At 42.1% G+C, this 144,179-nt stretch overlaps 1 protein-coding gene across 2 annotated transcripts; it reads left to right on the top strand.

The window, feature by feature from the left end:
* Positions 1-59,219: 59,219 nt before the first annotated feature.
* EGFLAM (EGF like, fibronectin type III and laminin G domains) lies at positions 59,220-132,632 on the top strand. Of its 2 annotated transcripts, none has more exons than XM_086479614.1 (24): positions 59,220-59,328; positions 76,074-76,183; positions 78,019-78,102; positions 79,809-79,835; positions 84,702-84,819; positions 85,093-85,228; positions 91,471-91,637; positions 100,174-100,289; positions 100,534-100,870; positions 103,666-103,766; positions 105,044-105,144; positions 106,231-106,375; positions 108,862-109,051; positions 112,810-112,935; positions 113,662-113,905; positions 118,154-118,265; positions 119,749-119,865; positions 122,354-122,534; positions 124,906-124,929; positions 127,112-127,190; positions 128,051-128,194; positions 130,681-130,764; positions 131,847-131,950; positions 132,478-132,632. In XM_086479614.1, the coding sequence occupies exons 1-24, from the start codon at positions 59,220-59,222 to the stop codon at positions 132,630-132,632; spliced, it is 3,111 nt and encodes a 1,036-aa protein (XP_086335740.1). The 2 variants fall into 2 exon arrangements, with proteins under 2 accessions (XP_086335740.1, XP_086335739.1); XM_086479613.1 differs by having other exon boundaries at positions 76,071-76,183.
* The last annotated feature ends 11,547 nt before the right edge of the window (positions 132,633-144,179 follow it).

Raw genomic sequence — 144,179 nt, 5'->3', positions numbered from 1 at the left:
ACAAAATGTTTGTTTGGGGCTATCAGGATAAAAAAGTTCTGACTAAAAAATCATAAAAAAGATAAAGACAGGAGTAATTTTACATGGTGTGCCTGTCGTGTAGAATTTGCATTGTCAATCAGAAAAAGCCTTTCAACTCTGTGTATGTTGCCCAGGACAGAGGACGAATGAATCAGAACATACTGTAGCAGTTGTATGTGCCATGCCAGAAGAAACCAGTTAGTAATATTTGTCCACGGTATTTGCTGTCACCTTAATGGTGTCCTGACTACTGCACACTTGCTCCTGTGTTTGCTTAAGGCTTCTCTGTGTGGTTATCTTTATGGCTGACCAATGGCTTAGGACCACGTGTCTCATTGTCAGGTGTTGCCACTCTGAAGTTAGCATATAAAATAAGCTGTGACTGAGTTCACACAGGTCTAGCCTGAGCACAGGCCATTTTTACATAGTAGCAGTCAATGTAAAATGCCCGGCAAGAGGAGAAGTTTCATTCCTACACCCCCATCCCAAGGGAGAAACACTGTGCTGACTGTAACTATTGGTTGGGATCTTCCAGCTTTTTGGTTAGCCCTTCTCAGCTGAGACATAGCAGCTCGTGTGAGCACTTTGATTCACAGCTGAGCAGAACAGGGTCACTTCAGTTGCCTGTTGATTTGAAACTGTTCCACTGTCTCGTGAAATGGGCTGAGTGCTCATATGGCAGTTATTTCATCTTAGCTGGGAATCAGCAATGGACAGCTGGAGCACAACTTAGACAGCTGAGCTGTCTTGCAAGTGAGCCTGTGGTTTGCCACTGCATATGACCACCTTACAGTTAACATAGGAGTAGAACAGAGCGCTTAGATACTCTTCACAGGCCTGGCAGGCTTTTTGTTCCCTGGGAGGTGAGAACTTTCTGAGGTGCCTGAAAACTTGACCTGGCTCAAGGCAAGAGGTTTGAGTCTTGAATGGTCAATGGGTCTGATGTCTGTCCTTCTCCCAGGCCAGTGTGAATGTGCCATTATTAGTGGGGTTTGACAGGAATCCAGCCCAATCTCTGCTCTCTGGTCTGACTCTGCAGATTCTCTAGGGTGAAAAGCTCAGCTGCAGAAAAGTAGAGTGGGTAAAAGTGGTGGGCAAGTGCTGACCTATCAGTGGATAATGTTCTTGCTGTGTGCTCAGGCTCCTATCCCCGTCGTGCCGATACACGTCTGTGACAAGCCACTCAGAATATGGGTGGCTAATTCACACCTAAATGTTATGTTTAAAGCTACAACACTGCTCAGGACATGCAGACTCCGGCTGACTGGAGACATGGTCATGTTTCCCTTTGTGTCAGTTACAGCACTGTGGACAAATGTCAGGCTTGTAAGGTTCGACTTAAGCAAGCATAGCAACGTGCTTATCTTGCCCTGGATAGAGCAAGGATGACAGCCGAGCAACTTGCTCATCTGGCAAAAAACAGCAAAAGGCTATGAATGCTAGTCTCTGCTTATCCCTTAAAGAATGAGGAACCAATCAGAGAAACAGTTTCAGCGCAAAACTTTGAAGGCCATGATTCCCAGAGTAAAACATTTGCTTAATTATCTAGAAAATTAATATTAAAGTTAACACCCCTGCTTATGTTAATGTAAATTTTAGAGATCATGCTATACATATATAACTATGTTACTAAACTCTCCACCTAAATTGTGCCATATGTAACCTGCGGGAGGGGAAGCAAAGAATTAGAGATAAAAGAGCAGAATATGTTGTAAAAATTGGAAGAAAGGGTCTGAAGACCCAGAAGAGACGGTTGACGGGCTCTGCTCCTTTTCCTCCACCCAAGATAGGGACACCTTCTTGGTATGAATTGTGCCTTAGTTCTACAGTGAAGAATATCCATAAAAACTTGGTCAGCATTATTATATTAGCGCTATTGCAGTAAATGTATTTACCATCAGCAGTTCCGTGCTTGTTATATTTGTTGCTTTAATAAATTACCTGTATTTGCAACTTGATGAAACTGCCTCACTGAAAGTTCCTGAGAGGGCTCTGACAGGCAAATGTCACGTCTGTACTCTTAACATGACAAGCACATGGTATCCTAGTTCTACAGATAGAGAGGACACAAGAGGTCATGCTATGTTGGCCAATGTACGTGAAGTTTTATGCTGTAAATGTTTCCAGTTGCAACACTGAGTGTCTCCCATCCCCTGTCCTCCTAGCTCTTGCAAGGAATTTGGAAATATTTACAGTGAAACTATCCATGACCACTGCTGTCCTAAGCCTCCTGCAGCCTTACTGTTGTGAACAAAGCTCCAAGACACAAGCAGATGAGCACACTAGGGAGAGAAATCTTTGTTGCAAGGGATCCCCTCTTGAAGGTGGTCTTGGGGTGCCTTTCAAAATGCAGTGGAGGAACATTAGTTTTCTGGTTCCAAATGCTGCACTGCTGTTTTCTATCACTGGTAAAGGCAGATTTTTTTTACCCTAGAGGGTAGGCTTCCATTATTTTAGTCGTAACAGTTCATATACCCCATGGAGTTTTATTTTTAACATATTTTCCCTGGTATATCAGTTGGACTGAATTACACCCCTTTAAAAAGTCATTTGACCCAGTACAGGATATTTCCTTTTATATTAGTTGTTTGAAAACGTTAACACTCAAATGATCATGAGTATCCTTTGAAGTGAACACTGGCTTGGAGATCAATTGCTGAAATTAGCACCTTGGTTGTTCTTGCTTTAGTCTGTCTGCTTGAGGTATCGATAATACACGAGTTGATTGTTTTACAGCTTGGAGGTTATCTGTAACATCTAAAGGGGCAAAGCACTTTATTTTCTTCTCTTCCCAGCTGAGGTTTGGAAGGAGAGAAGCTCTCAGTCTTGAGAGTCTCCAAAATTTCCCTGTCTGACAAACTGGATTACAGCAATTTTGATTCAAACTACTAGGACAGATATTTCGATCTTGTGCAAGCAATGAAATACGGAGCAGTCTCCGAAGCACCAAGGTTGTAGGTTATTTGCCACACAGTATCATCAGTAGGTTACACTAGAAGTTGATGTAAGGGAAAAATCTAGTGAGTTTGAGTGCCTCTGTATTAGATTGGCAAACACGAGGCACCAGCAAGGCTGCTATTTTCAGGCAACACCTTAAGCCCTGGAAATCAGACCTCTTTATGGAGTTTCAAGGCACCTACAGTCATCAGTCACTTTAAAAAAATCCTGACTCTTGTTTGGATAAGGCTTAAAGGATACTGCAAGGTTGTTTTCTTTCTTACTCTCTGCTCTCAAAATAGAATATGCTCCCGAGGAACTTAATCTTAAGGAAAAGCAAGGCATTTGCTTGGTTGCAGATCGTTGCTCAGACAATTCATACAAACCTTTTCAGGAAGCCAAAAAGAAATTTTACCTCCCCCAAATATTTTTCCCCTTTTGCTAAGAATATTTGCAGATCTTGCCTATGTTTGTACAAGAAGAGATAACACATACATGCCTCACTGTGAAATATACATTAAGGAAATTGGGGTGTGATTTATTTCCCAAATATATAACACAAGCTACATCCATTATCTCATGCTCTGAGATGATGGCAACCTGTGTGCATCAAAAAGATTCATCAATAAACCTTTATTTGGAATGCAGCAGGGGAACTGCATACAGCAGTTTTGTGAATGTATCAGAAAAGCCAACTCTGTGGTAAATGCAAGGTATCTCCCCAAAAGAGTAGCAATAAAACCTTTGCAGTACACAAATGACTACATTCATTAGGAAATGTCCAAACTGCTTTAGATAACATAAGGATATGTCTAAATTTCTGGCAAGTTAGCGGTGTCAAAGAATCACCACAAATCCATCTCCATGAAGTCTGAAGCTCAAAATAAAAGCTGAAGAGGCCATCAAAGAAAGGGGTGAATCCACCTGGTCTGAGAGAGCAGGAGGGAATGCAAATTATTGATCTACAGTAGTGTAAGAGGTTTCAACTTTCTGTTAAAACTTCTGGAGTTCATTGGTATTGCCAACAACCACTTTAGTTTTTCTGTGACTGTGATGCATTGTGTCCTTGGCAACCATTAAGGAAGGAGGACTCATGACTCACTTGAAAGCTCCTTATGGAGGGCTCTGTTAGAGGAAGAGTCTTTCTCCTATGCACTAATGCTGGGATTTTTGGAGGGGAGTTTTGCAGACCTGCTTGCCTTCTCCACTTCTTGGGCTTAGTGTGTGTCTGGAGGAAGAAGGTCATCTTACTGACGTGAAAAAAGGATTCCTGAACTGAAGCTGATGTGGGCAAAGTCAGAAATTTAAGATTCTGGTGCAGGATGTGTAATTAACCACTAGAACTCTCTTCCTCAAGTTGTCATAGAAGCAAAATAAAATTCATGATCTGAAACAATTCTATTAGTTGAGATTATATAGAAATTTTAAAAGGGAAATAAGGTCTCAGATGCCAATGAACTGCTGGTCTTTAAATGGATAAGGAAGAAGATTTTCCTGTAATTTTGCCTCTGTAGAATGGATTTCTTGCACCCAAAATCGTGGCTCTGGTCACCACTGGAAACAAGATAAGGGCAGGATGACTCACAGAGGCAAAAACTTTTCCCATGCATTGCACTACTGTGTTTATATGTAGGCTATACAAGATGTAGTGGTGGTTTGGTTTCATTGTACAAAACCTTTGCTCAGGAACAGGCCAAAGCCCCGGAAATCTTTAATTTAGCAGTCTCCAAAAAATAGGGGAAGTGATTCTCAGGTTTCAAAATTTCTGAACTGCTCTTTCGTTGTTAATTGACTTTGGTAGGACTAAAACCAGGCAAACACCCAAAAACTTTGCTGAATAAGGGTCTGAGGAATGTTAAACTACCAGCCAGTTCTAATTTGAATTACTGTCATAATTAGTCACTCAAGTAATTTTGGCACATCTAAAAGGTGTCCTCACTCTGAGTAAGCTTTCTCTTTCTTTTGACTGGCCTCCTTTCTCAGCCCTCCTCCACAATTTAATCTGTTCTTCAAACAGCAGTATGAGCACAATAATGAAGAGTGCTCTGCCCTTGTCAAGACTGAACTCTGTATAATTTTCCTCCCTTCCTGAATCATCTGTTGGAGGGATGCAAACCTAGGAAGTTATTTTTAAAATATTATCTCTGTGATGGAATATAGCATCTTTGATGTGGGTGACCCATTCAAAAAACATATTCTGCTGGCAAATTTTAAGCCTTTCGTTAAAGCTTAATTGTGACTTTGTGATATAGATGTCAATACACTTTATTTTAACTTAAATGTCATAGATGGATTAGAGTTAGAAAATTAGCTGACGTTTCAACGATCACATGTAACTATTCTGGAATAATAAAGCTCCAGTATTTTGTTCTGCCACTATGCAAGACCCATGTAACTTATAAGTCCTGTTCCCAGAAACTCTGCATGTACCCGTTGTTCATGGGCCCAACACAGGAAGACAATGTTCCCTCACAATGAGAGAGTCTGTGCCCTGTTCTCTTGCTACTCTGGTGAAAATCCCATGTGATTCTTTCTCAGTTTGTTTTAATTTTTGTATCTTTGAGCTCTTGTATGTCCCTGAAATACTCAGAAGGCAATGAAACAGATGAGATTTGTTCTGGAGTAAGATAAAGCTGTTCAGAGGGCAAGGTATTGGTGAGATGAGGCCAGTCTCTAGCAGTTTTCCTGAACTGTGTCTTAAAAAATCATAGCACATCATGGATCCATGATCTTTAATAAATTCATGATGACCGTATGTGAACTCCTGCTCAGCACGTCACAGAATTTAACCAATCCCTTTTTGTCTTACACATGCAACTTCTCTTTCAACTCAGGTGTCTATGTTTGAAACACCCTGGTGAAAAACTTCAAATGGCATAGAATTCACTATTCCTACACAAATTGTTCAGAGGGTTAATTACAACTGCTGTTTAGGCTAAACTCCCATAGCTAATTTTGAGAAGATATTTTTGTGTTATTAAGTATGTGTGAACAGTAGGCTGAGGAAACCATGGTTGAGTTTCCGATAACGTGTGGTCTTTACTGTGTTGCCCAGCCTAATAGACTGTTTTAAAGACACTTTTCCAGTTTCACTCAGTAAATCCTCTAGGTGAAATATATGGTTACAATTCGTTACTAGGCTAACTTCAAACAAGTAAATGGAACTGCCCTATGAATAGATTTTACCCATTGTTTAGTTTTTAAAAACTTTACTCCTTTTTTGATTGAGCACAAAGTTTGCAAGGTTGCGGCAGGCCCAGAAATAGCAGAGCCTGAGATCTCTTACATTGTCAAGTGCCAAGGATCCCACAGTTGGGAGACAGCTTACTAATATATATGTTTTCCAAAAATCCATTTGTTAACTCGTTTATCATCAGTTGATCTCTACTCCAATTTGACTGAGTCTTAACTGAAACTCTTTCCTAATGTTCCCTTATCTCCATCAGCTTTGGACTTTCAGCCTATGTGGCCAAATTTAAACAGAGAGGCTCAAAAGGAAAATAGTTTAGTTGGTAGATTAAGTTAACATGCAAGAGTAGGAGGAAGCTGTCATTTTATTTTGTATTTTTAATTTATAGCCATATCCCCAAGAATAAAACTTAGGTTTCACCAATAAACTCATCTGGGCTACATGTGTAAGCAGTTAAAAAAGAATGCTGGACTTTGGCGGCACATCTGTCCTAAATAGTCAAGCAACAGACTGGGAGTTGCTTTTTATTCCTTTCACTACAAAACCTTTAATATGAAAGTCTTAAAAAAGAAAAAGAAAAGAAAAAAGCAATCTTCAAAGTTTTTACCCTTATAAATGAGTTAAACTTCTATTGTGACTTCTGGTCCCAAAAGCCAGAGGAACAGTTAGAATATAAATCATTTTAAACTTCCTTTTCCCTCTGGTCACAGTGACAGCATGATTTCCACAAAGTCACCTCCAAATGCACCATTTGAAGTAAACTGTTTTCACCAGATACTTGGGTATTGGGAATTACAGAATTTCAAGCAAACGATTGTCCTTTTTTTTTTTCCTGATAAATTTATTATTTTTGTACACTTAAAAAAATAAAATATGCTTGATTTTGAGATAAGAATTAGTGTACTACTGTAGACTAGGCATCTGCATTGAAAGACAGAAGTTTAGTGAAATCAGATCACATTTCTTTCGTTCTTTCTTACTCCACTGGATTTTAACTGACCCAAATCTGTGCAAGCTGCAAAGTATTCTGATGGATTTTTAATGAAAAAATAGGTTTTTATGAAGACATATGATATTTCTCTTTGGATTACTGCTAATGCTTGATAGTTAATGCTTTCTGTTTCTATTAATCTTTCTGGTGTTTTTATAGTATGTGTTTTCATAGTATGTGTTTTCTAATGCTGGCTTTGATCATGTACCCCAGTGAGAAGGAATCACAGAGCCACAGAATGGCAGGGATTGGAAGGGACCTTTGGAGATCATCTAGTCCCACCCCCCTGCTAAAGCAGGTTCACCTACACCAGGTTGCACAGGATTGTGTTCAGGTGGGTTTTGAATATCTCCAGGGAAGCAGATTCCGCAACCTCCCTGGGCAGCCTGTTCCAGTGCTTTGTCATCCTCTATGTAAAGATGTTTTTCCTCACATTCAGGTGGAACTTCCTGTGCTCCAGTTTGTGCCAGTTGCCCCTTGTCCTGTCACTCGGCACTACTGAAAAGAGCCTGGCCCCATCCTCTTGACACCCACCCTTTAGATATTTATGAGTGTTGATAAGGTCCCCTCTCAGTCTTCTCCAGGCTAAAGAGCCCCAGGTCTCTCAGCCTTTCCTCATAAGAGTGATGCTCCAGTCCCTTCATCATCTTAGTAGCCTCTGCTGGACTCTCTCCAGTAGTTCTCTGTCTCTCTTGAACTGGGGAACCCAGAACTGGACACAGCACTCCAGATGTGGCCTCATCAGGGCAGAGTAGAGGGAGGAGAACCTCCCTCGCCGCACTGGCCACATTCTTCTTAATGCACCCCAGGGTACCATTGGCCTTCTTGGCCACAAGGGCACATGGCTGGCTCATGGCTAACTTTCTGCCCACCAGCACTCCCAGGTCCTTCTCCACAGAGCTGCTCTCCAGCAGGTTGACCCCCAACCTGTTCTGGCGCATGGGGTTATTCCTCCCCAGGTGCAGGACCCTACACTTGCCCTTGTTGAACCTCATTAGGTTCCTCTCCACCCAGTTCTCCAGCCTGTCCAGGTCTCTCTGAACGGCAGCACAGCCCTCTGGTGTGTCAGCCGCTCCTCCCAGTTTTGTGTCATCAGCAAACTTGCTGAGCGTGCACTCTGTCCCTTCATCCACATCATTGATGAATAAGTTGAATCAGACTGGACCCAGTACTGACCCCTGGCAAACACCACTAGTTCCAGGCCTTCAACTAGACTCAGCACCACTGATCACAACTCTCTGAGCTCTGAGCTCAGCCAGTTCTCAATCCACCTCACTGTCCCCTCGTCTATCCCACACTTCCTTCCATAAGCTTACCTATGAGGATGTGATGGGAGACAGTGTCAAAAGCCTTGCTGAAGTTGAGGTAGACAACATCCACCATCATCCACCCAGCCAGTCATGCCATCATAGAACGTTATCAGGTTGGTCAGGCATGATTTCCCCTTGGTGAATCCATGTCAAGTACTCCTGATAATCTCCTTTTCCTCCACATGCTTAAAGATAACAGCCAAAATGAGCTGCTCCATCACTTTGCCTGGGACAGAGGAGTTACGATAGGAAATTTCTCTAGTTTGGGGAAGGAGAGATCGTACTATTCATATGATTTTAGAAACTTTTATCCACAAAAATAAAATAAAATTACATTGAAAATTCTGGAAAAATGAGCACGCAAATCGTATGGAAATCATTCATATAAAAGCTGCTTTAGGGGCTGACATCCACTGACATCCCTGTGGCTCACTGAGCCACCATTTTTCCTTTGTGCCTATGTAGTCTCAGGTGTGCCACCATGTTTTGGGAACAAGAGAGATGTTTGGGAGGCTCTTCCATCCTACCTGTTGTTGAAGCCAGTTTTTAGTACAGGGATATGAATATTGCAAGTGCATACATCAAAGGAGCCTGTCAGGCCCCTGGTTTGGAAGACGAATTAGAAGGAAATGAGCGTGCCTTTACCTTGTCCTTTGTGAAAATGCAGAAGGTTGCTACTGTGCTTCCTACAAGGTGGGTGAGGCCGAGTATTCTTTGGAATGGAGCAAAAGTGTTTAAATGGCCAAAACCTTTAGAGCATGGATGCTCAAGGCACATGTGAGACAAGAGTTACCTCTGTGCTTTTAGCTCCGCTAAGTGGAATTTTAAAGACTTTGGCTTTGATAGATGCTGACATTAATGAAGGTTTCTCTCTAACAGGTGTTCTGTGTTAGGGATGTCTTGGGAAGCACTGTCATTAAAATCTTGATACCATGCTGTAAAGACCTGGTTATAATTTCCTAACATCTGATAGGAGTCACCTGATCTCTAACTACTGCTGATCATTTTCCCCACTGAGACAACTTCTATCATTAAAGTCTTTAGCATTTCTTCTCAAGACTGAATACTTTGCAGGCTGCATCAAACAGCAAGTAGTTTAGAGGCAGGTACTTGCCATTACATAGCAGGTACAACGCCTTTAAGTCCTCTACAGGCTCTACTTATTCTCGGCATCAAACAAATAAGACCCTGTTATGCATATTGCTACAAGTATATGAATATTTTTGGAAGGATGCCTGACAGGACTGTATTTGTCAACGGGTTGCGCTGCTTCTTTTGTTTTATTTACAAAACCAATTTTTTGGTGTGGGTTTTTTTTTGTTTTTGTTTTTGTTTTTTTTTTTTAACATGAACAAACAACATGAGAAGTCACCCTTTACAACATCTGCTTGTCTAGATAAACATCTCTGTGACTCAGGCTGCTTCTGCCCCTTCTGCCGGGCCTCTGCTGCCACCCACCGTGGGTTGCAGAGGAGAAGCTCCAGGTGTGTGGTCAGCTGGAAGTCTTTTGTATCTGTTATCCAGACAAATTGCAGAATGAATCACCAAACGATTTAATTTACTCAGTATGTAGAATTTTGCAATGGAAGAATTGTTTTTCTATAAACAAGTAAATCTTCAAATCTTTTAAAAGGCTATTTGCGTTCAGAGGGCTTGCTGGATATTACTGCTTAAATCCTGTAGAAACAGAATTTGAAATCTGCTAAATGAGCTTGAATTATGATCTCTGGAAATACAAAGTAACGGGGGCCAGCTTTTTCTTACATTAGTGTCTGAAATAGCATAGGCACCTTTGAAAATGTTATCCTGTGGTAAACTCCTGTCAGTTGCCCCTGCTCCATGGAGGTCTGATGTAAGTCACTGCTCTTTGCTATGATGAGACCCAGGACCTTCCAACTCAAACGATCACATTTGGGTAATAACTTGTTTAATGTCCAATAGTACTTGGGCAATTATATCAGTTACTTAATTATGAACCCATTGGTTGATCCCAGTTCCTCAAAAGCAGCACCTTGTTTGTTACTGGCTGGACGCTGCCTGCACCCAGCAGAGGCACGAGGCAGCCATCACCCTGCCTGCAGTGAGCCTGCCTGAGCTGCCCACTCCTGTGGTCACTGCTCTCTTGAGCAGGTCTCTTCAGAGCTGTTCTCACGGCAGCTTTCCCAAACAATAAATTCCTCTGATATAAAACAGTGCTGTGCAAATTTTTTTGTTTTATGTCACTAGTACATGTCAAAATGGTGTTAGTGATGAATCGATTAACAAAATCCTTCACCCTGTCCTTTTAGTGTCCCATCTTCCGTGTAATGTTTGGGTATATGGGCTTTTTAAAGGCTCCAGTGGTAACTCTTAGTAGTAAAGACTTGTGTGCAGCCTTAGAATTGTGTAGGCAAGAGAAGGTCACTGACATGCTGGGAAAATCTGCTCTCTCTTCACAGAGGACAGTCCAAAAAAAATTATCCTAACTGGTCCATATTAACTCTTTAATATCCTCATACCTTCTCTTGTGCATGTGTTTGGACTGTCTGTTTCAAGTGAGTAGACATCTCGTTTTCCCTTTGAACATCTCAGAAATGTGTTGCCTTACGGATTTTAGCGTGTTTAGTTGTGCATTGAAGTGCAACACTTGATAAAGAGCTGTCACGGACGTTATTGGAGGAAGACAGGCTCTGCAATATTCATGCTTTGAGTTCAAACACCCTCATCAAAATAAGTTGTGGTCAGAGTTCTCCAGTGCCTAGAAACAGGACAAGGAGAGGAGAGCGCAGAGGTATGTCTCCTTCTTTCTCCCAGAGGACTGCTGGGTAAAGGCTGGGCCTTTACACAATCTCTCTTGCCCTCATAATGTCTTGCACACATGTAGTTAGGAGAGAGGAACAGCAGTACAGCTGCACACCATGAAGGTTCTGCTGGAGATGACAGTACACAACAAACATTCCCCTCAGGCGATCCTGGCATCAGGGAAAGTAGCTGCTCCAGGCTGTGCAGGGCAGAAACGTCACATTGCAGGCTTTTCTCAGGACAATTAGCAGGCCTTTGGTTCTGCCGCACTGAGCCTTGCCAGGCTGCTCCTGCAAATGGTAAATGGCTTCTCTGAGGGCTGGTCCTGGGGAAAGCTGTCCAAATAAACTGGACCAAATCTACACCCCAAGGCTGTGCTACGTCTAGCTGATAGTTCATGTTTCTGGCACTGCTGATGGCCCATACCTGTGGACAGCCTGTCCTTCATTTTCAGTATGAAAGCATTTTTCCATCGAAGATGTCTTCAGCAGCACTTGCTTTTCATCTGATGCAGTTTGGGGAAGGAAACCTTTTTCCCCTGACTGCTTTGAGGCTACAAGAGAAATGCCCAGCTCTACTGTGAGTTATGTCCTTTTAGACATGATGCACATATTTCTGGCTGCTTCCTCTTGTGAAACTCTTCCATTTGGCGTTAGAATGACATAGGGCTAGGAGGGCCAAATTTCCTCTTGGTGGGAGCAGGGACTTTGATTTGTAGGTGAAGGGAGTAGTAAAACCAAAGTATTATAAGGTAAAATTAAGATCAAAGATTACACTTTTCTGATGTAAATTGTGGGGAAATTTTGCCAATAATCCTAGCTGTATTCCCTTCATCCTCTACGGCACAAAGCAGGGGAAAGGACATGATCCACAAGGAAAGGACATGGTCACGCATTTTCAGATAGCTGCTAACAACAGTTTCATTAAGCAACAGATAGATCTTGCAGCACAAAGCATTACTGTGCATGCTGAACCGAGAGTATGAAGGTCACTTATGTGAAAAATGTGTGATAAATACTTACTGGTAAGTTGCAGGCAACCACGGAGAAGAGTGAAAAGCTTCATGTGCTACTAGTATAAAACAGAGTTTTCAATCCAGTGACAGCATTAACTCATTTGAAACCCCTCAGGGTCAATCCTGTGTGTCATCATATGCCCAGGATCCATGTGTCTCTCTCCATCTGGCTTTTCTCTCAAAACTCTCTTGTATATTGTTCTACCAACTGCAGTGCATATATCTCGCTGCTCAGATCTCCATGAGAGTAGAACTGAGTCAAGGGACTTCAAGATAAACTTAGTAAAATTTTGAGTGAGACCAGGTGACAGGAAAGCATTTGAAAATGAGCATTTTAAAGGGAGTTAGGGAAGAAGTTTGGGCAAAGAGGAAAACATTAGCAGAGTAAAGAAAAATGAACAGTTGAGGACCCAGGTAAGTCAGTATAGAGAAAGATAAAATCATATCCTTAAAAATTATGCAAAGCATAAAAGCAAGTGCTCGTGGTTTACAAGTTGTAGCTGGGGAAAGGGAGAAAAGGAAGTGATTAATCTAGGATTGCTCGTGGGCTACTAGCTGTGATCATTCAGAATGGGCTACTATTGATCATTTTTAAAGCTGGATGGGCTTTCTGGATATGTGTTGACTGAGAGATTGACTCCATACGAGTAGTGTGTGAATGAGAGTTTGCTGATCCCAGTCCTAGCTGTGTGTGTGACATGGTCTCTCACTGCCTTTTTGCCTTTGGTGCACTGGAGCTGTTTGCTCTGGATTAAAATGTGGCTTAGAGTTTACGGAGAGTTTAAGGCCTGTCATATAACAAGATAGCAGGAAATGGAAAAGTGCCATAAAAGCCAGTGGAATCTGTGTTATATTGGTGTAATATACCTGGGAAGCATTTCGATACAGCTCTGCTGTACTGTGTCTGCATACATAGATAGGGGTTGTTGAGCTCCAATGTTTAAAAGAAAAGGCTTTTTGTCCCAATGAGGAACCACCCAAATTCTGTCCAAGAGCCAGAATCTCTTGTCCTCTCCTGGCTGAAACTCAATTTTTGGGTTTTAAGGGACGAGCCCACCAGGCCAGATCACCAGCCATGACATTGCTATTTTGCCTGTGGATGGGCAGATTTGGCATCGCCAGGCAGGCGTGATCAAACCCTGAGGAGCAGAGGATATCGGCTTTGATGTGTTGGAGAAAGGGACCAGAACTGTCTTCCCTTGAAAATCAAACTACCATGAGTGTGAGCAAAAGTTGCTTTTCAACCATCTGGGTTATTAATTATTGGTGATAGCTAGTTGAGTGTGCTGTTTGAATTTCTTCTCCCTTTCTTTAGCTATCTGGTTATAATGAAAGGGTGCTTATCCTCTGTCAGACCTTTGGTGCCTGTCTGCCCATTCCTATCTTCCAGACGGTAAGAAGCCCCTCACAAGTGTTGTATTTCACTCTCTTTGGGGAGTTCTCCTTTTCCTCAAGAGAAGGCACATCACTGTTCTACAAAGAAATGGTGGTACATAGGAGACGCACACAGGGCTGTCACAGTGCCACAGAAACAGACCCTCATGTTTTTTCATCCTTTTTGTAATAAAGCAAATTCTATTATACTTTTGTAGCAGTAGTGCTTGTGTTCTCATTGCCTCCCACTTGAACATAGCAATTCTCCGCTGGGTATAGCATCAAATTGCAGCGGGGTTAGCATGTGGTAGCAAGAATGATGCTGGGGGGGGCTGGAGGAGGGAAAGCATTGCTCTAATTTTAAATCACTGAACTGGCAGCTTCATCTTAGATCAGCTTACCCAGACTCAAAGAGTATGATCTATTTAACTGAAATTAACCTCTACTGATACAAGGCAATTACATTCCACAGTGGAGAACTGCTGCTAATCAGTCCTCTTTTGATATCGTCCCTAGGTTTAAGAGCATTACTTTCAAGCTGTGAGAACAGGTTTTTGAACCCAGCTTTGGGTCTTCCTGAGTCCCAGACAACTTGTGGGCAGCCAAATGTGTATTGCAGTTTCTAATTGAATATATTCTGCCATGAGATGGTTTTGCAGAGCAGATTGAGCCTGGCTTGTGACTGAGCTCACCTGGCTCCTGGGCACTCTTGTCCTTAGGAGGGAAAAATAAAGTAAGAAGCCTCCTTGTGTGTCCTCTTCCTGTGTGCAGTGAAACCACCCACCTCCTGCAATATCTTCGCTGTGTAGTGCCAGCACTAGAATGGCCTCCACAGTCCTGCTCTAAAAGAAGGCAGGAAGAGACTGGTAGAGGCCAGCACTGGGAACACCTATTTCTGGAAAAGGGCTGAATCAGCCATCAAAGCAATTCATGTTCATGGATCATAAAGCAGGACAGGAATAGGAAGCCACTTTGCTCATGTCCTCTTTTAACAATGACTTACGGACACAGGAGAGGACACACTTATTAAATGGCCACAGCAGACGCCAAACTAGGTTGCTCTGCTGCCTGAATAGATGAAACCCAGTTGTTATCTTCAGAGGGTGGTAGAGTGTCCTAAAGAAAGAGTATGTGGAGGAGAAGAGTAAGCAGCTCTGCTTCTTAACCCATGTCCTTTCCCACAAGCCTCTGTAAAGACACCTTCCTAAAGAGTGACATTTGGAAATAAAGATGTCTGGTCACCTAGAATCTTGCGGGTTTGAGGAATTGGCCAAACTTATTGTTATTTAACTGTATGTAAATGACCAGAAACTCAACACTTAGGCAGTCATCTGGGGACACAGGTGGGTCAGGACCCACATGTTAGTGTTCACATGGCCTCCAGTTTTATTGTAATCATTTTCCAGACTGGTAGGTCTTCTTTTGGATTGAAGTTAATTTACCTTTGTTAATTTTCACATTGCTGTGATTCATTTCCTCCTTTTAAAATACTGTGACTATCATCGAACATGTACGTTTTCTTTATGTGGCCTTAGAGTCTGCATGGAAGATTTCTTGATGCATCTTGTTTTCTGATTCTCATAAGTGGTGTTTCTTAAACTGTATTTGTTGAGGGCTTAGTGCAACAAACCCTACTGTACATTCAAGTAAAGACCCTGCTATGACTATAAGGGAAGGTAAGTGGAAGGAGATGATAATAAGTATTGGCTATTTAAACGTAAGCACAGCTGAGCTGCTAAGCCATGTCTAGTTCACCTCCATGACCACCATGTTCACTCTCACTACCAGACCTCGCAGGTACTGGTGGTGGTCAGTTCTTTGCAGGGCTCTCTCTGGGATGCTTCAAAACACTTGCTCTTTTCTTTGACATTTCCTTGGAAGTCCCCCTACAAAGTGGGTCTGAGCAAATTTGCTTCTGCTTGTGTCGTCTTGAGTCCATGTTCAGATCGTGTCCAGAAGCACCTCAGCATTTTGTGTGCCTCAGCCCATATATAGAGGAAAGCAGCTTACTGAGGTTAAGACCAGCAACCAGACCTCTGTATTTCTACTGAAATAGAAATGATGTGGGAAAAGACCAGGCTTTGTTTATTCAGGGCAGAGAAAAGATCCTGTTATGGCTGAGAAATAAGGCAGCAGGATATACACATCTAAATGTAATGCTACTAAGGTGCTCGTAGAAGCACAGAGCTGCCAAGTGTCCCGATTGCATTCTAGTGTGTAAACCAAACAGAGTGGAAAAGTGCCTCTGTGCTTTAATGACCTTTCCTGGGGTCGTGTTCTAGTCCCATTCATTTGGGGATTGAATCTTTTTTTTTTCTTTCTCCCTTCAGAAAATGTTTAAACACTAAAGTTCATCGTAAGTCTTGGATGAATTTCTGTACCCTTCCCAAAGCCTTCTGCAGCACTCCCACCTCTCTGCTCCCTGTCTGCTGATGCTGAGCTGCTACACACCTTAGTTTGTATGAGCTCTCCAATAATGACTGTTTTGGGCTGCCTGCCGATGTTCCCCTCGAAAAAAGCTCCAAGAATCACAAAAGCATGGGTAAATATATTAGAACTATTGCTCTTGTAGGACTCCTGTGTTCTCAGCCCAGTTTGCTCACTGACTCACTGGATGACCTTGGAGAAAGTGTACTGGAAGAGGAATTGACTTCATCAGGCTGGTGACTAAATCATCTGAGCCTTGTACTAGTAAGAGAAGGGCTTCTGTGTCAAAGCGATACTCCCACCCAGGCCCTATTCAGCTCTTTTCAGTGCTCATTGGACTTTACTCTGAGTTTTCTTTGAAGAAAACAATGCCATCTTTTATGGATGAGGGGAGCAGAGTTTGTCTGAACAGAGTGATATAACAGAGAGGCTTCCATCTGCCAAAGATTCAATCCAACATTGATGGGAAAATCTAAATGAAGCTCCTCCAAATGTTACTGATTCATGTTGTAATATTATTAGAAGTCAGAAATATCTACATGTTCATCTCCATGCTCGTTCATAAAGGACTACCCCAAAAGCTCACATCTCTTACCCTCGATTATGAAAGAAATATCTAGTAGCTCTTTTCTATGTCATACTTTCATAGTGAGCTTGGAGAGTGCTTGCGTTGGAAAACTGCCCAGAGAGCATTTTATTGGTCACATTCAATTTTAAAATGGTTTATATGTCCCTAAACTCCAGGTTTACAGTATTTAATATCGCTAATGGGATGATAAGATTGCCAAGCATTTATCAGTATAGAGATACTAGAATGAAAATAGTAAAATGACACATTAATATTTGAGCTCTCAATATGTCGCCACAGAAACACCCGCTGCCTATTATCCAGCTGTTATGAAAAAACCAAGTTCTGAATAACAGACACGTTGAAAGAAAGGTAGAAGTGCCAGGGAACGAATATTGCAGTTGGCTCAAACATCCCTTTCCTTGTTCAGCTTCAGTCACAACCAGTTTGGTCTTGCAGGCAGCTCTGTCTCCCTCCCATGGGGACAGGTCATTGCCAGGCTGTATTTAAAAGGAAGATAAGAGACAGTTGATTTTTTCTTTTCTTTTTTTTTTTTTTTTTTTTTTTAATAATAGAGCCGCACTAAGTACTCTTATGCAGAACACATGGTCTGTAATGACAGCAGATGTCCCACTGGCTTCACTGGCACTAGGTGAAACTCTCAGGGACTTGACATTTATTGCAAACACTAGTTACAGTTTTAAGGGTGAGCAGGGGACCAAACTACAGGCTGCAATTTGCAGGGCTGTGATTTTGCAGCTAACACCAATTCTAGGCTTGGTCCCCTCCCCATCACTCCAGGTCCTGACAATATCTATCGCCTGTTCTCTAGGGTATGAATTAAAAAATAGAGAAACAGAAGATTTGAAATTCCAGGCTGACATCTTTACTGATGAGAGGACAGTTAGCATCAGTGGCATTTGCCCCTGAGCCTGTATGAGCTTAAATCCTTCTGCCTCTCAAACTGCTTCCAACAGGCTTCATTGAGTAGACGAAGTTTAGTTAACTGTCACCTCACTAAACAGCCTGCCTCTCTCTGGATGGTAAAGGAACTGGAACTGAGTAATACACATGTGAAAATGTTTCTGCCTTTTATAACATGCAAAAATAATTGGTCTCTTTGCAATCAGCAAATCCAAAGGAAATTTTTTTCCCTGATGACTTGGGAGGTAGAAAATTTGTCTCACAACAACTCTTTTTGGATTTATGGGGGTGATAATCTTTCCTTAGCAAGAAGGCCCATCTGGTACGTTCTGTGGCATACTCAGGATCAGGCAGTCCAACCTGAGTAGCTCAGCTGTTTCTGGCTCTGTTTATGACTTCAAACTAACCTCTAGTGAAGGAGAAGAAACAACCTTTCACCAGCTGGGGTCAACCCACTGCCCTTGCTTGGACCAGGAACTGTGCCGGAAAGAGGAGTGCTCCATGCAGGCTGATGGCTCTGGGCAGAAGCAGCATCTTATCCATAGGTTATGGTATCAGTATTTTCCAGAGGCTCGTAATGAGCCACGAAACTGCTGCTTTATAATTGGTCTTCATGCAAGTGCTAATGATTTTATTTCTGGAATAGACAATGGGATAAAACAGAGATTCTTTCTTTTAATCCAAATGTTCTCGGAAATACAGAGCAAAGGAAGCTATATGTGGGGTTTTTCTGCTTTAATATGCAGCCCTGCTCTTTTACAAGGAATGCACACATGCACTTTCCCTGATGAACAAGGGATTTGATGTTAACTGGTACGTATTCAGGCTTAGAGTTCTTTGGCGTGTCTCTCCAATAGCACCGTTGGCCCATCTCTTCCAAAATCAGATCTCACAGGCAAAAGTGTGTTTAAATCAAACTTTCCCTGTGAGACACTTATTTTAAGCTCCACAGAGGCTTTGCAGGTGTGTCAGAAATAACCAGAGCTCACATGGCTGCAGGGAAAATAAAAAGCTCTGTTTATTCACTTAGTGATCTGCTGCTTGTGTCACCCATGATGTCAGACAAAAAGTCAACACCTCTGTTTGAGTCATGTTTCCACTTTTCACAGACCTGATATCCTTAAGTACAACTAATACCTACTGTATATCTAACAAAGAGTCAGCAGCCATGTCTGAAAATCGCAGCAGTAGTTCTAGAAGAGCTCTAAGTATTCATTCGTTGTCTGTGCACTAACTTTACCAGTCAGGGGCTATCCCACACAAGCATATGTACAAATAGTAATGGTGCGTTTTGGAATGGAATAAAAGCCCCGACTACAACCTTGTAGATTCTTTAATGTTACTTGCCCAGAGCATTTTATTCAACAAGAATAAACACTGTGCTTGGATGATGACCTAGTGGAGCACACTGCAGGGCAAATCATTAATGCCCACACATTTGTTCTGTTTGGCACCATGGCCTAAGAATAAAAATTCATCTGTGTATGCACATGCACTTTGCATGGATTAGGCCATCTGTATCTTTCCAATTTTTAATAAAATGCAAACTACGTGAGTGTTTCAGTACTCGTGATGATTACTGTATTGTGCATCTGCTAAAACTAATGATGCAAGGAATTTCCAAAGTTCAAACATTTTCTTCATTTCCAAAAGCTCAAAGCTAGAACACTTCTGGGAACTGAATGCAAATTTCTGAATTGAATTAGGAGGAAAATTGGATTAGGTGGGATTTTTTTTTTTGTGTTCTAAGAAATGACAGTTAAATGTCCTACCACAGTATGACTACACACAGTAGACCACACATAGTAATAATTCAGAACTAGATAAACAAAAGGCTTGATTTATATTTATTTTTGGATGCACAGAATGAGTCAAAGCCTCATCTTCTCACTGAAATGAATGTAGTTTTATTTGTGGGTTGTTTTTTTTTTTTTTTTTAATACTGTGGATATGGTACCTGTTTTTCTCTCAAATAATCCAGTCCATTGTTGTGTATATATATATATTAATTTAATAAGGATTAAACTTGCATTCTAAGCATACATCCCTGTCTAGACTCCTCTCTAGCCGAGGACTAGGCTGCTTTTGCCAGCTCTGTAGTCAGCCAGTTTGTTTTCCTGACCTGATCACCTTTTCTAACATAAGCTGGCTGCTGAGGCTGTCTGCAGCAAGGCATCCATTTCAGCAGGGGGCCAGTCTAGGTGGGGATGATAATGCGTATCAAGGTAGTGTGTGATTTATGTTGCATTCCTGCTCCGCATTAGCTGTCTATGGAAATGTGCTCAGTGAGCAGATGGTACGGAGAACAACTCCACTCTGAAAGTGTCAAACATTGTCTGGCTTTGAAAGCAAAGGGATTTCCTTGTGTTGGCAACTGCAGGGTTGCACTAGGGCTGCTTTTTTTCTTGGTAAGAAAAAAGTAACTGTTCCCTGTCACAGTACCTTAAGCAAACTCTACCCATCCATCAGCTGACCATTCTTCTATGGTGTCCAATAGTAGCTCGTATGGCCCAAAGATCTCAGACTCTATAGATGCTTGGCTATTTTCAGAATCAGTCCAGAAGATATCCTACTCCTAACTCACTCTTAGGAGAGGTTAAATTTTGGGATTGCTCCAGGTCTTAAGGGAAGGCAGTGTCTCAGAGACCTGAGGTTTAGACCAAGCTGGGTTGGACAGGTTCAAAGGAGCACCTTGCACACCTGCACAGAGGAAGTAACGTCAGCCACTGTAATTGCAGTAACGTGATCCTCCCTGGTTAATACTGTCTTATAGAGGTTCAGCCACAGCAGGATAAAAAAGAGATTTCAGTTAGGGATTGCATTTGAAACTTTAGGAACACCTGCTGAATGAAAGACATCCAAAAATACTTTTCTTCTCTGCACTGAGCACAGCACCATTTCAGTAATCACCAGAGGCAACTTCCTGGTGTCCTCATCTCCTCCGCTCTGCTTTCTCGTTCACCTTCAGCTTTCAGCTTTCCTCTCCCTATCCACATGTCACCTATGGCCAGCACTAGAAAACCTGTGTGCTTGTCTCTGGGAAAGGTGGAACGACAATCTGAAGTATCTGAAGGAAAAACCTGCTCATTTTGGAAGCTCATACAGTTTCGTATTCCTTTCGCTTTCAATAAAGTGGCACAAAGTATGATATAGGGTGAATGAAGCTGAATAAAAAATTTAATCACTATCTTACAGTATTCACTTTTCTGAAATATAAGTCCTAACCAAAAAGAACCCTGCAAACTTCTATAGGAATATATTCTTAATAATGTGAATTTTCTACTTAGGTTCAGCAGTGCATCCAACTATAGCAGGCACAAAGCCAATTAATAACACATTTCTGGGTCATGCCCTAATGTTGAGAACAAGTTTACCCTACATTTGGTAACATCTGGAATGATGTGGTGAGACTGTCATGGTACTCCCATGTCTCTAAGGAAATAGCTTTTCCAGTTCTCTTGGCAGAAGGAATATCTGAAGTATCTTAAGGCAGGGAGATGTGTGCCTGTGGTGCAGCTTCACTCTCCTCAATTGTGTCTCCCCACCACAGCTTTACTTTGCCCTGGCAGGCAAGAGTAGGATCCTGAATGGTGATTATCTCCAGCTCCTTCAGCCTTGTAGGCATTGCTGCAGAGAATTTGTTTATCTGCATTTCCAAGCTTGTGCTCTGTACATTTTAGTGGTCTGGGTTACATTATAGACTGGAGGTTCAAACTGAGGCCCAGACTGGCATGTCTGACTGCATAACAACAGAAGACGTGCCTGTGTTCCAGAGGGTACATTGTCCTGTGTTTGGAGGTGACTGCCATGTCTTTACAGACCACTTTGGTAGCAGGCTGTGACGTGGTCAGGAACAGGTGGTTGTGGGTGGCAGTATTATTTACCCACTACCATCAGGATGGATTCACCACACCATACAGTGAACAGTGTCAGCAGCAGTTGTCTGCCCAAGATTATCATCCATACATGGATGGGATTAGAGCAGATTGCTGGTCACAGCCATCTGAATTCATAAGCTGCTCAGACATGAGCGATACTGTGCTAGGAAATGGGCTGCTGCTTTTCCCTTCCCTCTAAAAATATTTGTATTCACTATGCTTCACTTAGCACAACACAAGATGGTAGTGATGAAGAAACCTAAGGAAATGCTTTTAATGTGCTAATAAATACATATACTCTGAAGAGGAAATAAAAGGAATTTCAGGGCCAGCACAGATTGCTCTGCAAACATCTTTAAGAAAACCAACCAAATCCAAAAATATTTTCTACATAAAATTCTTTCAAGATGGAAGGGAATAAATTAAATACATCTTTCCTACAAGAAGGAGCTCTGTTCCATGTATTTCACCACAGTGCAATCTTCTGTTTGCAGATGTAAAAGCAAAGCTGGTGGCTGGGATGTACACAAGCTCCAGAGCTGTTCTGGGCAAGCATAGGGGTAGCCCAAGAGCAAGTGACAACAGGAAGGGGCAGTGCTGCCTGGTAGTGCTGGAGCTCCTTGGTGTGGGCATCACTGCTGTAACTCCAGGGCCATAAGACCAATGATTTTTGTGAGGCCAAATCTGTTCACACAACTTTACAGAAGATCCTGGTTTAGCTAAGTCTGTCAACTTGTAAACTCATCTTCCATCTCTCAGTGTGCTGGGGACACTGTTTCAATTTGAATCCTATAAATGTAACCCATTGAATGGTGGCCACTGGGAAAACCCAATCCTTAGCAATCAGCTTACATGTGTTTACTACGAACGTCAACTGAAATGTTACAAGTACAGGATGTGATAGTACCAACCAGCTTTTCCTCTGCATGGAACCTCTAACTATGTTTCTCTCTACCTTAGGTCTGACAGTATGTGACTGATTCATCAGGACCATGTGATAAGACACACACCAGTCCTTTTAAACTTGTAAATGGAATTTAGAGGCGACTGTACACAACTCTGATGTAACGTCCATTACGCTGGAGTAGTACAAGGCTGATTTCAGTTCACAGGTTTAACTTGACTGAGTAATTTTCCATGATGCTTTATGAAGGAACCACTTTGACAGGTGAATTCAGCTTTGCTTTATTCCATTGTTATAAAGACATCAGCACTTAAAGTGCTTTTTGTGGGTGCTCAATTTTACAAGGGCCAAGAATCTCTAGAAGGCTACTGAATACCATCAACTCTGTGTGTTAAGTATTGTTTTCCAGCAAATAGACAGTACCTTGCAGAATTGAGCTCAAAATGAATCTTATGAAGGAACACAGCATGTTGGCTCTGAACCTGTAATATATTTGAATTTTTGCTACCAGAAGGATGCTCAGCACCTCCCAGTATTGAGAATTAAATAAGAGTCTGGACAATCCTGTCAGAAGTCTTTCATTACAACAGTCTTTCTCTATCAGAGGTTAAGGATACTGAGTAAATTGTAGAGCTGACCCTGAATATGAATTTATTTCATAGAGTCTCAGAAGAAAGAGATCAGTGACACTTAACAGTCTAGTTTACTGCAAAAAGCTGCTTCAAATGAACACTTATCTAAATGCTTTTGTTCCTAAAGGTCAGCACAGGGAAGGGAACAATATGTCCATTAATGATATCTCTCAGATATGGTTTCTGCTGTTGATTTTTGGCTCGTCTGGATACTGTGCCTTGTATTAGTGGTGAATCACAAGAGAAAAGCTTTTCAGAAGAAGCGAGTGGTCTAGCAGCCTCCTTCACCATTCTAGGACTGCGTGGCTTGTTGCTGGTGCTGACACAGGCATCTGCAAAGATCATCACAGGGTTAAATGCTATCCTTGGATAAATAGTCTAGAAGCCAAGACAGTGACAGAACCACTTGACATCCAGCAAAGCTTCCATGGTTAAGCTAAAAGATGTTACCTCATTTATTTGTGGGAGGTAGTAGAGCTTGATGATAACTACAAAATCAGCCCCAGCTGTCAGCAGAATGAACACTGTCACTTAAATGCCGTCTTTGGACCTGCCTTTAAATTCTGGCCCAGGTGAAAAGCAGGTGTGCTATCTCAGTATTCTTGTCTTAACAGCAGCAGAAATGCAGGTAATGCATAGAAACCTGTTAGTGATGCCATGCATTGCAAAAGTTGTGTCAGTTTTGAAGCCTTTGAGAATTCATAAGAACTACCAAAAGTCAAGTGCTTCAGACTCGAAACTGCTGCTCTTCTTCTCCATTTATTGCATATGCAGAGGGCCAGACTTGGATCTGATGCAACTCTCCTGATTTTTTTTGGATGTGGCTGAGGTAAACTTTGCCCTTTTAACTCTTGTTTTTCTTTCCAAGCTGTGTTGAAATACTTTGGTCCTGTGTAGTTTTTTATTACAAGGAAAACACACTTGCTCTGTGCCTCTTTGTGTCACCATTTTGACATACCAACCCCTTCTTTTCTCTCCAGGCAGTCTCTGGAGAGCCTGGAAGAGTGTAACAGCTCATTGACTTGCAATGTGATTAATCCCTGGATTAGTCAAGATATGATGCAAACAGATCCTGCCCCAGTGCTGAATGCTGTTCTTGCCTATGCATGCAGTGTTAGGTACCTTACAACTGTCTCGAATTGATCAGGACATCCGGATTTTGTAACCTCATTTTATAACTGTTCCTCTCTCTCTAATTCCATCCTGTGAAGTTCTGAGGATATGTAACAAGAAGCCACCCAGTTACTATTCCTTGCAGCTATCTGCCAGTGTCACCTGCTTCTCTGGCATCATCACGCAAGCATGCACTGTCACACTCCCTGCTGGAATCTCAGCTTGCGGGTTGAGATTCACACCATCACTCAGCCTGACGAGAGTGTTGACTCCTGGAGCCAGAGCTGTGTTTGGGAGCACATAAAAGCACCAGAGTCCCCTACATCTTGGCAGGACTTCAAGGACTATCCCAATGAAGAGATCTTGACAACATAGTTGTAAACTCCACAGGCCCCAAGGGCTCAAACACCATGATATTTATGCTGCAGACTGGATTGCCAAGATAGTATCGTTGTTATGCAGATATCGGTCTCTGGGTAAGAAGTAACATTTCTCACACCTGTTAATTGGCATTTGAAAAAATTGAGACCTACTGGAGTGGGCAGTGTGGCTGAGAAAGACAATGCATGCAAAGGCTGTATCCGGTGTTTCTTCTGTCCTCTGTTCAAAGAGACTTCAGCTGCATGGGTACCACAAATATTTGTGAAAGCTAGTATTAACTGAAGGAATTACATACTGCATTATTGACATTGCTGATATATTTAGGACTGTGATTTTACAGTCCTTTTAGTCTTTATTACAATCTCAATCTGCAAAAAGGTAAGAAGTCCACAGCTCTTTTATTAGAAACAGGTTTAGGAAGCACCTAATTGTATGATAAACTACTGTGAGATTACATGTAGGCTTTCAAATTAAGCATAATCCTTCATACTTTGCTCAGCTCTATCCCTCATGGAACTACCATATCTAAGGTAGTTTCTCCACAATATTTCACCAGACTGGTCTGATTGTAGTAGTAAACCCAGGTATTTTTGTATTAGAAGGCAGTTACGAACATCAAAGATGGAGAGGTGAAGCTGGAGACTTTTTGGCAGATAGTGCTTCTGGCACTTCAGTCAGTGCGAGATAAGAACAGCAGCACTGAAATTAGTTCATGAAGTGAAGTGTTGACAGCAGATTTCAGACTCAACCTGTTGAAGTAAATAGGGCAATTAACACCTTTGATAACTAATTTTTAAGTTCCATTGTGGGGAAAAACCGTTAAGAACTTCTGAAGACATCACTGCATTATTCAGCTGTGATCTTCAGTATCTTTTTCTGAGAATTGCAAGGGTTATATATTAACATAACATTTAAAAATCATTGGACCATAGAAGGCATAATTCTATGACCCAGACAGACCAGTCTATAAGCAGAACAAGAGAACAGAATACACAAAATCCCACTAATAACTTTTAACTCTATTTTTCTGGTCTAAAGACGTGATTTTCTTTCTGAACAAAGTTGTTTTAGTTTGGAACAATTTCATTCATTGCAAACAAGTTATAACAAAAATAGAGCCTGTGTCAGTAATACGAGAATCTCAACTGTGGGAAGTCAAACCCCAAACCATCTTGAAGTTATTCAGCCTCATGTAAAATATCTGGAAAGTGCTCCCATCTAATAGCAGCAATTCATCAGATTCTTAGGAAAAATCTCTCCTAATGAATGTAAGAAAAACGAGAATGGGTAAAATTTTTACAAGTAGCTGAAAACGGGCATCCTAAATCTTAACATCTGCAAGAGTTCTGTAATAATACTCCTACTCCCATTTTCTCCTGGTTTTGTCTCTATTTCCAGTAAAAGTGGAGAAAACAGCATTGTAGGTTAAACTGCTGTTGTGCTTGTTCACCCCTCTACCCCCATGCTGGATGTGCCCTCGGACTCGTTGCTCTTTTTAACTGTTTTGTTTCAGGGTCTACCTTTCTACTTTTCTCGTATTGCCTTCTTTATGTGGCTTCTCCCGCCTCATGTAGCCCTCTGTCCTTCGAGGGAACGTCTCTAGAGCTTGAAACCAGTACAAACAGATCCTCTCTGTCAAGCAAAAGCGCTCAGGAAAGGGCGGTTGGCGGGGCGAAAGAAGTGGGAGCACTGAGACGAGGCGGGGCCAGCGAAGGACGGAGCAAGCCCGGGAGAGGACCGCGGGCCACCGGCACCCTCTGGTGGCCACCGGCACCCTCTGGTGGCCACCGGCACCCTCTGGTGGCCACCGCATCGCCCGGCCCCGGCCCCGGCGCCCGCGGCTGGCGGCACAGGCCCTGCAGGTCGCTGCAAGCGGGAAGCCCACCTTCCAGCCGCTTCTGCTCCCCTGGCGGGGTGCGGCGGTCACCCGGTGTCAGAAAGCTGCACGGGCGCAAAGCTGCTGGCGCGTCCCGTTTTGCTTCTTCGGAGTAACAATTTTCAGCTGTCAAACTAATTTTCCATTTCTTCGTTAAGTCCGGCACTTACCCTGTGTTACATAAGTGTCTCTAAAAAAAGTTGGCCGCGTTGACGGCCAAATGTCTGACATCAGAAGTTAAAGTGCAAAAACGTTTACATGATGCTAGCCTACTATTTCAGCTGGCGCTATTTTAAACTTACAAATCCCCATTTATTGACTGGCTATTCTTGCCGTAGCACACTTGTGTGGATTTTTACACAGAGGGGAAGTGCTGAGAACACCTCTGGTCAAAGCTATACTCAGTGCAACCCAAATTCTGAATGCTGATTCGAATTTCTTAGGCAGCTCATATCTTTAGATATGGCTGCAAGTTTGTGTTGAGCCAAAACTTGAGATACGGAACACTGAAAACTTTGACCTCGATTTGAATTTTTGCTCCTGGGCCACTTTGTCTGGTATTATGTTAACATGGGGGTTTTCAGCCTTTTCTGATAGGTGGAACCTCTCACTTGCAACTTAAACCCGCTGACATCAGTCCTGCTTTTCACCAACGTCTTTCAATGAATTGCAAGTCTGAACTCCTGCACATTGAACCGATCATATTGTACAGATGGGTCTTGTCGCTTCTCCAGATCATATACTTTGTGAGTTTATGAGTTCTGATACTATAGTAGTGCATAAAACCATTTCAGTTTCTTCCAAAGCATTATAATGAGAGCTCTTCTTTTCTGTTCTTGCTGAAGCTTTATTAGTAAGAAGTGTCCTCTGCACAGGACTCTAAGCAAGGACCTCACCATAGTTATTGGAATTAATCTCAGAGTTGAACATAAAATATTAGAGAGGTTCCTTTTGCAGTGTTGAAATAGCATAAGTGAGCATATCTGATGCTGACCATGCATATGATATTCCCAGCAACTGACTGACATGCCTTCAAAAGATCAAATTCAGCCTTCCTTGCATGATGTAAGATAAAAATCTGGCCTAGGATTTAACTGTACCTGGTAATTAAGTTTAAAGAACAATAATGCCTCACAAACCTCTCCAGGCCTACAGTAAGCATGCTGGAATCTTGGTTGCCATTTCTGCAAACTGTTTACAATTCACATACCTCTGCAAATCCAACCCTGATCTCAAATTGCTGCTCATAAACAACATAGCAGAGATTTGATGTACGAGGGCATGTTCTGAATTCCCCTTCACTAGCAGTAGGGTGGATATCTTCCAGCATTAAAAACCCTCTTATGCCTCTTCTTATTACAAGCAGTGTTCTGTCAACTGCTTGAATACAGCTCTCAGCCAACTATTTTTTTTTGTGACTGGTGGCAAGAAGGCAGATGTAACATGCTTTATTCTCCTCTTCTTCTGCTAGCTGTCTGTAAATGAATATTTTTCACAACTGGAGGCAGGGCAACCTCTGTTAAATGTCCCAGAATTTCTCTGGCAGTCCTTCAAACCCAGATGTTGTTAACGTTCAGAGCATGATACAAAGCTGATCTTTCAGGCTGTGCTCTTGCTTTATCTTAACACAGGAGGGTGTATTAACGAACCTTGATAGTGCAGTGATAATTAAAAATGAGGTAAATTCTCCTGTTTCATGAACTGTACTTTAAGAGGGGAAGGAAGCTCTTCGCAGGACATATTGTTCAAATAAGAAAGAAATACTTACTTGCCTACATTTACTTGACTTAAAATATACACAAAATTAAGGGTACTATCCCCAATTATTAGCTGTTTCATGAAGACAAGCGAGCATCTCAACACATGTGTTACCTTGGTCAACTTGAGAAATTTTGCAGAAGTGACGTTTGAGCCAGTTCTAAAAGAATTATGTTTGAAGAGAGATTTAGGAGCAGGTGAACTAGGAGAGGAGAAATGGGATATACAAGACTGAAAGCAGAATTGTGCAAGGTCAAGTACAGAAATAGATCTCTCTCATTTTGCCTTGCTCTCATTCACCTGTGTTCATCCTGATGTACGTTTTATGAGCTCACTGAAATCGGGGAAAAGGCTCCTGTCCTGAGCTGGGATTGTTCCCAGTGGTCATCGATTTAATGGTAAGTTACTTGTAAGAGACAAGGGATGGGGGATTTAAGAGGGCCAGAGATATCACATATGCATTCAGACAGGAATACCCATCTTTAATGTAGCCTAGTCTCAGTGCTGCAGAAGATGATTTTGTTGGCCCTCTATTCCTGGTTTGTTATGTCCCCAAGGGTGGGTTTGCTCTTTCCTGGGGAAGCCACTGAGGATGAGGGATGATACAAAAGAGTGTAACAGAATGGAGAGTGCAGGGGAGCTCAGTCCAGGCTCCAGGACACCACTGCAAAATGGCCTTCATGTTATTTCTTCTTAACAAGAATGATGCTTTAAAGGCAGGACTTTCTCATCTTCATTATGTCTCTCATGTTCATGTAAAACTCATTTTAGTGTAATGGGCAAAAAGTTTACACTTGTATGTGCTTGGGAGGTGAGTAATTAACAGGACTTCATGGGATATGTGCATCTAGCATTTGAGAAGCATGTTAGCAGCACAGCACAGGAATATGTTGAAACTCTTTGAAGCTCTTGGTTATGTGAGCATATGCTCATCTCCAGAGGACTTTTGACAAGATTTCTCAAAGTGTCAAAAAACCACATAATCTATGACAGAATGGGATTAAAGGTCCTTCACAGATTAATAACTGGTTACAGATAGAAATAAAGAACAGGAATAAAAGTCAGTTTTTCAGTCCTCTGGGGATCTTTCCTAGGACCTGTACTATTTGACATATTCATAAATGATGTAGAAAAAGGGAGTGAGATGGGAATGACAAATTCTGCATAATAATAAAAAACTCAGGGCAGCAAACCCAAGAAACAGCTATGAAGGATTACTTGCCTTGCAGAAAGATTGCATGCTGTTGGTAGGCTTGAGGATAAAACACCTATTGAAATGAGTGCTGTCAAACATGAAACGATGCATTGGAGAAAATAACAGGCACAGTGATAGACTCAGCACCAGGAAGGAGATTCCTAACATATTTCTGCGAAAATGTCAGCTCACTTTGCAGTGGCAGTTAAGCACAGAATAGTAAGAGTTACTAGGCGTTGTGGTTTAAGCCCACCCAGCCAGCAACAAAGCATCTGGAGCTGCTTACTCATCCCTACCCCCTCCTTGGTGGGATAAGGACGAAAAAATATAACCAAAAGGCTCGAGGGTCAAGGCAAAGGACCTGGAGGGCTCACTCACCAGTTATGGTCACGGGCAAGACACAGACTCAGCTTGGGGAAAACAACATCAGTTTAATTTAAACCACCACCACCAAGGATACTGAGAAATACAAATAGGTTTTAAAAGTACACCTTTTCCACATCCCTCCCTTCATCTTGGGTGCAGCTCTGCTCACGATTTCTCTACCTCCTCCCCAGCAGCGCAGGGGCAGGGAATGAGGGTTACAGTCCGGCCGGCACAAGGTGTCTGCGCTGCTCCTTCCTCCTCAGGGAGAGGGGCCCTTGCAGTTCCCTTCCTGCTCCAGTGTGTGTCCTGTCCATGGGCTGCAGCCCTCCCAGCAACGGGCTGCTCAAGCGCAGGCTTCCTCGAAGTCATGCCCTGCTTCGGGCAGTCACCTGCTCCTGCTTGGCGTCCTCCATGGGCTGCAGGCAAGCATTTGCTCCACTGTTAATCTCCATGGGCTCCAGGGGAATTTCTGCTCCGGCACACCTCCCTGGCTCCTTTGCTGGCTTGTGTGCCCACATGGTTGTTTCTCTCACAGCCTCCTCCTCTCCTCTGCTCCAATCAGACTCACAAAGAGACTTGCCCAACAGGTTTTCACCTCTTACATACCGCTACTTGCAGAGGTGCCAATTGGCCTGACCTCAGCCAGAGGCAGGTCCGAATTTGAGCTGGGGGAGACTCTAGACGCCTCTTACAGAAGCTGCCTCTGTAGTCCCCTCCCCCACTGCCAAAACCCCACCAGACACATCCTAACATACTAGGAAAGAAAAAGTACACCAAAAAAGGAAACACCTTTATGCTACTACAGAAATTTGTGGTATGAGTATATCCTGACCTCTGTTTCCAGTTCAGAAGTCCTGTTACTGAGAGGACAGAGAAAAAAAAAAAAAAAAAAAAAAAAAAAAGATATTTCAACGGGTGGCAAAGATGAGCAAAGATTTGCAACAGCATCTGTTCAAGGATCAACTAAAAAGGCAAGGATTCTGCTCCTTGCAAAAAAGATACATTACACAGGGGAACAGAAGACATGGCTATAAAATTGTGAGTGATACAGAGAAAGAGGGTCCACTCTTTTTCATAATAATAGCAGAACTGGGAGACATTAAATGAAACAAGATAGTGCCAGACGAAGTCAAAAGGAGATATTTCATCATAGTCACTAAGTATGGAAAACATTGGCATAGGTTTGTGAATGCCAAAAGTTAGCACGGATTAAAAAATATGATCAATTACTTGAATGGGAGAAAATGCTGTTTGACACAAAGACAACAATTCTGGCAGAGAAGTTTCTGAGCCAGAAACTGCTGGAGGCTGGGAAGGTACTCTGGGAAGATCTGTAACTCTTCAAAGACTGCCTCTGGAAAGGAGTGCCGAAGTGGGTAAACCTACAGTGTGAGCCACTATAGCTTACGTACATCCTTATGGCCAGGAGAAGTAGCAATGGGAACAAAAAGGAAATGGTAAGCGCAGAGTACGGGCTGTACAAGACCCTGGTAACATGCTGAAGTTGTCAGCCCATTCTGATAGCTGGGCTGCTTTGCCTTCACCGCTGTTTTTATCATATTACGATGTGTAAGATCACAGCTAAGAGAGGGAATGCCTCTTTTACCGCACCTGTGCTGCCAGGCTGCAATGGAAGTACAGAAAGAATTTGCGCTCTGTGAAACATACTCAAGTACCAGATGACTTTTCTCCCAGGTGCTCAGGTACAAGTACCCTGGTGTTTCTCGCAATAGCTCTGCTTAATGTTGTTGTGCTTGTAGGGATTATCTGTCTCCTTGTGTATCAGTGTGTGCCTGAGTAAATGAACATCCATTAACAATAGCCCTTTTTTCCACTAGATGTCTCACAAAGCCAGTGATCGCAGTCATTCTGCTCAACTGGCACTTCTTTTAGGTACAAAAGTTTGTCATCTCTAAAATAAAGCATTTTACTAAATATAAATTCTTTATTCACCTGTATGCTGATTCTTGAGAGTGTAATAAGCTTAATATTCCAGAACACATTTATTAATCCAGAATTCAGTGGGAATTTATTGTTACAAGCTTGGATCTTCAAAGATCCAAGTCAATCAAGTTTTAAATGTCTAACTGGACTACAGGGGACATGAATTAGCAAACCAGATTAGGAGTGGGTTCTTCTTGGGCTTTGACGTGATTCTGCACAGCTCTCAACACAACATTTTCTTTTCAAAGCCAACAGTCACATCATTATTAACGGAGTTTGGGTTTTTTTGTTTCTTTTGGGGAGCTGCCTTTGTAGGGAAGCCTTTTGCTTTAAACTCTTCCCTCTCTAAACATATGTAAGACCTGATACAGAGATCCTCACATGCGTACAAGTTAGTCTGCTTAGGGTAGAAATATCTGCTTATGAACTCTTCCACTGGAGATATGGAGATTTAGTTGCCTAAGCATCAGTAGCTTTTCATTATTCTGCCCATAGACAAGAGATGCTGCTTCTACTTTAGGAGAGATGACAGTGCTGGATGCAAGAGCTAAAAGCTGTTGCAGTTGCTGACTCTACAGCTAGCACAGTGCCCTGGAATTCCATTTCTGTGGTATCTTCACACCTAAATTTGGGAGCTCCTGCTCTAAATGTTGATAAACTACATTTACAGTGAAAAGATGAATTCTATTATTTTTGCAGTAGGAATAATGCTCAAGAAATGGTTTATTTATGTATTTATTTCTTCGTTTTCAATAAATGCAAAGAAGCGTAAGAAGATTTTATCTGTCATCCTTTACAACACAGACCAGAGATACAGGTGTATAGTTGCTAATGCATGTGTTCAGAAAGGTCTCTAGAGCTGTGGAGTGGACTGTCTGTTTGCCCAGAGTAGCGTACTTTCTAGAAAGATACTCAGTCTTCAGTGAAAGACTGAAAAATCCACTATGATCCTAGGTGTGTTGTTCTGACAACTAATTACTCTTATTGTTAAAAATGTTTGGGTTTCTCCACATTGAATTTGTCCAGCTTTATTTAGACACTGGACCAGATTATGCCTTTTCATGTTAGACTAGAGACTAGCAGACCAATGTCAAAGCCTAGGATTTGCTCCACATGGTGACACATTTTAAAACCCATCATGGTATCTACATAGCGTGAGTTTATAAAGAGACGTACAACACACTGTGGGAAACAGATTTAGATTACTAGGAAGAATTATATCTTCAAGAGTCTTGACTCTTACATCCTTTGGAATGGTTCTCCCTCAAAGTATCTGCTCAGTTAAAGCTTGGGAAAATAATATAAAAATTAATTAGAGTAGCATGTTTTAGTGGGAGGGGAAACATCTGTGTTTTCACAGTCCTGCCTGGTGGAGCCATTGGTAAAGTTCAAATGAAGAGTGAGGGTTGTCTTCTCTAGTTAATGTTTGTCTGCAGTCTCTTTTTAGGGGGTGGGTAGCTGTGTAAACCCAGATAACCAGATGACTCCAGATAATCCAAAAAAACTGCTCAAGAACTTTTATGGCTATCACAGTCTTAAAATAAAATAGGGTAACAAAGCTTGTTTTCCTTGTTGGTAACAAGATTTTAGTGCTCCTTTTTTTCTTCAAGCCTGTCACAAAGTTGTCTTCCCTCTGGAGAATGAAAATACTTAATATTTTCAGCATGTTCTCATCAGCCGCTGCCAAAATCTGGAGTTCTTTGGCTTCATACTTCTACTTAAGCGATGTCTCAGGGGAAACATTCCAGCAGACCTGGGTGAAAGAGACACTAGAGACATGGGATGCACAACGTGTACCGAGGGGAGATTTGTCATGTAGTGATAAGGAAGCAGTTGAGGAAGTGGTTTAGATACTGACCTTCAAGTTAGAAAGGTGGAAAATCTGGGACAGCAGAAGGAAATTCAGGGAACTGAAGAAAGAAACGAGCTTGTGAAAAGACGGTTGAGACAAGAATGGAAAGAAGATTCTCTTGAAGTCAGGAAGGTTTAGAATAAACTCAAGTGAGCTGGTTAGTTCAGCAGTATTTTAGGAAGCTGGGACAATGGTGGGAAGGTGCTTTCCTGGGCAGTAGGTCTGGCCTCCTGTGGGACACCATCTCATATAGACCCAGTCCAGTTGTGTCTGCAAACTACTTTATTCTTGCCCCATGACTAGTCCTGTTGGAGGACTTATTCAGACATTTCCTCCTTTGCTGACTACTAATGTTCTGATTTTGAGATTAAATTTGCTCTAGTGCTGTTTGCAACCATTTTTTAATGTCAGCACTGCCCTTTATTTTATATAACTTCTTTCTTTCCTTTAGTTTCACCATCAGAATATAATCATGAACAGAAATCATTCCCTCAGCCATCATTTTCTTGAAGGCCACTCCTGTAAGATAGTATTTATCTTTTTTTTTTTTTTTAAATAAAAAATGCCTCTTTCTTAAACATATTCTATTTAAATCTAGTACATTCATAAATGTTTGAGGACCATTATTCATTATCTGTGAAACCAGCATAACATGTTAAAAAAAAATGAGGTTATATTACTGTAATTTTCTTTTAAGTATCTATAAACATACTTGTTCTGTCAGACAGAAAACAGAGTCTATGCCAGGACTTTGTAAAGTAGATTTTGAAGCTGAAACATGTTAATTTAAGGATAGTGTTTTTACCACTTATTTTTAGTCTTCATTCTCCTCTGGTCTCTTTCTATGCAAGTATTTTGTTTGCTGTTTTCTATCATAACAGACTGTTCTTTTCCCATTCTATGTGGAGGACTTGAACTTCTATATCAGAAAAAAAATTGCCTAATGGAAGTAATATGTCAGTTAGTCAACCACCTCAGTTACTGCATTTCGCATTTCAGAAGAACCTAATAGTTTCCTTTTTTTTTTCCACCAAGTTTATTTCACAGTTTGAAAACACATTTTCTTCCAGGTATCTCATGAAACGACACCTGAGTAAAAAGTACTAGAAAGGCATCAAGTTTGCAGAGTTAAAAGAATTTTTCTTTTTGGTGATTTGTTGCCATTGATGAAAAAGGCCTTTTGGAGTTTTGTTCTTTTGCTGTAGAGATCTAGATGAAAAAAATTGATGTATATTATTGGTTTAATAAGTACACTCCAGCCTGCTCCAACATGCAGTGAAAGCAAAAGACTTCCATTAGCTTTTATGGGCCTGATTTGATGCCCTTCAAACATTAGCATAACTTTCCAGTGCAGCAGTTGATAAACTGCTGCTGATTGTGGCCTTCAAAAACGGACTATGCTGGGGTTTTTACCATTTCCAACAAGATCCCACCAAGTTAATTATTATGCACCAGTATTTTACAAACTAAGTAAGAGAAACATTTGCTCTACAGTATGTTAGTTATGTTTTTCTCCTTGCCAGTACCGCTTTAACTGCACTCTCCTTTTCATATTTATTACTTATCTCTGTAACTGTATTCTTTCAGTATGCATAACCTATTGGGATATAGCTGGTATGAAAGGCATCATAGGAAATAAAGTTTCATAGCATAAAGAATTGTTTTTAAATGTTGGACATATTGGCCACTGATTTCATTTTTATTGCGCTCCAAAATCATAAGCCACTTCAAGAGCAAACTCTCATATCCTTAACAGCAAATAAGCAAGGAAGAAATGAATAATACATTTTATTTATGTTGCTTCCTGCAAGTTCCATCTAAGCCCATCGGGTGAAGATTTCATTTTCATTGCACTGTGTAGCTAGCAGTCGCACATCCATAATCTACCACAAAGTAAATAAGACATTTGTATTGGTGCATTAAAAATGGAAAAGTGAGGAACTATGCTCCTGTTGAACAAGGCCCTTCTTTTTGGTTTTGAGTTCAATTTTTACCCAGAAATCCCAGTATGGACACATATGATGAGTTCCAGTGGAGGTGGGTGAAATTAAATTGTATTTAGGCATTAAATTGTATTTAGGCATCCAAGGAAATGGTTTCGGATAGCTAGACCATTAATTTAGGTATCCAACTTAACTAGCTTTGGCAATGAGGGTTGATGTGACTTCTTTGCAGATGACACACAAGTGTTAGAACAGCCTCTTGCTTACTCCTACCACAGTTAACAGACTTATGTACCACACAAGCCTTAAGAATTCAGTTTTATTATCTCTATTTATCATCTGAGTGCTGGCAAGATAATGTTAGTAAAATGAGGTATCATTCTCCAGCACACTTCCTTTCCAAGCCATCCTTCTTTTCCGTGGTTTGTTTCTTCCATTCTTCCTAGCAAAAAAATCCAGGGATAATTTGAGCTTTTTTTTTTTTTAACACATATTTTCTTGTCTTAGCTTTGGTGCCCTTGGTGAAAAGCAGATTTGAGGGGTGACTATCAAAGTAGTTACACAGTCCATTTTAAAGGAGTAACAAAAAAGAAAAAGGAACAGGCAAAGGATCAGGATAATGAACTGAAGCACAGTTGTGGCAGCTTTTCAGGCACTAGAACCCTTCCACTAGCTACAGCCAAATGCTTGTATGAACCCAAATGCTTATATTTACACTTTCCAGTGCCTGTTTTGCTTTGAGTTCATCGATACTAAGGATGGGTAACTCACTGCAACATAAGAAAGATTCAGAGGTGGCCTTTGTGATGCCTAGAACCATTCTGGTGGCACAGGTGGGGCAGAGGTACCACCCAGACCAAGAAGACCCCAGAGATCTGGACTAAGTTGTTCTGACCCTGCATGGCTGAGTGGCCTTCAGAAAGTCACTTCTTTATAGCTTAGTTTTCTCAAAAGCTATGCGGGTGTAACCCCTTCCTAGCAAAACACTTTCAGCTCCACTGATGGCAATCTAAAATCTGGGGATTGTCAGTACCATAATTCAGCATGAGGGTGAGTCCATCGTATTCTAGTGGCATGGCAGGTAGACACTGCTCATAAAACAGCTCTCTGAAAATAGTCAAAGGCACTCACCAACAGCTTAATGTTGAAACTGATTTGAGGGAGTTTTCTTCTACAGTCAAATGAGAGCAAGTAGAGCAAGTAGAAAGGCTCTTCTAAACACAATATATGTGTATAACAATTCCCTTTCTTTCAAATAATCGATTTTGTGTCTATAATCTCTGATGCTGACAAGGCAGAGCTGGACCCTTGGTAGCCAGTCCCCCCTAGTACCCAAGGAAGCTTGGTGTCATCGCACTGAAGTTGTCTTCCATGGTTGCCGGTGATACCCAGGAAGAACTATACAGGAGACCTCTCACAGCCCTATGAGCCCCTATCCTGGGGGCCCTTCTGAACTCTTTTTGTTCTACAACACCCTGGGATGATTTTTCCTGCCACACCCAGTGGGATGAGGTAAGTGCTTTCACTGAAATACATGGATAGTTCATATGCTTCATTACTATGGTTTCCATGTTTATAAGCTTTCCTTCTTACTGTGAAGGCTTATTTTCAATGGAAGCTGCACTGTTGGGTTAAGCTCATGACTCTGGTACATGGGGCTCACAGTGTGGTATTGTAATGTTTATAATATGCCTTGAACCAGATATTCTTGAGGGACAAATGAAGATTAGGTGAATTGGTAATCTGGGGACAAGAAATTTCAGGGAGTTCTGGTTTTACTAGTACAGATCATCCACCTGTGATCATTCCTTGATAAGCCTAACCACTCTTCAAAAGGTTCCTTCTTGTTCACCACAATTAGTAATTGTAACATCTCACCCCCACGTTGAAATAAACTCAAAGCTCAGATCTTGCCTCACAGCTCCTCTATCTTTGTGCTCTGCTGCTCTTCTGACCTCCTGATGCCTTCCCCAGCCCATTGCTGTGGTCAGCTGCTGTCTTTTCCTCATCTCTCACAGAAGACTGATTTCTACAGGCTTAATCAGTATTGAACTGCACTAGGCAAGTGCCTTCTCAGCACTTGATATGATGTTCACAGAAAAGGAAATTAAAACTCTGAGTTCTTCTAAACCTTCCTGTGTATCTTCTCCTTGGAAGGGGGTGAGCTGTGCATCTTGTACAGGACTCTGCCACTCATCAGCAGTTAAGCTATTAGAAATTTATTGCCAGGTTCCCTCACTGATGTGCATGTTTCCCTTGAATGCTGTAGCAGAAGTTAGGATATAGCTTTGCTGATCAAGCAGTGATATTGAACAATAATAGCACTATACATGATCAGAAGTATTTTTCCAACCAGCAGCTCTTGGTAGCACAATGCACTCTCTCATCAGGCAATGCCTATGGTTGTGCAGAATACAAAGTCAGACTGTGTGCAGGAGTTGTTTAACAGAACCACACTATGCACTTTATCAACTATAGGCGACAGCGGAAAGGGGAGCGGGGCATGGAAAGTCAGACTAAGAACAAAACTTAGTTCTTACACACAGTGTCCAAATCTCATAACAGCTAAGCTCGTCATGCAAAGACCCCCTCAAAATGCACTACAGGAAGTGTTCTGACACAGAAAGAGTATGTGTCTATCCTATTTACCACATGGTAAATTTGATACAGCGCAGCTTTCTTCTGCAGTAGGGAGGCCCTGTGCTACAGGAGAAAGGATCATCAAGTAACGTCTGTGCAGAGATTTCTGAGAAGTCAGCTCTGGAGTGATGGAGTGTTATAGAGCTGCTCAGAAGTGCCTTTCTCAGCAAAGGCGATCGATCCATGGGGTGTGCAGGGATGTAATAATGCCCATATTTAACAACAGATTTCCACACTTACCGCACAGAAATCTCCTTTGCCTCTACACCAGTGCTACATAAACTGTGCATGAAAGGAGATGTATTTGGGAGTCTCCTTGTATTTTCTCTAAGTCTGGGCAGAAGTCTGAGACTGAAGACCTCAGAGGAACCATCCTTCATAACAAATGCTCCTAAATTCCTGTTATTATTTGACAATTCTCTTTCCACACGAGAATCAGTCTAGTGGATCCCATGCTTCTCTTTTTTCTCCCAAAGATGAACTAGTTATCCAAAGGGCCCAAGGTGATGGGAGAACATCCAACTGGTTGCTGCGGAGGTTCCTCTGCCCTGTGACGTTGCATTGCAGTGATGAGGTGATAACCCATCAATGTGTTCTAGCTCCTCCATAGGGAGTAAATGAGATGAGCACCGGCGGGGTAATTAAAGTGAGATAACCAAGATACTTCAATTTCCTTACCAGGCAGTGACCCTCCAGGGCAGACAAGCCTTGTTCATAGCATGATCTTAAACCAGTGCGGTGAATTGTGTGCTTAGGACTGCTTTGCTTTAAACCAGCTGTGTCTGCTGTCCTAGTAAACAAGGACTGCTTCAACTGCTTGTGTGGAACAAGCCTGTCCTAGACTGAAGTACAAGTGTCCACAAAGAAATTTGCTTGAGCTTGGCTGAAGAGGGACTGTGCACGGACAAGTCTGGGCAGCAAGAGAACGCTTTTGGGAGTCCTGCACAGTGTGGCCGCGCAGTGTCTTTGCTCAGCTATAACAGCTGGACTCCTCCAGCTAAAAGAGAAAAAAGCCGTATCTCCTGTGTGTGCAAAACCCCACTGGGGCTCCCAGTCTATGAAAGAAACTTCCATTTCCATATGCTGGGCTTTACGTGCAGGTTTTCCTTTGTTGCTCAGCATTACAGCACAGAAACAGCTCCACATAGCAACAAATTCAGCCTCCTGGCATCTCTTACAGGATGTCAGGACCCTTCTGCTGCAGTACAGGGATGTAGCCCCAGGCTCATGCCTTGTATCTTTAGGAAAGCAACAGGGAGAGGAGAGAGAGCAGATGTTTCCCAAGTACTGAAGCTGCCTTTCACATACATATTCCGGTAGTAACATTACCTGTTAGCTTATTGCATTTAAATGACTAGAAATTCAGAAAATATAACAATAATGCACTGACAAAGACACTGACCAAAGATAGGGTGAGTCAGCTGGAGCTAGTACTGCTAATGCAGGAAAGTACTTTTATCCTTTATTGCTATAATATGCTGGAGTGTGTGTGTCTATGTGTATATTTAACAGCCTGGGGGTAGAATAAAACTAACTTGAAGAAAAATATTAGCCATCTCTGACAGAAAGTGTATGTTCAGCAATTGCATTCCAGATCTTTTTTCTTTGCTTTTTAAATTATTTATACAATTACACCACCCACAGCTTCATGGCCCTTTGCACTTAATGAAAAAGTTTCTCCATGGATAGGATTCACTTTTTTGTCTCTGTCTCACCTAGTGTATGTGGGAATTGGAGAATCTAGTATATAAAATACAGTGCAATAACAAAAGAAATGACAATCGATGAGATGAGAAAGATGACACTTATATGGCATGAATACCTCAGAGAAGAAAAGACTTCATTTCTGGGAAGGGGGAGGTAAAAGATAAACCCAGAGAACAATAATGTAAACACTCTAATAAAATGCAGAAATAGGTCATATACCTATGCTTACTCTTCTGATTAATTCCTAATAAGAAAACACACAAGTTTTCCAGTGATTTAAATCCAGTCACAACATTAGTTTGTTTTCACTGATGAATTCCCAGTTTGATGGCCAGAATTTAAGAGAATGGTAGAATCTGCATATCCTCTATCATCAGCTTGTTAATCAGGTGGTCTTCAAACACTAGGCTGAACGACACTGGTGAGGTAAAAATATAAAGGCAATGAGCCTGAGGCTGCACCCTGTCCTTACCAATGCTGATAGCAAACTTCCTGCTGGCTTTAGTCTAAATCTGTGTTTGATAGGTTGGAGAAATTATTATTAACTTAATGCTGTGTAATAGAAATATTAGAAGGGAAAAAAGAAATAAAGGACAAATTTTAACATGAAATCTAATAATTATATATTACAGGAACACTAAGTAAGGGTTCTTGAACTGTAAAATATCCTTACAGTTCACTCTTCAGCAGATTCCTGTGAAACCAAAGATTTACATTTTCTCTCTGGGAATTTCCCTGTTGCGTTAAAGAAAATTAAGACAAATGAGCAATATGATTTTGAGACTTGAAAGTTTTCCAAGGTTCGTAACAACATCATCAAATTTTAGACTGTTACTGATAAATGTCCTTTGAGGTGTACGCATTTCACTCTAGTTGCTATCAAGCCTCCTCCAGAAATGCTGCCTCAGACTGAAACATTCGACTTTAAATTGATATTTCCTTGCACAGTGACATTTAAATGACAGTCTGAGTTAAAACAGCAATTCGAAAGTAAGCATTGAGATTTTGAAATTAAGCACTTCAGTTAATTTCAAAATGTTTTGGAAAATGGAAATATTTTCTTAAAATTTATATTTTCCCAGGGGTGGATAGAACATTCTAAATTAGAGAAAGCAGGAAACTTTTCTCCTACACTAATTCCTCTACTTAACTTTGGAATTTTAGAACGAAGCTGAGTCAGGTCTTTGAAAGAAAACTGAGTAGCTAGAAAAAGAATAAACTCCAGTGTATCTCTTCATCTGCACAATGTTATTTCATATCGCGCATTTTCTGCATTTTGCAAAGCTTTTCAGAGCAGGAAAGGAAGCAGACCATATATCCATGCAGTGCTAAGTAAAAAGATAACCTGATTACTGTTGCAGTGCAAACAAGAATCAAAATGGTTTTGTCCAGTTCACTGTAACATTTAATGAGCCAACGTACAGGGCCTCCACCCATGTCCAGGGGAGGTGGCTTAAAACACTCACTCTAGGCTACCATTTTTTTCTAAGTACTTCTCAAGAAAGTACTAGGAGCTTCTTCTGGTCTATAGCCTGTTCCAGGCTGCTGCAGTTGCTACTGCATCGCTCATCTGTCTCAGAGCACTGGTGTCTAACACATTTCAGCTTTCTTCAAGACGATCACTTTCCTGCACTGAGTCTGATTTTCTGCAAGTTTTCTTGAGATGGAACGAACTCATGCTCTAGATAAACTCAACCCCCTTGTGCTGGATCCAGAGCTGATACTAATCTTGCTAAGCTTTGAAGCTCAGCTGTAATGTCTGATATGGTAAGTCAGTCTCATCCTGCTCCAGTTTCTTAGCTAAAAATTTGGAATTTAACATTACATGATGGTTTTCATCAGGAGGAGCCACTTGTTTCAGCTGCATACACTAAGGACATGCTTGAGATGAGCAAAAGCAGCAAGACAAGATTGGTAATGACTGCAGCTAGAGCTGTGCTACGCTTAAACTCACTATCCCAGCCTCTGTGCTGACAGTTAGGCACTGGGATTACCTATGGAGTAAGTACTGCACAAGGGCTGACTGTCTAAAAAATAAATAAATAATTGACAGGCTAACTCAGCCCTTCCCAAACCACACTGTCCGGTGTCTCACCTCTTCCTAGTCTTACCCTAGCAAAGAGGTGCAGGTAGCCATCAAACCTAGCTTTCCAGCCTACTCCAGTGTTCTCCGAACACGCTGCGCCAGGATCTGCACAAGGCTTAGTACACAGCACAAACAACACATGCCCTTGCTCTTTCCTCTGGTCTTTAGCTTCCTGGCCCCTACACCTGAACACGCTGATAGGAGAGCATAGTCTGTCACCATATGTTACAATCTGTTGTGCTTCACTGTCTGCTACAGCCAAGAAGTCAGTACTGACTCTCTGGTGCACAGGAGAATCCTGATTTCCCCTGGGACGATATGCCTTTTCCCTTCAGGTGCCTGCTTGCAAGCTTTGCACTGTCACAGCATGAAATCATAAGTCTGGACCTTATTTTGATTTTTTATTAGTAGCTGGTTGATGCTGGTAGCCAAATAGAAAATAAGACTGTCATCCTGGAATACAGTGAAAAGCAAACGGAACTGGCAGTTGCTGCACCCACCCTGAGTTAGCTTCTCATTTTCTCAGGGAAGAGAAGGTTCATTTTTCAGGACTTTGCTGTCATCGTTTCCTGCGAGGAAAGGCAGAGTGAGTGTAGCCATTTCCTGCTGTGCAATGCCAGACAGAGCACTCCAGCTCACGGGGCTCCCTTGTATGAGGTCAGCACAGGACTTGGACATCCCCTTTCTTCATCCCTCATTCTCGTTCAGTGATTTCGTGGTAGTGCAAACACCTCCTTGTGAAGCCATAAAGCTTCCTGACTTGCTGGTAAGCACTAAGTTCTACTGGATAAAGGAGAACTCAACACTTGTACAATCTCCCACTTTCTCCCCAGACTTCAAATGTGTGTGTGTGTGGTGTCTACTATGGTACCCCCTCTCCTCACACTGGAAAAGTGGGGTACCTAAGGAATATAAGTTCGTACATGGATATCAGGTTCAGAGTTGTTTTTATTAGTAGGGCCTGTTGCAATAGGACAAGAGGTAATGATTTTAAACTAAACAGGATAGATTCAGACTAGATATAAGGAAGAAATATTTTACAATAAGGGTGGTGAAACACTGGAACAGGTTGCCCAGAGAGGTGGCAGAAGCCTCATCCCTGGAAACATTCAAGGACAGGTTAGACGGGGCTCTGAGCAACCTGATCTTGTTGAAGACATCCCTTCCCATGGCAGGGGAGTTGGACTAGATGACCTTAAATGTCCATTACAACCCAAACGATTCTATGATTCTATGATTTTTACCAGGCTAATTCCTTTAAAATATATATTTTCTGGTTCCACTTATCTTTATAATGTTGGATGAGACTGCTGCAGCCACTACTGGGCTGTGAGGGGGTATAAACAGGACTGGAGAGGTTTTTCCTGACTCCCCTGAATGGCTGTCCTCAAAGTGAGACTGGGGATGCAGGGGGGCCGTGAATGTTCAGATATAATATTATTGGCTTGAAAAATACCTGGAAGAATCAATTTGCTTCCCACTGATTGCCTTTCATTGTTGAATTCCTTAGGATTTGTGCAGAACAATTTTTTTCTCTGATTTAAACTACAGCAAAGGTGTTTTAAAATTCAATCCTTAATTCTTCACATGATCATGTAACTCCCGGAGCTGAACCTTTACAATGCACGTGAAAAAGCTGTGTAAGCTGACAAACACACAAGGTGTACATTATTAAAAAAAAGGAGAACTGCTTCCTTGTTCTCCAGGCCAGGCAGCAGCAGAGTTGGGACTCAGCCTTGGGTAATGAGTTGGTCTCCAGTTTGTACCTGGAGCAGCACAGCTATCTTGTGCTTCCTACCCAGAAAAGAGGGATAATAAAAGAGTAGCCCAGACAGTGGTTTATTAAGCGTGCTGTTACTAAGTCAAGGCATGAGGAATGTTAGAAAATGCTCCCACAAAAAGTCTGCTGCCTCTTTACCTGAGTATTACAGTCTAGACTGGCATGAAGCCTTTCACCATACCACAGTGGTCCTCTCTTGGGTGCTTAATGCCCACCCTCCTGTCCTGAACATGCTGCTCTCCCCATCCAGACTGATCTCAGGTCAACTGCTGGATGCTGCTCTCCTCAGCAAGCAGAAAAAAATTACATCAAACACAATCTTTCATGGGAAGTGAGGGAAATATTAATTCACTGCACTGCATGTATTCCTTTTCATTGCTGAAATATGTATTAAGTCCACACCTTAAATCACTTTGACACGCAGACTTTATGGTCACCCCAAATGTTTCCTTTAAAAATTGAGGGATCCAGAGCTTCTATAGCTTTTCAAGAGAACTGTAGTTCTGAGCTGGTTCCTTTACCTCCATCTTTGACTTCCTATCTTTAGCACTTTCCCTAGTCTTGTTCCATGTCCTCTGACCTTACATTCCCCGCATGCTTACAGACTTGGCTTTAGTTTTTCCCCATGGAGTTTGCTCTTTGCTGGTCCTGTTCCATCTAGCACTTGCTTCCTCTGTCTATCAAGATGCATCCTCTTTTTGAATGTGCCTCTGAAATCTTCCCGTTTGCAGTTATGCTAAACCTGTTTCAGGACTGTATCTGCATACTTTCATCTTCATTTTGCAAACAAAGTGGCTTTTTCTTCTCTGTTAGCTTCTCTTCCCTTTTTTTTTTTATTTTATTTTTTATTTCCACAGTGTCTCTGTTTATAGGCAAGGCTGCACTAAACTCTCTTGCACTTGTCTCTGACAAAGCATTTTCTGACTGCCTGCGTGATAAAGCCATATTGCTATGTTTTGAAAGCTAATACCACTTTCTTGCATGCAACCCTCATACTAATTTTTTTGTTCTTTCCTCCTAGTGATTCATGTTGGGTATGCAATTACACTGGTTATGCATAGACCATACACAGGGTTAATTGAGTATATTTTCACACACCATTTTGGTAACTGCACAATGTTAATCTTGCTTTGAAATGATGGCTGTCACTATTTAATAGATTAACTCATTACACTGAAGCTTATGTCATTCAGCCACTAGAAGTTAACCATTTCACATTTCCACTAACTGGAAATATATCCATTTTTACCAAACAGTAGTTACTGAGCTACACAGATTTCCAAGAGAAGAAATGGAGAGCTGGGTCATCTGGGTGAGGTCAAGGACATCTTGCACACCTAATACACTATAAGCATGGCAAAATTTGCAAGAGTCTGTGTCTAATCTAAGTCATGGTTCTTCTTTGGTCTAGGGAGAAACAGAGGAACAATACAGCCACTGCTGGTACAGAGGCCTTTTTCCTTAGTGCTTCCTTCAGTTCAAAGGGGAAAAGTTCAGCTGTGGTACCCCGTCTCTGCCCATCCTTTCTCTGCCCAGTTGCGTGGAAGGAGCAGTAACTATCACAGGGAATAGTTTTATATTTCAGACTGGGCTGCAGCACTCCAGGGTGGAGATCAGGAAGGACAGCGTCAGCTACCTAGAAGATAGTGCCAGACCGTGAGGGAGGGGAAGAACTATAACCTCCCCTTTAGTTTATTTATACAGATAGAAGTGAGTAAAAGGTTTCAGTCCCTTTGTTTATGAGAACTACTCTTGAAAAGGCAAATGTCCCACTTGCCTGCAGCTGTCCTTCAATTTTGCATTTCCCTTTTCTGTACTAGTAATTTTCTGGGGGTTATTTCCTCAGAGTTTTCCAGCCTTTTGATCCTCTCCAGCATCTTCCAAGGTAGAGCCTAACTGACCCATCAAATCCAAGAAAGGAGAGTGGTCTTTTAGGTTTGGATTGTGAATCTCCAATCTAAGCTGAGCTGGACAGGAGGAGCAGCATCACGTTGGGTGGAGATCAAAGTGTAGACTTCAGCCTTACCTCCTGCCCCCTCCCTTGCTCTGGAAAAGCTCATATCTCTAGCCTATGTAATTCCCACCGCTACTCCTGTTTGCCATCAACCCCCAACAGTGGTTGGCTTCTGCAGGAATAGGAGAAACTCGTCTTTCTCTGCTCTACCACTGCCTATTTCCTTATGTAAATAAGGCACCACTTTCTTTCTCGTGGTAGAGGGAGAACAAAAGTCTTTTTATTTCCTTTGCCTGCTAAGTTGGAGCAGTGGCAATTTAGTTCTCAGTCAGCATGTCACACCAGCAAATAAATAAATATACCCCAATGATCCCCTACAGCTTTCACAGGCCTGCACTTCAGCATTTGATTTCTGAGGCTTCCTCTGTAGCTAATTGAAAAGGTTTGTTTACATTTCGTTTCTAAGTTCTCTGCATCACATACAAACTATCTCATGCATGTACAATGTGGGCAGGGAATTTAAACGCTTGTAACATTGCTAGGTATTCATAAGTGTTTAAAGGCAAATAGAGTAATAGAGTCCCTGAGCCCAAGACCCCAGTGCATGGCTGCGTTTCTGAGTCCCATTTTTTGTTCGAAATCCTTCTTGTTCATAAGAAGACAATTAGACCATTTTTTTACCCCCTAGAACAATTTTGCTTTTTGTTTTTCTAGAGTTCATGAACAATGGGTTTTCACATAGCAAGAGACGTGTTACAACACGTGATTATAACCAGTAGCTGAGCATGTCTGGAAGGATTGTCACAGCCATAGTAACACCAAGTCTTTTGCACTTGAAGGTGACAGATCTGCCAATGGGGTTCAGATGTCCGTGCTATCACAACTGCTTCAAAGTTAAGGGCTTGATTGCAGAACAGTCACTATTGTGTGAGTGTGTTTGCATGCAAGCTGTGCATTTTCTGGTGGGTTCTGGCAGTAAGTGGAGCTGCAGTAGGGCAGTGAGCCATAGCCTGAAAGGCAGAGCCTCCTGGGGAGATCAGAGGAGGCAGGGCATTGCAGACACCCTCTTCCTGCTGTGGCTTTTTGGCTGTGCTGGACAGAGAAAATACTAGATATTTAAGACCTAAAGTCTGCATCAAGTCAGTATCAGTTTAACAGTGAGAGGAAAGGTTACAGTATTTTTTCAGCAGTAAATATTGATGTAATACCTCTAAAAATGAAGATTAAACCATTTTAGGCTCTTAATTATGTGCCACATGAGCATCACACAATGGATTTAGTTAAACAAGATCTTGATGAACTGACACATTATGGAAGAGGCAAACATATACAGTTTATTGGGAGGGAGGTTAAAAAAGTGAGCGTGGAATAACTGACATTTTATTGTATGTAAAGAAGACAGCATTAGATGGATCCAAGTGGCTCTCTTAACAGAAAATATCATGGCTTACTTCTGGCATTGGTACAAGAATAGTAATAAATCAAAGAAAAATTATTTCCAGAAAGCTACAGAACAATATTCTTGAGGAAAGAGACCTAAATATGACACCAGCAAAACAGGGTTCAATACATTTTAAATTGGCTTAATCCAAGAAGCAGTGTGCTATCTCACAGATACGATACAATCAATGCAACTTCTATTATTTCTGTTAACAAAGTGCAGCTGGAAGCCTGTAAAGATCTGACAAGTTTTTATGGGCTTAAGTTTGTTCTGTACTTCTTTCTTTTGAATGTTTTTTTTTTTTTTCTGAAGGTAGCCAAAGGGAGAACAAACACAAATATATCTCCTCTGTATAAAATAAAAAGATAAAACAGTTTGTAATGTTAAATATCATGTTAGAATAATTTTAATTAATAGGAAGACTTGATCATAGTTTTCTTTCACCTGGATGAGGTGAGAAAAAAAAGCCATGAAGATTTTGAGGAAAGGTTTGGAAAACATGAGCAACATCAATACTGGAATCTTACTTCTTGAGCAGTCTGTTTGTCCCTACTTCCCATGTTGCTGTAGGGTAACGCGCTGTGGCCTCGGTCACCGTAGGAGACTGTGTTTTTCTGAAGCTGATGCAGTCTCCATGGAGCTGTCCTGACTTAAACCCACAGAGGATCTGACTTAATATGCTACAAAAGATAATATGGTTGATGTAAAGAGGACATACATTTATATCCTTATTGGCCATCTGTCTGTTTGGCAGCCGCGATGTTGGCATCAGCAAAGGTGGCTGCAAAACAAAGGCACTGGTGGCATTTGTTACTATGGCACGTTCAGGTGAAGGCACAAGTTTGGAGGTACGTAGCAAAAAATGACTCAGTATCTCCTGTTAACAACATCCTTGGATTTCCTGCAGCCAGTGGCTGTAAGATTTGACTCTTTTATATACAAGGTCCTTTTGTGAAAAAAAACCCAACCAAACAACAAAACCCCCGTCACTTAGTAACTAGAATACCGAAAAACAGCCCAGTTAATTTCACTTAATCTATAGTTATTTATATGCCCTTTATCACTGCTCTGTCTTGAGCCTGATTCTGAACTGAAAAATGGTAGTATAGATCCAGAGTAGCTCCACTGATATGGGTAGAGATGGATAGATTACTCTGAGTATAAGCTGTTATGTTTTCATTTTTCAAGCTGTGTAAAGGTCAGTATTTACTTCCTTCTCCAAATAGGTCATTTATCTAATTTTTAGTGGAACACATCACTTACTAGAACATAAGTGTGAAGTAGGCTGCTATTCGATATAGTTAGAGCAACCATTTGTCTGGCTTTTCTTGTCCTGTCTGGAAATCTTGTCTGGCCAGAAATTATGAAGGTATCAGTCCTAATGCAGCAGCAGGACTAATGATGCCAACTAAGTATCCACATCCCATCTAGTACACATGCTTTTTATAGAAGCAGAGCAGGCACTACACAATGCATATGCAGATATGTTTCTGAAAGGAAAACCTGGACAAAAACATAGCAGTATTAATGAAATTATAATATTAAAGAGTATTGTAATCCAAAACAGTTTTAAAAAGATTTGGTATATTATAAGGAAGTCCCTCGAAAATGTGAAATTCTCAATTCTTCTCAAATCTTAAAAAAAAAGAAACTTATTATTTCATTTTTCCCTTTAGCTCTTTATTTTCAATATTACAGCTGATATAGTTCAGCTAAACTTTACCATCCTTGTTGCATCATATCTGTGCAGATATTAAGGCTATAGAGGAAATCCTATTAATCCGTAGCATGTGCACCCAAGAACTAAAGAGGGCAGTCTCTAGGGGCCTGGGTCAACAGCTTCCTCTCTCTCTCGTCTTGGTAAGACAAAGCATAATTTGTTGCTTCTTAAGTTTTTATTAGAAAGTAAATTTGACGGGTTCTTCTTCCAGTGTCCACATGAGATTTCTGGACTCACTAAGAATAAACAGAGTTTTGTTAGTTGGTGTGTTGAGCCCAGTGTAGCTCAGAGACATTCATATTATTTGGCAGCTGAATAGAAAGTCATACATATGTGCATAGATCAGAATATAGGAAGGGATGTTTCCCAAGTATAGCAGCTACCCTTCCTGCCTTGAGTTCAACTGCAACAGGAACAGTGGTTGCAGCTTCATGTAGCCTCAGGCAGAGAGGTGCTATGAATTATGCCTAAACCCCTCAACGTGCCCTGATAAATGCAAAGTCCACTAAAGTCACTAAAAATCTTTCCATTGACTTTACAAGTATTGGATCAAGCCCAGTGAGGCAATTGCAGTAATAAGTTTTGCAGAACTATGTGCTCCAAATTACAATGTGTCTTATTCAGATCAATAATAACAAATGCTAAGTCAGATAAGGAAAGAACTCACATTCAAATTACAAGCTTTCTTCTCACTTTTTCTGACAGAAAATAAATCAGTAGTTCCATGGCAAGGGGACAGCTGGCTCATTGTGTCTCTCTTCATATCCTCACTCGGTGAGGAGGTCTTCAGCTGCACGTGCTGGTGTCACATTCTGCTGTGCAGGACAGGGCGGGGTAGCAGGCTGGTACTCAGAGGAAACTGCATGGTCTTCTCCAGGAATTTCGTATGTAACTTCGAGTCCAAAACCACTCCCCCACAGTGACTTCACCCCTGCACTTGGGTTGCAATGTTTCTCAGCAGTGGGTAGCAACGAAGCAAAGGGCAACATGGTCAGCGTTGAAACTGGGGTGCTAGTTTTGGGAAAATGAGCTCAACATGGTTAGAGGGCAGTAGCACATTGTCCTACATCCCACACACCCTACAGCATGATGGGAGCACTGAGTGGAAATGCATGCATCAAAACTGGTCCTCGGCATTAGACAACTATGCTGGAAAACATCTGGCCTTGAATTTCAAAGTCAAAGGAAGCAGAGCTGCATGCACAAGCCAGAGGGCAGCACAGCTAACCAGTACTTGAGGCAGCTTTAAATACACCAGCACGGCTACCACATGTGATGTGTGCGTACAGCTGCCCTGCACAGAAACCAATGGCCACCTTCAAAGTTATGATTATATTAACAGAATGGTACCCTCGTCTTCTGAAACTGCATTACAGACCAGCGCAACTTCCCTTGCACTGTTCTGCCACCTGCCAAAACAGTTGAGACCTGAAATATGAATCCACTATTTAGTTTATGATGACATTTCCTAGTCCATAAAATCTGCTGCTCTATGACTGTTCAAAAGTTCACTTGGTCTTGTGCTCTCTGGGAAACAAAGAGTCTCCCAGCTCACATACATTAACAGTCTGGGCAGTTCATGTGCCAGTGGTTGCCTCCAAACAACCATGCTTAAAATAAGCGCAGATGAACTTGTATCTCAAGAATTTGATGGAACATCAGTATTACTGTATACAGGTGAAGCAAAGGGAAATTACTATATTATGTAAAACATCTTTCAGCCCAATGAATAAGAACCATTTTATGATAAAATGAGTGCCTCACTAACCCACTGGCATCACATTTATGCAAGTAGGAGGCATTTCTTATGACAAGAAAGAGGTAAGGCTATTTCAGGTTAGGCTTATGAAATAAATAGTACAACTTTCTTGTGTTTTCTTGGCCATAAATGAAAAAGTTAAAGGTTTCACAACTTCTTCACCATGTAATCCTGTCTCGGTGCTGTCACTATCTTAATGGTCTATTGATTGGATCTTGCTAACTGCTATTTTTAAAGAAGTATTATTACTCTGTTAGGGTAAACATGAAAAACTGCTTTTAAAGATCTTTTAAAAGTTTTATCATTTTTCAAAAGCTTCTTAGAGGCTTATCAAGCTCCAAGACAGCTAGAATTAACTCTACAGTATTCTCTCTGTATTTCTGAGACAGTGAATTAATCTGCAGGAAAAGAAGTTTTCAGTGATCTTTGGAAAGAGGCATAGGAGGAACATCTGAGACGAATCAGCACACAAAATTAGTTGAAGACCTCTTATCTTTTACATTAATCCAAACTGGGAGATCATGTGACACCTACAAGTTGGATTTTTAATGTCAAGTCCCAGAGGTGAACTGGTATGTGATGGAGTGTGTTGCATCCAGGAAAATCTGTTCAAAAATCGAGACTTCAAGAACATGACTGAACTCCTACAAGGTACATGGTGCTCATTCTTTTTCTCCTTGATCCTCTGATGTAGAAAGAAAAATTTGACTTCTTAAAACTTTTGCTGTCTCCTCCAGTGCTTACATTTCCCTATGGAAGAAGCAGAAGAAACTGTCTGATTGAACTAGTAGATCTTGTGGTCTTCCACATGTCTTTCAATGGCCTTCCCAGAAGTTTAATTACTTCTGCAAATCCATCCTTTAGCGCTCTTTCCTGCAAGTAAGGAGGGTGGTGAGATTCATGAAGAACCATATAATTCACTGGGGCACAAAGAGTAGTTGTTAGTGGCTAAACGACATGAAGCTGCATACGTTCATCCTTCTCCCTGTCACTTCAGACTTCACTTTTCCCTAGCAGAGATTAATGAGAATCACATTCCTTCTGCACACAGAGCAGGAGCAGACAATAGTACACTTACCCCTAGAGTACGGGTACTCCTTCCACCAGCATGGGAATAAACAGCAAATTTGAAAAAGCTATGAATTATGGTACTTTTCACGTCTTTTTTTCTGCAGAATTCACCCGCTCTCCCCCTTATTGACTGTAAATAAACTATACAAGTCCAAAGTGGAGTTCACTGTAAAATCTGGATGGTTCTTTGTGCTCCATCTCTTCTTTCCTCATTCTGAAAGCCCAATTAGGAAAGTGGAGGAAATACCTCACAAGATGATATCATAAGCAGGAGCTATGTACCAGTCTGTGAGGTTAACACATGAGATGATGGGAAGACTATACATACCACATCAAATAGAAAAGCAATGAATGTCAGTCTTTGAAGCCATGTTTTTTTGAGAGCAGCAGAAAGACTGAAATGGGAAAATAAATATGAAGATGGTGCCCTGAACTCCTCAAAGCACTGTGGATCATTCATTTTTCTTTATATTATCATAAGCTGAAAATAAAGAAGAAAAGAAGCCTATATTGGGCAATACATCATTTCCCCCACACCTCCCACACTTGCAAATACTGAATATGTAATATTTGGTGCAAGCAAGTTTCATGAGTGTCTAAAGCAACATTTAGTTTGTAAAAGAGCTCATTTTTTTCCTTCTGGTGCTGTTCATTATGTTTACCACAGGTCTGAAGTCTGGCAAAGAATTGACTTGTTAACAAGAAGAGAAGAACGTGCTCCTTTAAATCACCAAGAATAAAACTGGCAAATATTGACCTATCTGAGATGAGACAGGGAGAAGTGAGAGAGATGCATAACAATATATTTAGATTCTTAGGCGAGAATTTTTCAGAATTTGGGTCTTTGTGATTCTGTTGTTTCTTTGTGAGCTGAATAAGGGACAACATAAAGAACTCCCTGAGCTCAAAATGATACTTTCTCTGCCTTACCAAAACCTAGGCAAAGAAGATAAAAGGAGAAGGAAAACAAAGTTATTAAAAACAGAACCTGTATATCCACAAACAACTCCGATAGAAAGAATAACCCAACAACTTCCTCAGAAACCACGAGTGTAAGTTTTGGCTTTTATAAGCTACGACTCATGTTGTTGGCCCTATTTCCAAGTGGTTCCTTGTGGTTATGAACCTGCCCATCTTGATGTTAAAATTACTCAGATTGAGTGGTCTTTGGAGTCTACTTTGGGCATTTGTAGCACACACGCATCCTAATCCACGACCAAAGTGCTGTAAAATTATCTGCCACACAAGTAAGAAACAGTAGTATTTACAAAAAGCAGCTTGTAGGAGAAAACTTCAGGATTTGAACACATAGACTACAATATCAGGTTTTGGAGTGCTGGCACGAACAATTGATTTTGCTCACTGGTAATCACATTTATTTTAAATTTTAAACGAAGTAATAAAGTTGGCCCACAAGTGGAAAAAAGGAACATTAAATGTTTATCCAGTATAATCCTATTGTTTTAACAGTGTAATGCATACTACTTCTTAATTGTAAATATACTGCTGATGCTTGGCAAAGTATCATCCTGTGACTAATAAAAATGTATAGTGTGTTAGGAAAGAAGACTTTATAACATGATAAATACTAAAGTGGTATAAAAAAGTGAAAATGAGTGAGGGCAAAAGAGTGAGCCAACAATGAGGGATGTAATGGTTCATACTGACCAGATGACTGCAGGGCTGTGACTACTATTTATCTGGTTGCTCATCATCCTCCCATTCCTCGCTTTTGTTCCCAGCATTTACTTGTTGCATGCTTGAAAGTTTTGGGCACAACAAGGATTTCTATGTTACCTGTTTGTCTCTGTGTGTAGAACTACTAGTCTTGACTGGGGTTGTAAGTCCTGATACAGTGCAACTAACTGGTGAAATGTATTTAATAAAAATAGCCTGAAATACAGTAGGAAGGAGGGAGATTGCGGGACAGAGACATAGCCTGGAATACAGAAGGAAGAAGGGAGATTGGTGGACAGAGCTGACAGCACAAAGAAAGAAGACCATAAAGACTCTCACATGATGCAGATGTGGTCAGTAGATATCCTTCTTTGTAGCACAGCTGAAACTTGCAGATGTATGGGCTGCTCACGTTTATTGACTTTCTGGCTATGTCACAGCCAATCCGTATGAGACATGATGGAGGACAGAAAGACTCCGAGTCCTTGGAAAGCGTAATGGGCTTAAACTGTCAGTTTGATGAATAAATATATGGCAAATAATGACATGACAAGACAGAAAACTGATGCTGCTTTGTTTGGTTTTGTATTTTCAGCATTTAATGTGTAAATGTGTAGTATGTCTCTGATGTACGATTGTTTCTATATTAAAATATGAGTAAATGGCAAGCAGAGTTTCATTTGGGGTTTTTTGCCCCAAATGAACGACAGCTAGGCTCCACAGATTGTCTGATGGAAAACAGGGAGAGGGCAAGAACCTTGAAAGCTCAGTTCAGACCTAGGTCTAAAATAAGTAGATGGTGTCAGAAGCTAAGAACCTAGTAGGATAAAATCATCCCTTCACCATTTCAAGGAAGTTTAAATTCACATTAACCTTTATGTGTTTCCTAATAATATCTTAAAGAAGAAACCCTACCAACTCTGCAGGGAAACTAGAGTTTTCATGACCTTTGCTCCTTGAGTCAGGCAGCCTGAACTTCCTTCCTGACCTGTTCAGATGTGCACTGTACAGACACTTTCATGCGGATAAAGCTGCTCTAAGTATGTATTGTAGACTTCTTGGGTGCCCTAGGCACTAAAACGCTCTTAAACACTCCCAGTTACCATCCTTTGTGCAATCAGAAATGGGTCTATCCAAGGCACTCTACTTAGTTAAGCCAAAGGGAGACAGCATATGCAGAAGAGTTATCACTTCGGATGGCATATTGTAATATGCACTCCATGCACATCTATGACATTTTGTAAGTGATAAATGAAATAATAAATGTAAACAGCCATTATAGTGCAAGGTAATTAATTATTTCATTTTTTAGCAGTTAGACAACTATTTATTATAATGATTAGTAGAACCAACAAATATATATATTCATGAAACATTACTGTTTTCTAATTAAATTATAATAAGCTACAAATTACTGTGATTTGTTTGTTGTTGCTATAAAACTAAATGTGACCTGCTAAAATAATGTTTGCTGGTTTTAAGCGACATTTATATTTATGAGGTTTGTACTTGAAAACTGGTAAGTAATGGGCCTTTTATTTTCAATAAATTTATGAAGTTACTAAAGTCAATAAAAAGATCTTCACTTCTCTGTAATTCTATATACCACATATATAGATTGGTATAACTGACAGTCAGTATCCCATGTTGGAATTAATATCAGGATGGTAAAACAGGTAGAATGACCTTGGCGTACTATGAGGACCTTAAAAGGTCAAGAGTTCATGCACTTCTTTCAAGGGGAACCTATGAAAAATTCCTGTCAAAAATCTATAGTGGATCATGAGTGAATTGACACAATGCCACGTACTCACAATTCGTCTTTTAAAAAGCTGCAGATTATTAAGGAAAAAAAAAAGAGAGAGAACAATGAAATTTTTGAGGCTTTAGTTAAAGAAAGAAAAATGCATTCTTCACAATTATGAAAATGTACAGATTCCTAATTTCATAAACTGAGTCCTAAACTCTGATCATAACAGATATAAAGGTGTAAAATATCCCATTTCATGACAGATGCCTCCATTTTTATACTGCTACTTCAAAATACTTCTTCACTGGCTTTCTTTTAATCTTTTTCTGGACTAAATGTGTCCACATATGGAGCTACTCTGGAAAACGCTATAAATTTAGACGCTTCTTTTATCCCAAATATCTTTCAAGTGAAGACAAGCCCCAAGGCAAAGATGTGGCTTTTTTTCCTCCATGAATCACAGTGGAAAAGCCTACTAACCCCACTGGGCAGACTCCTACACTCTCCAGTCTCTCCATCTGCTCACTTGACTGCCCACAGAGAATGGCTTCCTTCCTCACTTCTACCAAATAGTTCTGGGGTAAATATCCTGATTCAGCTCCTTCGACAGCAAACTGTGTCCTTGTAAAATCGGGTGTGGAAATAATTCTAGGGATCTATTTTTTACTATGAACTAATAACAGTCTAGATATCAGCTAAAAGCACTTTGTTTCATGGTAAGCCTTGATGTACTAACTGCGAAATTTACACCCAAAATGAAGTCACTGGACCATCAAAACCTGAAAGGGAGGCTATGGCCATGTTTGAACATTTGGTGCTTTAGGTTCCTATCTATTTTTATCTTTTCAAAGAAATGGGGTGGCTCTTGATTTAAGTACTTGCAAATCACATGTGACATACCAGCATAACGCAGTTGCAAGCTGAATCGAATCAACCCTTCAGGATGCAGAGCTTTTAGAGGGGTCTGGGTACACAGAAGTATGAGAGAATGTTTCTTTTGCCTGCCCAGGACATCATTCCTTGCATTCCTGCTCCTGTATGCACATGTGTTGCCTCTCAGAGAAGAGATATGAGGGAAAAAAACTCTGTGGTCTGTGTTGTACCCCTGTGCTTCCCAGAGTAAGAAACGATGTGGACTGGAGCCCAGTTCCCTCCCATAGCTACTGTATGGGAGAAAGGATGGAATATTTGACCTGAATACAGGTCTAGTATATCCAAATTCAAGTGTTGCCTTAGTTAACATCTTCCCCAGTAGAGTACGTTTGGCAGATAATGATGGAAAACTGCCTCCACCACCCCTAGACTCCTGGGATTACGGACTTCAAAAAGATCGTGTCTCAGTCCTTGTCAACAACTGTATACAACCACTGGTGAACCAGGCACATGATGGATACTTTACAGATCTAGGCATCTGTACTCTACAGATCTCAATGGCAAAAAAACCTCATCACTGGCACAGTGATGGCTCTGAGGCTGGATCCAATCACAGACCACTGATTAAAGCTGAATCCAGACAAAACAAGTTTCAGGTGAGGACAATCAGAAGCAAATGGGTGAATATGCAGCTATGGTGTGTCAATAGTAACAACTGTGCTCCTTTGGCACAGCAGAGTCCTCCATGATAAAGGTAATTTTTTCATCTGTAAGAGGATGATGTACCTCAGAAGCTGGTCTGAGACTGGCAAATGAATCCCTCCCAGAACTCAGCACTGTCAGAAGAACGTGGTACATTTCACTCGTCTTGCCTTCTGTCAGATCAATGAACAGCAAGGCGTCCATTTACCTTTTAACCCTAATTCTAAGTTTTAATTCTAGATACTTTGCTAAAATGCTTCTCCTTCTGGAGAGAGGTCGCAATAACAAATGTGTGCCAAGCGTTATTCATGTTAATCAGTATGCTACTGGAAGACAACTGGGGACTATGCGAATGAGGAGAGTGTAAAAACCTTACTAGTGAGAAAGCCACTGGGATTCATTCTGTTATTTAGAAGGAATTCAATGGGCTTGTGGCGGATTACCTTTGTGGTAGGATTTTCAAGATGAGCACCTGTCCATACACCCAGAACTGAATTTCCCACTCCATCTCAGCAGACGGCAAGTTTCCCACTTGCATGGCTGCAGAGATAATCTTCCAAAACTATAATTAAAATGACAAAATCTGTCTGAATCTTACAACTGCCTGAAGCCCAGTGGTATGAACTTTTGTGATCCTCCAATCAATTTGGTCTCAGTATGTCCAACTACTATTTAATCACAGATTACTTTTTGTAGACAGGCATACGTGAGAGAGATGACAAGCTACAGTGGCCAATATGAGTGCTGCCAGAAAAGAAAGTCAGAGGAAAGAATACATAGAGGAGAGGAAGAAGGAAGGAAGGAAGGAGATCAAGAAAGAAGAAAGGCAGTAGTAATGTATTTGATGATGTATAGCGTGCTGTATAGGTAACAATTGCTTTGACCGTATAAAGGACAGACTTAGCTCTTCTCCACCCCTGGCTGTGATCCCTCTGCCATCTTTTGCTGATGAGTGAGCCATCCCATGTGACCTGTGGGCAACTGTGGCGTCCAGAGTTCATTTTCTGCCTTGTGAACAGCAGTTTCACAACGCACTGCAGTTGAAACTCGGCAGAAACTCAGCATACTGCCCTTTCTAAAGGGAGCAGGTTTCTATCTCCTTGCCTTGTCCCTGAGGGACATAAGGGCTGTCCTCTCTCCTGTCTACAGTGAGGACTTTGATTTCACCCTCCAACTTCTTCCTAAGGTACTTGCAGTGGCTTTAGAGGATATGGGCACCAACTCCCTTCCTCTGATCTTCCATCCAAAAGGACTTCAGCATCATTTCCTTGTCTCCTCTCATACTCCGAAAAGGGACAGCTTTCCTTATTTTACTGTCTCAGGATTTTTCCCACAGAGAGACAGCTTTTCTTCCGATCTCCTCCTGTTTTTCCCTCACATGTCACAAAATTACAGCTTGGAACTTGCTGAACAGAGTATCAGTGTTACAAATTTAATAAAATTCAAAAAGGGACTGTATAAACATACATAATTTATACGGATGTCAAACCCACTTGAAGTTATCAAAATGAACAGCAAAACAAACAAATGAAGCTCATTTCCAAAACAAAGCCCACACAATCCCTCAAGACGTAACAACTCGGATGTTTCAGGGTTTAAACTGATCTCTGACTAACCAAGATTAGGATGAGACCTAAAGCAGAGGGCAGATAATCCCACATCTGCCTAATACAAAGTTCCTTGCACCTTCCTCTGTCTGTGAAATCTCAAAGTTGGGATACTGGACCAAAGGGATTTGGTCTTTGGTCCCACCAAGTCTATATTGCTCTGAAGGAATGCTCTGGCCTCCTTCTTACTTGTTCCTTCCTGTTTTATTCATGGGATCCTGAAACTCCACAGCTTCCTCTTGCCTTCCTCACCTACCCCTCCCCATTCACTCTAATCTCCACAGGGGTTTCTATATTAGTCTGAGTGGCTGGATAGGTCTCAGCCTCCATCTGGGTGGATTAAACTTAATTTATCCTCTTAACTCAGCAACAACTTCCTCACTGAATCCTCTCCCCAGCTTCGCCTTTGCCCCAGCATTTGGCTACCACTTTGGAAACCAAGGAAAAAAGGAAGAAACCACGAACCCAAGTGTCAACGCTGATGTCCCCTGGGGAGAGGAGCAGTCGAATCGTGGTCCCGCAGGACGGGAGGGAGTCGGGGACATCCCCTTGCGCAGGGGGAGGGCAGGGACGGGCAGGGGGTCCCCGCTGAGGAAGGGCTGACAGACGCCCCACGGTGCCGGGGGGGGTCCCGAGCGTCCACCCCGCGGGCAGCGCCGGCCTGCCGAGGGGGGCACCGCCGGCCGGGGGTCATCCGGCAGGGGACGCCCTGACCCCTCCATCAGGGCCGGGCCGGGGGCTGCGTTGCGGCGGGCGGCGGCGCCCCGCGGGGGGAGGCGCCGGGCCGTGCCAAGGGCCGCCGCGGCCGCCCCACGGGCGGGGGTAATCCCACCGAAGGGCCGGACCCAGCCTCCGCCCCCCCTCCCTTCCCGTCCCTTCCCTCCCTCCCTTCCTCCCTCCCCGTCGCTGCCCGGCGCGGGTACGAGCCCCGCCGTTCCGCTCCGCTCCGCGCCGGCCCCAGCCCCGCTCCCCGCCCGGCTGTGGCCCAGAGGGGACAGCGGCGGCGCCCCTCGCCCGCGGCCACCGGCCCCCGCCTCCCCCGCTGGGGCGGCGGCGGGGGAACGCGGCGCACATGGAGGTGCCGGGCCGCTGCCACCGCCGCTGCCTCGCCTCGCTGCTGCTCCTGGCTTCGTGCCTCGGGTGCGCGGCGGCGCCGCGGAGGAGCATCCCCCGCCGGCAAGGTAGGGCGGCCGGCGGTGCCGGGGGCGGGGGGAGCCCTTCCAGCGCCGCGCTTGCACCCGGCCAAGTTCCGCGTCCCTTTAAAACTGGGGTTTGCCGCGGCGCGGGGGACCCCAGCGGGGCCGGGCGGCGGCGGTGGCGGGGCGGCGCCCGCCGCTCCTCGGGCGGGCGCGGGTGCTGGGCGTCGGGTCGCGGCGCTGCCGTGCGAGGCGAACTTGTCCGTGAGCGCCGGGCGGACCGAGCCCGCAGCGGGGGCGGCCGGGGTGCCCCCCGCCCCTCTCTGCAAGCCCTTGCTTTGTCCTGCCACCCGCGAGTGGGAGAGGACGCCCAGGCAGTGGCAGAGGATGTGCTATTGGAAGCAGTGAGGTTGCGGAGTACGGTCCGTTTTCTCTGGCATTTTACACGCGGTGCTGGTGGGCTCACGCAGGTTACACACCAGGACCCGACTGCTACTACTGCGGAAGAAATTGACAAAAATTCTGTCTGTTTTTCCCTGGAGCCCATAACCTGTGGCGCAGGTTAGGAGCAGAGTTAGGAGCCAGGTGAACCTCTGCGCCAGTCAGAGGTTTCCCGTCGGAAAGGCTGAGCTTTGGCTGTGACGTTTATGTGTGTGGTAGCAAATAACTGACACATAGAGTAGCAAATGTAGAAGAAAAATAGCTAGGGAAGCAATAATTCGATCACAAATGGAATAGTTATTCTGTACCAAGCATGATGTGGGTACTTCAAGGTCCTGCTTCTGACTGAGCATTGCCTGTGACTGCGGGAGAGTTTGCACGGCTGTCGTGGGGTTTCGCACATTGATCAAGGTGGCACATGGTCAAAAATTGGTTGAAAGGTAAAAACCTGGACCCTGAGCAGCTTTTACAGCCCCTGCAGCCTGCAGTGTGTGAAACAGTTAAGGTAAAATGTAAACAGTGTGATGGGACACAGTGCATGGTGAAGTTTGACATTTTGCTTACTTAGAAAATTGTGACGCCAAGAGAAAATACTGATGCCCAAGACTGTTGCAAACACTGGGACTATCCTTGAGTCTTTGAGGCCAACGTCAGTTTTTATCGCTGACTTCACCAGGATCAAATCAACGGAAAATACAAGTTTAGTAAAGTCTGCTTCACACAGTTGTGTGAAACACAACAAAGTGTTTTCAGGATCAGGCCCTTTTTGCATATATTCCACAGTATTAAAAGAATTGTATTGCTGTTTTTGAGAATCAGTATTGTGCATTCTCTTGCTCTTGTGAGGAAAAAAAAAAAAAAGCCAGTACAGTTGGAAACGTAATACTTAAATACAGCCAGAGCTTAAAGCCCTTACTGGACAGATGGCTAATTTTACTGGTCTGACCTTGTGTCTTAGGGATCTAGTCCCATGATCCTTGGTTATCATAATAGCTACCATTAAGTACTTGAGGAAATTAGATAGACGGTATTTGTCAATTAGATGATTAGTAGCTTGCATTAAAATACTAGATATGTGAAGTTAGGGAAGGGAACATGTAAATGTTTTTAAAGATTCCTCTATGCTAATGGCATATTTGTTTCCCCTAATCACGGCAGAATGACAGACCTAGAGGAGAAGTATTCCTATGCATTGAATAAAAGCAGTTTAAAACTTGGAAACAAATTATTTGTAGTATTGTGGAGGAGATTAATTAACTTGATAACATTGAGCGTACGTTAGTTTTGTTAACTACATGTTTTATGTTAGGTTTTTTTATAACTTACGTTATTTCACGTTCAGTGACTGATTCAGTCATTCCTTTTCTACTTCTTTTACTGTGTAAGAAGTAACCAGTTTTATATGGGAACATTTTTTTTCAAAATCTGTGCAAACATTTGAAAATCCATTTGTAGCAAGATTTGAAGAGGGAAATCCCCCAGACGGTTTGTGTGCAGCAGTATACGATTTAAATACCATCTGCATTCTGCCAAGGGCTATTGGAATCGTGGGCTTCCAAGAATCCTGCGGCTGGGTCCCTACTGTGAAATTTTGCTGTCAAAATACTGGGAACAGGTATAGTTCCAGGTAGCTCACATCTCTGCCTTGTTCTGCTGTGTGTCACGTGCTGGGTGGTTAAGAATGAAACGGAGTTGTCATTTACTTGCACACCCAAAAGTAGTGGGTGAAGAAGAAATAGATTAGAAAGTTCTTTAAGATGTTTTTTTTTCCCCCGTTTCACTTTGCCCTTTTAATAGCAATAGAAGTGAGACTTGTACAGGAATTATAACTGAGGTGAAAGCAAAAGGTTATATTGAGAGAGAAGTGATAAAAACAGTTCATCGACAATAAGGGGAGAGGACTGGGAGGTCCTGTGGGTCAAAAAGAAGAAAAAATAGTCAAATGCATCTCCATTTTTCCAAGTTTTTTGTTCAGGCTAACCTTACGAGGATCAATTTTGTAATCCCAAAAAAGCAGCAGAGTGAGAAATCTGTCTGTGAAGTTAAAAATAAATTATATAGTAAAATAGCTGCAAATGCAACTTTTAAAATTAAACTTCAGGGAAAAAAGCTGTTGTGCTCAAATTCGAAACATCCTTCTGACTGCTAAACTCATTTGAACATTTATTTACGATTACATGATACATTTGCTGGAGACACGAAAATGGGCTGACACACACTTTGGGAAGGGCTTAAAACAAATCCTTAGACACCGTGTGGTGAATAGGATAGTTGGGAACAGATTAGACTGGGATTCTCTAAATCTTTTACTCCCAGAAGCTGGCACTCGTACTGCTGCTTTCACATTGTTTTCTTGCTTTTGCCATCTGCAAAGACATAGATTTTCACCTCTTCTGTTTCAAGTTTCAGTCAACTAGTTGAAGGCTGGAAAGGCTAAACCTAGACCCCGATGTGTAATACTGATACTAATATAAACACAATTATATTGAATTTTAATGGTTCTATGATTTTTTTATTATCAGAATGTAAAGTTCCAATGCCCTGTAAAATATGAAAACTGTTGAGTCGGTCTGCATGGAGAAAATAAAATATTCGTATCTGATGCTTTTTTTTTTTTTTTAATATTATGCTTGCCAACTAATATAAACAGAGAATTGGGCTCATACTGTATCTATTTCCCAGATGTCTGTAATGGTAGACGTCACTGGCTTTGTGTAAATGCTAGAGGAATCAGACTGGTTAAGTTCTGAAGACTTTACAAGAGCACTCAATATCAGGGCTGAATTTTCGAAAGAGTCCAGCTCCCTGGTCACAGCTACAGTAAATGACTTTTTTTCCAAAGAACTTGCCACTGTGATACTTCAATTCTTTAGAAAATCTGGCTATAATAAGAGCTGCTGGATATGGAACACTTTTAAAAGTCCATCCCTATTTAGGTTTCAAAAGAGGTCAAACTGCCTTGAAAATCAGGTCTACAGATAGGCAAAATGTAGCAGTCTTTGGGAAGGAAGGTGCTTACTTGAGTTTTTTAAATATTACATTTTTTTGAACGGTAGAATAAGTTGCAATTCACTGCCATAATAAATTCTGCACGTAAAGCGTGCAAGGGTGAGGTTGATCTGCTGGTGAATGTGAAGTATCAGGGGAAAGGAATGAGTCTGAAGCCGAATGATTCCTAACATGAGGGCTGCAGGGCTGGCAGAGGTGCTGTGATCTGTGAGCTAAAACTAATAAGAAAGATGTGAATAATTACATGGGGTAAGATTAACGTAATTCTTTTATTGTTTCAGACATAGTCCAAAACGTGGGCTATGAGACTGCACTGTTTGATGTCTTCCACACCAACAAAAGCAACCAAACTCTAATTATATATGTATTTGTTGTTTACTGTGTTTGGGTGTAAGTTGTATCGCAAAGTTGAGTGACATTTTCATTTTGATTGGACTGGCTTTCATACCTCTGGCATCCATACTCTGGTAAATCCTGCTGGTGCTGATCCCATCACCAGCTCACCCAGATACGAGCGTTCCTGTAATCCCCTCTGGGACAGCAATGGGAATGCGCTGAATTATTTCACTTGAGCATGTTACTAAGTATGTCGCTGTTAATCACTCATTTTGAAGTATATTTTCTGATTTTAGTTAGTCTTACTCACAGGAAAACTTGTGGTGTCCTTTCCATCCTGAAATTGCTATCTTCCTCTGTAAAAGGAACTTCTGGTAAATGTTTTTCCTGGGCACCATTTTGCCAGTGCCCCTTCTAAAACTACGACACAGACTTCCACCAGTGTTCAGAAAGGTAAAATTAGACAAGAATTTTTAAAAAATTGGTGGAATTATACCAGATATTTGGGTTCCCAGTGATGCTTTGGATAAGAGGGGTTATTTTGGAGTTAAGGCATTGGAGTGAGCCTTGGGAAATCTTTCTGTCCTGGGGCTGTCACAGACTTGCTTTGAGGGTTTGCCAGTCCTTCCCAGGCCAGATTTTCCGTTTTCAAAATGGGGTTAGAGTGGTTTTGTGCTTTTATCCTTTTCTGGCCATATCACATGAGACAGTAGTAGGACTTCTGTAGGGTGCTCGGTACAGCTGTACCCCAAGGCTGCTAGGCACTACCTTAGTAATAATACATAGGTGAATGCCTCTGTATCTTCCAGCATGCCTTGTAGAAAAAAACACTCTCTTTTTCTCTGGCAGATGTACAGTAACAGTAGACTAGACAGGGCATAGCACTGTATCCTGTGTACAGCTCGTTAGGAGTGAGCATATCCGACGATGTGATTCACCTTCTTGAACTTAATGTTTGGGATTCTGAGTGTCAGTCACCCAGAAGACATCCTGAGGAGCCGAAGAGTACCCTGTTGTCTTAAAATGGAAGATTTCAGTGGATGAGTTGTCTTCAGTGCCCCACAAACTCAATGGTTAGTTGAGAGTATACTTGTGAGTTTCCCATTCCTTGGATAATGCTTATATTGGGACTGAACTTTATGGCTGATTCTGCTTAGATCTCTTTAATGTGGTCTTACTGAAAATGAAAAAAAAAATAGACGATTAACATTGTTGCTTTGTGATGGAGGCTCAAAACAGGATTGATAGGACCTTTTCACAGCTTTTCTGCCACAATGAAATGAAACACTAAAATAAATGGTTATAGCAAATTTTTCTTATATTAAAAAGTTAGTGTAATACATCAAAGATGCCTGTAATCTGAGTAGATTACCATGAAGAGGTCTTTGGAGACTTTATTATTTCATATATCAAGGAGTGTACAATTTGGTGCCATATTTATTGGTGAATGTGCAACAGTGGTGTGTGATCATGTCATAAAACACTTTCTAAACCACAGGCACACAGGAGACAATGTTAGCTATGTGATCTTGAATAAAATTTCCTAATTGTTTTCAGTGCAAACAAGTGATCTATCTGAAAAAACCCACAAACCAAACAAAACCCCCAACCTGCTGTTCATAATTAATTCCAGCTGAAAAGAAATACTCTTGGGTAAGAATAGGCAAGAATTGATTTCCTTTTGTTTTTTATTTTTGGTGAAGATTCTTGCACGTGAAAACCAAATTAATTGTTTCATATAATGTGAACATCCAAACCACAGCCAAAGATGAACATTATTTTTTCGGACTTTTCAGAGTTGCTGAGCTGAGAACAAGCACAGCTAAATTAATTTTTGAAAATAACTGCTTCAGGAGGGCATAAGCCACTGAAAATTGGAGGTTTAGGGGGAAAGCTCCATCACAACTAGGTAACTGACTCAAACCTAGGTAATGATACGCTGTGTGACAATCCATAAAACTCTCCAGGTCAGAGGTGTGTAGTGTGAAATACACCAAGTTCACACCAGTTCTTCTACTAAGCACAGTCCAACTACACCCAGGAGTAAGGACTACTCATGAGGAAAGCTGCTTGGGGTACTGGCCTCCAATGAAATAAAAATCCACACAATGTTGATGCAGGGAGCCTTTTATTCAAAAGGAAGAGGACAGCTATGGGCTCGTTGGAGAAACCCTTTCTTCTGTTAGTGACTTGCTGGCCATGTAGTTGGATAGTCAAAATGCACTGGCTTTGTTTCCTTGAAAAGATCTTTCATTCAAGCATTGCCGAAAGTTATTCTGGATAATTTTTAGAGCTGAAAGAGATGAACCATGTGCAGGTGCTAACATATTCTGCACCTGGCTTTCTGGGCATATCACCAAGTGCTGATAGGGTGTCTTTCCACTTATATATATTAACCTTATAGTTAATAACCACTTTTTAAATAACAGTGCAGGTAGCAGTTGTGTTAAGAGCAGTTCTGCTGAGAAGCGGACACTGAGCAGTTCTGAGTTTCCCCATGTCCTCAGAGGATAGTCAGACTGGTGTAACTCACACAGAAGAATCTCTGAGGCTGGAAGTATCCTAAGCCAAATTATTCTTCACACCTCTCTCGATTTTTAAAGTCATTTAGAATTTCTGGCACCTGTGAAAATGATGGTACAGTCAAATATCAACACCTGTGTACATTTGGAACTTGCAATTTGAATCGTCTTTCTAAAATGAGGGGAAATGAGCATCTTGTGAATGTTGAGCATGCTGCTTTCAGATACAAAACTCATTCCGATTCTTCTGATGTCTCAGAGGCATTATTGCACATATAAAATTTCAAACCAAGACTGCCTTTGTGTCGCTCAGCCTAGAAATCTTCTGAAAAAATTCCTAAGGGCAAAGATTATAGAGAATTTTGCTCAAGATAAATTCTTTCAGGCATGAGAAATTTCAACTAGAAGACAATTTTAGGAAAAATACATGAACAAAACTTGTCAAACTGCAAATGATGGAAAGTAAGTGTCTAGGACCAAAACTTTTGTGGTTTAATTAGAGATAGCAGAAGCCAGAATTTGTTACTTGGAACAGAAATGTGAGCTCTCTTTCATATTCTGCTTTTTAGATAATCACAGGAGAAGGCAACATGTTTCTAAAAATAAGCAGGCTTTTTATGAAGACGACTGTTTACAGAGATGGTGGCATTGCAGCTGGTGCTCTAGCCATGCACAGAGACCAATGTCCTGCTGGCATTTTTAGTTCCTCTTCCCATTTCATGACATTCCCATTCCCACATGAACCTGTTGTGCGCAGGTTGCTACTGTTCTTATCTTAACTGAACAGTCATAATGGCAGCACTGTGGTATGGTGATCCATGCAGTCCAGAACTGCAGCTCTCTCCATATATATGGGCTAAGGACTTTGTAGGCTGAGATGAGAGCATTCAAGCCAGTTGCCTCTGTGGGGTTGTAAGATGAAGTGATCATAGAGAGGATGGAAGAAGAAACCTGCAGAATATAAAGGGTTCTTCCAGTCATTTCTGGGTAAAGGACTAGACAGCACCTAAATGGGCAGAAAGGGGAAAAGAACGAGCTGTTTGAACCAGCTGATGCCAAAAGAAGGATGTGGCTTGCATGGTGAGGCAGCCCTGGTAGGGATTGGGGCCAAAGGGTTGGACTTCTGCAGGCTGCAGAAGCCAGTGGAGCAGGGAATGCTTTGAGAGGATTAGGAAGTGTTAGATACCAGCTTTGTGGGCATCATAACTGTGCCTAGGTCATTCGCTGTTTGGTCTTTATGCTGAGATATATTTCTGTGTCTCGTTGTCTCTTGCAGCAAAGAAGGTTTCATCCCTCCCAGTCATCCCCCCCAGCTTTCACATCCTGCTGCGTGTTATTGGGTCTTTGATACACAACAATGTCCAACGCTAAATTAGTGCAGGGATTCAGGTGGAAAAAACATGTCTATTTCAGTCCCTTAGTAGAGACAAAGAATTTCTTCTGTGTTTTTTACTGATACTGCTGGTGAATGGAGAGGCTTATTGACTGCAGAAGATAATGAAATTGTCCCGTTTCTTATGGAGGAACTGAGTCGGAGAAGAATTTCCTGCTCCTTGAGAAGATGACAGATTTCCTCCCTCAACTGGCCTTCAGCAGTCTTCAGTAAAATCATAGTTGCAATTGAGCTGGTTTCTCCAGTCAGGTTAGGATCATGGGGCAGCGGCAGTGCTGGTGCCTGTTCCCCTGCAGCAAAAAAGGCCAGCACCATCCTGGGCTGCATTAGAAAGAGTGTTGCCAGCAGGACAAGGGAGGTGATCGTTCCTCTCTACCGAGCTCTAGTGAGGCACATCTGGAGTAGTGGGTCCAGTCCTGGGCTGCCCAGTACAAGAGGAAACATGGACGTACTGGACCGGGTCCAGCAAAGGGACACAGAGATCAGTAAAGGACTGGAGCACCTGTGGTACAGGAAGAGGCTGAGAGGAACAGTTCAGCCTGAAGGATAGAAGACTTGGGGGATCTTATCAATGTGTATAAATATCTGATGGGGGGAGTAATGAAGATGGAGCCAGGCTCTTCTCAGTGGTGCCCTGTGACAGGACTGGAGGCAAGGGGCACGTACTGAAACACAGGAAATTCCATTTAAACGTAAGAAAAAACTTTTCTGCTGTGAGGATGTCTGAGCACTTGCCCAGAGAGGTTGTGGAGTCTCCATCCTTGGAGATATTAAAACCCATTAGGCAAAGTCTTGAGCAACGTGCTACAGTTGAGCCTGCTCTGAGCAGGGGTTTGGACTAGGTGATCTTCAGAAGTGCCTTCCAACCTCACCCTGTCTGTGATTTTGCAGAGTGTCACAAGTATCTCTGGAAAATGTCTTTTTGAGCTGTCGCATTTAGCTTCCTTTGAGCTGTCCTCCGTCCTGTCCTGGACTGAAAACACCAACTGCACCAACTGCTCTGTTTTCTACAGAGAATCATGTGTTTGCTTTAGTTGTGATCAATAGAAAGATAGTCAGTGGGAGGTTGCTACCGTTTGAGGTGGTGTAGCCATATGAGGCCTGTGCCAAAACCTTGAGGATAACCAACCTGCACATTTATTTTTATGATATGCTGGGGCACGACCAGATCGTTTGTGTCCACAATAATGAGCTTCAAAACAATTACTCAGGACTTCTAGGGATTGTGGGAACCCAAGATGCTGCATGTCCTGTTCTCACCCTGCACATTTCTTGCTTGTCACGTTGTCAGCTTTAGCCTCTTTATTCTTCAATCTTTTTGTGTGTGTTTGTGTCCATAATATATGTGTCATTGTCAGGTTTTTCCATCTGACCACTTTTCCAGAAACTCACCGTGAGGTTTTTTTTTGTACCAAGTAAGCTATTTCTTCAGGAGCTCAGTTTTGTATTGTGTATTGGTGAGAGAGAAATTTGTAGTAGGTAAAGCAAAAGAGATTAAGAGACATCAAGGAGAACATTTTTCAGGAACAATTTTGCCATGGTTCCTATTGAAGATAATAAGCTTTGGATAGAAAACACCTGAAAAATACACCCTTAAGTGATATTGATTGATGGGAAAAGAATTTCTCAAGTAATTTATTTGGCATTTTTCCAGTTTAACTGGCCTTTTTATTTATGCATATATGTTATCTGTATAATGAAGCTGTATTTTTTGATAATAAATACAAAGTCTTTCATATGTGGTTCTCTTAAGTATTTTACCCATGTTACAGACTCTCAGAAAATGTAACAGGCTGACTTTTATCCTTATTTTTATCATTTCATTTCAGAACATTAATAGCCTGCTTTCAAATAGCTTTGAAAACAAATAGAGTTTGTTTTCACCAACAACTCCTAAGACTCAGTTATGAACTTTAAGTACTCTGTGGTCAACTTTGTTAATATTTTCCTGTTTCTGCTTCCAGTAGTGTTTGGAGTGCCATGTTTTCTGGAGCTCCTCCAGCGTTCGTGCTTCTTAGCTCCTCAGATGTGTAACCCACGAGAGAAGAGAGAACAGCTTTTTTTTTTTTTTTTCTGGTGAAAGTGGTTTGAATTCTCTTACATGACACCCAAATTGGTGCAAAAGGGGAGAGAGAAGCCCTGGGGTAGGAAGGTGGAGAGAAACGCCTGGAGGGAGAGGAATGGAGGACTGGGGAGGACAGGGCAGGAGAAGGTGTGAGACCTTGCCCTTGCCAATGGCAATGAGCTGCTGGTTTTACTCATTGGTAGGATGAAACTGCACCTCTAGATAACAGTTTTCCCTGGGTGTAGAGTTTCCCCTGTGTCTCACCATGCCTGTCTCGCCTGGGCAGCATGTGCAAACCCGCTGCGGTGCCTGGCTGGAAAGCCACTGCTGCTTGTGGCTGCTGCTCATCAGCTGAGTGGCTTTTTAATTGATTGCTGTTCCCAGTGTAGACCCAGTATAGCCAACCATGCAGGGAGATAGGGTCGGAGTGAATGCCAGCGATTCTATTGGCAGGCTGGTTCTTATCCAGCCTGTCCTACTGGTTATTAAATTCTGTGGCACAGACATGCTGTCACGCTGTTGCTTGATTTCGGCTTCAGTTGAACACTTCAGTTAAACCTCTGAGACAATTTTTTTTTTAAAAAAAAGTTATTTGAAAACTGATGAAGCAGCTGATGAGAAGGCAGGCAGTAGCAGGGCAGGCAGCTGCAGCCTACCGGATGCTGAACACATCCACAGGGACAAGGCAGGTCCCTGCCTTCGAGCCCAGCCATGAAATCCCAAGCCAGCAAAAATGTTGAGCTTTGCATTCAAGTGCCCGTAGGCTGGAGTGGGCAGAGGTGAGCCCCAGTGCTGCCCCTTCTCTGGGAACAGGGACCCGGCTACCATTTTCCTCTGCCAGGCCAAGGTGCTGCGGAGTCATCAGGAGTTAGGGCAGCCATCTCCCAGCACTGGGGCTTCAACAGCTGAAGTGTAAGCCTTGTTTTAGGGATGCAAGTGCTAGATTTTGACTCAGGCTTCCAGGAATGCAGCTGAGGTTATGCAGTTGGAGTGTCTTTGTGGGTCTTTTCACAGGCATCTATCCTACATTAATACTGGAAGTGTGAAAGCACTTCTGTTAGGAGAAATATTTCACCAAGTTATCTCAGATGCAGGTACAATGTATGCAGGTATGCACTTGTGGTGGTCAGACTGGCCTCTGATCAGTAATTATTAAAAACACAAGCCTGTAAGAGTATCCAGAGATTGCCCTGTCTGCTCCTTTTGACAAAGGCAGGATAGGTATAAACTAGACCTTTGCTCAGAGATAATGGTGTCTCCTGCTTTTAATAACCTTCAGCACCAGAACTTCCCTGAGAGTGGTTCTAGTGTGTAACCATCTAGCTCTTAAAAAAATATTTCTACTTTTCCTTCTCACACCTGGAAGTTACCATGCACTGTGCAGACCTCCCCTCCTCTCTCTTTCCCTTCTATGGAGAGTCAGAGCCTTCCTGGGAGCAGTGCCTTGCTGCAGGGAGGAGCACAGGGAGCAGAACAGGGCTTCCCACATCTGCCCTTCTCTTCCGTGATCTGCAGGGCCAAGGCAAAGCAGGAAAAGCCGCAACAAAGTCACCATTGGCATTGTGCCTGTTTGTTTTTAATGGGATTCGCTATGTTGCGCTGTGGCTTAAGTTCTGAGCTTCACCTCCTTCATTCCTCTTCCTTGGGCTATAAATACCTAGGTGGCTGTCACCTCAGATGTACCTGGGGCAGATAACAGATGCTATATACTGCAACAGAAAAACATCACGTGGGTCCAAGTCTGCTATTATTACAATGTTGAGGGTTTTTTCATTGTGTTTATTATGGTATTTTTAAAGGACTAACTGAGATCGGGTTAGTCTCTCCAAAGGTTTGTGCACTGTGGTCTGGATCAAAAACCATGGTGCCTCTATAGGGCCATACTGCCTGCAGTCTCTGCACTGGTTCTCATTGTGGCAGCATGCAGGTGATCCAGAGGATTTCCTCTTGTTGGGATCTAGTGCACTAGCAGTGGTAGGTGACTTGTTTGGAGCAACAACTATCAAGGTTTCTCCATTTTTCGATGTTTTCCATGTTGATGTTGCTACTCAGGGTGCAGGATCAGGAGAGTCTGACTGAGATTCTCCAGTTTCAAGTTGTCGTCCTTTGTGGTTCTTGCGGCTGGGGGATTCTTACTTTCTTACATACCACTGCTGGGCAGTGGGAGTTGGAAAACACTTCAAAGAGGTTAAAAGATGGCACATTTTTTTCATTTAGGATTTCCTGACCTTTTTTTGGTTCGTCACGCTGTCTTCATTCCATTGTGGTGTTTGCATAACCTCGTTCAGTCTGTAAAAAGAAGGGAAACAAGAAAGACCCTGTTTCTGTTTTTTGTTTTACAAATGAGAATTTCACCAATATTTCAGCGAGAGAGTGAATGGGCAACAATACACTTTGTTTCACCTCTAGGAGTGGACAGACTTTTTTCTTGAAAACAGCTTTTTCAATGATGAAATGCTATTTCAATAAACTCAGGTTTTTTTATGAATTAGAGAATGGAACTAAATAATGTTTGAAACAAAAGAAATCCAAAGGAATTTTTCTTTTTGGAAAATGTTTTGTTCTGAAAACTTCAATTTAGAATTAGTTTGAATTGTTTAATGACTTTTTTGACTCCTATTTTCTTATATTGTGACGTGTTAGTAGTGACAGCCAGCATTTCATCAACAAATTTCTCTTGTTTCATGGGACACAACTGTCCATGGGACACATCAACCTGGAAAATAAGGAGTCCTGCAGTCAGTACCTCTTAGCTGTTACCCACAGGGATTTAAAAGTAAAATAATGAAATTGTTATCTTGTTTTATAGGTCTATGCCCTATATAGTAGTACAGAATATGTAGTATAAAGATTTTTATTTTCCAAATGCAAACTAGTAAAGATGAAATGAACCATCTGTTTTCCTTTAAATGAATTACCATATTATTGCATGTGGATCGTATCAGTGAATTATTTGTATATTATTTCAGGACCTGTAAGTACCTGTGACTACCTACATACCTTGAAACAGCATAAGTATCTGAAAAGGAAAGAGAAGATGAGATGCAAAATGTAATTAAAATTCTGAAAGAAAATTTTCCAACCCCAGCTCTTTCAGATATTCCATTCATGAATATTTAAAAAAAAAATACTTTTTTCAGTCCATATTATTTTCAACTAATATAAAATTTAAATCAATTTTGAAATTTCCTCTAAAATAGTAGTACCAACTGTGACAAGCTTTATGCAACACATCCAAAGTGCTTCAGATGTGAAACCTGTGAACATAAAAAATGTATTTGTTTTGAAGATGTGTTTTTTCTCATAACTGTTCATCACTGTAGTAAGATTTTGGGGTCACTTCATGACTGGAAGGAAGCAGGAGCTTGCCAGTGTCTGCATGAGCAGTTTTCTTGCAGTAGCTAAAGGAAAGCATCAAGCTATAGTGGTTGGTCCTGAGCTCTGCACAAGGCCAGCCTGGTTAGGCTAGGAGCACTGGGTGGTTTAATTTGAAGTGTTCCTATTAGGTGCCCAGTCTAGCTCTGCTTAAAATCACGAGGGTAGGCATTGGAAGTGACATCTCTGCTGGTGGAGTCAGTGATGGCAAGGAGCATCCTGAGGCAATGGAGCATCATTGGCTGGTCCCGGCTGGGGACAGTTCCCAGAAGGCACTTTGCCCGTGGCCACCCTGATAGTAGCCTGTGGATGTTTAATTTATGGGCAGAGGCTGTTGTGTGTGGCAGTGGGAGCCGCAATGGAAACTACACTTGTATCAATGGGATGATAAGATTTTTCACCATTTTTAATTTGAGTTGCTTTTGTGAAGCAAAAATTTAAATAATGGTAATTATTTAAAAATGGTAAAATTAACTTCATCTCAGGGAGAGGACTCATGTATTCTTCAGCTCACTTGGAGAGCTTGTTTGGTGACTTCAGTGGTTTAGCAGTTTTTGCATATTTTTTAGAAGTATGAACAAAAGAGATCTATAAACAAGAAACAAAATAGCTGTAAGCAGAAAAGTAAATACAACATTGTCAACTCAACATTGTTTATCAACAGCCAAATCCTTATTAACTTCTGGCATTTGATATACTTTTACATGTGTAGTCATAATATGTGTAAGAGTGCTCCCCCTTGATTGATGGCTTCTTTGCATGGGACCAAAGTCATTGCTTCCATTACCAGTTTCATCAAAGCATTTTGCCTGACGGGCCAGAAAGGAGAATGACCATGTTTGTACAAAGTGTGTTTAATTTTATTTTTATGTAAAGTGATTCCTTCTTCTTTATGATCAGAGCCAGTCTCCATGCCTTCTTAGGTATTCACCAAATCCAGTTGCAGAGGGCATTTGTAGGCAGGTTCATCACTGAAGCAGATCTTCAGAGTATGTACAAGTAGTAGATATATTGCACCTTCATTGTCTGCAGGTTCCCATCCAGCAAGCTGCAGAGGGGAGTAGGTTCTGTTGTGGTTTTGCACTGTGCATGGTGCTACCAGATTAACAGGGATTTCATGCTGAATTTTGAGAAGAGAGGTGTTTCTGACTTGAATTGTAGGAGGAACTGCAAACACTCAAAGAGTTTTACCCTTAAAAACTATTTTTATTTTTTATAGTCTAAACATGACCTTTGACATAAAGACATAAATGTTTAAACCAGTTTTAATATCCTTTTTTGGTGTGCCTATTACATGGTGTTCTGTAAAATCTTGCAAAATAAGCATCCATTTGTCTCACAATAATTTGTTAGTAAAACAGCGCTATGTATGGCAGCTGTTGTGATCAGCTGACAAACTACTTTGATGTAGTGCTGCAGCATGACTCTTTCAAAGCCATAACATCTCCTGCATCTCAGTGGCATAAACATTGCTTGTGTCAGATTGCATAGTCACTTTGTCATAGCTGTGAAGGGAAAGTTCAGCCCCAAAATGAACATTTTTTACTTTCTGCAGAGTTGTGTGAAATTTGTACTCTGGCAGCCAGAAGTGACTCTGAATCCTCAGACACACATCAATAAGCTGCAAGGTCAGGAGCGGTGATGGCGGAGGACTGTGGGGACTGTCACACTGCATGAGATGCTCCTCTCTGCCTTGCCCTATATCCTTCCCAAGAAATAACTCTGTGCATTGGGCATGGCTGGCACAGGTTTTCCTTTTTCTCTTGGCTCCTGGTTTAACCAGGAGGCAACGTGGTCCCCAGCAGGGTCAGTGCAGTGTGCCTACTTGTCACATGGTTTTATTGCAGGGAGGGCAGGATGCAGCAGTGCAGGGAGCAGATCCTGCACAGTCCTCAACCACTGTATGACCGCTGAGCATCATCTGAGCCTGCTTGCAAACAGTGCTAGGTGCTGATGGTACTTACACCTGGTTCCCAAGCATGCCTCCTGCCACTGTCTTTGTTGTGTTAGGGGAATTCACTGACTTCTAGGGAGAATTAAACAAAGAGGATGGAAATACAGACCTCTCCGTCTCTTTGCTCTCATTTTACCTAGCTTAAGTTTGTATTTAGGTCTCCAGTGACAATTTATAGGGCAGTGTAAGTGAGGTCAGTATTTGGCTCTCTATGCCTCTTTCATCATCTGCAAACTGGAGACAGTAGTGTTTAGTAGGGCTGGGTGATTAATTTGTGGTGTGTCTCCTTGTTAAACAGATATTGCCTCTCTGTTTGCAGATACTCTGCAAATGGATTGCATTTTTTTTCAAATTTATTTGTTGTTTCAAATTATTCACCAAATATTTTCTGTAAATTATTTTGTTGGTCTATAGTGCGTTCAGAATATGAATTTGGAGCCTGCCTTATATGAGTGTTTGTCATTGCTGGTTAAAATCTGTTATTTCAGCAACTATGGCTCCCAGCAAAAGCGTCTCATAGAGCCTCCCTGGAAAAGGATGGCATGAATATTGTAAGGGTGGATGTTTAGGGGGTATTCTTTTCCCTTTACTACTGATGCAGCTCTAATGCTAATCTGCCTCACTGGGTGTTGTGAAGATTGGAAAGGTGTTTTCTGAATGTGAAATACTGCTTAAGTAAACAATACCCCAGCCCTGGCTGCTCTTCCTTGCCTCTCGGTAGCAGGTGGTACATGGTGGTGTATGGTCCAGCTATTGCTGAGCGCAGGGCAGGAGTCTAGCCTGAGAGGTGGTACTCTGCTGTGCTCAGAGACCCTGAACCAAGCAGGGATTCGCGAGACTAAGTCTGTGCTAACAAAGGAAAAGGGTGATGGTCCAAAGAACCAGTAGCATGGCATGGTTTGGCTCTCATCCATATGGCTGAACTCCCTTCCTTCCCAAAAGATGTCTGTTCTGACTTACGGACACAGTTTGTGGACTGTGCTAGCTTCCAAGCCATTCCTGGGAGGCTTTCCTTGGAGACTGAACCTATGCCACAGACTGTACAAGCAGTATGATGTGTGGATGTCCCTGTCTTTGGATCCTGGGGAGTTTCCAGCATCTCAGGAACATGTTTAAAAGCCTATGGTTGCTCAACAGCATTGCTTTAAGCACTGAGTGGTTATTTGTTTAGTTGAATCATAGAATCATTGAATGGTTCGGATTGGAAGGGACCTTAGAGATCAGCTAGTTCCAACCCCCCTGCTGTGGGCAGGGACACCTCCCACAAGACCAGGTTGCTCAGAGCCCCATCCAGCCTGGCCTTGAACACTGCCAGGGAGGGGGCAGCCACAGCTTCTCTGGGCAACCTGTGCCAGTGTCTCACCACCCTCACAGTAAAGAACTTCTTCCTAATATCTAATCTAGATCTTCCCTGTGTCCATGAGGTGTCCCGGGCTAATCAACAGCTCCTTGCCACTGAGAAAGGGGAAATCCACCTTTGCTCCCTCTCTCCTGGTATCCCACTGCTGCCTCGGAAGGCAGAGGTAGAGAGGGAAAAGGTGCACTCAAGTCAAATCTGAGTAGTGAGCTCTATTTGACAGTTTGGAACGAGGGCAGCACAGGTCTATTCTTTTTCAAAGCCATACCTGCCAGGTGGCTGAAGGAGAGGTTTTATGTCCTATGGCTTCTTATACAATGTCATTTTGTTTTGAGCAGATAGACTGGGGCCTCCTCTTGATATACTGCTGGATTCACTGAACTGCACAGCGTTCAGCGTGCAATGGAGGATGCCAAAGCAGCATGCGAGCACCATCACAGGATATACGGTAAGTGATACTCTACACTGCTAGTAGAGGATTGCAATACCCTACATGGTCTCAGACTGCACATGCAGCACGATGAAGGAAGTAGGAGAGCCCTCTCTCGTGACAAATAGTACCATTGCCAAAAAAGCTGTCAGGAGACAGTGGGCTTGAATGGATTGAGTTGTAACTTCAAGAAACAAGCAGTTCGTGTTTTAGGAGCAAGCTATGATGGGAATTTGGGTTGGATGCCAAGGGCTTGCAGTGGATATAGATGGCTTTTTCACTGTGGTTTTCATGCAAGGATCTCAGTGCTCTCTAGCTGAGAAAACAGTAGAGCAGAGCAGGTCACTATTACACAGTGCAAGTGAAGGGAGATACATGGTGATTTCAGGGCCATTCAGATCCTTCGACTTGTACTTCCAGCCTGAGGATTGCTTTGGTTGGAATAGCTTTTCCAAATGACACCTCTAAACTTTTGCAGACTGGCAGCAGGTACAGGGGAAGGAGAGTTTCATAATGTCTCTTCCCTTGAAGACTGTACTGCATAGCATCCCTAGGAGCCCAGCCACAGCCTTAAATATCAAAAGGGACTTTGTTTTATTCCCCCCTACCCCAATAAGGAATTTCCCTTAAAGAAGTCAAATGATTTTCCTGGTTTACCCAGCAATTTTACAGGGGAGTCTCTGAACTCCTCCAAGCCTCCACTACGCCACCTTCTGCCTATTGGGCAAAACAAAATGGCCAGGCTAAACTGGATACTGTGTTTTAGTGTGCAAGCAGAAAAACAATGAATGCTAATTTGCCATTCATTAATTTTTATTGACTTAACAGGTATTCCATGGCAATGAAACAGTCCCAACATGGAAGTTAGTCAGTGGGGTGTTAGCACCAAAGATGTGGGATGTGAACTAGAATTCATTGTTTTCCCCTTCAACAAAAGACAAACAGGGGTTTTTGTTAGTATTTTCTGTGGAAGGATTTGAAATATCCAGAAAAAAAAATGTCCAAAATTCAGTTTTCGTAAAAAGGTGGGAAGCAGAAAACTCCTGATTACGTTTATTATTAATGTACACTAAAAGACTGAGAAAATTCCCTGCAAGAGGTATTTCTGGTACACATGCCTCTTTATCCCATGGTCTTGTAAGTCACACCAATGCAGCCCAGCTGCAGGGCTGTTTTTATTATTATGAAAGTGCTTGTAGTCTAGGACATGGAGGAGCACTTGCTGTTGCCAGAACCTGCCTCAGCAGGGCTCTGTGTGCAGTTGGGTCCATCCTTCTGTGTGAAAACAGAGATGCAGTAAGTGGCTTTTCTATAAATCGTGATATTTTTCAAACAGTTGCAATACTTTATAGTCACAAACCATAAATAGTTTTCACTGTTCATGCAATAGATCAAGTGTCTGAACCCCAGTTTATTTTTAAGCCTTGAGCTCATGTGTGGCATGATAATAAAACCAGTGACAAACAGCATTGATAGTGGTGTATCCAAACCATCTTCACTTAGATGTTAGGTTTTGATCCTCTGGCATCTCAGGGTCCCACAAATCTTTAGCTGTACGTGCTGACCAGCTGATGTACAACTGAAGTTGTCCGTTTAAGTCTGCCCTGAAAGCTAGGCTGTGGTTCACGCCAGTTCAGCATACACACTGTAAGATGGTGTGCTTTGGTCATACTGACAACTTCTAGCAAATATGAAGGGAATGTGAAAGGGTGTTAGCTTTTGATGCATTTGAAAAGGTAGAGGATCATAGGCTCAAATGCTGTCCACAATGTGGTATCAAGGCACTTGTTTTTAAGTCATTCTGAAGCATTGAGTTATTGCTTTAACTGGCTTGACTATATCTTCTTCCCAAGGTCTTTTATTCAGAGGTTGAAAATGACAAAGCAGTTAAACAGCTGTCACACGATGTTCCCCTGAGTTTGGATATGCTTAGCATGGTGAGTATTTCTTTTCATCAACAATCAGAACACTAGAGCGGAGCTTGCAAACGGGAACTTGAAACTGGGAACTTGCAACTGTCTATTTGTTACCGGTTTGTGAATTATGCTGAGGATCTAAGCGCTGGATCTGCTCTGGGTATTGAGCAGAAGGAAATCACATGTTTTTCTGTAATCCAGTCAATGTGATACACTTTTGCTCCTTGTTGTCTAACTATCATGTAAAAAGTATTGTGACTTGCTTGCATCTTCCTATTACCAACTTTTGGCATCTACTAAAGTAGAACTTTTAATTTTGCATATGCATTTTCTGTGCCCTTCCACACATGAAAGGGGAATTGCAGGACTCTAATCACAGTTAGAGCTGCAATATCAGTGTACGTGTATTGAGGTGTCTGACACAGGTTAAGTGTGTGAGTTAAAGGAGACGCAGAGTTTTCAGTGTATTTTTCTCTCTGTCCTGAAATATGGAATTTAAAGTTTAATAGTGCTGCCTTAGTTGCCCTTGTGTGAGTCCATCTCCTAGCAGATTCCCTCAACTTGTTTTTTTTTTGTTCTTGAAAGCACTACTTTTCCTCCTTGCTTCCCATTTCCCGCCTTTCCTTTAGTTCTGTTTTTCCTTTTATCTCTCCTTTGCTTTCTTACTTTGCTTTATTTCACTTTCCCCTTCTCTTTTCTCCTTCCCTTTTCTGTCCAATTTCCCCTTCCTTTTCCATTTGCGAATGAAGACCTCCTATCCTCTTCTGCTGCATGGCTGAACAATTAGTGCTGAGATGAAAGCAACTTCTCCATGCCTCTGGATGGTTTTAATATTGTCTGCTTTTAGAAAGCCGACACATGCTGGTGCTTCCTCAGTGCAGAGAAGCAGTTCTTTGAGTTCAACAAGTCAGGAACAGAGATTTTCCAGCCTCTGCTTGGGCAGAGAGCGAAGGAGTGTTGCAGGCTGGGTGCTGTGAGAGGAGCATTCATACCATGCTCTGCAAAGGGCAGTCTGTCCATCAGACATCAACATTACCAGCATAGGAATCAAAAGCTTACGTGTGCACATAGAGGGCCATTGCAGGCTTTCCAGTCTTTATTTGGTGATCCTTCTTCACAATTCAATTTTTTACTCCTTTCTCTTCTGCTTATCTTCATTCTCCTTTGTTTTCTCACCCCTCTTCCTTCAGCCTCCTCACCTGATGTTCGATGAAATGTATTCACTGATATTTCCTGATCCCTGCTGGGCAGTGCTCAGAAACTTTACCCGTGAGAAGTGTGAGTGAGGGGGATGCTCAGATTTCCTGCAGTTTTCCATCACTCTGGTTGTCAGTTCCGTCTCCTGCAGATTTCTGGGATCACGGTGAATGAAAGAATATCATTGCCATGATATATTATTTCTTTATTTATGCATTATTTTCTCCCCTCTGATCTTTATCTCTGTATTCCTCGCTTACTTTTTTTTCCCCCCCAAAATATTCTTGCTAGTAGTGCCAGCAAAGCTCAAACGGCACATTTTTTTTTTTAATCTTAATCCTGACAGCAGTAATTCTTACTGGGAGAAGAGTCTGTATTCCAGTAGTCATGCAGATGAATAGCAGCCACATGGACTACTATATGCTGCAGCATTTGCTTTGTTTTAATTCCGTGACCCATGGTTTATGTGATTTTGCCATCATTTTTTAGTATGCTACTTCATTAACAAGTCCTATTTTGCTTTTTCCCAGGGTCAACTTGAAGGACAAGCAGTTTTTGTAAGTATTGCTTCACTTGGTCACAGCTGTGATTTAAAATGAAATTGAATGTTCCTGATCTGGTTCTTCCACAGATTCACACACAAAAGTTGATCTCAAATATTGATTCTACTTAGCATTTGTACAGGATCTGTTGTAGTCAAAATGTGGCAAATAGAAGCTAAAGCTCAAAATCCAGAGGTGAAGAAGAAGGTCAACACGTGTAGGTAGAGCAGCTCTCTTTAGCAATGGATAAACTTTTCTCTCAGTCGTCAAAAGTATTTATGGATATCTTGTTTTGCTGGAGTAAATTTATGTAAAAAATGAGCCATATCTAGGCAGTGAGGACTCACAGGGGACAGAGATAGTTGGGTAGTCAGACACACAGTGACAGGGAAGAACAAAATCTGGCAGTGGGAGAAGAGACAGAGAGCAAAAAACTTGAGCCAGTCCAATGAGAGCCAAGGAGGAGGAGTGCGGAAAGAAGCCAGCCACGCAATGCCCAGGAGGAAGGAGTGGGAGACTAACAACTAGTATAAAACTGGTTTGGAAGAAATACCAGCCCTCTTAATGGCTTTGCAGCTGGTGAATTATTCAGATTAATTATTTCCAGTCCTGCACTCCGTCCAGTCTGCTTCCTATGAGCAGTAAAAGGATTTGTTTTATTGTGAGGGGAAAGCAAGCAGGAGGTGCTCAGGTTTGGGTAGGGTAAGGGCAGCGATTTCAATGTTCAACTGAAATTCCTAACATCAACAACCTCCTGGAAACATTTTTTTTCTGAGAGCTGTTCTGAAATGGAGAAATCCCACAAAGTTGGTGGATCTTGCACAGCTTTCATAGTCTGAATTAAGAGAAGTTTGGTTGGACTGTAGGAGGCTGATGCTTGGATGGGACCTCAGGATGCACTTGAACCAGGACTGTCTGGTTTGATCCCAGCTGAGCTGAGTCTGGATGACGGCATTTCAGAGTTTAGGTTCCATGCTGGGCCTTTTTTTTTCCGCTTGGTAAAAATAACACTTCTGAGGGGTACTTGTGGAGAAGTGTGACTGACTGGGATTAATCAGCTCCCAGCTGTCATTAATCCTCAGGAAGTGGTGTTCTTGCTGAAATGCTTTCTGTTGTATTCATACCAAACTCATCAGAAATCTGCAATAGTTTTGTGGTTAAGTCTCATGGTTCATGTTTCCGTCCCTAAGCCTCCTCTCCTGGTGCTGGGTACGACCCTGCTGCTTTCTCAGAGGCTTCTCTGGACCATGTGAGACTGTTGTAGCAAGAGCTGAACTGCATCACCTGTTTCTGTGTGTGTTTGTGTGTATTATGTGCCTGTGTGTTAGCAAAGTGGATAATGTATTATAGCTGTATTATATCATCTTGTAATAGAGAACATGTAAGTGAGAGCAGCCAGGAGAAGTGCAGATGCAGTACAATTTAATAAGGCAGTTGTTCTGCTCGGCATAATATTCAGGAAGTTGAGCACAAGTATTAGAAAAAAGAAAAGCAAAAAAAATTAGTAGACTTTAAAGGTGGGCAGGCACACAGCCATGGAGAGCCATAGTGCTCCCTATCAAATCACCAAACACACCATTACAAAACTGGGAGTGACCAGCTGAGACCAGTAGTGCAGGGAAGAAGTTGTCAGGGATCAAGTGTCATTGAACACAGCTCGATTTCTGCAGCTGCACTGTAATCCAGAGTTTGATGGGTTTTTGGATTAAACCAAAACCAAGCAGAAAACAGATTTTCTTTGGAAAGTAATTTGTAATCATGTTTTCTGGCTTACTGCACAACCTCACAGTTTCAACACACTTGGGGAGGGGTGGGGGGCAAGCTGTGTGGCAGAGCACGGAGTGATACACGGTTTCTATCTACACCTGACTCCTCTACCACAGAAAAGGCATTGTGTTGCTTCACCCAATCCAAGAATGTGAGATTGTAATGAAAATACCAAATGTCGTTTTGCAGGGTTTTAGCAAGAGTGTAAGACAAGAAAGTGAGGTTGGTGCCTAGTGAAGCTTCCTTGGCAATGTAATGTCCAGTTTGAGGTATCATGTTTCAAAACGTAGAGGCAATCTGAGTTGAGAGAAAGACTGCAAAAATGATGGGGAGCAACTTTTCCATATACTACCTAAATTGCTTATCTGTGAGGCCACCGTGTCTCTTCTGGGATGGAGAAAACTTGGGTTTTTCTTCTCCTAAATATAAGCAAAAAAAGAGATGAAACCGCACCTGGAATAGTGTGTGCAGTTCTGGGCCCCTCAGTTCAAGAAGGACGGGGAACTGCTTGAAAGAGTCCAGCGCAGAGCCACAGAGATGGTGAAGGGGGTGGAACATCTCCCTTCTGATGAAAGGCTGAGGGAGCTGGGGCTCTTCAGCTTGGGGAAGAGGAGACTGAGGGGTGACCTCATTAGTGTTTAGAAATACGTAAAGGATGAGTGTCAGGAGGATGGAGCCGGACTCTTCTCAGTGATGGCCAATGCCAGGACAAGGGGCAGTGGGTGCAAGCTGGAGCATAGGAAGTTCCACATTAACATAAGGAAAAACTTTTTCACTGTGAGGGTGACAGAGCCCTGGAACAGGCTGCCCAGAGAGGTTGTGGAATCTCCTTCTCTGGAGACATTCAAAACCTGCCTGGACAAGTTCCTGTGTGACCTACTCTAGGTGGTCCTGCTCTGGCAGGGGGCGGTTAGACTAGATGATCTTTTGAGGTCCCTTCCAACTCCTACCATTCTGTGATTCTGTGATTCTGTGAAATATGTACTCAAAGGCCTCTGGACAGTGGGGTACAAGGAAATGTGTTTCTTCTCCAGAATCTCATTTGAAAGTGTTCTGGCGTGAATTAGGTATTCCCTGGCATTGCCATGGGTCAGGGTAGCTTGATGATGTCCTGCATCTTTACCTATTCCCTAATGTCTTGATCCTAGAAGATCAGAAGATACTTGATCTCAAAGATAGTCACTGTATGTCCAACAGCTGTGTTCATGAAGAGGACATGGCCAGAAGAAAGGGGCAGATAGCCGTGTGCGTAAGGCAAGAGAGCACCTTGCTGAGGTTTTGAGAGTACACCTGTTGAACTTAAATACCTGAGTAGATACTAGGGCTTTGATCTTGATTGTCCTTGCAGTCAATGAGATTCATTCTGTTTAGTCCATTGTAGACTTGAGTCTGGAGGTAACAATATGAGGCAAGTACATCAATATCACACTCTCTGCAGAAGCCAAATTCCTGAATAGTGTGAAAGCAGTAAGACACATAATGAAGGATTTTTTTCTCATAAGAATGGATGTAGTAAAGAGGGATGCCGGCAGGAACAAATGCACATAGTTTAAATACAGACAGACAGTATGTATGACATGAAGGATGGAGTGGCAGGAGCAGGGTCATCAGTATCACCCACCAGAGGAGGTGTGTGGTTTTCAGAACTGGCTTTTTAGATTGTGTTTTGAAAGATCTCAGTCACTTTAGCTATGAGAGTGAAAGACCCAGAAAAATCTTTCGGTACGAGTGTTCTTGCTGCCTCTGGGCAGTTTCTTTTCCAGCATTGTTATTATCTCTCTCGAATGAATCCAAATCATTCAAGCAGATCAAGGGTGAATGATGGAAAAACAGGATAATGGTCAGGTGGTCTTTGTTAATAGGAAATCAGTGATGGAGCTCCAAAACCGCAGCTAGAGAAATGACAGATGGCAGGGTGTTGCCGAACAATGTTGTAGTAATAACATAAGTTCCCCAAAGAATAGAGAGGGAGGGTTTATCCAAAGGACCATCATAAGGAAATTTAGCAGTTAATAAAATTTTGGGATTGTTTACTATTTTACTGTGACTGGAAATGCAGATTTAAAGCCTGTGCCAGCATGAAGAGAAAGGCGATCTCTGCATTTTCACATGCACTGTGAATATTATTTTTAAAATCAGAGGATGAAAAACAGAAGAAAAATCTCTGTAAAACAGGTTTTTCTAAGTGTTTTTTCACACCAGTCTGTGGTGTAGAACCTGATACTTCTATTTACTTGTATATGCTGTCAAAATTTGTAAATCTGGGATTTACATCTCTCTACAGATAGGCTGAAGGTAAAGAATACTGAATTTCTATACATATGTACAAACGCTCCGTTAAAGACCAAATCTAAATGTCTGAAGCTGATCCATGCTATGTGCACAAGCCAGTGATAAAATGTAATTTTTTGGTGATTTGCTAATTTCTGGGAGATTTGAGCCAGCTCCTCTGAGCAGTATTCAGCAGCACAAACTCTTCATGCTGAGGTTAGCATTGCCTCCTTTGCAGTAGTTGTCTATGGGTTAATCTTTCTGTGTTTATGGCAGAAGGACAAATAAGGGAAATGCTTGCTTCAGGTCAAGGCTGATAGCTGGTCTTGGAAAATTGTGAGAGGCGATGGGACTAGTCTCTGCTCCGTGAGAAATTAAAAATCATCAGTTCACACTGGGGCAACTTGGTTTGTTCTCAGAGGCTTCTACAGTCTCTTGATTTAAAAGAAAAACAAAACAAAAATTTTAAAAAAGAAAATGCACCAGACTGTTACCAAATGCCAGCAATTGGCTCAGGGGAAGGAATAGTATGTGACTTTGACTTCACCAGCAAAAAAGCCTGACAGCGAATGCAAACAATCTGCAACCTTGTGAGTTATGCTGAGAAATGGGTCCAGGTCATCCCTGTGGCTTCCCCTGGGGCGAAGCTGCAGCTTGAGAGGAAACACATGGTGCTGTTTGTGTTTGTTGCTTCTGAGCTGGACAGGGCTGGGGACAATCCTCCTAGGAGGTTATGTGGAAAATGCCATGTAAGATCTTCGAGTCCCAGCTCACAGCACCGTCCCCAGTTACATGGAAGAGCTTCCATGATGTTCTTGTCTTGTCTTCTCTTGACTCTGGTAGGAAGTTGTCATCGGTGATCTAAAACCAGGCACTCCACACCGTGTTAGCGTTGGAGCATACGGCTGGGCAGGGAAAGGACGACCCAGCATGCCCAGAGACGTGACAACTTTATCCCAAGGTAATGCCGTGTACATGGCTTTCTGTTGCAAAACTGCAGGGCACACGTCTGTAATGTGGCAGGTCACTTGCACCTAAGTGCAAGTACATGCACTCTGTCATGTACCATATCTTAATGTTTTACTATTATTTTTCCACACGTGGTGTTTTAGAGGAGCAACAGGTGGGAGAAGAAGCCTATGATTTTTATTACCAAGTTTGTGGGTGTTGGATTGTTGTGGTATTAGCCTGTGCACTTCTCTAATGCTATTCCTTTGCATTTCTTCTGGCTTAGATAAGTGCATGCCCCCTGCACCACCCTATCAGCCACAGATCGTGGTAGTTTCTGATTCAGAAGTTGCATTATCCTGGAAGCCTGGTGTGAGTGAAGGAAGTTCTCCCATCCAGTACTACACGGTGGAGTTTATCAGGCAAGTTTGCTAGTGGAGTCTGAATTTCAGTGTTTGTGCACTACTGGCTTTTTTAACCTAAACTGCACTATTAAACTGCATATAGATTCTTCTCATGATTTATTTACTGACTGTTTATAGTACACTTAGTTTTCCTCTTGATCTGTGTTGAATTGCCATGAAAATTTAAAGACAAACCCAGAAACAATCTTATTTGTTACAAAATCACCAATAAGTCGTACCTTCCGATTGAAGAAAATAAGGTCTAATTTCCGTTCCCTCTAATAAAGGCCTGGATGAATGAAGTTTTAAGTTGCTCCTGTAATCAAATGCTGCCAAACCATGCTGAGAAAAGAGTGTGTGGCAAAGCAGTTCTCCCAAGCAGGAGTACCTTGAGCTGCTGTAGGAAATAATCCAGGGATTTCAAACTCAGTATCTTGGGCAGTTTTACCTGACAAAAGTCTTTTGGGGTCTGGAGATTGCAGGACTGATGTGTTTTGTTATCCTAGTGCTAATCAAGTTTACATGAAATGTTGGCCTTTCCGTTTAGTTTTTTTTTGGGGCAGTGGGGTGTCGGTGGGGTTTTTTTTCTTCTTTTATGTTGAACTCTCTAAGATTTGCAGCAATAGAACTGAACTGTGAGAAGTTGCCAATCACGTTGCTTTTATAAGGTACCTATGAATGATCAGGAGGAGGTGGTTGTACCTGCATGCACAAACAAATGTTCATTCTGACTGTTCATATGCTTATGTAAGCTAATATCTGCATACAAAACTATTTATTTTCATTTGCTTGCCTCTGTGTTTACCCTTACAGTGAATGCAAAATTCAGCTTTGGAAGTTTAATCCTTTGGGTGAACACTTCATGACAGGTTTTAGTTGAGATTCCTGGATAAGAAGAGAATAGCTTCTTTAACAACTCTGAGCTGTAAAGGTCAAAAAATCATTCTTCAGAATAATAGATTAATTTTTTTAAAAATAATTGTTGTTAAAACAGGCAGAAAGAACAATTGGTTTCCAGTGTTCAAAGTAGGGTAGAAATCGAGAAGAATTGGTATAATGAAAAGAATTCCCAGGCTGAAAGCTTACTTGTGAACTTACGTTGTACTTTGTTTGGATCAAAATGCCCCATATTTAGTGGTAAGCCATGCAATGTTCATCCCACTGGGAGGCAGGACATGAGGGCTGAAGATATGTTGTGGCTATCTTTTAAACTCTGCTGTAGCATTACCATGAAATTTCTCCAATATCTATTTTTTGAACACAATTGTTATCTGAGTCTTTCTTCTCCACATCTCTTCTCTCTCATTTTCTCAGAGGATGAGGAAGGGATTTTGTTGGGTTCTGATCAAACACATTTCTGCTGCCTCCGTGCTTTTGCCAGACAGTGGAGCCTGCAGGTTTATGTACACCTCTTCATAGCACCAGGGGCCTGCTAATGGAAGAAGTGAGCACCATTGTCTCTGACGCATTGCATGTGCACCCTTGAATGTTTTCGTTCAACCAAGGAGTGGAATGCTGCCTTCACTGTTTAAGGGGAAAGATGCGAGTAATTGAAATTTCAGTATTTTGTTGGTTTTAGACTTTGGGAAAGAATTTGCTAACAGCATGGTGTTTTGATTACACTGTTTAGTTTGAGGTTTAAAGCTAAACTGGAAGTGTATTTGTTAATTTTGGGATTATGCTGTCTTAGAGTTGGAAGTTTGATTATATATTTGGAGAAAGTTCAATGAGCCGTAAGCCCTAATGGCAGTTAGAGGTAAAGATTTAACTTTAAGCTTCATTGTCTTTTTGCTGCATGTACTTTTAATTACCGTAAAATGTATTAACATGAGTTAAAGCTGTTAAATTAAGCAATGTAAAACCAAAACAAAACAGTGCAAATAAATTTAGAATTAAGTCTTCTTGTATCAAAGAAATACAGTATTATCTTGTGCTTTTGCAAAATTAATGACTTTCTTATGCAAATCTGTAATTTCTCTTGGGTGCAGCACAAACCTCTGAAAACTATGACATTGTTTAAATCATTTCCATCCTCTTAGAACTAACTTTATGACTTTAACTCTAGAAAAACCATGCTAGGAGACTGAGATGAGGGAAAAACACTATTTGCATTTGCTCAACTGTGATATTGGGGATTAAAACCTCATGAAAAGTCAATAAATTAATTGTTTGCACATACCAGAATCTAATCAGAACCAGAGTTAACCTGCAGTCTGTTTGTACTCAGTGTCTAAATTCGGGCCTTTGTTTAGGCACTTGCATGGATTTCCTTTGGGACCTTTGGTTCACTTCAGGCAGTGGAGGGCTGTAGGTGATTTCAGATGTAGGATGAGCTGGGCTAACTCAAGCTCTGCTCTGACTGTAAGAGGACCCTAAGGAGACCATAGTCCTAACTTAGCTAAATGCTAAAACTCGGGAGGGCGAGTGTAATTCTCACTGCTTACTCCACAGTTCGTAGGGAATGTGTAAAAGAATATGTTAAACTCAAACTAGCTGATGGTGTCTGTGGAAGCTTGCATGCTCGGTGTAAGTAGTCTGTTGGTTTATGCTAAGAAATATTTTATGACAAATGGCATTCTTAGGAAAGCCTCCAAAGTGAGACCCTGGACTTACATGTACTAGTTTGGGTGTATTTCCTAAAGATACTGGAGAAAATTAGTTCTCAAAAATGTCTTGAATGTTTTCACTTGAATACTTCAAATGCTCAAATTTTTGATCTGTTAACTGCCTATCCAATCTTCTAAAGTTAGACACTAACATCAAAATTTTTATAGTCAGCTAGCATCTATGGAACTACAAGTGTTTCAGCAGTGTATCCCCTAAAAGGATTAGGTCGCTTTCCTTTCATCTCCTGGGTATGTAGATGAAGTCAACAGCTTTCAATATTAGTCTTGACGTACAGGGGAAATTTTTTCAGTATTGCAGTAGTGGCATGAAACCTCTGCTGCAATTAATTAGGCAGATTCTGCTGATAAAATTGGAGAGATTTACCAGTACACAGATGTTAGGGTGGAGCAGATTCAGCACAGTGCAGTGCACAGATTTCTTGATTAGTTTGAAGCCTTCCCCCCAAGAAAAGATGTGTCCCTGCATCCATTCCATGTCAAATTATCTGTCCCTTGTGCTGCACTGAACCGGGCAGTCGTATTTGCTTTTGTTTGCGAAGAACCCAACCCAACATATCTGACCAGGGACACACCTCCTAATGCCCAGCAAAAGTACCTTTTAATACTTTTTTCCTGATTGATGCATGAAACAGATACATCTCCCTCAACATTTACCTCACTGTTTGTGAGGGTTAAATCCTTGATAAGGTAATTAATGAAGAAAGAGGACTGGAAGATGTAGAAATTAGGTAGGAAATGCTTAACAATGTTAGCATCAGAGGAATATTTAAGAAAAGAATGAGGTTAGAAAATCATCTACTTTTCCTTTCGTCAGAGTTGAAATGGCATATTGGTTGATATATTTTGTAGAAAGCTCCTATAGTGCGTTATTTGTGATATTTTCCATAGTGAATAAGAATGTATTGTACTTGTCACCGTATTTATTTGTAGGAGTATTAAATAAAATTTGTAGAGATGAATTTGCCACTTGAGATGAATACAAACACGGCACAAAAGAACAATCAAATACCTTATAAAAATTTGATTATTAGCAGGTGCTTTACTCTGTTAAATCATTTCCAGGTGATTTTAAGTGGAAGTTCGAGTGAGTATAAAATTGCTGTTCTCTGCACTAGAAAGTTTTCCATTCTTAAATTGAATCAGTTCCCAGATTACAATGTATAGCGATAGTCCAAATTTTTTGGGTACGTTTGGGGCAGAATTCTGCCCTTGGTTTATATCCATCAAGTCCTATAGACTTTACCCATATGTTTCTTATCTTAGAAACACTCTTTATCACTGGCCAGATTCCTGCTGTATGGCGTTTCTGCATTGGAGATGCATGGCTGTGACTTCAAGAGCAGAAAATGCCCATGGAAGTTTAACAATTTGCCCGTGCACAGGTACATTGTCTGCAGCAGCCCTGTGAGGTCTTGGCTGGAGACAGAGACACCTGTGTCAGTCCAGGGAATGTAGCACTGCAGAAAGATGGGAAAATTGACATCAAAATGAGCTCTTCCAGTGTAAAAGTTGACACAAAGTGAAATTTGGTGCAAAAAATGACCATGGAGACAGTTTTCACCAACGTGCTCCCAGCTCAGAAAACACAGGACACAGTCACCAGCTGAGTTTGTTGTGTTCCTCTCCTCATCTGTTTGACATTTTTTTATCTTGTGCCGATTTGTTCGCACAGAGAGTGTTCTGGAGAAGCAGCAAAGGTCAAGTGATAAATCTGCCTTTTTCCTTCTCTGTCAGCTGTAGATGCTTACAGGTTGGCAGGCATTTCCTTTATTATTCACTTCTACAGAAGGAGGCCTTGGGAGAGACAGTCAGTGAAGTCAAAGGCTAGCCTGTGGTTTGTGTTATCTCCTAAATCTTTGTAGGGTGCAATACCACCTTTGTGTCCCTTTGTCAGAGGTGTGTGTTTCCATTGAGGTGCAGATATTGGCAGAGTCAGTTCCAAAGAGACTGTGAGGCAGCTCTTGAGCTAGGAGGAATTCCTTGGAGTGGAATTACAGCCAAAAAAAGATGTGTACAGCAAAACTGAAAACACTACTTAGCAAGCATGTGGAAGGAAGCAATGTTAACAGCTTTCATTTGGAAAACACTGTACATTTTCATTTTGGCCCAGGCATCAGAAGCTCAAAGAAGGGAAACAATGAGAGCAGCCAAAATAAATGCCCTCCTGTTTACCAGGAAATGGTGGTGGAGGGTGACTTAAGATGGTCTGTTTAGTTGTCACTACCTCTTGTACATTTGTCTGATTTTATTTTTATTTTTAGCAAGACAATGAAATATTCGCATCCTGTGTGCCCTTGCGCACAGGAGCCAGGCATCTGGGGGCTGCTGCTTTGTCACTGCATTTGCCCTGCTGTCACAAAGCAATGAAAACTCAGTGATCAATAAATCTTGTATTGACTGGTGAAAGGAAACCTGCATTAACTTTGGCATTTCCTTCCAGCTGCAAATAAACAAATACAAAATGCCTGCCTTATGCTATAATTTTCATTGGAAGACTGTTGGAGACATTTGCAGCTAGTCCTATGTCAACATTGGTAGATTCAGGGAGCACTCGGAGGTTATTTCCTGTAATAAATATCACAAGGACACCTTAGAAAAGGACACTGGAATAATTTTCTCTGAAAGTAATTTCTGTCCCTATTTTACTTTCATAGGCTTCAATTTGAATATTTTGGGTGGCCTAGACTTAATGTTTACATTTTTATTTTGTTTGTATTTGTTAGACTTCTCATTCCATTCTCTTTTTGGTAAGAGACCACTTTAGAGAGAGTAGAAATGGTGTGAAAGCATCAGCATACTCTCTCCAAGTATTTGAAGCAGCCCTCCCCTTTCGGATATCCTTCCACATATGAACTTAAACATTTGAGACCAAACTGCCATGTGAACGATTGTACTGGTTACAGATGGATTATAATGGCACTTAGAGCAAGCATTTATTGGCAGCTGCCATCCAGTATGAATCAGGATTTAACCAGGCATTGTCCAAATTCAGACATGGGAATTTTGTCACAAAATCGACATACATAGGCCAGGTTCTCTGCATTATGGTTCTGTTTTGGGGTTTGTTTGTTTGTTTGTTTGTTTTTCTGAAGAGAAGATCTTTGGATCCAGATTTTCCAGTGTGGGTGGATTAACCTGATTGCCTGGGAAATCAAATGTTAGATTCTCATCCTGCTAATGCTTGTATATGTTTGAAGGGACTTAATGGCATTAAAGCACAAACTGTTAGAAATAAATCAGGATCTTTTGCTCTATTGTGAAGTATGGCTTTGTACAGCCAAATAGGGGATTGGGAACTGCAGGTAATATACATCCACTTGAAAACTGTGAACCCTGAATCCATGAAAACAGATAAACAGAACATGGTTTGTCAAACTGTCCTCTAAACAAACTCATTGGCTTTATAAGCAAAGTCTGGTCTTGGTTATGTATCACTGTATAGTTTTGGTATCACAGGCTTCACAGCTTAGTAATGGTTGCACAGTCTGGCCCCTTAAGAATGAAGGATTTCAGTGGTGATTTAGCAGGCTTATATCTCATTTATTTTGTGTATTTCCCAGGAAAGTTTAAAGGCAATTAATGTATACAGCCAGCTTTAATTATTTATGACCTTGCCTTTGTTTGATCCTGAAGGCCAGACCTTGATAGCAATTGGACAGTAATAAGAGAGCAGATCCAGATGGAGTCCATGGTTCTCAAAGGACTTCTCCCAAACACCAAGTATCAGTTTGCCGTCCGAGCAGCAAACTCCTATGGATCCAGCTCCGCCAGTGCACCAAGTGACGTCATCCGAACGTTCAGTGAGTAGAACCAGCTTTTTGTAATGAAAGCTGTATAAAAATAAAGTATGTCTGTAAATAAAGTGTGTCTGGGGTAGCCTGTGGAGGGCTGCTGATGGGAAGAGTCACTCTTTGAGTCTGGCAGCTCTTGGTCCTCTCCTTGGAGTTTGCTGCTAGCATCCTGTGAAAGACAAGCCACAAGAAAAGATTTGAAAAGCACTGGGCAGAAGCGCTCTCATGGCATTTCTATACTCTGGAGGTCATTGCCAGATATTTTTGGATCTCTGCTTACTGACTTTTGTGCTGGCTTCAAGCAGAACTGCTAAAATATCATGGGGAGAAATGAGAGAGACAAGTCTATTGTTCGTCTTTTTTTTTAATGTTCTTTGAAACTGAACCTTGTATATTACATTTATAATGTAAACAACTCAGAAAGACCAAAGCAAATCTATACTGTTTTCTGAGGAGAAAGGGTCTCGAACTAGTAGAGCACGATCATGAAGATAATGATGTAAAGAAGTAAACATCCCTTTTTGATCAGAAGCTACACAGTAAAAACATTGGTGAAATTGCATTCAAACATACTTGAATAATCACAGCTTGTTAACTATTATATTCACATTTTGTAGCAATGTAGGCCATGCACATTGCGATAAGGGGTAGGTCCTACACACCTCTACTGATGGCCTTCCTCGGGATATAATCCTCTGTCAAATGGTATTGTCTCTGTTGGCTCACTTTGCAGTACTATTGCTCCTCATCACCCCCGAAGTCATAGCTGTATGTGAGATTCCCAACCAAGTTGACAGAGAGTACGTTGGGAATTGTACAAATCATGTCTCTTGTACCAATGTCACAAAGAGAGTCGATGCAGGAATCAGAGCCAAGACTGGCCGGGTATGGGGACTAACTGAGCTGTATCCTTAATGTCCCAAACTTTTTATTGTGCTTAAAAGGTCTCAGTACTTTTAAGTTCTAGTTTTGAAGGCATTTATAGGGGACAGAATAACACACAAGAAAATGCCTGGATATAATTTTAGCAGATTAATGAACTACAAAAAAGAGCAACAAACCTGATTTTTTTTTTCTTTTCTCACCTGTACACTCAGTTGCAAATCATCTTTAATTAACTGGTAGAAGATGACCAGCTGATATTCAAGTGGGACTGTGAGCTCTGCAATAAGAATTTGCATGCTGGAGAAATGTGGACCACATCCTTAGTGATCCACTAATTTAACCCGCTAAAGATTTATTTCTAAATTGCCTCCCTATCTTGGAATTCCTCATTTTCGTTTACTTTTATATAGCGGTTTCCATTATTTTTTCCGCTTTGTCATCAATTCAGTCCTTTAAACAGTTTGCATGAAGTTTGTTGTGGCTGCTGAACTTGTAAGTTTAACTTCTGAAGCAAATGTTTGTGAAAACCACAAAGGTGGAGCAAGCTCTGGGGTTCCTTCGCCCCTGGATCCTCAAGGGTCAGCTCCTACTGCCTCAGGCCTGCTTATGTGCTCCTTGCTATCCTGTTTATCTTTGGATGTGAGTGGCTGCATTCTTTGGTCAGAAAAGATAAAGTGTTTAGCTCTGTTAATAAGGGTGGAGTAGTCTTCGTGCTGTTCTTATTAACTGCAGTAATCTAGGAAAGGCACTCTGCTTTTGGAAACTGCCTGTTCTGCAGAGACCTGTCGAGATGGCTCTAAAACATGGGTTTTTGTCAGCAGAGCTTGGAATCAAATCAATGCCCAGTGTATATAAACGCTGATTTCTGGAGAGATTCATAGGAGTCACAAGCTTGGTTCTTTCTGCCTGGATCAGATCTGGAAAGTGAATGTATTATGTATGTTGCAATTCTCTCTGAATAGGCTCAAAAACTCTGTGCCAGTCTACGGTAGGCACATGAGTGCCGCTGTGGCTGAGAGATTGGTCTCCCAGCACCCAGAGGCTGGCAGTGGTAGTGGCAGAAGGACAGAGCTCCTGCAGCCTGGGGCCATGTCATGTCCGTGATGTGCTCCAGCCCTGCACCAGGCCACTTGTATGTAGGGCTACTTTGGCAAATTCTGGGCCCTTTGGCGAATTCCAGTGTTGTTCCTTTGCCAGTCTGCTCTTAGTTTCCAGAGTGGATTTTGCAAATAGGCTTAAAAACTACATATAACCACTGTGCATGAAAGCCTGTTTTATCTTGTGGATACCTGTCTTCACAACAACCTGCTTTTTGCAGAGCAAGGAGTGATGTTCAAAGGCAACAGAGGATGCATGCCTTTAGAAATAAGTTCTGTGGCTTTCTGGAGGCAGGATTGTAACTGAGTATAGGAGCTCTCACTTGGCTTTAGTTGTGGTATCTGTGTAAGAAACTGGTTTGATGTTAACCAGATACACAAGTACATAGTGTGTGAGTAGAAAAGCTAAACTTCTGTTGTGAAAAAATGTTCTTGGTTAAAGCCATACATAGCCTCAACATTTATGTTTCCCCAAACCCCTAAAAAAACCTAAAGAGTGATTTAAACCATTGGCAAGTTTCAGGTAACAAAAAAACCCACATGCTAAGCTCAAGGGCAACCAACTAAAACTCCCTCCTAGTTCACATGTTGTATCTGCAGGTACCTTACCCCTTCTAGTAGCCAGAAAGCAAATAGTTACCTTCTTTCGCCCAGTTAATCATTCACTTCGGTTGCTAAGGTATAGACATTCAGTGGATTTGAGGTCCTTTAGGTCCTGTGGCTTTCAGCTGTCACTTGCAGGAGGGCGTGTACCTCCCAGGTGTCTCCTAGACACCTGGCAGTCCTCTGGGGATGTCTCAGGTACTGTAATGCATCTCAGATGGTGCCAGATGCCTGATTCTCGCAAAGTGCCAGCAGATACCTCTTAGTTACCTATTGTTGCTGGAAGGGCATCAGACAGTTGACATGTCTGAAACTGAAGTAGCTTTGCTCTTCAGGGTGCACATCCTAGGAATTATATCCTCATTATTACCACGGTTCCTCCTCTCATGTAAGCAGCGAAACATGCCACAGATATTTGATGCTATTTTCTGACTGCCTGTGTATTCCTCAGAAATACCTGAAATATCTTGGGAAGCTGGCAGAAGTTCATACAGTATCTGGCTCCTTTGCATTACACTTAGTCCACATAGTGCTGGCAGTAAGGTCCTCAGTGTGTTTGGATTTTAAAAATTTGTAGCTTTATACTTGTGTATCCTGGATTTTTATGCTTATTTTGAAATAATTACTTATTTTCTGATGCATATTTTAACTGAAGAACAAATTCCCAGCATTACCTCAAATGTAGTGGACCTTCAGGGTCCATGTTGCATTGCAGAGTCTCTCACAGCTCTTCTAGGCAGGCTGAAACAGAGATGGGTCCTGCAGACAGAGTCCACACTACCTGGGGTCTTGTTTTCTGCTAGGGTTTATCTCATTCTTCCATGTAATTCTCTCATTTTGATTTGAAAAGGTGGCTGGCTTTGCAGTACTCTTGACTGCATTGTTTCAGGTCAGCATAGGAAACCATTGTCTTTGTTTGCTCTGAAGGGTTTCTGATGGTATCACCTAATGTGAAGACCTCCCAAGGTCCTTGCAAGTAGAACATGTGGCCTTGATTATAAGCAGTTACCCTCGTACCTAGTAAAAAATACATGCTTGGTTTATGTTACATTGCTCCATTTTCAGAGAGGAAAGAGAGGGCAAGTTTTCCCAAGGGTTCTCATTTATTTTTGAATTTGTGAATTGGTTTCTTCTTTTTTTTTTTTTTTTCTAGAGGGAAATGATGTAATAAACAATTTTTTGTTGCCTTTCTTAATTACACTTGCAGGTTGTGGGTATTTCACTTACATGGTTCTTGGGTTTTTGCTATATCAAGGCTTTCAATGTTTCATGGACAGTTTACTTGAAAACAAAAGATTGCCCATATCCAGGTTAGTAACAACAAAACAAACTGTCCCAAAGAATCAAACAAACAAAGTGTCATCACCTGCATCACTTAAATACCCTTTGTCTCCTGGGGAAACAGATGGGGTTTGCACTGTGGCTGGAAGGTCACCAGCCTTGGGCTTTGGCAGACTAACAGAGGAAGCATTTTCTGTTAAAAATATGCTTCTGCTTGTCTCCATAGAAAACATGACAGAAGTAGCTGCTTAATCTGGATACGTCCCTTCCTCTGGTCCTGGCTGTCACTGCCAGGCTCATACTGAGGATGGCATTGGTACAGGTGCTTAAATATTCTGCACGGTGCTTGAATGTGTCCGCTGAGGCTCAGGCATGGGAAAAGGGCAGTCCCTCGGGCCCAAACCTTGATGTAAATGGTGGTGATGTGTCCTGGAGATAACAAATGGAGAAGGTTTTCCACAGAACTGTTTCCCACAGATCTCCAAAGGCTTTACAAAGGCAGTGTTTGTATTTATAGGGACAGGGACAAAAAGCAAGAGACAGGGCAAGTGATATGCAGTGCCTCACTGTGAGTCACTGACAAGAATAATACTCAGATTAAAATGCTCCTGATGTATTTTGGATTTAGATCTGTAAGAGGTTCTGCATGAAGGCGATCAATCTGTTAACACTTCCATTCAATGTTGCAGTGCCCAATGATCTGCCTCCTACGCTCTCCTCTGTCTCCTGATCAGCATGCTGGTGGCCACCTAATTGGCAAAACAAAAGTTTGTGTGGCTTTTTGTTTGTTTTGAGAAAGATTTCTTTCATATAACTTAATCCCTGATTATTTGGAAAGAAGCTGTCTGAAGTTCATGACCCCTCACAGGTTTTCCAATTAATTATAAAACAAGATATAGGACCTGGTAGAGGGTCTTAAACAGGCTTCATCTCCTTGTACACTGAAACACTGATTTAATGAAATAGAGCAGGTTTATAATCTCTGTAGTCATTGTTTTGGTGTTTGCATACCACTTTGCTTAATTGTCCCTGATTTGCTGCCCATTAAGAGATGAGCTCTCCACCAAAGCCACACAGTGCTCTTAAGAGATGGGCTCATGTGGGGATTTCGCTACAAAAAGTCCTGTTGGCTTCTCTGCCTTCTGTTTGTTTTGTAGTTTTATTGCATTACTTCACATGTGAGTATCATGTCACATCCAGTGAGCAAACACCAAATGTGGGGAAGAGCAAGGTGACTGAGAAGCCAGTAGGCTGTTAGGTGATCTCATCATTTGTGTGTGTACCTGTATAAATTCAAGCATAGTTAGAAAAGAGTACATCTCCATGACTTCATTGCTCCTGGATGCATTATATGTTACCAAAACTGGTCACAGATGAGCAGGTAGTGTGCCATGTGCTGGCTAAAGCTCTGATAGAACCAGGGAGGAGTGAAAGTGGGGATTTGGGGCTGTGTTAGAGACCTGTGGATATTAGGACCCCTTCTGAAGTTACGCTTTTCCTGGTAATGTCGAACTTAACATCCTGAAGCTCTTTGAGGAAGAGCCTCAAAGCAGTCTTTTTTTTACCAGCCACAATAAGGTGTACCTTCTTTGCCCTCTCCAGGCTGTAAATGTCATACTGGTTCAACAAGGTGAAATGAATAATTGGTTTAAAATAGTGGGTATGTTTCATCTCCCAAGGTCTCTGTTGGAAAAGCCTGGAACATTTTGGTCTGCCAGATGAAAGAGGCACACCTTCTGTTTGGGGAACTGCCTGTCTCTCCTAAGTTACCAGGTCTTATTGCCTCCTGTTAGTTATTGATGTAATTCAGTGATAACTCCACTCAAATCGGGAAAGTTACACTTCTGTAAAACTGACATGGCATGAAAATCGTGTCTATACATGTAAGCAAGTGTGCATATCTGAATGTGAATTTGAGACCTAAGTTCTTCCTACATGTGAATATAAAGATATTTCATTCTCTGTATTGCTTCATTCCTGTCATCGTCGTTGAACCTAAATCCCATGAAGCCAATAGAATGTTTCCTTGAGAACAGAAAAGATGTGGCAGAATTTGGACTACAACAGAAGTTTATTTTGTAGCTTGTGACTTCTAGATTAGAAAATGGAGTTTGTGTATCACAGATTGTTTGAATACAGATTAGATAGTTTTCATCAACGAATGACAGTGATTTTTCCTTTCTTTTTCTGAACTTGTCTTTATGGCTTCTGTTACTCTTAGGTAAACTCCAGTTTCATCTTATAGAAGAAATGAATTAGTTCTGAAATAGTTTCAGACACACACTATAAAGGCAAAGTAATATTACAGACCTGACTTAAAAGCAACAGTGTTCCAGCAAGCTGGAAATTGCTGCATCTGCTGCAAGCTGAATTAGTGCTGCTCTCTGCTTCGTTCATATGATTTCTGTTAAGCTGCAAGTCATATTTTTAATGCTTATGTTTGTAGTTTTGCACACTAAAATTCTTTTGTAGAAATGCATGTGTTAGAAAGTTACTGTTGCCAAAGAAGATTCTGATGCAGTGATTGATGGAAGAGGTCAGCCTTGCAGTTGGACTAGGTCATCATTGTAGATCCATTCCAACTATTCTATTCTATTCTATTCTATTCTATTCTATTCTATTCTATTCTATTCTATTCTATTCTATTCTATTCTATTCTATTCTATTCTATTCTATTCTATTCTATTCTATTCTATTCCTTCTCTACTCTATTCTTCCTACCTTTCTACCTGGAGTAAAATTATTCTGTGATGGTGATTAACCGGAGTGACTATGCAAGTGAAAACTAGAAGTAAGAGGGTTTGCCCACATTTTTATGATACCAGCTGTTTTCCATAATGAATGCAGGACTGAGACCAGTTCATAAATGTGCAGTCTGTTTCTCCAATAGTAATCCTTTGCCTGTGCATTTGCAGTCACTAGGAGAAATAATCTGGATGTAGTTTGGCCAGCTGGCCTCATCTCATTGATGGTCATGAAGCTATGAGTTCTTTGCTTAGCTGAGTTGGTAGAACTCTTTGCTCATACGGCTGTTTAATATACAGTTAAATTGTATTATTTACAGACGATTAGTTATACGTGCCAGACTGGTAAGGCTTATACACATTCTCTCCTGGTCTGGCATACTGTTTTGGTTGCAAGTGTGTATGCCTCATTACCTCTACTCATGTGCCTCTGATTTTTCTGTATGGTGGTGTAACATGTAAAGCCCATTGACAGGTAACTCCCACAAGGCATATGGTGGGTGGCCAATTAGCCAGCCAGGGCATGTGTTCCTATCTGGTGCACATATGCTTGATTTCATAACTGTCTGCCAGGATTTCTGGGTTGCAGTCACAACAAAGGGGGAGAGAGAGTGGTCTCCTGCCTGATCAGGTCAGCAAGATATTTTTCCTTTGCTCTCCAACGAGTTGGGATATGGCCGACCCCAGTTAGGCTGGCTCAAACAACCTGATGGCATGGTGGCCACACTGCTCTCTCTGACAGTCTGTTAAGCCTTGTTAGCTTTTGCTGGCTCCATCAGGTTGTTCAGTGGTTGTAGTGAAGCTCTCACTACCATCCAGTGTTGTTTCCTGGGTTGTAAGGTCTCCTTAGTGAAGACAGCCACTGCCTAGCAAGAGAGCGTCTCTGTGTGTTGCAATGTGAAGGACCTTCTAATTTACGGGAAAGTATGGGCAGCTTGTGGCTGCTAAAACAAACAAGCACATATGGTCAGTCCATACGGAGACTTTGTAAAGCAAGGGTTACCAATGCTGGTTTTAAGTCATTGCGAAATATTTTATGGAAAAGGCAAATGTATTAAGTCTGTTGTTTTAATGGTTATCAAATGTCTGTCTATTCTTAACCTGGCTGAAATGACAAGTAACGACAGTGACACAGTTACCTGTATTACCTTTCTTCATGACTTCTGGTAAATTTTAATAGGTAAAAAGTGTAAACCATTGTTTGAGCCGAATTTGCTATGTAAAGTGCAGAGAAACACAGATATTTTCTATGAGGACCCTCTTACTGTTTAAACTGGCCCTTCCCAGCCCAGAGGACTTCAAATCACACTTCAGTGCTCCAGGGAGAGACAGAAGCAGATCATGCATATGAAAAATGCCTTATGTTTGTGCATGTTTCTTTTTTCAAGGTGCTAAATTGCATTTTAAAAAATAGTCCAAAAATACACTTAGGATGCTAATTTCAGGAACGTTGGAGCCAGTGGAGTCAGGTAAAGTCCTAAGCAGAGTGTACAAGAAAAGCCCTACCTAGATGCATCTCTTTTGCTGTTGCAGTTATTCCATTGCCAGATACAGGACTGTGTGTTTATAAAAGGAAAAAATTTGATCTAAAAACAGTTCAGTTATTAAAATGTTGTCCTTGCCGACAAAGTTCAGAACCATTGTCCTGGAAGAATGATGAATAAAAGTCAGTTTGCAGTGCGAGACCTGAGCTTTGTCTGCTTTGTTTGTTTAGTCACTTAGTGACTAAATGAGAGTCTTCATTTTGTTTTAAGTTGCATGTGGATCACTGGGACAGCGTCTCCCATCTTCAGGCTGACACTTACATTGTCTGTACAGGGTGAACATTAACAACACTTCAGATTTCAGTGTAGTGAATGAATGGGTGGTATGATCTGAGGTGGTGTGTAAAGACAAAAAAAAAATGAACTGAATATGCCAGTTGTGTCTTTTTAGGCTTTGAGGAGTTAGGAAGTGGAAGCTATGGGCATCGGTATGTCACAGACACAGTGACTGGTGATGATGATGGATTTGATATCGATGACTCAGACTACGACATTTATATAGAAGAGGTAAATTTCAAGATTTCACTTTGGCATTTATGTTTTCTTTATAGTCCCGATATTTTTAAATGTCTGGTGTTGTCAGGAAGTTTAATATCTGATATTATGTGCTCAGGTATAATAAAGTGGTTGTTTCTTTTTCTTCAGTGGGGATGAGTTTGTTGCCTCAAATCTGTATGTTAGAAGGTATTAGTTTCATTTCCATGTAGCATTTTTTGTTTTACTGAATTTGTGTTTCCTTATTTCCTTTCAGCTCAGACCGCTTCCTGCTATCAAAGGAGGCAACAGAAAATTTTTGGTCAAAACTAAGGTCACTCCAGGGTCTAGTTCCAGGCTCCTGTCACGGGTCCTTACAACCACTTCAGAACCCACTACTTCCACTCCCACCACCACACGGCCTTCAACCACACCAAGGGCGACTACAGCACAGGGAGTGAGGAGGGGCGGCATGTCTTCTGCTGCGCGCCTCTTTGATCTCTCCTGTGATGAGGCCATCTGTTCTGCAGACAGCTTTTGCATCAATGACTACGACCGGGGTGGCTCACGCTGCCACTGCAACTTGGGAAAAGGAGGAGAGACCTGTGCAGAAGGTAGGTTTCTGCGTGCCCACTGCTGCTGGCTTCTCTTTGTCCGGGGCAAAGAGCAGCTTTGCGATGAACTGACCAAAGTGTGCTTTGCGAATAGCTCGTTTGGCTTAATGGATCCCTAAGGGCAGTAGCAGCTGCCACATCCCAGTTGAGACATTGGCCCATTTGCTTCTCTTTCCTCAGCTAGGTGTGAAGGTATTCTTTAATAAAGCTGAGTGCAGACCCAGTGTGGAGGTGCATAAGGGAGGTTAATCCTTCTTCCCCCACCTAGGAGTGGGAGGGTGATGGACCCAGGTATGTTGGAGGCACCTAGGCCTGACAAGGTCCAGCCATGGCATCCGCAGCTTCCAGCAGGACTTTGAGGCCCCCTTTGACCCTTGCCTTTTGCCTGCAATGAAGCCCTGAACCACCTGCATTTCCAGCGTGGTCCATCAGATGATGCTGATCCTGCAGCAGGGATGTGAGACAGAGCCCCATTGCAAAACCATCTCCAGAGAAGGTTATCCCCTTAGTCTGCAGGGCAGAAGTGCTGGAGTGGTAGCAGCAGACAGCCTGGGGTAAGGGAGGAACAAAAGCCCCTCCCCAGTTCAGAAAGCATGACCTGAAGCCTGGGTCAATGTGAGGAGGTGTGGTTGTCCCAGTCAGGTCTTGCCATACGTCCCCCTTGCCTCTCTGCAGGGCAGCTTGAGCCAGGGCAAGAGCTTGCTGAACTGAAGGAGGCCGTCCTGTTTCTCTTTCCCTTGCCACCTTCCTGTCCTCTTCTTTTGCAGACCTAACCTCGCCCTTGCTGGGTCTGACATTGAGCTGATCACCTGGTGAGCCAGTCCAGCTCACTTACCAGGCCATAAGTAGGTCACCTTTTTTTTTTCCCCTTGGAGTTCTTTTTTCTTCTGGTTTGGTGACCAAGTGGTCTGATGAATGCCAGAGCTCGTGCAAAGAAAGTGGCCTATTGCTTGTAGTGGTGCTTTCCCACCAGCTAAGAAAGAGCTGATCTGTCCCTTTGCATGCTGATTTGATCTGCCAAGGCCCTGCCACACAGCAGAGCATCAGGCACACAATTTCCTTTGCAGGCTTGTGTTAGACATTCATGATGCACAGTGTTGTGCATCGGGGATACAGATACTGAGGATGTTTGATCTTCTCCTCCCTGTGCTGGAGTAAAGAAAACTCATTCTGAAAACAATCTGTTGTGACTCAGCCACATGGAACAGCTGCAGATGTGATTTTTGGCCTTGATCAAGTATGAAGAGGAGTCGAGGATTTATTTGAACTGACATAACCGTATACAATTTGTAGAGCAGATTTGTTAATGTCAGTCCAAACCCACCATTTTTCACAAGGCAGCGTGTTATTCCTTGGTAGGGAGTAGCATCGTGTACTAATATTCCCTTGTACTGAATTTCTCCACAGCAGCCCATATTGTTAAATAGTATATTAATCTGAAGGAAAACAGACTTTTCTTTACAATCAACAGCTGCATGGTGCTCTGGTCCAGTCAGTTCTACTTATGATCAGGGTATGAGTTAATTGCTGTCTGCTGTGGTTGCATTCAGGTTTATAGCACCAGTTCTGTTCACCTCAGCATAGAATATGTGCCTGCCAGTAAACAAAAAAGCTGAGAGCTGTATCCAGATCCAAATATGCAAGAAAACCCTTCAGTATTCAAATAGCAAAGAGGAATAGGACTCCTTATCCTTCCTCCCTCATTAGACTTAGACCTACTGCAAAAATAAGAATTCAGGCTGAAACTTTGTCTGTCATCAGTGCTTTTTAGGAAAATGAGATGCAAAGGTAGCAGTAAGACATCTCTCTGGTTTTCTTTTTCTGTGCCAAAGCCAGGATGGGCCCCTAACATCACAGAATCATAGAATGGTTTGGGTTGGAAGGGACCTCAAAGATCATATAGTTCCAAGCCCCCTGCCATGGAAGGGACACCTCCCACTAGACCAGGTTGCTCAAGGCTCCATCCAACATGGTCTTGAATACTTCCAGGGATGGAGCATCCACAACTTCCTTAGGCAACCTGTCTCACCACCCTCAGGGTGAAGAACTTCTTCCTTGTATCTAGTCTAAACCTGCCCTCTCCCAGCTTCAAGCCATTATCCCTCGTCCTGTCGCTTCAGGCTGTTGTAAAAAGTCCCTCCCCAGCCTTTGTTTAATAACACCAGCTGATAAGAGCAATATGAAGGGCCACTGTTGCAGCCAGGGATGGAAAGATGCCTGCAAGCACTCTCTTCTGCCCATCAGTGCCTTTAGCTTCTGCCCTCAGCTGATTGGAAACTGCTGTGCTCTTATGAGCTATCCAAGGAGTCTGCAGATGCTGGGCGCCACAGCTATGGAACAGTAATGACTAATGCAGCATAGAGTCTGGCCATATTTCCCGCATAAGTTTTTATAATCCTGCAAAACAGAAATTTTATTTGTTGACTCGGTGTTAAGTGAATTCTTAAAAGGAGATAAATATAAAGTTGATGGGTTCTGTCTTCTGTAACAAGGATGAAAATCTGGAGAAATTTCCACTGAAGCTAGTAATTAAACTGTTGAGCAGTATTTGGCCCTCAGTATCCTGTTTCTTTCCAAGTTCACCAGGTCATTGGAAATAAAGGAATTAGTTGTGAAAGATGGTGGGAGGACAAGGCCATAGGTTAACTGATTGTTGACTGCTGCTGACTAATGATTGTCACTGGAAGAACTGTGCCTTTCATTTTCACCTGACGTTATCTAGTGCTAAGTGTGTATACTGATTTTTATATGGGAGAAAACTGCTAAATAACATGACTTCTGTCTTTGCTTTTCAGATATTATTATCCAGTATCCTCAGTTCTCTGGCTATTCATACATCACCTTTGAACCACTGAAAAACTCCTATCAGACATTTCAAATTACCATTGAATTCAGGGTAAGTTTAAGCAATTCCAAGCTCACATGAGAGCTTTAAATTTTATTTGCTTATTCTGTTGCTGTGGACAACAGAACAATAACTTAGCTTCAATATAGCTTATAATATAGTTGTGGTAAATCTATACATAACCTTCATCTCTAAAGTTCTGTCCTTACCTTCAATGAATGCAAATGAAGTTGGTAAACTGAGCTAAAATGTTTGTGTCTGTTATTGGTAGGCAGTGCATGAGAGAATCCCTGGGACTAGTAATACTGGTAGGGACTAGTAATACTGGTATTGCAGACTAGTGGCAATGTACGTTGGCAAGGTTATAGCCATGTGAATGAGCTGCAGGCTGAAGAGCACCTGGAATTTTTGTGATTTAAGTTTGTCAGTGGCATGCAGTATCTTTGCATATAAGAAACTGTGATCTTGTTGTACTGAGCAAAGTACTGCCCTATAACCAGAGTTCCTTTCCTATGCTGCAGGATTTAAGTAGGCTTTATTTTACATCTCTGAAGTTTGGGACATGGGCTACTAATACATGCAAGATACTGGACTACTACAGGTCTGAAGTGGTGGTGTATACCCCACACTGACTTGAGTTACTGCTGTCAGTGTATTATGGGCAGAACTGGGAGAGCTGCCTGTAGGGAGGGTGGCTGAGCTCTCAGATGCACCCCTGCTCCCGCATAAGGCAGACTTGCCAGCCTCACAGTCTAGGTACAAGACTGTCACTAGAGCAGCAGCAGTCTGTTGTGACACGTAGTGATTTAACACTCCACTGGCAATTTGTCGGCCTAAAATGCAGGATGGCTGCGAAAAGCCACTGTGTCAGCTGCCATGCACATATGGAGAAATCCTGCCTGCACAGGTTGTTTGGCTTGAAAAGTGTCAGGCTCACTGAACATGTGAAGCAGGGTGTATGTATTCATGTGCAGTAAGTCTGATGTGTTTACACTTAACAGGCTTGCTAGGACATCCTTGCTAGGCTTTGTGTGCAGAGGTCTCATATGGGACATGCCTGACAGTCTTTAATGCTTTCGGGCTGGTTTTTAGGACTGATTGTATCATACTGTAAGTAGAAGAGATGTTCTTAAGCCATTTAAGTATTAAGGCAATGTTTTTCTGGACTCTTCAAATGCAGGATTAACCAGTTTCTGATTCTGCAAGTTAAAAATTCAGTGAAAAATGCTATCCCTTTTCCGGAGAAAAGTCCCCCAGTGCTGCTTGCATTTCTGTGTTACTGTGTGAGGCTTAGGCTTTGATTTTTCATGCTGATGCAATGATTGCAGGCTGAATCAGAAGATGGTTTGCTGCTATACTGTGGAGAAAATGAACACGGTCGTGGTGATTTTATGTCACTGGCAATCATCCGACGTAGCATCCAGTTCAGGTAAAACCTCCACCCCAAATCTGATGTAAAGGGAAGGGGCCATTGCTGCCTCCTTGGACTGCTGTATGTGATGAATATCTGCTGTATCTGACTTCTGCCCAATGCAATGCACAGAATGGACAGTATTACTTCATTTAACAGTTCTTCAATTCTTTTTTCTCTCAGCCTTCCTAAGTGTGTGGATATGTGCCCTGTGGAACTCTTTTTACTCAGACCTTGGTGTAAAGGCAAAATGATCAGTTTTATTCAAGGCATTAATCCGGGGCTCATTGCTATGTTACCAGAAATGCCACTGAGCCACTGCATTTGTTACGCTTATGCTATATTGAGCTGCGCATAGTCAATGTGTTTGCTTCACAGAAAAAGGACCTGCAGATAGTGTAGCAAAATGCCAGCAAGGGACCTGGAACTTCCTGTTATATCCCTTGTTTAGATGAGAGTTGCAGTTTTTTTAAATGAAGATGGAGGGGGTTTCTTGCAGTCCCACAGATATGAAGCATGTGAAAGAGTATCTCAATGATCTCCTTACTTGGGAGAGTGAGTCTTCTGAAAGTGGGAAATAACGAAGTGGCTGATGTGCCTTAGTTGTGTTTGTGTTCACCTGCACTGAACAGCAGGTCAGAGAAAATGGCACGTTTTGTGCACATTCAGCTCCACAAAGACACTCCTGGAGGTATCCTTCTCAGTCAGTACGGAGTTTCATATAAATCGAAGAGTTATTAATGTAGCACTGCCTTTCACCAGGGAGCTACAAAAATCCCAAGAGAAATTATTATGATAGCAGGAACTCAGATTGTGATACCCTCCATCTTGAAACAGTTTCAGATGCTGGCAAGCTTTGCAGTGCACTTGGTATGGCCAGAGAATGCAAAATCTTCTCCATGGGAGAAAGACAGATAGTGAAGTTTGAAACTTAGAACAGATCATATGTAGATCTGCCGTCTAATTTTCCTGTGGTCTGCTAATATGCAATGTGAAACAGAGAGGTTCCCAGGAGCGAAGGGAATATTTGGAGTCTAAAACCAACTTTTATTTGTTTAGTTAATGTAAGATTGTTGCCCTGCCCTCTCTGTCTCATGCTCCCAGGTTCAACTGTGGCACTGGAGTTGCAGTCATTACAAGTGAAAACAAAATCAAGCTGGGAAACTGGCACAGCGTCACTTTGTTTAGGGACGGGACGAATGGCTGGCTCAGGATGGACAACGATGCTCCAGTGACAGGAGAATCTCAGGTAGGTAATCCTGCACCTGCAGCTCAACCTTAGGCTCTCTTAACATTATGATGACATTTTTTCTTGCTAGCAGAAGTCTGGTCAGATTTAAAAGGTATATTTTTATTTATCAGTGCTGGGGCATTTAGTGAACCAAGGATCAGTGAACAGATTACTCTTCACATATGTGGGCTAGAAATCACATAGATAAATATCCCAGTGCTGAATCTCATCACAGTTTCCCTGTTGTCTTCCATGCTTGCCCTGCTGCCCTCCTGCTACACTTTGCTGATCTCAGATACAGGCTGCTGTTAAAAGTTTGCCAGACTCTACAGCTGCTGTCCCTGATTGCTTCCTTTTTCAAGCATCAGAGATCTGCTCTGCTTCTTCAGCCAGAAAAATTAGATGCATATGTATATATGCGTATATATTTATGTGTAATATGCATATAGCCACACAAGGCTTCTATACAGAAGATATCTAAAATTACATGTGTACCATGGACATAAATTTGAGCACAGTAATGGAGATAGACATCCTGCCCTGACTTATGTTAACATCAACAATTTCATATGAGGCTGCCAAGATAAATATAATAGAGGAAGATGTCTTTACTTGCTAATCTGTTATAAGGCCAGAAAACAGAATCGAAATTAAGGCACTGAAAAAAAAAGACAGTTGCAAATTGTTTCAGATATCTTTCCTCTTCCCTTTGATAGCTGCTATTAGTATGCTATTCCTAGCCCCCCAAAAAAGTGGCTTCAGACATATTATTACTTTACACTTCAATGTACTGGGACTGAAGGGAAAAAAGTGCTGCTCATTGATTTCTTACGAGCTGGAAATGACAGAGGAAATTATTTCAGTGTCTGTCATGTGTTGCTATCTGTTATCAATGGTATGAGGCCACACAAAGGGCAGATGTGAATCAGGAGAGATATGACCAGTACAGACTAAAGCCATTGTATAGCGCTTTGGTAAGATGGCATCTCACTGTGCAGGGCTATGGTCACCCGTAGCCAAGAAGGATGAAGTTGAAGAAGAAAAGGTGCAATAATGGGCTAGTATGAGGATTATGGATCACAGAGTATATTACAGCAAGAGTTTGACAGTGGGCACACCTTTTTCGAGCTGCAGCAACAGCAGGAAAAAAGTTAATTGCGCCAGGTACTTCTGTCCACCAGAACTTGCTGCTCCTGTAGTATTGTTGGTCTGGTGAGTCCTCCTCAGCCCTTCCAAGTTAGAGTGACCTCGATTAGTGTCAGCAGAGTGGCAGTGTTTTCTGACCTAGTTAATTTTAGTTAATTTTGACTGAACAGTCTAGAGAGTACCTACAGGAGAAGTGGAGCTTGACAGACCAAGCGAGGCAGAAGCATCAAAGGCAATGGGAGATGGCAAGTGGTTGGAGGCAGGCTGGAGAGCTGCTTGCCCACAGCCCTGGCATATGCCCGCCATGAAATGCTGTGGCCATGTGAACTCTCTTTAGCCACAGGCTTCACCTGAATTATTTTTCCCTGCTGAAACTGAGATCCATTTGATTTGTTTCTGCAAGGCACTGTGCAGTGAACACCCGTACACTCAATAACCTTGGCTTATTTAGCCTGGCAAAATACAGGCTATGGGGATATAATTTATTGTTATAAATTATATAGATGCAGGGGAGGGGTGAAAAATCTAGAAAGCTTTTAGGCCTAAGATCAGTGCTGTCAGAAGGACACATTGGCAAAAGCTGGCCATGAATAAATGTTGGAATTTTGAGTGTTTTCTTCTAAAGGGTAGTGAGGTTTTGAAACAACCTTTGAGTAGGAGGCAAAAGACATCTATTCTCATCAATTTATGGAAGGAATTATGACTCCATTACCCACAATAGCATGGAGTTCGATTCAATGGGCCAAAAAGTTCTGGGTTTTTTGGAGGGTTTTTTTTGTTCATTCCTGTGCACTATAGCAGTGCTAGTAAACTTGTATGTGTACATTTCTGTAGGTAGGTTGACCCAAAAAAAAAAGGAGTAAATTTAGCGCTGACAAAGTAAGCAGAACCCTACTGAAGCTGTGATTTTTTTCAGTTTTTGCCTTGTCTTTGTTTTTACTGGGTTTTTAAAATCATTTTATTATTATTCAACTCTAAACACTTGCTGGGTTCTGTCCAAAAAGCAGTATCACATTGGTCTGCGTCCCCCAGCACTTAGAGTTTAGAAGACAAACAATTTTGGCGAAAGTAAAGGAAGAAATTGCAGCAAAAGACAGATCACAATCCCTCCTCAGAACATAGTGATTTTCAGATTTTTTACTGGGCTTTTAACAGTCCATGTTATTGTGATGGGTACAGGTGCAAAAAAGTAATTTAAAATGGTAGACTGATTTGAGGAATGACTAATGGAAAGGAATTACCAATGAGCAACCTACATATCCCCTGACACAATTCTGTGGAGAAAAAAAAATTGATTATACGCAATGTGGCTTGTTTATGTCTGTTCTACAACATGTCACGCTCTGTTTTCCCCTCAGGGCCAATATAGCAAAATTACATTCCGGACTCCCTTCTACGTTGGCGGTGCCCCCAGTGTGTACTGGCTGGTCAGAGCCACAGGCACCAATCGTGGGTTTCAGGGCTGCGTTCAGTCGCTCAGCATCAACAGAAAGATGATTGATATGAGACCGTGGCCATTAGGAAAAGCTCTCAGTGGTGCTGATGTTGGTAAGTGTAATGGTATGGGGTCTTTAACCAGCAATAAGCTAGGGGTTACCTTTTTTTGCCTGTTGAAAAAAATGAGCAATGGTCCAGGTTTGAGAGATGAAAGGTGCAGTCTCTATTTTTAGCATTTCTCTGTGCCTTTGCACATTGCTTTTTCTGGGTCTCTAGTAGGAGGGCTTATCACACTGTGCAAGTAAACATCACTGTTTAGTATGCCAAAACCCCTTGTAGACACAGTTATCCTGCGCAATAAATAGTAAAACCAGTTCTTATGGGCAAATAGGAAACTCAGTGTTGCTGATATAATTGTGTCTGCACCAATATTCCTGCCAGCATCTCTCAGGATGCCTCTTCATGCTCCTGACTGACACAGTTATATCATCATGAATCAATAGTATGTATGCCGTGTTTGTATTTGAAACACTATGGACCTAACAAACTGTGTTTTGCCTGAAGGCGTCATTGCACTGGTCCAAAGCAACACAGGGATCTTTCAGACCCACAGCAGTGCAGTGGCCATAACAGGGGGCTTTTCCCCATTAAAGCCCATTACTGCTGAGGCAAATAGGCTTTCCTGTGGACTGTCCGCTGTTTTCATATCCAGAGTCACTCCAGAGTATGTTTTAAAAACACTGTGGAATAAGTTCTTTCAACAGCTTTATGAAGTGGTATTGTATCATTATCGCCCCTTCACAGATTAAAGGATGGAGAAGTAGGGAAGTTAATTAACGAGTCCTGTCTTATTTATTCATATCTATTTCATTCATGTAATGGGTGCTTGAAAAAAAGACAGGGCAACAAAATCCTTCCTTTAATGACCTCCCAGTCTAAACAGTTTGAGAGTAAGAATAAACCCAAGTCAGAAAGCTAATGGTAAAGGCAGGAAATAGATCCTGTATCACTGAACTCTCCATGCCATGCTTCAGCCACAAAGTCATCTTTCTTCTCTGCTATAGCTGTGCATTTGGCATCCCAGGCAGGAAGTGATTAATGAGAAACTTCCTAACAATTGCTCTGTGTTCTCTAGATAGTATGACCCAACTTCTGTGCAATATAGGGGGAGAACAGAGTGGCCCAAGAAACAGATGCTGAGAAGCAGAGAGTAATTTCACAATAGAGTGAGAATCTGTGGAATTTAGATAGATAGATGAAAGCCCTGCTGAAGTTCTGCAAGCCCTAATCTCTATTGCCTTTTGGGTTGCAGCTAGCTTCATTCCCATCCGTGAATGCTCCATGTACTACTGCATTAACAATCAACGTCAATGACAATAAATGCTGGCTTCTGCCATGTGTGACTCGCAACGGAGTGATAGAGCCTTACTGTCCTTATGTGACTGCACACACTTATATGAAACTGTATCAGGATAGACTTGTAAACAATATGCCATATAAGTTAACCTTAAAATAAATAAATTACAAGTGAACTTTACAAGGGCTTAGGGATGTTTTTTTTTCTAGCCAGTCTTTTTTTGTTTCTTTTCTGTTGGCACAGTGTATAAGTCAGGGGTGCTGTGGTACATGAGGGTGGGGAGGAGAGGGGTCCATCCTTCCCCTGCACCATTTCTGCTGGCTGCAGCAGAAGTCCCACCAGACTCGGAGGTAAGGGGCTCACAAGGGAAGCAGTGATTGTTGTTTGGAGCAGGCATGGCAGGACCCTGCACTACTGCTGCAGCTTTCCTCCTTCCTCATCTGCTACTGCAGCCAAGCAGATGCAGCCATCAGACCTGTGGTTTGCCTTTTTTTGTGTAGTCACTTAAGCTGGGCTGAAGCCTGTGATAAGTCACCAAGACATTGTGAAAATAGCCTGTCCTTAAATACAAAGACAGCTCCAGTTCAAGCTGTACCTCAAACCAGTGAGCCTGCAACTTGTCCCATTATTGTTATCTTCCTTGTCTGTCCTCAAAGACTTTGTTTAACCTTGAGCTGTTTGAACATACTGCAAACATTGACTAACAGTGCAGCAGATGCAGTAAAGGTGGGCATTGTCTTAGTTTTCAGCTTGTGTCTCAAGCTTGTTACATCTAGATCCTTGTTTACACACATATTTTGGCCCTGTTTCCTCATCTATTAAACAGAGCTAGTGCTACTCATTTCTGTCGCTGTTGCGATAATTGGTGAGTATGTGAGGGATCTCAGAGACTAGATACCTGTCCTGGTCTGATTCACTGTGGCCATTACAATGCAGCCCAGAAGGGGAAAAGGGCTCAGTGAGCACTGTAAGCACTGCTGCTCCCATGACGGGGCATGGGGCAGCTGTTTGAAGGGGTAATTCTCTCCTACATAGAAGGAGAATTTGTTTCCTTCCAGGGGACTATTTTCTGGAGGTTGAGCAACTTATTTTGCTTAACCCAATATTATGCTCCTTGGGTTAGCCCTGGAGCCCTGTGTTATGGTTGCTATACTCAGGCCTTCCCTCTACCATGAAAAATGGGCCTGGCAGGAGTTTTGTGGATGTGCAATTCAAGACAAGTCTGGTCTGACAGGGAATTGTACCAGATGACCCAAGAGTTATTAATGCCTCTGTCCTGAGTTGGTGAGAAAAGGTTATTTTCCACCATGGACAGCAGAGTGATCAGGATGAACCAGCACATCAACCATTTACATCTACACACTTCTCTGTGCTTTTCTTTCTGGCTATGGGATGGGAAATCAAACTGTAAAGCTGGTGCTCTACTAATGCCAGTACTTTATTGAAGATTTGTAGAGTCCTGCTGTGGAAACTGTCTTTGCAATCAGAGTGCTGTATTTAAACAACACAAAAAGGGCATATCCCCTTCTTGCATTAGTTTTACAAGGCTTCCCTCAGTCATCTCAGATAACAAAACTGTTCCCCAGCGTTTGTTGTCAGAACTGTCACATGACACCCATTGGACGTCTCAGAGGTGATATTTCAGTGTGCCTCAAAATAAACATGCAATTCTTAGTCTGTCAGAAACACTTTGCCCCTACAAATGATGTGCTTACACTTGTACACCACAAATGTCTTGTTTAGGCTTTCTTAATATATAAGATCAGTTTGTTACTATTGATGGAGGGAGAACTATTTAATCAGGAACTAAAATAAAGAAGAAAGAAAACAAAATTAACAAGAACTTCCATCAGATGTACATTTGCATTATCTAACTTTATAGATACCAGTTTTAAGAAGTAAATTAGTAAATTATTTGTTCTACAACAATTTCAGCATAATTCCAGCAAGAAGAAGTCTTGCTATTTTAGTTAATGTGCCAGCGTAGTAGAAATGCTTCTTTAAAAGCCCATATGCTGATGATATGGATCCCTTTTAGTGCAGACAAGAGGGTTGACTACCTCACTTTAGTTAATAAGATTAGTTGATGATGATTAACACCTTCTATGCTTACCATGGCATGAATTTACACTGAACAAAGAAGCACTTAAGGTAATTGAAATTAAACAAGTCACAGTGCTTGTAAAGAATCTAGAGAGATTTCTATCTTATGAGAAAATAAAGATAGGAACAAGAGCAGAAGAAAAGTAATCCAGGGAAGGATTGAAAGCTACAAGTGTCATGGGTTTGTTAGTAAAGGCTAATTTTTGCTATTTTTGAAGTGTCTTGCTGGCCTGATACTAAAAAAAGTGCTAAAAGTCAAGTTGTCCTGTCTAAATTGCTCAGCATTTGATAAATTGGGAAAGAATCTAGGCAGGAAAGCAGATTGTATTGGTTAGTAGCAACAATCAACAGCCAAATGTATCTTCTACGACAAACTTCTGATAAATCAATGTTCTGGCTCTGTGTTTAGGTGAGTGTAGCAGTGGCATCTGTGACGAGGCATCCTGCATCAACAGTGGTACCTGTACTGCAAGCAAAGCAGATTCATATATTTGCCTTTGCCCTCTTGGATTTAAAGGTCATCATTGTGAAGAAGGTGAGAGGATTCTGGGCTGCTTATATTTCTTTGTATGTGTTGGTATTCAATGTGTTTTCCACATGGTGACTTCCAAGGAGGTCGTACGCTGTTACACTGGCAGGCGAGAGTGCTTGTTACTTCACCTTTTTAAAAATCACGTAATGAAACCTTCCCCCACCATTCACTTTAGGGCTACTCCAGCTCCTACATAATCAGTGATTCTCAAACCTTTTTGCTTATTTAAACTAACTGTAATTAAGCATCTCAAACTTACTTTTCAGAAGTTAAAATAATGTACCGCTCCACAGCTGCACATAAACTCTAAAAAATCACCATTTTTTTCTCTAAAACCACTGTCAGTTGTATATTCTGAAATGCAAAGGACCCAAAATCAGTTTCCTGCTGAAATCACAAATAGTCAAATACATACAGCATTATTTTTTGTGCCACAGATCTTTTCATGCCACCAACCGTTGTGTGCGTGCTTGCTACTTTGAAAAACACTGTTGTGAATCACTAAAGAAAAGGAGCACAAAGCTTTATGATACAAATACATCCTTGGAAAAGGAAGGGATTAAGGAGGGAAGCAGTGTTAGCTAGAATAAAAGACTATTTTTAATTTGGAAATTTTTAGGTTATTTTTCTTATTGTTACTTTAAGCAAAGGGAACTGACACTAGTTGGTAGGAGTCAATCCCTTACCTTTGAGCCTCAAGTGACCTGCTTGTGTATTCTGGATTTCCAGCACTCACCTTGGCCATACCTCAGTTCAACGAGTCCTTAAGGTCATTTGCTAGCACACCCTGGCCCTTGGAACCACAGAATTACCTTTCCTTCATGGAGTTTGAGATGACATTTCGTCCAGATTTAGAGACTGGTGTCCTTTTGTACAGCTACGACACAGACAGCAAGGACTTTCTCTCTATTAACATGGTGGCTGGTTACGTGGAGTTCAGGTTCGACTGTGGCTCAGGAACGGCTGTAATCAGGTAAACAGCGTTGTTTGTATTTCCTTTGCAACAGTGCCATGGTGCTGATCCAGGAGAGGAGTGGGCTGGAAAGAGTAATAGCCTATAAAGAGGCATGGGAGTCCATCAGTCTCTAGTGCCTACTTCTTCTAAAGAAGCACAGAAACACTAGAAGTGTGTTCAAAGGGACAGGATTTTCTCCCTACACAAGTTTATGTTTCACAGCTTTATTGTCAGTGTTACCATGTTGTGGCACCATCTTACTGCAGATGTTACTTTTGTTTCTGTATGGTATTACAGAAATTCCTTTCTTGCCTCCATGATATTGTACTATAGCTAATTAGAGGATCTGTAAGTACTTCATGCATATACTTTCTAGCCAAAGGATTGTATTATATTGGCACTTTTGTGAGCATCCTCCTCCCAGGTCTCCAATTCCAGGCAGTAAGTACTGGGCTGGAGGCATCACAAGAAGATAGACATACCTGCAGGTCCCCCCTTTCCTCATAGTGCCGGGTTTTGTGGTATATGAGGCTAATACCCAATTTGCGTAACTTAAGCAGTCTAATGGATAAGTATATGGTTTAAACAAGTCACTCAGGCTCCCAGACAGAGACAGACCTTATGAGAATGATTAACTGCATCCTAAAATTAATGTCAAGGATAGGAGCAATGAAATGCCTCAAAAAGGGCTGCTCTCTCTCTCTGTGTAGCTGAGTACCCAGTCTCCAGGCAGTTGATCCCTGGGCTCTTCTGAAAAGGCAGTGGGCCAAACAGAGGCACTCAGTACCTTGGATGTGGTCCAAGAGGCTGCCAGTTTGCCCAGGCTGACCTAATATTTAGAAATAATCTACATAAAGCTTATGCAAAATGTGGACACTGCCTGTAAGTCTTGCATACCATATGTTTCCTGTGGATGGACATCAGGAATTTTGGCTATACTGCGATTAGGAGAAATGTACTGATTTTCCACTGAATGAGGACTCAAGTAAACAAACCCATTCAGATGACAAAGTGAGAGATGAAATTTCAAGGGAGCAGATGCAAAATAGTGCACAACCCTAACAATGCACAGCTGTGGTAATTGGGTTGTCAGACAGAGAAGGATCCTGGAGTCATCATGGATAGTTCTGTGAAAGCAACAGTTAACTGGTTAGAGACAAATGCAGAAATGTAACTACAATGCAGAGAGTTACTAAGAATGGAATAAGGAACAATGCCTCTGCAAAAATCCACAATGCACCTTGTCTTGAATACTTGCTGCCATTCTTGTCACTTAATTTCAGAAGAAATTAGCAAAATTAAAAAAGAAGAGTAGTGTTGATATCCAGGAGAGGGAAAGAAACAGCTTTCACAAATACAGAAGGACCCTTAAACCAGGAAAAGAGTTTGATGGGAGTATGATAAAGGTTTTTAAATTGTGATTGACATGGAAATAAGTAAGGAATGATTATTTTTTCAATATGGAAGAATTCGAAGGAGCCCAGTGAAACTGCAAACCAAAAAAGAGCAAACAAAGAAAATGAGACTTTTATTTTTTTTTAAGACAGCACATAAATAAGTTTTGGAAACTAATTGTCATAGCATGCTACAGATTCCAGAACTATAAATGGTTTAAAAAAAAGATTAGGCAAATTTGAAGAAAGCTTCATTGAGGGAGATCAGACACAATTGTACGGATGCAGCCTCTGACTCAGGAAATTGCTAAATGACAAGTTGCCAGAAGCTGGGAGGATATATCAAGGGAAGAATCACTCCATACTTGCCCTATTCTTTTATTTTGCTGAAAAGCAGCAGAAATAGCTAATGTCGGAGACCTTTGCTCCAGCCCAAAATGGCCCTTCTTACAACAGCCTTCAATCTTTTTCTGATTACAGCTGTCTAATTCCTATTACTGGCAACCATAAGATGTTAAAGTAGACATATTTTGTTTTCCCCCCAAGAATGCTGTAGCACTTCAAAACACCTTGGACTAAAGTTTAACTGAGATGTAGGCTTGTAAAATGTGGCAAGAGCCGCAAGCACATGCCTGGGAGTGGAAACTTTTACCCTTTCTATTGGAAAGCAGAAGAGTAAGCAGGACACCAGCTAGCATCTGGGTCATGTGCATTGTAGAAAAAGAGTGAGGTGAGATAGCTGGGTAATGGGGGAGACTCGTGAGACCAGCAGGCTTCATTAAAGTTGACAGGATGTCCTGTTCAGCTCCTTTTTCTAGATAACATGGGCAACTTGCGCCCTGTCATCAGCTGTGTCAGTGATTAAATAAGATAAATGGATTCCCTGTTTTTCGTGTCTGCTAAGCCAACATCCACTTAAAAGTCTGCCTTGATCTTTATCATACCACTTCACACCCACCCTTTGTCCTAAAGGGGGATATAACTCTGGTGATCCTGCCTATGTCTTCTACAGGACCAGCCTATTAGAAACTGTAATATAATCAGGACACAATTATAACGTGTTTATAGTTAAGGATGAGGCAAGCTAATTTACATGTATCAGCAGCAGCAGTAGGAAAGCTGACACTGATGAAGCTTGCATTTTGCCTGCAGTGTCCGGGGATAGAAACAGCACAGTGTGTGCAGGGGACCTGGGAGGGAGCAGCGATGCCGAGCGGGTGGATGGAGGCAGAACCTGAGATATTTAGCAAGATGTCTCAGAGGATAATTTGTTGTACCCTGGGATTTCCTTTGGTCATGTATTTGCAGGATCAAGATCTTCATCATTTGGTGTATTTTTTAAGGTTCAGTTTATGCAGGGAAAAGTAATCCTTAACCCCACAGCACATTAAGAGCCAGAAGTGTTCAAATGCCTGCCTGTTCAGAAAGTGTTATCAAACTCATGCTGGTTTCAAAAAGCCTGTGGATCCAAGAAATAGCTTGCAACTCTGAAGTGTTCACTCTACAAGGCTTAATCATCCCCATTTGTAATTCTAAATCATCACCTGATTGTAATTAAATCTAGCAGAGCAGAAGGGTTTGCAAGATGACGACCTAATCAGCAGAGGAGATAAAATGTATGCATTGCCACTTATTAGGTAGCCAAACCTATCTCGTTCCTTTATATGTATAGATTGACTTCTTCAAGGTGATGAAATTATAGTACCCATTGATTTACTCAAGGTAGTTAAACCCTAAATGCTGCTACATAAGAAAAAACCCAAGTGAATGGCATTGCTCAATGAAATTTTTTTTTATGGAGGTTTTTCTGAACCAAGTGTGAAAGTACTACTGCCAGCATTGTCCAAATTAGATGAAAATGGTCTTTGAGAAAATTTGGCAGATCAAAATAGGTACAACAAAAATATTTCAAAGCTCATGTTGATTTTTCAGGGGAAAAAAAAAAAGGAAATTCTTATTTTCACATTTTCAAAATTATATTCCTTTTTTAATCAGCATTTGAATCACTGTTGACTCACTATTGTAGATCACAAATTTTTGAGTTCTTTCACTTTGAAATGATTCTTTTTTCATTTTTAAATGTAAGTAGCCTGAAAATGCAAAACATTATTTCACCCAAAACAATTCTGTATTTTTTCATTGAAAGCTAGAAAGTCTTCAAGTGTCCTAGATAAAATGGTTTCTGATTTTTCCAGCTTGACTAGTGAATCAAACACAAGTTTTCATTGCTCCTGGAGGAAAGGTTGCGAGATAACATTGAGACATCAAATGCTTTAACCAGTGTAGTAAAATGACATTTGAAAACAATACACAAAGTTCTGTAGAACTTGTAAAGGGGAATGTGGTCTTGCCCTTTGTACGGGCTGCTATACATATTAGTGCTGAACTAATAAAGATTGTAAGAAGTTTTAAAATGCTTTGTTTGAGACTGGTGAATACTTTGCACAACTGGGGATTCTTGTTCCTAGCCAGGATCTCATCACATCATTAGGCTTTATCTCCAGGCTTATGTCATTGCGAAATGAGGATGTACAGCTGAGAGAAAAATTTGTCTTCATGCATCATAAATGACTGAGCAGAAAAATTAGCTCAGAGGTAGATGAATTACATGCTGATTATAGAAATGTTGCATTTATAAATAAAAGTAGAATGCTTGTTATTTGCTGTAGGAACATGGTCTTATTTTCCTTTGCTGTTGGGGCTCAGAAATTATGTTACTTCCTTATAAGGAAAGAAACACAGTGATTTATTTTTATTTTTTATTTAGAAAATCATCCCAGAGGACTTGACTTTTTAACATCACAACATTATTTGAAAATATCAGAATGGCAAAAGCATAAAATACTTGAAAGTTTTCTTCCCCTTAAAACAGGAGTGAAGAACCTGTCAGTCTGGGTCAATGGCATGAGTTGCGAGTGACTCGCACAGCAAAGAATGGTATCCTACAAGTGGACAAACAAAAGCCAGTGGAAGGGATGGCAGAGGTGAGTATATGGCATGGCTTGTCATGAACATGGCTGTTAGACTATAAAATGATTGCGTGGCAAACTACACAGACAGCTCACAAAGCTCTTTTAAGCTAAAAAGGTATACATGTTAGAGCAACATTTTCTTAAGCCCAAAATTAGAAATTTGCACATGAAGTCTTCCCTCTGAGGACAGGGATCCTTGTAAAGGCAGCTGAAATCACAACCTTACTCGCTCTTGGCATGTAACTGGAGTCACGTTTTTGTATTTGGTTCATGCATGTTCTTGAGGTCCTTCTCTTCATACTCACTGGTTGTGGCTAAGTGTTGAACAACGTGTGCACTATGAAATGTGTCATGTGGAGAAGGCTGATACTGAAAATTAAGTGCATGAAGTCCTCTTTTTAGCGCTCTCTGAATATTGTGCTGGAAAGGTAGGCCAAAAGAGCGTTGTTTGTTTGTGTTCTCCTAGCAAAAGTGATTTTCAGGACAGAATAAAGGCTGGAATAGTCAGACAGTTCATGATTTGCATTTTATTCTTCCCTCACCAAGAGGTCATAGTGAGTCAAGTTTGCAATAAAGTGAACTTTTGCTTGTACCACGCAGGTATTCACTTTAAGCGCTCAAAAGCATACACAGAGGTACTTTTTTTATCCCAAGAACCTGGGGCTAGAACTGCTTAGATCCTGTCAGCAGAATAATCTGCAGGTTTTTCTGCAAACTGTGAAGCAATGTTTTCTTGAAAAATGTAAATGGATTGAAATTCCAGTTGTCTGTCAAGAAACAGATTGAGTGGGAAACATTCAGATGAGCAGACAAGACTTCTTTAGGTACATGGGTCAAGATGAAGACTCCCACTATTTTTTTCTTTAAGTGCTGCGTTGCAGCTGCAGAAGGAGGTTGGCTGGGAGCTGCCAACAAAGAAATCACAGGAGCTTCTGCAGGACTGGAATTGCACAGTTATCCTGTCCTTAGCTGTTAAACTTCTTTCAGTTCAGTCCAGGACCCTGACTAGTGCCATCACATATCCTGAGCAACTGCTTCTGGTAACTAATGCAAACCCAATGTTTCTTTCATTTAGCCCCATAACTTGCTATGGATTATCTTTTTAGACATATGAAACATTAAATGAGTCTCTGTTGCATGGACTTTGCTCTGGTTTTAGCTTCATGAACCTCATTCTGGTTCGATGTACCTCAAGTCATTGCAAATAGAGCTAGATGTGCAGTCAGAAATCCCAACAAGTTAGTCTCCTTTCTTTCTCCCTTTGGTATTCCCATTTTGAAATACCTGAGGTTTTTCAGTGAGTTCTGATTAGGATAAAGCACGGTCAGCACAGAATGTCCTACAGTGGCTTTCTTGGGACAATAGTACAAATAAATGCAAGTAACAGATGTAAAGAGGCATTAAACTAAACTATAATGTCTAATATAGGCTAATTTGAAGATAGAAGCACAGTTCCAGCTACTTTAATAAAATGTTATTCTTACGTTTCTTGCAGGGGGCTTTCACACAAATTAAGTGCAGCTCTGAAATATTTATTGGCGGAGTCCCTAGCTATGATGCCGTGAAGAAGAACTCTGGGATCCAGAGACCCTTCAGTGGAAGCATCCAGAAGGTATGTGCCTAGAGAAACACACTGGAGGCATTTATTTCCATCTCATCCAGAGCACACTACAGGTGGAAACCTGCACATATACCCCTGGCAATATTCAAAATAATGCAATATTTTACCTCAGGAGCCCACCACAAAGTGCTTAAACACGTATTTCACAGTGAAAAGTCATTCTGAGTTTAATAGCTAGTAAGTATTACCTCTGCCAGTCTCCCTGTTAATTTCCATACTGTACTAATAAGTGAGCAGAAGCCATATGCTATCAAGTTCAGAATGGTGCACAAAGCTATGTCAAGATTACAGTCCTCAGAGTGCCCTGTAGCATCATATATAAATACATGAACAGAAGAAATCCTTGAATACTTCGACGTATGCATGCTGAGACAGCTGAATGTCTGATAACCAACAGGAATGAGTGAGAAAGATGGTGAAAATTAAAGTGGATCCCAGTCCAGGTAGCATATTCTCATACCACACAGCAGCTGCACGCCTCACTGCCTTCCCCTCTTACGATTTTATATGGGGCATGTGAGGGGAAGAGGTCTTTTTTATTGTTGGCAGACATTAGGGATGATGTTCCAGTGGGGTCAGCTGTGCATGGGTGCAGTTCTCTTCTGGAGAGTAAATCTGTAAATTCATGATAAATCCTAATAAGTAATCAAAAGAAAGTTCCAACTGAACTAACATTTGCTCTCTCTGGGCATACTTAAGATAATTTGGATAAAGCTAAAAGGTTGCCCCTGAATCCTCAGTGTTTTAAATGAGTGAATTATTGCATCAGATTTACTTAACAAATAAAAAACTCTAATAATGGATCTCATAACAATTCATCCAAGGGCAGAAAGGTAATTGTAATTCAGTGTAAATTATTTCATCACTTGGTCAAACATTTCTCAGTATCTTTGTCAGCTGTCCAGCAGAAAACATGAAATTCAAGAAAACTGGGGGAGTGTGTAATAGTGATGGGAACAAGTAAGTCACACAAACATCATTGAAAAGACTTGACTAAATACAGTGCATTTTGGACTGCAAGACAGGGAGCCTAGCAGCAATGAACGTAAGTCGCATTTACAAGGTGAGAGGTTGTACCCTAGAGTACAGAGGCACTGATAAGGATTGGGAAATGCTGAGTGTGAGCCTTTACTTCTGTGATGTAGTTTGGAAGGTGGATTTGCCTTCTCAGAAGCCTGAATGGGATGTCAAGGAAGAGTATCATCTGCCTTTTGGGCACTGGGAGACTGTTAGTTGACTGCTGTGTTTACGTATGGTTGGATTTTGGAGAACTTTATAGAAATAAAGCTACAGATATCACCAAGTACTGGAAAACATGCCATATATAGAAAGACCTAAGATCTCAATCTATTTGATTTACTCAGATAAGGTTAAGAAGTGACTTTGTTGTGATCTGCTAGTTCCTACATGAGGGTGAGATTTCTTTGAGTACCTGGCTCTGAAATGATACAGAAAAAGGCACGATGAGAAACAATGGCTGGAAGCTGAAGATAAGTTTAAGCCCAGAAAGAAGACACATTTTTAAGAGTTGGGGCTTTCTTAACCTTTACAACAACATAGCCTGAAGCTAGAAAGAAGCTGTAAAGATAGTGAAGTCTTCACTGGTCCATCGTTGTGACAGGATTGGATGTTTTGTGCTGTTGGAGTTGTTCAGTGCTGTTTCAGACAGAGTATATATGGTTGATGCAACCCCTTCTCCCAGTAGGACCCCCTCAGGTACATCATCTGAGTTATGCAGGAACCAGAGTAACTATTACCATTGTCACTTCTGGCCTTAAAATCTATTTGTTTGTGAAAATGGACTTCTTTTAATGTAGCTGAGATCAGAAGTTGTACCCACATGTAATTTCTCCACCAAGGTATCAGCTGAGATTATACAAACATCAGTTTATATTGGAGAACATATGTTGCTGACACATTAGAAAATTCCCAACACTTAACCATGCTCCTCAGTTTATATACAGAGTTTTGTGAAATCATCAATTATGTTTTTCATCCATCTAACTCTAGCTTCTTTCAGGCGAGATAGTAGAAAGTGATAGAAAATGTGAAAAACAAGCTGTTCTGCTTAGTTATTCTGTTGTCAAAACTCATTCCTAGGGGTTTCCTGATCTCAGAAATGCTTTTCCTTAGCAATGCTTATCTAACTTTCCTGTCCTAGCTCACGACTCAGCTACAAACCATTGTGCCAGTGTTCAGACACAAGACTGGTAAATGCTACACAGCTTCACCCCATGTGGAGGTTCTCTAAGGCTGTGTCACAAAATACAAAAGAAATTAATTTCCAGTGGGTCAGGGTAAGCAACAGAATGAGTTGGACCTCTGTGACTGGAAAACACATGTTAGTAGAAATAGGTCTTGGCCAAATTTTGAGGGTTACGTTTCTCTGAAGTATTTTAGAGAAGTACAACACTAGGAATTCGGAAGTTTTTCCTCCCTTTCTGTTTTTGTTTTATTTTGTTTTGTTTTTAACACATAGATTATCTTGAATGACCGGACAATTGATGTGAAACAAGATTTCACTTTTGGAATCAACCTAGCAAATGCTGCCCACCCCTGTGTGAGCTCACCATGTGCAAATGGAGGCACCTGTGTTCCCAAAAAGGACAGTTACGAATGTGACTGTCCCCTGGGCTTCGATGGGCAACATTGCCAAAAAGGTAACGATGCTGCATTTCAATCTAGAGGTTCGAAATTCATCACAAAAATAAGAGAGGTTTAGCACCTACAACTGCTGTTGTACACATCCCTTGAAATAGAAACTCTGGAGGCCAGAGCACCCTTCGTGTCCGTGCACATTCCAAGTACCCAGGGAATAATTTGTTTTGTTATTTAGGAACATAGTAACTGTTATCCCAGCACAGAGCTATGATCCATAGATAGCAGCCTGGTGTCTGTTTGCTTGTGGTGGCTGACACTGAACACTTCATACACCTCCCTAATTATGCAGCGCTATACAAAGGGGAGATTCCTGACAATGTCCTTCAGCCAGCGATTATGTTACATGCTGAAGCATGAACATTGATAACCCTTGTAATTTTATCCTCCCTAGGGCTCACAACAGATACTCTTCTCATATACAGAAAGGTCTAGTTCTTTTTTAGACACTGACTACTCTAATGGTAATTTCACTGTCTGCACAAACCCTGCCTTGGTATGGCAGTGGAGACCACCAAGGAGGAAAACCTGCCCAGTTGCATGTTATTCTTCTTTCCTCAGAGCCACTGTAATAGTTTAATCCTTAGATGCAGGAGGAAAGTGTTTAGTTGCATGAAAAGTGTTAAAAAAATGTGCTTTGGGTTGTTCCACTAGATGGAGATGTTTCCCTTCTGTCAGGCTTGATCTTGAAAAGTTCCCGAGGGAAAGTTTTGTAATGTAACAGCAAACTCAGTTCAAAAGAGCTGACTGACATTATTGTCTTCACCCACTCCTTCGTTTCTCACAGGCACAAACTTCAAAGTTAAAAGTAGTGGTTTTGGTTAAATGGTGATGAATGGGTTGGCCTTTTCTTGCAAAAAAGACAATACCTTAGAACAAAACCGTTTTATTAAAATACGGTGCAAGAAACCCCTTTGCTTACGTTGTTGTGGTCTAACAAATAGCTGAGGCAACGTCATTTATCCTGGCTGCTCTGTGGGGAGGAGGGAGAATTGCGATTTTGGCTTTCTAGGTATGTGCGGGGTGCTAAGCTCCTGACTTCAAGATGGTATCTGCAGCAGTACCAAGGTCTCCAGGGGGAGTCAAGGCAAGTGAATGCTTTGCAACCTGGGTGTGTGACTGCCTGCCCATTCAGCAAGCTCCTGTGCATTGCCCAGGCCACAACTCCTCACTGCCTCTCTGCTTCTGACCTGTGCTAAGCCCGGAGAGCAGTGTGCTGAGCTGCCTGCCGCTGCACCGGCCTGGTGGCACGGGCAGTGCTGCCACCCAGCTGGCATGCTACGGCTCTCCTCCCTGTCGTATCCTGAACGGATGCCCAGGCTTTCAGAGATGGCCTGAAGTGCCTTGTGCCTTTGGCTTAGGCTGGGTCCTGGATGTAGCTTCCTATGTGAATCCAACATTAATTAGTTTTTAAGAGTGTCTAAAAGCACGAGTCACCTGTCTTCTGTTCCTGCTGCCTGTGGCTGCTCTTCAGGTGCCTCTCAACTCCCCTGCACTTGTGCAGCCTCAGCTGCCACCAAAAATTCAAGTGTTTGCTGATGGATGTGCAGAGAGCATGGAGGTCCCTCTTCAACCTCAGTCCACCACAGCCTTGATGAGCCTGGAGCAGATTTCTCAAAGTAATCTTTACCCGTGTCTCTTCAGTAGGGTATAGACAAGGCTAAGGCAGGATGCTTGTGTGTGTCCACTTCTATTTCAGAACGGGGTTTTGGTTAGTGCACTCAGCTGGCATGTGAGAGGCTGAAGGTGCAGTCTCTGTCCTCCTTGCTGGTGGGCTGCCATAACCCTACTGAAAAAAACGAAAGTGCATGTGAGGGACTGCGCCTCGTTCTGCAAAATTATACATGCTGCTTGTAAAACTCAACTGGAATGATGCTGGTATAAGGTTTATGAGATATTGATTCATGTCGTAGGGGATCATTGGTTGAGGATTCAATAAGAGTTTCTGCTGGCGTTGCTGGGTTTTATATCTTCTCTTGAAGCTGTGGAGTGTGTTAAAGCTTTTACATTTAGTTGTAAGATGAATTAGAACAGTGAATGGTTGCTTTCCCCTGGTTAGAGCTGATCCCTGGGTAAACCGTGGTGAGTCACTGGGATCCTAGTATGAAAACTAGGATTCATAGAGGGGTTTGTTGCTGATCCTGCTGTCTGCACCTTTGTGTGTTTTGATCAGGCAAATGTAAATACTTGGGGCAAAACAATAATAAAAGAGTTCTACCTTCATAGGTGATTATAGTTGCTTATGCAAATGGAAAGTGGGGATCACATGTTTGCAGAAAGGTGGGCATGAAACTGGATGAAGGGAGATTTTTAGATGCTATAGAAAAATAAAATGAGAATGTTCTTGTTTTATTTTGTGCTGACTCACTGCAGAGTGTGGAAGTTACTGCCTAAACAGTAAGTACTGCAAATGATGTGAAAACTGCTCTGTCATTGTGCTTCTGTGTCTGCTCTAGCAAGCTGGATGTTGGATTTCCATTAAGCCTGGCAAGCTTCTGTCAATAAGCCAAAATATCTTCTGCGGTTATATAGTACTTCCTTAAACCTCGTCCTGTTGATATTTTAAACTGCAACCAGAGCACCTGCCAAGTGCAGAGTGGTGGCTGTAAAGCTCCTCCCTGTATTCACAAAGCAGCAGGGCCAGGCAGCTGGTTGTGTACTTTGTAGGGGTAGGTGCTACTTCAGGCTGCTCTGCAGTTCAGAGCTCACTCCCACTTGTCATGACAGCTTTGGTGCCTCTCTGATGAATTGTAATGAGCAGAAAGTGAAGGTGTTTAGTCCTAGATCTTCTTAGTGGCCCTGTTCCCTTCCAGTTGCAGAGGACCTGCATGCATCAAGGGTACTGCTAAAATTTACTTGGTTTTCTGCGGTCAAATTCAGTTCAGCAAGTGGAGGGCATACAGAAGAGCAAGCAGAGATCAATTCCTATAAAGTTCCATAGAGGAAATCGGAGTGCTAGAGCAAGGGCAAGGGCTGCTGCATGGCACGGGCACCTTCCCATGCTGAAGGCAAGAGTAGTGGGGCTCTAGTGTCAGTATGGGATGTGATGGGGGAAGAAGGGCTTCTGTCATGCTCTGTTGCTGTCCGCTGTGGTCAGAGATTGTCCAGTGCACAAAGCATCAGACCTGGTGAGGAATGTCTGGCTGAGTGTAACACATCTTTTGCAATCTTCCAATGACGCTGGCAGGCTGCAGGCTGTAGACCGCCTGGAGTGGTTTCTTTAGACACATTAGACAGCTTTCCTGATATCACTACAGATGAAAACAGGCGTTTATCACTATCTACAGTTCTCAGTCTTGGCACTTAGAGCTAGATTTTGTATTGCTGCTGTTGGCTGCCAGACTACACCAATTGTTGCACTGTGTTACAGTGAGCTCTTAAAGGCCAGCCAGCTTCTGTGTTGCATAAAGAAAGCAAACATCCATGCCCTGAAAAGCTTGACGTTTATATAGATGGGATTAGCTGTGAGTTGAAGGGAAGAAAATAGGATGAAGGCAGCTATTTTAAGGAATTTGTGAAACTGGCTTATATTAATGCACCGATCAGTTATGAGAGATCATCAGCAAACTGTAGGATGTTCACTTGAAAGGAAATCTGTTCAGGCCAGTGCTCATAGCCTATCAAAGGTGGTGTATCAGGGATTTTCGGTGATTTATACCAGACTTCTGAGTTATTTTGCCGAAGTCTTTTCCATGGGCAGCAATACACCAGTTCTGATTACAATGTGTGCTGCTGTCCCAGCAGCTGTACACCACAGCTGTACCAGGGGCTGTCCCTAGAGAAATGGGAGATGCTGTGTGGGACACTGGTGAGCTCTGTGCAAAACACCCTCCAAGGCAGCACTGCAGCGTGTCAAATGCAAGCTTCAAGAGGCTTTGCAGCCTCTGTCGTACAGCTTTTAGTGTAGTCTCAGTTGCTTTCAATAGACTTAAAGTGATTAGGGGCACCCTGTATGTCCTCCCTAGAGTTATCCTTCCCCAACACTGCACCCCAGAGATGATCCCTGAGTGGGCAGCAGCCGCTCTGTGCAAAGTCACATACACGAAAGGAGAAAATGAGGAGCTCACAGGTTGCCTGTGCTGCATCCCAGCCTTTCTTTGCAGGGGTGAGAGGTCCCAGCACTGCACATGGTTCTCCATTAGGAGACCGGGAGGAGTTTCTTAGACTAAGAACAAAGGGTGGTTAATGTGTAAGCGTTGCAGGAGGGTGGCTTAAACCACATGGAGAACCAAGGACTGTAGAAACAGGGATAAAAATAAAATTTGCAATGTTTTCCCAATACTTTTATCTTTTCCTGCACTAACATTTATGGTGGAGCAAAACATTAGGCCCATGGAACGAAGCCTGTAAGTAGACGGACTATCAGCAGTTTGAACTACCTCAACTACTGCCCCTACACTTAGGTACGAACTGACGGTGCCTTTTTGCAAGCCAATGTGAGTTCAGCTCAGTTCTGTACCACCAGCAGGTACCTGCCAATGCGGAAGTAAATCAATAACAGTCTTGTCTCTTTTTTGCCTTCCATGTCTATGTCAGCTGACACTCATCTTTTGGTTTTTTTTTTTTATTTACTTTTAAGCCATTACAGAAGCAATTGAAATCCCACAATTTATTGGTCGCAGTTACCTCACATATGATAACCCAGATATCCTGAAAAGGTAATGTATCTCCTGGAACATAAATATTCTGTTTATTGACCATTATAATGCTAGGAGCCTTATGTGGGAGAATGTTGTATATTTAAGTGTTTTGAGCTGTGTTTGCCGTATTTCTAAATGTCAGGAAAAAGATACATTTTCTATGGATATGCTTATGGCTCAATTTGTTATAAAATCTGAGCGTCTGGCAACCTGTAGAGAAATGGCATGCAAAGCATGTGTCTGGCGTGGAGAAGAACTGGTGTGTGCTTTCTGAGAGCAAAGAACAGACCTACAGAGCCTGTATCAGTAAAAGGACTAAGGATTTTAACTCCTGCTTTAGCCTAAAAGTTAGGTCCTCAAACTTCTTTTTGGCTGCTCTGTACCCTGGAAGATGCCCAAATTCCAGCAAATTGTGTGTTGTTTCAACAAATTCCTGCATCTGTATTTGAGCCACTGGAGGCTTCACAAATGTCCTCACCTGTGTCTTGGTACCTGTTGCCTACCAGGACTTTCTGATTTGCTTCTTTCACTGGCTTCTGAGGGCACAAAATCTGTTGGACTTTCTCAATAATTGCTTGTTGGATTGGATTTCACACTAGGCTTGGGGAGAAAAAGGATTTTCTCTTATTTGTGTGGAGTAACCAAATAGGTATTGAGTTTGGGATTCTGGAGGGACAAGGTCAATTTCCCCACTCCGACATGCTGGAAGTGGGGATGTGAACCGAAGTCCCTCACACATCAGCATGTAGGCAAGCCTGCAAGACCAGCAAAGAAGAAACACTGCGTCATCTTTTTTTTTTTTTTTTCTTTTTTTTTTTTGAACGAAGACTGTCGGCGTTCAGTACTTCACTATTATTTCCTTCTTCTACATTAAACAGGGTATCAGGATCAAGAACAAACGTCTTCATGAGGTTTAAAACCACAATGAAGGAAGGTCTTTTGATGTGGAGGGGAGACAGTCCTATGCGACCTAACAGTGATTTCATTTCTTTAGGCCTTCAAGAAGGATCATTAATATTCAGGTAAACTTTCTCTCCCGTATTTGTCTTGCACACAGTACACTCAGGGCTTGAAGGAATTGCCACAATGCATCCAGTGCACTTCTCCTTTGGTATAGTGTGAGACAATTACATCCTTAAGGTTTTGTTCAGTGATGGGTCTTGTTGTTGTCTGGGAAAGGATGTGAGTTGAAGTGGTACTGTGCTGCAAGCTTTGCATCATTCCTGCTCCCTCCCTCCCTCCCAATTTTTAAAATATCCATTTTTTAATGTGATTTTCTAAAAGTCACCTTGTGAGGGCATGAGTACTGTCCATAACTCCCCCCATGCCTCTTGAAGCACTTGCCATTGCAGTTAAGCAGGGCAGGTGTAGGGTTTGCAGAGAGAGCAGGGGTCAAGGAAAAACTCTGCTGACGCCTGTGCTCACTGCAGCCTCACTCTTCACGGGAGAGTGCACATGGGAGCAGGGCTCCCACCTTCTCAAACCCCCAAGTGTCCAATCGTGTGACACAAACCCAGCTGTCACCAGGCGTTGTGGCTGCCACCATTCACAGAACAAATAATGTTACTGTCAAAAAGCTGGAATTGGGGAGTGTTGAGAAATGTTGGGCTGAACTCCTGCTCTCTCTCCAGAATCGCTTTCTCCCTTGCAGACACTTAGGCAGACAGTGCAACTTTCTGCATGGTGCTTTTTTGGGAGTCCTGCCTTTTGAAAGCCCTGTCTTTCCTCATGATCCCCTTATATGTTGTGTAAGACAAATATTGAAACAGCAAACTACAAATGCCATCATTATTATGGATTGTTGTGAGATACTTGATCAAGTGACAAAGATTTTCTTAGTCATTTAAGCTAATTTGAAGCTATCTTTTACTTGACTTACCTGATTGTTGTTTGCTACCATGGATGCATAGAAAGTTGCATGTTTCTATTTAATCTCTTTTAAGCTTTTTTAAATGTGATTTTCTGTGGTTAATTTTGCAAAACTCTTGGTTTCCTTATTGTTATCCCCCAGAGATGAAGATACACAAAGGCTCTAGACTGAAACAACTGAATTTTATTGAAATATCAGTACCTTCCACATGTATTTTAGGAAGGTGAAAATTTAAGATCCCAAATTAAAACTGTCATAAGCAATCACTGCATACTGAATGGGAGACCAAAGAACATGATGAAAGAACAAATGCAGAAAATAGAAAGTATAATCTTCTTTCAAAAAGAGCGATCCTTATGCTAATTTTCCACCTTTTGCAACGTGAGGTCGGGAGAGTATCAGGGCTGTGAATTGGTCAGAAGTATTTTCCTGCAGCCCAGAATTAGATACCTGTGTTCTGGTCCAGTTTGAAATTCAAAACATGGGGTTTTTTTCCCATTTTCTGTGGTCTAGCAGAGTAGGTTCCCTGTACAGTGTAACTGCTGCTGCAAATACTTTCTGTTGCTCCCTGCTTCTATAGAAGGTTATATCACTATTGTAGGGGATCCCTATTCATTAAGGATGTGAATCTCATTTTCATAACCAAAGGCCTAACACTTAGGTGCAATCCTGAACACCCAAATCCTTCTGTAGCTCTCGACCTAGACTGGTGTCTGCATCCTGCGTAAAAGGAAATGCTTTAAGACTCACTTAAACCTCTGGGGAGGAGTCAAATTTAGGTCAGCCATTCTGCTTGGGGCAGCTCACAACTCAGTGTGCTGTTCTCAAGTACCAAACCCTGGCCATGAACTTAATTCCAGGTTCAGCCTTTTTTGAAGAGATGATGATTTTGTCTTTAATCTCTCTAGTTTGGTACAGGCTGAAGGCCATCAACAGCTGGCTCAGACAAATTCATCCTGCTTATTTAGGCAGCTGAGCACCCAATAGCTCACTGTGTTGTAGCATCTACTTCCCCTTCATGAAGGTTGGCCCAAATTTCTGGAACCCAGAAATTAAGATGCCTGAAGTGTAAACATGAGGGGGACATCATGTCTGCTGACAGAATAGCAGCAAACACAAAGAAATAATCAGAGCTGCAACTGAAGCAGGAAAATTCATGATTACCTCATGTGTTTATTTATTAGGCTTCATCCTTTCTAAGACCACAGGTCTCAACCTTGGCTGTAATTCAGATGATTTGTAGATCTGCTATAGGTTGTGTGCTTATTTGCTCTTGTAATAATTCATTTATTAACCATGTTTGTGACCTCCCACTGCTCCCTCTCATAGCCCAAAGGTCTGTAGGTCACTGACCTTCATAACCTCCTGTTTCAGGGAGGAACTGCCATGCAGAGGCCTCCTTCTTGCTCCCATGGGATGGTGGTGATGGTACCCACTCTGACCTGGGCAGGAAGGAGTTCTGCCTGTTGCTCCATGACCTGACTTTGCGAAATAAATACATTGCTGCTGGGCTTCCAAAGGACTCCACTGATCCTCCCAGAAGCCGATCCATAAAGGAGTAAGGACGTCTGGGCAATTTGGCAGGCAGCCAGTCTTTGCAAGGGTGGCAGTAACATTTTGAGGTTTTTTTAATTGTAGCTACAATCTGGGCAGTGGCATTGCTTCCATCACAGTGAATGGCTCTTTCAGCGATGGCCGGTGGCACAGAGTCAAGGCTGTTCGGTAAGTGACAGTGCTTCATCTGGGAGGTGTTTTGGAGCCACCCTGCTATTAAAGGTGCTGGCTGGCATGTCTGGATGCTGGTCAGGTGTGAATCACTGTGGCTCCACACTTTCACATTGCTTAGGAGTTCAACTGCTGGCAACTTGGCTATTTCAGGATGCTGTACACAAAGATTTTTGTATTAGAGGTGACAGTGCCAGCTCAGCACAGCACAAGGCAGGCTGCCAAAGTCACGCAGGACTGTTCTGGGGCTGTGACAGACATTCTATTAAACGCATACCATTTGGGTTAAGAGTATTTTTCTTTAATGTCTGCATTTTGAAATTCCCTAGTGAGCATTTTGCGGGCTGGCACAAGCACTAAATCACGAACAGTGTATGCTTACTTTTTTCTATTTGGAGGAGGTGCAGACATCTTGCAGTGTATATATAACTCATATTTATAACTCATTACCTCATGGGAGGCAAGCATGCCCAGCAGGGAAGGCACACATCCCTCTCTTTATGGGATGTTGGTTCCCTGGAAATTGCAGGCTGACATTAGCACAACTTGTTACCAAATTCAGTGAGAATAGGAGCCCATCAAGTGGCTCTCTTGTCAGTGCGGTTATTGACTGTATGTAACATGGAAGTGGCCTAAAAACTCTAGTAAGAAACTAAACTGCTTATAAGTACATTTCACCTTAGCTTGCCTATTTCTTCCCTTCTGTTGAAGCTTCTGCTGTTTACTTCTTACATTACATCTGATTTTTAACAACATGTCAGAACCTGTCCATGCTCCCGTCTCCCCCCCCGGTGTGCAATTTACTTAATTCCTAGTTTTTTTCTCCTCCACAAGTGTGTCCCACAGCCTTGCTGGTCTCTGACATCTTAGTCCCTGGTAAAAAAAAAAAACCCTGAAAGGTCTGGATTGCTGTAGCACCCTGCTGTCTGGGGGCTCCCCAACATCATTCCCAGGCCTTTACCATGAACCCTGCCAAGCACCCAGTCACCTTGGTCTCCTGGTGAGGGGGAGTTGCTGCTGCTCCTCCTGCTGCCCAGTTATAGGGTGGGTGCATAAGAGCAGTTTGTTTTTTGTTTCAGGGATGGGCAGTCTGGCAAAGTAACCGTGGATGATTATGGTGCTAGGACCGGTAAATCCCCTGGGAAGATGAGGCAGTTGAATATCAATGGAGGTCTCTACGTAGGTGAGTGCTCACTGTTCACATTCAGGACCTGGGCACATTTTTGTGTTTGTGAGGTCAGCTGCAAGGCAGGGCATCCCAGCTCCATCCGTCTCAAGGTCAAGGCTTCACACGGCAGCCTCTGGTCCTCCTCAGCCTGGGTTTTGTGAGCAAGCCGCTCTGGGTGGCATGCAGGGGACTGGTATGAGAAGAGACCAACACCATGGGGCACAGCGTGTACATAGAGAAACAGTGAGTGGCAGCTGCAAACACCACACCTTAGTGGGAATCTGGGCACAAGCTTTTTCAGCTCTTACTGATGCTACAATTTCTGCAATAAATGGCATCCTAGTTTGTTATCTCCTGCTTATCCCCTCTGTACTTTCAAGTGCTTAAAAGCTGTATTTAAAAAAAAACAGAGCAACCTGTAAATTAAAATTCACTTCTGAGGTGTGCTAGGAAGGCTAATGGCGTTGCTGGCCATGCAGTCTGCTAAGCAGGAGCAGACACACATGTTGGTGAAGAGTTTGACATCACTGCCTTTCCCCCAGGTGGCATGAAGGAGATAGCCCTGCACACAAACAGGCAGTACATGCGGGGCCTGGTGGGCTGCATCTCCCACCTCACGCTTTCAACTGATTACCACATCTCGCTGGTGGAGGATGCTGCCGATGGGAAGAACATCAACACATGTGGGACCAAGTGACAAGAGAAGAATCCCGGTGCCGAGGACCCATTGTGTGCTTGCGTGTGTGGCTGAGCACGAGCTGGCTGCCACAGCCCTCTATGGCTGGCCCACATTTGCCATCTGGGAAGGTGACAGAGCCAAAGGGAAACCTGAAAAAAAAACCCAGAACATTTTTCCTTCTCTTTTCCCTCCCCTTTCCTGACCAAACCAAACCGAGTATGTTGTGTAGGAACTGTCCCCTCTACCCATTAAGTGTTTAGTGGACGCTAAGGGTTGTGCATCGGGGCAAACAGCAAAGAAATGTGTGATGTTACGGGTAGCTCAATGACGGTGTTGTGGTCCTTAGGTTATTTTTTGTAATATCAGCAAAAACAGTCTTGAAATGCCTGCATTCGTGTCACCCTGCTGTTCAACAAGTACACCATCAGGCAGTGTATCTATGTGTTCAAATGTATGTCCTGGAACAAGCAGTTCTCCTTACCACTCTGATTTAGCTAAATTATGTTCCATCCTGTGTAAATAGCAGCTACAGTGACTGGTTTCAAAATATTGTTGTTTGTTGAGAAGAAAAGTTCTTAAAGTCTACTTTTTTATTACAAGCAACAGAGTCAATGAACCAATTTTTTAGAAATGATTTTATACTTGTATATTTTTTATAGCAGCAGCAGACCTGCTTACATGGTATAACTTCTAACGTTTAGGTGTACTATACAATTAGCTCTTTGCACACTTTCCTAAAAATAGCAGTGACCTGTGCTTTAAATTTGTTATATGAGACGCTTACTGTCTGTATTATACAGTTTTGGTGGAGATAATTGTGAGTTATGACCAGTTTTAAATCTGACTCGTTTTGTAAATTTTGACAGTTTAAAATTGTACATTATGAAGCTTTCTTGGCTTAAACAGATTAAAAGATTAGGAAAAGAAAAGAGCAAATGCTTGCTACTGTGTTATTATAAATCACTATTTTTTTTTGCTGAAAAATGAGAAAAGGAATGTGCAAGAGACCTTGGTGGGTCACAGTCCTCTTAAAATAAAATGTTTTCTAGGCACTGGACCAACGCTTATGCAACCTTGATTGCCAAACTGTAATTTAAGCAGGCGAACACAGTGCTGTCAAGACACTAAGGAAATGGTCCAGAATTTCATAGTTTGGAGATTTTTCTTCCTTAACTCTTTGTTTGAACTGGATCAGTGAGCCATCGGGGGGAGAAGAGAGAGCCATGGCTCACCACATGCAAGTAGTGGGAGAAGCACAAACCTCCTCAGCAGTGCAGGCACGTTTAAATGCCTGTGAGTTAAAAGGACCCAATGTGGCAAAAGCAATGGAGATCAGGAGGTTTCTGCTGCATTTTTTACTGCGCCTAGGGTGCTCCTGGCTCCCTGGGAGCTGAAACATGTTCCCGAAACTACATCCCACCTACAGCTGACTGTGAGAAGCTGGAGGCTTGAGTGGACAAAATAATAATTGGTACTAGATAATGGCACATGCAAATAACTGCCAAGGAGACTCCAGCTCTTCTCATGCATGCTGAAAGGGACACCCTGTCACTCAGGTGAAAGAGCTTGTGCTCCTTGTAAATATGGGAGCAGGGGTCAAAAACAAATACAGGCACTTGTTAGAAATAGAAAGAAACAGAAGAATACATGGTGCTGCCAGCTTGTAACATGCACCTGTGCTCTGCCCCCTGTTCAAGTCACGCATCAGAAAAACTGTCTGTAGAAGACATGGGCAGCTTGCAGAGGAGCTGGAGACACGAGTGGCTCTCCTCCCAGGACAGCGAATTTTTGTTTGGCTTGTGGAGCCCCATTGGGAGAGAGAAACCTGTGGATGGTTGGGAAAAAGCAGGATATAGTATATATGATCGAGATGTGGCTTTAAAGTGAAAGTGAATGGAATCTGATGCGGTGGGATGTAAAGGGAAAATAAGTTTGAAAAGAGGTAAAACCTGAAACCTCTGGAGGCTGAAGGTCTTGCTGGCTGCTGACTGCAGCAGCCCTGCAGCAGTGGCTCGACACAGCCTGCGCCTGGGCTGTATCTCAGCTACTGGAGAGGGAAGATTCATGTTTTATGAGCTCGAGGGGTTTCACAGATGGTGGTGATCTGTCCTGACCTGGTGCAGGGTAGGAAGATCTGGCTGGCTGTACCGCTAGTCCTGGGAACCTGCCATGCTGCTGGTGATGGAGGGACAACACAGGTCCAGAAATGGCATCAGCCTCCGCTCTGTCACATGTGCCTGGCCTTTCCCATTCTTTCATTTCTGTTGCAGGGTTTGGAGAGCAGCTCCAAGACAAACATCTGGCAGAAGAGTTCTCTATTTTATGATAATTTACTGCAGAATAACAGGTGTTTTGGTACAAGGCAACATTTCTCCAGAAGAAAAGCTGCTCTTTGAAATGCAGGGTAGGGGGGCAGCAGGTCGGAAATACCTCCGTTGTTGTTGTGGAAAAAGAAGAGCAACAAACAGAAGCTTCCCAAATGCCTGTTTCCAACTGTGCGTATCACCGCGCAGGAATTCAGAACTGGCAGCATCACCCCCTGTGGCGTAGACTGAGCAGGAGCGGCACAGCTGCGTGGTGCTGGCCAGGCGGGGTGGGGGTGGGGAATAGCAAAGATGCTGCAGTGTTTGAATCTTTTAAAGAAAAAAAAAAAAAGTCCTTTCTGCATCCTTTTTAAAATAGTCTGAGAAACTTCTGAAGAGGGAAGCATCCTGCATCCCCATCTCCAGTCTTCCTAGTGAAGCTTGGGGCTGGGTGAGAGGCAGGGATTTCTACTCAAGGGGCTGAGCAGGAAATAGGTGCCAGAAACTCATGAACATCTGACCAGATGTGGAAGCTTAGCCACCCCTTACCCCACTGATGCCGTGCCAGGGAAGGAGAGAGGAAATGTGGAGAGTGCTTAGTCATTTTCCCAGGAACTGGCCTGGATGTGCTGCTGTCTCCGAGGCTGTTTATTAATCATGTTATTTCTTGCTTGGACTGTATCAGATGCTTGGCATGACCCTGATGCTGCTGCAGGACGAGATCTTGCCCTTGACATAGACAGGTACCTGTGCAAACCAGCAAGGAACACGGCAGTCCCAGGTGCTTGTGCCTCTCTTTGAAATGTAATCCCCTTCCTAAAACTTCATTTTCTTCCTGATTTTCCACATTAATCCCAAAAGATATCCCCCTATACTTTCTAGGGCTAAACACCCGCCTTGGTGCCAGCCTTGGATGGGCCAAGTCAGACTTTGTGCTGGGCACTGGCTGTTGGGCAGGGCTGCTCCCTGCCTGCCCCTCAGCCTGCCCAGGGACAGCGTATCTCACTGCTCTCCTCCACTCCTGCAGCTCCCTGGGGACCAGCCACTTGGGAATCAGCCATTAGGTTTACTCAGACCATCCTAAAGCAAAATAAGGAACAAAGAAAAAAAAAAGGAAAAAAGAAGCAAGCAAAAAGAGATGTCAAGGGAAACTAAAGCCACCTGAGACTTAGCAATGGTACTTATAGTAGGCAAATTCTTGCTGGACTGCTGTGTCCTTGGTGGTCAAAGCTGAGAGGCCAGGAGTTCTTTTCCGTCTCAGTCCTCCTGGCCTGGCCCCAGGAAGCAAAGAGGTGAAGAGGAGGAGGGGCTGCCAGGGCTGGGAAGCTGCCCATTCCCCACTGGTGCATTAGCCTGCCACAGGTGCCTGTTATAAATTACTATTTTGTCAGACAGGCTTTGTTTTCAGAAGAAGTTTTCATTCTGTTGATAAAGCAAAATAAGCCAGGTGGGAAATGCATTGGTCCAGCTCTGCATGTGCACCTCCCTCCGTGGCAGCATCACCCCCTCAAGGGGCAAATCTCCTCACTTTAAAGGACGAGATAAAATGCAGCTGTGGTTTTCTCATGGAGAGCAGCAGCCACATCCCGTCAACCAAATGCGGCTTTTTAATCAGCATTTTATTTCTTGAGGGGTTGTGTGTGTATACAGTGGTGTTTTCCCTAATCCAAAGCAACGCCTTGCTCTGATGTCCGAGTTGGGACATCGCCTGCTCCAGCGAGCACATCTCTCTTTCTTACTCCATTTTTCCATTGCTTTGAGTCACCACAGGCACCCCTAGTCCCCACGTCAAGCGATGATGTGTCCTCACCCCTATGCTTGGGTATCTCACATGTGTAACAGCCCAGTGCTGGCACTTGTGGTGGCCACAGCTCTGCAAGGGCCTGGCTTTCTGCCCTCATGGACAGGACCTGACTCGTCTGTGAGTGCCCTCTTCATAAACACCCTGCGACAGAGACTGCCTGGCAGCGCTGCGACCAACTGCCCTTATTTCTCTCTAATATCCGTTCACTGTCAGAGCATTTTTCTTTGTTTATTGTGCACAGGACAAAGGCAATGTTGTTCCTCTCTCCCTCACTATTTCTTTTTTAAGCTTCTCTCAGTCTTCCTTTCTAGGAAACCCAACAGTACCCGTTCTTTCAACACCCATCCCCGCAGGTGATGTTTTCCAGCACCATACCTTACCATGATGTATGGGGATAGCATGGAAGAAATGGGGCTGCTGAGCACAGACACCCCACATTTCAGGCTCACAAACCAGTGGCTTTTAAGCCTTTTTTGTTGTTGTTGTTGTTGTTGTTTTGCAGACCCTTAAATAGTTTCTAGTGGCAATGGCAGCAGCATATGTGGTCACTTCTTGTGGACATGGTGGAATTTTCCTCAATTTTCCTGTCTTTTAAGATACCAGAGGGGCAATTTAATGTTTCCCTTACAATTTCTTTTGCTTCCATTTTTTTTCCTTGCAACATCATTTCATGTTGGTGTCAGCAAAGCAGAATTCAAAAATGAAATCAACAATCTGTTATCATATTTAGGCAGTCTTCATTTGAATTGATTGTTTTTACCAAAGTACAGATTTTTTTTTTCTAAGTATTAATAAATGCCTCACATACAGGGACACGATAACCTTTAATGTGTTGAGAGTAACTTTTTGCAGTTGCAAATGCAGGGAAATGCTGGACGCTAATGCTACAGCCAGTGCCATGTTAGGAGCAGCCAGCGTTGACAGCACAGGGACAGTCAAGCAGAAAATAAGGTTATGTGCTTAGACAGGGCCAGGAAACACGACCAGTTCGAGTCCCTCTCCTCACCCTCGTCCTGATGGTAAAAATGGGGCAGTCGATGTGCTCCGTCATTACCCAGCCTTCAAACTCAGTTGCTGTGATTTTGTGGCACAAGTTAATTTCGTTGAAAGGCCGCAATGCTACGTGAAGCTCACACTCCGTGATTTTAGTTACTTTGTAGAAGTGCCTGTATGTGTCATTCCCAGGTACTTATAAATGCACCCAAAATTAAAAGCTTCAGCTCACAACTGGCTTGGGGTATTTCGCCGACAGTGGCTGTGCATTGTAAATGTGACATGGCAGGATATCGTCAGCAACTGGTCTCTATGCTGGCTGCGTAATTAGATCTGCCCCCCGCTCCGATTTGCCCTGAGGGGGTAAATCAGCACAGGCTTGGGGCAGCACACCCATGCACCCCGCAAGCACACACTGTGTGTGAACAAGGCACATGGTAGGGCCATGCACTGCAGCTGAGCATCCTGCGCCAGGCCAGGGATGGTGGTGTCCACGGAGGAGTCAGACCCACCTAGCCTCTCCCAGGGCCGGAGCTCTCAGCTGCTCCTGCACTTTTGCTCTGCAGTAGCAGAGCACAGCCCCGGCTAACAGGGCTGCACCCACTGTGGACATGACACAGCTCTGTCCCTGCAAATAAACCTGCTACTTCCATGTTTCTCTGGTGCTGCCATTGCATGAGTACCTCTGTGCCAACCTCAGTGCTCAGCTGTCCCTGAGCTGTGTTAGATACCAAACCCAACAGGATTAGTGTGGTTTTGCCAAGGTTTGAATGAGCTGTACCTGAACAACTTGGGGTATCTTCAGAAGATATTGCAAAACCATCATCCTTTCACTTCTTTTAGACCTGAGGCCCAGATGATGGAGCGAGACCTGTCTTTAACTCATCCCTGGTGTTCCTGAACTGGCCAAAGCAGTTGCAGGGCTTGAGAGCGCAGCTAGGGGGGGGTTTCACCTTTGGAACAATTGAAGCCTTTCCTCATTTCCACAGCTGTATGTGTTTCAGTCCTTTCAGCGCAGTAGTCTTCAGTCCTGCTTAAAGGCCTTAGTACCCCTGATTCTGCACCTCCCCAGCGCTCAGTGGAGCTCACACATCCTGCCTAGTTGCTGTCATACCAATAAGCTGCACCAATCTGCTATTGCAAGACAAGGAATTCTTGCAATAATGACTACATCTGACTTTCAAGGTTGCCTCCAAAGAGATAAAGAGCACAGTGCCACCGTGCAATGATGGCTTCACGTGACATGCTGTGATGTGGCACCTGTCTGTCCGCATACTGCTAAGCCCATATGTCACCCCCTAGTTCAGATGCCATGGTTAGATGAGCCACAGAACTCCTTGGGTGTCACTAGGACAACAAGTGCATGCTGTGACATAAATGGCCTCAAACATTAAGGCCCATGTTACAGCCATCATAGAGGCTGATATCTCCATTCCTCTAAAAAAAAAACCAACCTAGGAAAGTATCCAACATCTCCCAAACCAACCCTACAACGCGCAGCCTGGGCCCCTTCTTCCTGCTGCTACGTCCTTTGTCCTGGAATAGGGATGTCCGCCACACAGACCAGTCCACCATGGAGCACCTCCGGCTGCTTAACTCTCCAAGCCCTCAGCCCAAGCCTACAAGGAACTCGCATCTCAAATCCCCAGCTGTGTTAGAGCTGTAAGACAAGGAGGACATGGGTAAGTCAAACGGCCTTCTTCCTATCATCACATCACATGGCAGGAACAGAAGGGCTTCAGTGAACCATGTATGTATGCACTACAGCACGCTGTGCTTAAGAGAAGCTGCTCAGAAACTATCTGCATTGCTACCCACTCTGATGATCAAGAAGCCAAGGCTGTGCTTGCCAGATCCTGTGGTTATTTACTCTGGCATAAAATTAAAATAACTCTGTTTGTACTGGAGCATGAGCAGAATTTAACTCTTACTTAAAAATAAACATGCAAGCAAGGAATATGAAAACATTTAAGAGTGTAAGAAAATATATTTATTAAATTCCATGGCAATACTATGGTAAAATCATTAAACACATGCGTATTTTTAGACACCCAAGCAATACAACAGGAATTACAACAGCCAAGCAAACTAGGTTCAAAATATATGCAAAGTTGGTATCTTAGTGTTAGGTTAGTCTTAAATGTCATCTGCCACACTGGGATATTATTTCCCCAACATGATCCCACACTTCCTTTTTCAAGCATGCATTTGTTTAACTGCTTAGCTAATAAATTTTCATGTTGATACACTTCGTTGAATCAGTATTTTACTTGGTATGCTACAACTTCATTAAAGTGCCTTGTGATGATTTTGCTTAAACTGTGAAATTTAATAGCAGATTTGGAAGCTGTAAAACTTCAGTATCATTCAGCAACAGAAATATGTTAAATGACTGATTAGATTTAGTATGTTAGGAAGACTATTTTGTCAGCTTGATTTATTGATTTATTCTCAGAATTAATTTCTATAGATGACTTTCAAATTGGCAAACAATATTTTTACTAGTATTAAAACAAAAGTCCATTAAAATATTTTAAAAAACAGAACATAAAAACACCTCTAAACAAATTATTTATGTTGTAAAAAATATGGTATAAAAAGAGCTAAAAAAAAAATTGAACCTGTTCACAGTATATATTTTAAAAATTACAGCATTATAGTACAATGTGTGGGTTTTTTTTTTTTTCAGGTGACCTGTATGACTTCACCATTTCTGCTGTTTTGTGCGCCACAATAGGATCAAAGTTAAAATTACTGTTACCTTCGAGTAGGATTTTGGACACAAGTTGACTCAGTTATCTTCTTTTTTTGCTATCCCCTGCTTTACCAACTTTTCTGACATGCTATAAAATGTTGTTCATCCTAAGCCACTCTTGAATCACATTAAGGAAACACTGACAAAGTGATGTTCAAGGATTGTTTTTTATTGTATTATTACTAAGAAGTGTGAGACCTTGTCAGTTTCTATTTTACTTTGCCCTGCTTGAGTTTTTTTTGAATTTTTCTCAGCTCAAATAATGAAAACGAGAACATTTAATTTTTTGCTTTGTCCCTGGGTAAGTTTTACTTACTACGTTTTGCACAACATGAGACCAAATGAGTTGTAAGGTGTTGAACCTTCTCGTGAAAGTGGTGCGTACACTTCCACTGGAGCTTGCCTTCACGTAACAATAGTCGAAATGCTGATTTGGACCTCCCAAAAATCTACCTAGAGATTCTGTTGGGTATCATGTTAAAAAAAAGGATGTCATCTGCTTTGCTGCACCACAAAACCACCTAGGCAGCGCTGGCACAAGGAGAGGGTGAGACTGGAAAGGGATTAACACATCCTCTCATGCAGCACCCTGCCATTCGGCCAGCTCACCTGCATGGGGATGCTGAGCCCCTGCCCTCCAAAATGCAAAATTTCTCTGGAGACTTTTTTGTTGTAAAAGCAAGAGGAATTAATAGATGTTTTTGTGGGTAAAAAGTATTGTCATGCACCCTGGGACAACTTGCAAAGTTACAGAAACCCCTGCCAATATCATCTGAGGTTTGTTTGCATAACATGCAAAAAGGAAACAAACACTGGCTATCTTAGAAACACTAGGGAAAATCCAGAGTTATATAAATGAGGAAGGAGAGGGAAGAAAATTGTGATGGAAGAAACTGTCTTCCAGCTTCTAAGGAGATATTTAAATATTTAAGACAGGCCTAAGCATGAGGAAATTAGTTTTTAAACACTCCAACATTTCTGAATCCCTGTCTAACATTTGGGGTCTGGGACTGTGTTTCCAGGCTGGCTAAGGAAAAGGCAAAGAAAAAGCCAACAACAAATCTTGTGAACTGCCAACAGCGTCTCTAAGCACCAGCCACACAGGGCACTGCTTAATCCACAGCAGCACAAACTCCATGTAGTGTGTTGGGAGGAGCACAGATGGCAGCCGTTTCCTCTAGACAAAACTGCGTCTCAGAAGGCATATATTCAAGTACAGGGCTCTGAAAGAATTGCTTTGGGAACTGCAAGCCAACTTCTTCTGCAGTATGCACCTAGGTACATAATGATATAAGCATATATGTGCAAATGGGGTTAGGACTTTTCTTAGCGTTAAAAATATTAATGCCGTCTGCACTGAAGTCTTCATCGAAGTCTATGGTGGAACAGAACATGCTATTTACATGGGAAGCTCTTGATAGATTTATGGTACACAGAGCCTTGTCAGCAATCTGATTTATTAAATGTTACATTTTTTTCCTATGTATTTCAAATCTTTTACTATATTTCTATCTACTTGTAGGTATACAAATATTCTATTTACAAAGCAGTTATTTGTCTAAAAATAGAGCACACGATTTCTCATTGCCTTTTCAGAGTGATGTCTAAACACCTTCTCCCTCCAGTCCATCCAATTGCCTTCATTTTTGCTACTATTCCTGTTCAACTGAGTGTCCTGGAGGACAAAACCATAAGAAACACCAGAGCCCTAAGCTTTACCCAGCTGATCAAAAAAAAAAAAAAAAAAAAAAAAGAAGACAAAAAAAGACAGCTTGAATGTGCCTCTTCAGAGCAGCCTAAAACTCAAGGTCAGCACGAGCTTGCTGCTGCCATGTTCCCAGCAGAGGAAAGCTCTGGTCCTCCACATAAACCAAAGACGAAGAAGCACGGTGCATTTGCCAGTTGTGCCACGACGGACAACATGGCTACTGGTTCCCTTTGGAAATGGTTTACCCATGAAAGCAGCAACTACAGATAATAAAGACAGCTACCACAGCAAGTGTCAGTCATTGGGACCTACGTCTGCCTATGCAGCCACTGCATAGCAGGGGAGGTAATTCACTGCCTGCCTGTAATATTAGCTTACTATTTTGTTGATATATTAATTAGTAGTTCTGTGAGGTATATCACATGCAGATCTACCATCCCAAAATTTAACACAAAACCAAGATCCCAAATCCCCTCACATGTCAGAACAACAAAAATAATGTGTCAAATAGGAGACACATGATGTTACATCAAATGTGACTGATGTTCCACGCATACAGTGAACCGTCAAAAAGCCATTACAAACCCCAAATTGTCACATATGACAGGCATGGCTCAAAAATAAAAAGCAGCAGCACCGATGATTTGCTTCAGAAAGAAATTGCTTGGCATTAACACCCTACATCTCTGAACACTGATCCAGCTGGAAGACTGAAGCACTGAGTTAGGAGTAACAGTGTTTTGGACACAATCCCTTCTGGTCATATCCCTTCTGGAAGTTTTTTGTGGTTTGTTTTGTTTTTTTAAAAAGCTGAACTTTCTAGTCTTCTAGAACAAAAACTCAAAAGAATTAAAATAGATGTTCCATAAAGGAGTAAGATCTTTCAGAAAATGAGAGTTAGGAAATGCAGTACTTTAAGTTTCCTACGACATTTTTCAGAAACAATTTGATTGAAGAGGCTCACCAGGAAGCCCGAAGGCACTAGTACAAGGCGTCTGATCCCCTCTGAAGCCTGAAGTCTTAGTCTTACAATTGTTATCAACGCATTTAGAGGGTAAACAGCGCTGCGCTTTAAAAGTGAATTTCGTATGAAGACATTCCTAAAGATGCTTCACTGGTTTAACATGTCACTGGGGCTCAGAAAACAAGTCTGTTCCCTGAAAGTCCTTGTCACTCATTCTTACTGCTCCATGCACCTAAGGATGTCCTCACATGATCACTAAATTAGCACACAACCTCTCACTATCCATCTGGTATTTGGGTTCACTGCTGAAGGCTTAAGACAGGCGTTTGAAAGGAGTCCTCACTGGCAGCACTGAATAGGCTCAAAGGAAACCATAGAGGTGAAGCAGCTGAGCTTTCAAGTGCTGGAATGAAAACTGTTTACTGGTTCATAACCATTAAGCAACAGTGAATGATACTACATACACTGCACAAGCCTGTGTCACCCCTCCATTCACCCCACTCTTCTGCTACTGATACAAGATAGTGTGTATGGTAAGCCATTCCTATTAATAGGACTCTTCTGCCCTACATCCTAGAAGTCCAAACACCAGCCAAATAAAATATATAGTCAAAGTTTGTTAGAAAAAAAGAAATTAATGCACAATTAGATGAGAATGCTTTGATAACATCGAGGCAGACCCTCTATTTGTGGACCTTTGCCCTATCTAATCACTAAGAAATTAAGCAATTTAAAATGCTGTTGCCTTTACTGAATAGGAAGAGCAGCACAAAGGAAAACCTGAGTATGTGATGCTTGTGTTTAAGCGATTCACCATGGGAGCACTGCAAAGAGTGTTAGGCTGCTCCCTGCGAGCTCTATGTGTTCTCTACAGCTGCCCTGGCTTCCAGTCTGCCAAATTAAAAACTGCTAGTACTCTCAAACTTCAGTTTGGTTTTGTTTTTTGCAATACAGAGCCATATGAAAGCACAGCTATTCTTCATGATCAGCTGTTCTGCTACAGAGGGTTTTTTTTGTTTGGATCACTATACAATACTG

This window comes from Leptosomus discolor, chromosome Z (genome assembly GCF_034619465.1).
Source record: "Leptosomus discolor isolate bLepDis1 chromosome Z, bLepDis1.hap2, whole genome shotgun sequence".
Classification (NCBI taxonomy): Eukaryota; Metazoa; Chordata; class Aves; order Leptosomiformes; family Leptosomidae; genus Leptosomus; species Leptosomus discolor.
The sequence above is the reverse complement of the archived record's forward strand: the minus strand, read 5'-3'. Positions and strand labels throughout refer to the sequence as shown.

What these genes read in the sequence shown, in the direction of transcription:
- EGFLAM (XM_086479613.1), top strand. Translation starts at nt 59,220, where the DNA reads ATGGAGGTGCCGGGCCGCTGCCACCGCCGCTGCCTCGCCTCGCTGCTG. An exon ending in TCAGGAACGGCTGTAATCAG is followed by an intron (nt 113,906 to 118,153) that starts GTAAACAGCGTT and finishes CCCTTAAAACAG; the next exon opens with GAGTGAAGAACCTGTCAGTC. An exon ending in CAGTGGAAGGGATGGCAGAG is followed by an intron (nt 118,266 to 119,748) that starts GTGAGTATATGG and finishes CGTTTCTTGCAG; the next exon opens with GGGGCTTTCACACAAATTAA.